Source organism: Martes martes (genome assembly GCF_963455335.1).
Source record: "Martes martes genome assembly, chromosome: 10".
NCBI lineage: Eukaryota > Metazoa > Chordata > Mammalia > Carnivora > Mustelidae > Martes > Martes martes.
The window spans coordinates 508527-621576 of NC_137898.1; the positions used below are offsets into that span (position 1 = coordinate 508527).

Consider the following 113050-nt stretch of genomic DNA (forward strand, 5'->3'; position numbering starts at 1 on the left):
CTCACGCTCAGCTGCTGTCCATGGCCGGGGACGTGATTGGTTCCCAGAGCCTGGCCTTTCCCAAGCAGGTCATTCCTGGTGACCAAGTGCCCAGGACTGCCTCATCCCCGTCCCTGCACGCTGCTCAGGTCCTCTAGTCACGTCTGGGCCAGCCCACCAACCCCAGTTTTCTGGAAAGGTCGTTGTCTGCAACCCTCTCCAGAGATTACGGGAAGCATCACTTGCACAAGTGACCAGAGGGCTGGGCAGGCTCAGATCTGGGACGGAGGCAGGACGGCCAGCTGGAGACAGAGAGTGTCCCCAGACACTGTGGCTGTGCCGCGGGCTCTGGGCCCCCCAGCTCTTGTTTTTTCCCTCACCATGCCTGTGGTGGGCTTGTGTCCTGACTTCCCAGAGGCCAGGGATGCTGGAAAGAGACTCTGAGGTCTGCCCTTGCCCCTGGAAACACAGTTGTGACGCGGATGTCCAATTCGCACGACTTAAGAAATGAGACTGTTAACGAGCACTTCATATTCTTGAAGGTGGCCTGTCCCCTGCTGAGGAGTCAGGGTGGTTAGGTAGGGCTGACTGGACTCAGGGCTGGGGTCTGATGGTAATCATGCCCTGAGAGCTTGTGTGTCTGGCAAGGTGTGGGAGTTAGGAGGAAGTGTGGGATCTTTCTTATGGCTGCCTGTGTGTCTCCTCGGGCTCTGGGACCCCCTCCCCAAACACACACATGCTTTGGGGAATGCCAGGAGGCTTGGGAGGCCGACAGTCAGCACTGAAAGGGGGCGGGATGTCTGCCCAGCTCCAAGCCCGTCCTCAGAAAGGCCCTCCCTGCAACCTTTGGGCATTGCCCTGTCCTCGGAGTGGCTGCCGGGGTGGGTCAGGGTCTGCTCATCTGAGTCCCCTGGCTCGGCCACGGAGCGTTCTCTGCAGGCATGGGGCCTGTGCTCCCTGCGGATCTCCCCTCCTCCAGGAAGCTGTCTGCTGGCCCAGCTCTTTGGAAGGCGGTGAAATGGCTGCCGTATAAGGATTCTAGTCTCCACAGTTCCGGTCTCCCCCGGGGGTCTTGGAGGCCCAGAGCCCGGGTGGGGAGCCTGGTCTGCGCAAGGGGCCCCGCCCTTCCTCCTCCTGGCCAGGGTCCAGACCGGCCTGACCTCTCACTGGGAACGGAGGAAGTGAGCCAGGGTGGGACAGAGGTCTCTCCTGTGGGTCTGGCCAGTACCAGGTGGGGGTGGGGGGCAGATAACCCCATCCCCCACAAGGATGGAGCTTCCCGTTCAAAGCCATCTGGCTCCACAGAGGCGAGCTCAGCAGGGACCCCTGCCCTGGGAACAGACTCCCTGGGGGGTCCACGCCCTGCCCAGGCCTCTGCGCCCAGCTGGGTGGTGGCAGAATGGCAAAGGGCCCTGGCTGGGCACTGAGGGATGGAAGCGAAGACTGGGCCCTGTGGTCAGGGGGTGCGGTCATGGGGTGGGGGTGCCCCCCTTTGTAGAGGAAGGGGCTGGAGGCCCTGGACAGCGGTGGACAGTGTCGTGGAGGGGGTCGTGGGGAGCCCGGGACACGAACCCCCGGCTCCCAGAGCCGCCCGGCGCGCGCGTCTGCCGGCAGGGGGCGTCCTCGCGCCTGACTTTACGCGCCCGCGCTGGACGTGCTCGTCCCCGCGCCGCCCGAGCGAACGTGCGCGTGCACGGCACCGCGAGCGTGTGTGCGTGCGCGCGCGCGCGCGCGGCGGCGGCGGCGGCCCTGAAAGCGGCGCTCTGAGCCTGAGGCGGCTCCGGCTGAGGCGGCTCCAGAGGCGGCGGCGACCCGCTCCCCGCTGCCCGCTGCCCGCTCCTCCTCCGGGCGCGCCAGCCCAGGCCGCTCCCCGGGGCCCGAAGATGCCGGCCGTGTCGAAGGGGGACGGGATGCGGGGTCTGGCGGTCTTCATCTCCGACATCCGCAACTGTGAGTGGCCGCGGCGCGAGACCCGGCCTGCGAGCGGCGGGGGTCCCGGTGCGGACCGGGAGGGCGGGGGCCCGGGGGCGCGGGCCCGGGTGCGGGGGTGCGGGGCGGGGTCCGGGTGCGGACCCGGAGGGCAGGGGTCATGGGGCGCGGGGCGGGGCGGGCTCCTGGGTGCGGACCTGGAGGGCGGGGGTCCGGGCGCGCAGGCCCGGGGGTGCGGGGGTGCGGGGCGGGGTCCGGGGCGCGGAGCTAGAGGGCGGGGGTGCCGGGGCGCTGGCCCGAGTGCGGGGTGGGGGTCTCGGGGGCGTAGGCTCGGGGTGCGGGGGTGCGAGGCGGGGTCCGGGGCGCGGACCCGGAGGGCAGGGGTCATGGGGCGCGGGGCGGGGCGGGATCCTGGGTGCGGACCTGGAGGGCGGGGGTCCGGGGGCGCAGGCGGGAGTGCGGGGTGGGGATCTCGGGGGCGTAGGGTCGGGGTGTGGGGGTGCGGGGCGGGGTCCGGGATGCGGACCCAGAGGGCAGGGGTTCAGGCGCGCAGGCAGGGAGCGCGAGGGTCCCGCTTGGGAACCTAGAGGGTGGGGGCCCAGGGGCGTGGCTTGGGGTGTGGGGGTGCAGAGGTGTCTGGGTGCGGATCCAGAGGGCAGGGGTCAGGGGGCGCAGGCCGGAGATGCGAGGGACCTACAGGGCGGGTGAGGAGGGCGCAGGGCTCCGGGAGGCAGGGTTGGGGGCTGGGACTGGGGCCTGCGGGTAAGGCAGCAGTGGGGCAGGGCTTGCGGGGTGCGGGGGTGCAGGGCGGGGGGTGTTGTCCACCCGCGTGGGGGGCTGTGGCATCGTTGACCGGGTTCCGACGAGGACCCCCCCCAGCATGATGTCATCTTGAGCAGTCTGCTGTCTTCTAGTCATGGAGCATTTAACCCAGCGTTTTCCGAAGCAGCACGGATTTCCACTTCGGGAGTGGGGACAGCCATGTCTTGCCGGGCTCTGGTGGCTTGTCCGCCCTGATTAAAATGACTCATTCCCCGGGGGGATCCAGACCTGGGGCAGTAGAGGGTGGGATGGCTTTGGGGTGACTGGCCTGGCTGCTGTGTGCGTTCTTGGGGACACGCGTGTCCCCTCACGGTGGGACAGATCCGCAGCAGAAGGCAGGCAGGCAGGCCAGGAGGCTGGTGGGGGCACCACGGGTCCACCCATAATCCTGGCTTTGGTCTGCAGAGGAGCTACGGTGCTCAGAGAACACGGTCCTTTTCGTTTTAAATCAGCACAAAACCAGTTTCCCATCTGGTGCTTTTCTGTTTTGTTTTCTTTTCCATCGGAGAGTTGACTGACTTCATTACCTTTGGGTCAGCGTCCGTTTCGAAGAATGTCACGGCACCGGCTGGTAGATGCTGTCATGTGGAGCCTTCCCTTGACCCCTCCCCTCCTTAGACTGGAGGACCCAGATGCCCGACTGGTTCTCCCCAAGACTGGGGACGCTCAGCTCTTCTGTCCCTCGCCGTCCTGTGTGAGAAACTGAGAGGTCCACATGGGAACGTCTCTCAGATCCGAGCTTTTACAAGTAGCTGTTCCTTCCTTTGCTGTTCCGTATGGTTTCCAAGGCAGCGGTGCTCACGATCAGAGTGTCTGGTAAAGCTACTGGCGGAGCCCTTGGCCGGAGGGCTCGCAGCCTTACATTAGCAGGGATGTCAGTTCTCCCATTCTGGAAGGAAAATGCGGTGGGCAGGAGAGACACTGAGATCGGAACCCGTCCTGGACAGCCAGTCACCGGCATATCAGACGTGCGTCCTGTGCTAGGTGCACCTTTGATCGGCAGGTGGGTGCTTGCCCCGCGTGGAGGACTCTGCAGGTACTTGCCGACGGACTGTAGGGCAGACTTTCCCCAGCACCACACTGTGGAGCTTGGGGCTGGTCCCTTGTTGAGCTGAGCTGCCCAGTGGCGGCGGAGAGCAGCATCCCGGGCCTCTGTGCAAGTCGCTGCCTCCGTGTGACAGCCACACAAGTTGTGCGGACACTGCCGAGTGGGGCACAGTCTGCTTCGGCGCGGGGCTACCGGATAGACCAGCGCTCTCCCACGGGAGCTTCAGGAGGGAGGGGTGCCTCGCCCTTCTCGGGGGCAGGACTCTGTTTGTTATGGCCCCTTCCTCAGAAACGCCTTTGCGACCACGCTGTGCCCTTACCTGTGTCCCGTCCGTCGTAGTGCTGCACTCCTCCTTCAGGGCAGTGTCGTGGGCTTGGGGTGCTGTACCCACGCTGCACCCGAAGCCCTGTGAGGTGGGCTCCGCGCCTGTCTTGTTCGTCATGTCTATTCTCCACTGCTTGCACGGCGTCCAGCGTGAGACATGTGCCCAGTGGGTGCGTAGGCGAGTGAGCCAGGGAGGACGTCGCTGGAAGACGATTTGTCTACCGGGCACTGCAGGTGGAGGGCCGAGATGTGCACGCGGCAGCAGGGATTGACATTCTAAGCACGCATGGGGCGGTGGCTGCAGGTGGTCTCGGAGAGCTAACCCTGGCCAGAGCCGGTCTGATCTTAACCCCGTGGGGCAGGGAGAGCGGTCCCTGTGTCCCCTTTTCCTTGCCCACCTCTGATTGTGTGTGTGTAGTGGGTTCTGGTTACGATGTAGGCAGGCTCTGTGCAGAGAGGTCACTGAGTTGGCGGCAAGGGTCTGGACCCTGACTGCCTCTCACCTGCTTCACAACCCAAAGCCGGGGGCCGCTGACCTCCAGGTTTCTCAGCTGATGAACAGGGCGCATTCTGAGCTAGAGTGTCACTGAAGTCTGTTTCAGCTCTAAAATTGCAGCTTTCCTCAAATTTCTCCCTTTAAGGTCTTCAGGAGTGGGCTGTGCACCTCTGCACCTCATGTGAGTCGTTCACTTCGGGTGACTTGCTGGGAGCCTTCCTCCTCTTAGCAGAGGCAGCAGCAGATGTGCTCCAGGATTTGGAAAGGTGCTTCTGACATGCCTTCTTCTTCAAGCCTGTAGCTTTTGTGGCTTACGTAGCAGAGTAATTCCGTGCCTCATAAAATTAACTTGATCCTTTTTTTTTCTTTTTTGAAGATGTTATTTATTTATTTGACAGAGAGAGATCACAAGGAGGCAGAGAGGCAGGTGGGTCAGGGGGAAGCAGGCTCCTGCCGAGCAGAGAGCCCGATGCGGGGCTCGGTCCCAGGACCCTGAGATCGTGACCTGAGCCGAAGGAGAGGCCCCACCCGCTGAGCGCCCCCGGTGCCTGCACTTGATCCTCTTTGATCAACTTCAACCGAGAGCCCCTGAATTTGGCTAATGAGAGTTTGGTGTATGGGAGTGAATGAACGCTTTCTTTCTTTCTGTTTTTAAATTGATATTTAAAATCCTAACTCTTCTATTTAGTCCCAATTTTTAAATAATTCTTTGTTTTGAAATAAATATAGATTCACAAGAAGTTGCAGAGACACGGACAGGGAGGTCCCAGCGCCCTTCACCCCACCTCTTCAGAGGGGGTCTCTTGCATAACAGTTTCAACACCAGGAAACAGGCATTGGTACACTCCACAGGGTGTGGTCACATTTTATCAGTTTTACCTAACGGGGCGTGTTTGTGTGTATGTGTGTGTGTAGGTCTTTGTACTTTTATCGCATTTAGCTTCATGTAACCCCCGCACTAATCAGGACAGAGAGCTGTTCCGTCGTCACAGAGCCCCCTTGTGTTACTCGTATAGCCCACCTACCCCCTCCCAGCTCCTAGTCTGTTCTCCGTCTCTACGGAACATCCCAAGGATGTTTTGTGACTGGGGTTGTGCGGTACGTGACCTGTCGCGGTGGGCTTTTCTCACTCAGCACAGTCCCCTGAAGTCCATCCAGGCTGCTGCATTGATGTTTATCGTAGCCAAGTGGAGGATTTTTAAAGAAAAATTTAAATTTTTAAAATTTATTTTGTTTTATTTTTTTAAAGGTTTTACTTATTTGTCAGAGAGGGAGAGAGAGAGAGCACAGGCAGGGAGAGCAGCAGGCAGAGAAGGAAGCAGACTCCCCACTGAGCAGAGAGCCGGATGCGGGGCTCGATCCCGGGCTCTGGGATGGTGACCTGAGCCGAAGGCCGATGTTTAACTGATGAGCCAATCCAGGCATCCCGGATTTTTTTTCTAAAGATTTATTTATTTGCGAGAGCGAGCGAGTGAGAGCACGCGCACGCACGCATGTGCACGTGCACACGCAAGCAGGAGGGGCGGAGGGAGAGGGAGCAGAGAGATGTCAGGCTCCACACCCAGCCACCTGCCTGATGCGGGCGCGGGTGTGATCTCGGTACCCCGAGATCATGACCTGAGCTGAAACCTAGGGTCAGACCCTCCGCCGACTGAGGCGCCCAGCGCCCCGCGAGGGATGAATTTAAAGATGAAAGAACTGCTGAAATCGGGAAAAGAGTAGCTGTTTGCTGCTCCGTCGCTTTGTTTACTTTCACGCGCGCTTGGTGGGCAGACAGCCGCGTAGAACTTAACGCGCGTGTCTGCGCGCCGCCGTGGACGGGTCAGTGCTGTGACAGCGCCGAGAATATGAAACCCTGCTGAAACACCGGCCTTGGAGTGGGCTGCAGAATAACCACGACTACAGTGAGAGAGAAGCCATAGGTCTTCATCCTGTGAGACCAATCATCTTGCCAGTGGGCAGGAAATTGCCACTTACCCTCTGCGCACGTGGTGGCGGGGGCTGTGCTGTGCAGATGAGTTAAGACCTGTCCGTCGGGCTCCGAGGCATTTGATTTCATCCCTCCAGGCACTCACTCAAGTGAAGGGAAATGAGTGGAGAGATGTAATTAGCTATTTGGCAAAAAAACAAATTTCCCGTGTTCTTGGAGAAAGCATGCGGTTTTGCTGCAGGTGCGGCGACAGACTGGGGGAGTGTCAGTGCTCTGCTCATTGTGTTGGTCACAAAACGGTGTCCTTTCTGTCTCTGGTAACTTTGTTGAAATTGGGCGTCCCTTTGAATTGTTTTTCAGCATGACTAGAGCTTAAGACACTTATTTGTTCATAAAATTCCATTTGTTACGAGTCATAAATTGAATGTGGAGAAACTGAGCATAAAAAATTTAAGTTCAGCTTAAGCGTCAGTGTAGGAGGTTAAACGTGAAGTTGGTACTTGATTTTCCTTAGTAATGATAGAGATCAGAATCAGAGTTTGCCAGTCTGCTTTTTAACTTTTAAAGTTCTTAAAAAAAGATTGATGCTCATATTCGTCTTGACAGGACATTTAAAAAATGCTGACTTTTTGAAAAAGAATGCTCTGCTTGCACATTTTCTTTTGCACTCTTCTGCGTGATTTATATTCCTTGGAAACGGATTTAGGAAGTGTGTGACAGAGAGTGGAGGGAGGGAAGCAGCAGCACGCCGGAGGAGGAAGGAAGTCTTTGGTCCAGCTTGAATTTTTCTGCCGAGGTTGGTGGTTACTGCTCCTAGGAAATACCTGTGTGTTCTTCCCTGTTTCCCCTCTGGCTCCTCTGGAGCGGGGCACCCCTCTGTTTCTTTTATGACAAGCTGGAGTGTCGTGTAAGTGAACTCTCATGCCAGGTACTTCTCTTTCCTCCTTTTTTTTTTTTTTTTTTAGAGACTTTATTTATTTATTTGACAGAGATCACACGTAGGCAGAGAGGCAGGCAGAGAGAGAGGAAGGCAGGCAGGCCCCCTGCTGAGCAGAGAGCCTGCGGGGCTCCATCGCAGGACCCTGGGATCACGACCCCAGCGGGAGGCAGAGGCTTCAACCCGCTGAGCCACCAGGCGCCCCGACTTCTCTTTCCTCTTAGAATGATTTTTGCTGTGTTGTTTTGGCAACAGTGTGTGTCAGGATTTTATAGTTGCAGAATTATTGGGAAGACTCTCTTTGTGAGATTAAGTAGCATCTTCTTGGCTTTTAAAAAATCGCATAGAGTCAGAGCTGGGGGGGTGGATTCGGGTGTGATACCCCCCCCCAGGCAAGGGGCTCCCTGGGGCGCGCTCCTGAGTGGGCGGGGCTCCGAGCACCTTGAATTCCTCAGGCCTGGGGCTGCCTTCCCTTATCTCAAATTTCAAAGCTTATAAGACTCCCAAAACAAAAAGTGTTTTTGTAAGTCTTTGGTGAACTCATTTGGCGAAAGCACAGCCAGGAAGCTCTGTGTGGTCTCCCTCCTGTCCCAACGTTCATAAGTGTGTGCTTCCAGGCCACAGTGACTGGGTTCTGTGCTTCCTCCTAAAGTCTGAGCCGTTCTGGATTCTGGGACGCATCGGGCCTTGGGTTTTGGGTAAGGGATGGCATCTGGACCTGTTATGTGAAATTTGTGGGGTTCAGAGAAATAGAATGTGTGGTCCCTGTTCCCCTGAAGAGCTTGCAGACAAATGGGAAGATGAATTCTGGCCGGTGGACTCATCCTTACTGAGCGCCGCCTGTATTCAGGACTCTTGAATGCAGAATTAGGGGAGTAAGCAGTTGTCAGGTGAACAAGATGAATCCTTGCCCTGAAAGCAAGTGGGGAGGTCCTAGAGGGCAGACGGAATAGTAGAGGAACCCCAGGAGCTCCGGCACCTACAAAAGGTAGTTCTGAGTCAGACTTTGGAATGTTTCGTATTTACCCTTGACCTTGTTGAATATTCTTTTTTTGTTAAAGCGTGTCTGGTCCATTTCCTCCCTGGATCCAGTAGGATGAGATGAATATGGGATAGATAGATGGGAATGGCGTCCCTCCTGTCCTCCTTCATTGTGGTCAGCACAGGGGTCTGATATTAAAACCACAGGTTTGATGGGGCGCCTGGGGGCTCAGTGGGTTGAGCCTCTCTGCCTTTGGCTCAGGTCATGATCTCAGGGTCCTGGGATCGAGCCCCGTATTGGGCTCCTGGCTCAGCGGAGAGCCTGCTTCTCTCTCTCTGCCTGCAGCTCCCCCTGTTTGTGCGCTCTCTCTCTGACAAATAAATAAAATCCTTAAAAACAAAACAAAACACATGTTTGGGAGCTAGAGTGTTGGTGGTTTCTGTCCTCTTCCGTGCAGTGTGAAGTAGATTAGATAATTTTGCCCTCACCTTAACACAATGAATGGTGCTCTTAAGACACTAGAATGAACAGTTTTCACTGGGTCGTGTGATGTCTGACATTTAGATTATCAAACTGCATTTATTGATTCTGGCATTGACCTTTTTAAACATAACTGAGTTCGTGATGCAAGTTTACACAGTTGAAATGTCATGAGAAGTTGTATGTGCCACTTGCTTATGCCCTGTTTAGGGCGGATGGCTTCCCGTGGGCGTTCCCCCGGGGGGTGGGAGCTGAGGCTGAGCGATAAGATTAGCTCTCTGCTCACTGCGCTCGGGTGGAGAGGCCGAAAGGGTTCTTGGCGGTGCTCGGGGCAAATAGCAGGCAGGGAGGAAGTGGCCTTGTGTGCACGGTGTGCTGTGGCGCCTGGTCGGCAAGAAGGGCAAGGAGAGTGTGGGGGTGGTGGGGTGCGGGGCGCGCAGAGCCAGAAAGGGAGAGGCGAGGCCTAGCCGTGCCCAGACTGTTGTGACTGCTCACGAGACGCAGCGTGAACTTGTGGTGACGCTCTGGGTCCTGCCTGCCTTCACGCATCACTTCCTGCCAGCTCCTCGTTCTTCTTCCCTCACTGTTCTCGGCAAAGAGGACGAGGACTGTGGCCCACAGCCCGCTGATCATGAGAGTGTGGGGAGTGGAGTCAGGAGAATTCAGTGGGAGTTGGGAGCCACCGGGTGGGAAGGTGGGAGGCACCTCCGGCAAGGGGATGGGGCCTGCGGTCTGGCCCTTGGAGTTGGTCGTCTGTGTTAGTGGGGGTGCGACAGGTTGGAGAGGGCGTGATGTGCCCCACGAGGAGAGGACGGTCTTTGCAGTAAGGCTGAGACCCACCCCCTTGCTGGGTCCCGGCCTGGTGGGGCTCCCTCAGCTTCGTGCTCCCTCGGGAAACAGGGACTTGAGGGGAAACGAAAGTTTCTGCGGGTGCTTTGGGCCAGATGCTGGTACTGCTTCCTTTCCTCTCTCACTTTTGCAAACTGTGGCTCTCTGGAGTCTGGAGTCTTCAGTTTTGCTCCAGATTTGAACCCAGGGACAGCTGGGGCGGTTTTGTGTGTTCCTTGTGTTCTGGGTGTTTCCCATTTCCCTTGTCACGTGCCCCAGGGTTTGTCATCTGTTCATGAGTAAAAGTGTGCGGGTCAGCGTCCAAATTGGGTTGCCTTGTTTCTGTTTTGGCGTCGTAAGGTGTTTTCCTTCCCTTTAACCTGCCTCCCGGTGCCAGGTCAGGAGTGTCATGAGGATCGGTTACGTCGTGTACCTAAAGCGCTTGCAGTTCCCTGGTGCAGGCAGGGCCGTATTGGAATTTGCGTTTTGCTTTTTCTGTGGCCAGCCTGCCTTCCTGTAATGTGCTTGAGAGCAATTACATGTTTCTAATACGGTTTAAAAAGCACAGAGAAGGGGCGCCTGGGTGGCTCAATGGGTTAAAGCCTCTGCCTTCCCCTCAGGTCGTGGTCTCAGGGTCCTGGGATCGAGCCCCACATCGGGCTCTCTGCTCCGCAGGGAGCCTGCTTCCCTCTCTCTCTGTCTGCCTCTGCCTACTTGTGATCTCTCTCTGTCAAATAAATAAATAAAATCTTAAAAAAAAAAAGACTACTGAACCGATAGAAAAAAATAGAGCAGGAAAATGAGTATTTTGAAACACTTTTGGGTGGCATTTATTGCTACTGAAAAATACAGTTCTGTATCTTTTTTTTTTTAAGATTTGATTTATTTGTGTGGGGAGGTGCGGGGCTGTGTGCACTCGTGAGCAGGGGGAGGAGCAGTAGGGGGGGGAGGGTATTCCAGAATCACGACCTGAGCCAAACAGCAGACGCTTCACGGATTGAGCCACCCAGGTGCCCCCCCCCCCTTTTTTTAAATGTCAGGTACAGCACGATCAGATCAGAACCTGAGTTTGAACCTTGTGCCCATGGGAATCAGAGTCTTTTGTGACAGTTCATGCTGGACTGTGCCAGGGGATATGGTGGAAACATGCCTCCTTCCTTGAGTCTTCAACAGGCCTTTCTTCCATAGGACACATTCTTCACAATCTCAGTTCTTTCTTTTTTTTAATTTAATTTTTTATTTTTAAAAGATTTTACTTGGGGCGCCTGGGGGGCTCAGTGGGTTAAGCCTCTGCCTTCTGCTCAGGTCAGGGTCCCAGGGTCCTGGGATTGAGCCCCGTGTCGGGCTCCCTGCTCAGCGGGGAGCCTGCTTCCCCCTCTCTCTCTGCCTGCCTCTCTGCCTGCTTGTGCTCTCTCTGTCAAATAAATAAATAAAATCTTAAAAAAGAAGATTTTATTTATTTATTTGACAGAGGGAGAAAGAGAAAGAGCGCGCACAGGCGGGGGGGGGGGCGGGCAGGGGACGGGGAAGCAGGCTCCCCGCCAAGCAGTGATCCTGATGAGGGGCTCGACCCCAGGACCCTGGGATCATGACCTGAGCCGAAGGCAGACATTTAACGAAGAAGCCACCCAGGCGCTGACCCCCTGCGCACCCCCCCCCGCCGCGAGTTATTTCTTGTAATTAGCTTGTAGCTGTTGTTCCAGTAAGCAGGGGGGGGGGGGAAGGAAGGTGATTGATTGTCTGAGGGGCCTTTTGTGCCAAGTTGTTCAGTTCCTGAGCTTTTCTTTTCTTTTTCTTTTTTTTCTTTTTGAGATTGTCATCCGTGGGTTGGAGTGGTGGGCCCCTTGCGCAGATGCTGGTCACAGGGGCAGGAGATGCTCTTCTGTTGGGTGCTCGTGTCCGACGTGTGTTCTCCAGTGCAGCATTTGCTGCAGATGTAATTTAAATCTCTTTAATACTAAGTAGTCCAAAAACCAGAGTTCTTCCTACGGTGTTCTTACTGTTTTGCTGTACACTTGGTACAACCCCAAGAGCGAAGTATATTTTGAAGGCATATATTTCAAAATTCGTTTATTTTTCTGGATTCTGTTTTCCGATTTAATTGTACAATTCATTTGTTCGTTCATTTGAGAAATCTGTGGACTGCCTGGTGCGCGCCAGGCCCTGTTCTCTTCTAGGCCCCGGGATTCAGTGGTTAACCAAGTGCACAAAACTCCTCTGCTTTCAGAACGTCAATTCTTATGAGAGTAGACGGACAAAATAGATGAGAAAAATATGTATTTATTTATATCCATTCATCTTTTTGTTGATCTGTTGTGGAGAAAAATAAAGTAGGGAAGAGGAACAGAGTGGGGAAGGGTCTCGTTATCAAAGAATGTGGTCAGGTCAGGTAGCCTGAAGAAGGTGTTTTTTTTTTTTTTTTAAAGATTTATTTATTGGGACACTTGGGTGGCTCAGTCGGCGAAGTGTCTGCCTTCAGCTCAGGTCATGATCCCAGAGTTCTGGGATCCAGCCGCTGGTGGGGAGCCTGCTTCTCCCTCAGCCTCTGCCCCTCCTCCTGCTTATGCATCTCTCTCTCTCTCAAATAAATAAAATCTTTTCTTAAAAATTTTTTTATTTTATTTTTTTTCATTTACCTTCTTTTAATGCAAAATCTTTTTTTTTTTTTTTTTTAAAGATTGATTTATTTATTTGGCAGAGAGAGAGAGACAGCAAGAGAGGCAGCACAAGCTGGGGAGTGGGAGAGGGAGAAGCAGGCTTCCCACCGTGCAGGGAGCCCGATGCAGGGCTCGACCCCAGGACCCGGGGATCATGACCCAAGCCGAAGGCAGGTGCTTAATGACTGAGCTACCCAGGCGCCCCTAAATAAGCAAAATCTTTTTTTTTTAAAGATGTTATTTATTTATTTGGCAGACGGAGATCACAAGTAGGCAGAGAGGCAGACAGAGAGAGAGGAGGAAGCAGGCTTCCCGCCGAGCAGAGAGCCCGATGCGGGGCTCGATCCCAGGACCCTGGGGTCACGACCTGAGGGAAAGGCAGAGGCTTTAACCCACTGAGCCACCCAGGTGCCCCATAAATAAACAAAATCTTAAAAAAATATTTATTTCTTTGAGAAAGAGAGAGTGCAAGCAGGGGGAGGGGCAGAGTGAGAGGGAGAGAGAATCCGAAGCAGACTCCCGGCTGAGCCTGGTGTACCGTGGGGTTCCATCTCAAGACCCTGAGATCATCTTCTGAGCTGAAGGCAAGAGTCAGATGCTTAACTGACTGTGCCCCCCAGGCACCTAGCATATCTGTAATTTTTTACTGGATGCCAGACATTGTGAATTTTTCCTTGTCAGTCCTAAATATTGTTGTATTTCTTTAAATATCCTTGAGTTTTGTTCCAGGATGAAGCTCAACTACCTGAAAACTGTTTGATTCTTACAAGGAGGGACCAGAGCAGCCTGTAGTCTGGGACTGATTTGCCCCACTCTGGAGGGATAGCGCTCCTGCTTAGAGCTCGGCTCCGTGCCCTGGTTTTATGAGATTTCCCTCTGGCTTGCTGGCCCTATGCTGCCTTCCATGATTTACCCTCTGGTTTCTTTCCAGTGGCTCTTTCAACAGCCTCAGGAGCTTCCTGTCTTGCTTGAGCAGAAACGTAATGAGACCTGGACGCCAGGACCCTTCTGCAGCTCTCTGGCTCTTTGCTCTCCCGGCAGCAGGCTCTGTTCCAGTGTTCTTCCCTGCACGCTCTAGCCTCCTCGGTCTGTCTCCTTACTTTATGGAGACCTCAGGGCTCTGTTTGGGTTCCCCCTCCCGAAGCAGTAAGCTGGGGCAGTTGTAAGCCTCATGTTGTTTCTTTTCTGCCTCTTGGTGATCACTCTTGTCCATAGTCTGCTGCCCAGTTTCTGAGAACTGTTGTTTTGTCTAGGTTTTTAGTTGCCTGAGGTGGGAAGGTAAATCATGTCACTGTTTATCACCATTAGGTTTTGGGGAGAGGCGTTGAATCTGTAGTTGGATATGAATTCCGAGATTGGAATTCAGAGAAGAGGTCTGGGCTAGGGGGCATTCCCTGTAGGTGTTGTTTGAAGCCATGAGCCTGGGAGCTTACCGGGGGAGTGAGTAGAAATCATCTATAGAGAGAGCTGTACTCTCACTCCTATAGCTTTACTGTGTGCCCGGCATGCTTCCAAGTGCGCTGCCTTCACTACTGTATCGGATCGTCATGGTAACCCTCCCAGTAGGTACTGCGGTCCTCCCTGTTCCGTAGATGAGCAACCTGAGGCCCTGAGCCCACGGCCATGTGACTGCCTAGGAAGTGGTAGAACCGGGATCACACTCTGGCGACCTGCTCCGAGTGTTCTCTCCTAAGCACAGTGCTGGCCCAGCTCTCCGGGACGATGCTGGAGCTCCAGGCATGCAGACCAGAAGCAGTCAGGAGAGCCGCGTGCAGGTGGGAGGAGCACAGGCCCGTGAGGAGGAAGCAGTCTGGTGCAGAGATGAACTTAATGGGGTAGTTTAAGGGAGAATAATTGGGAAACCTGAGAGTCAACCCCCGAGGAGCTCTCCTGTAAAGAGGAGAGAGAAGAAGATGGTGACTGCAGGTTGCAGAGGGCGAATGAACTCTCTCGCTGCTGCGACAAGTGCACACAGAGTTAGCAGCCTGGCCCAGCCCTCCTGTGCTTGCTCACGTTTGTAGATGAGAAGCCATGCGCAGCCTGGCTCAGCTGGGTCCTCTGCCTGGAGTCTCACAAGGCTGAAATCAGGGTGTTCCTTCTGGAGACTCTGGTGGTGACACTGCTTCCGGTCAGTCCTTGTAGCACAGGGCTGGGGTCCCCTTTCCCTGATGGTCACCTCCTGGAGCCGGCCCACGCGCCTTCTCAAGGCTCGCATGAGGCCTCTCCAGTGAGTGCCTCTCAAAATACGATCTCTCCACTTGGCTAACCTTCCGCCTCCAGGCAGAACGAGTTCTCTGCTTTTAAGGGCTCAGATTAGATTGGGCCCATCAGCAGGACCCAGGATACATCCCCTATCTTAATTACACGTGCAGAGTCCCTTTTGCCCTGGAAGATACCCTACCTACAAGGGCCTAGTATGAGGGTGTGGGCATCGTTGCAGGATGGGGCGGTGGGGTGGCGGGGGTATTCTGCTTATCACAGTGGGGTAAAAAAAATTTTTTTTTGAGTTTAATTCATTTGTTCATCAGTTCACCGAGTGCCAGATCTGCACAGTGAGCAAAATAAACAAGACTGTCACTGTGTGCTTACATTCTGGCGAGGGAGACGTGACGTAAGTGCGGACTATTGCGCACCGCGTGTGAAGGGGGAACGAGGCAGAAGAAGGGAACCGCGGTTTAGGTGGTGCAGCTGGGGGTCAGGCGCGCCCTGCAGTGCGGGGGGACAGTGCGGCTGCACTGAGGGTCGGGGAGAGAGCCTGGGACGTTGGCGTTGGGTGTAGGGGGCAAGGGAGATGATGGGGATCTCGTGGGCCGTTCTGAGAGCTCTGGGTTTCATCCTGAGTGACCGGGGCGGGGGGGGGGGCAGTGGGGAGGAGGAGGGGCCGGCAGCGAGCAGAGAAGGGACTTACTTCGGGAAGAATTCTGATGGTGGTGTCGGGAAGAGGAGGGGCGGGGAAGCAGGCAGAGGGGGTAGGAGGCTCTGAACCAGGGGAGGAAGGTGAGGGCTCCTGGGAAGTGGGCGAGGTGGAGCATGTTTGTGGGCTGCTGGGAGAGAGAAACAAGGGCCAGGGAGAAGGTGCGGCGGGGTGGGGAAAGGCTGAGGAGCAGGGGCGGTGGTGTGAGCGCGGGAGCACTGTCAGGCTGGAGCGCTGTCGGGCGGGCTCTCAGGTGGCCGGTGAGGGCGGTGGGGGAGGGGCTGTTGGGGGTAGAGGGGAAGCCGTGGGGTGGCGGTTCAGGAGAGCCTAGGAGAGCCGGGCAGGGCCTCCCTGGGCTCCCCGTGTGTGTGAGGCCAGCCCGGTGACTGGGTGTGTGCTTTCCCCAGGCACCCTCAGCCGTCCGGGCTGTGTGTGGTGCCAGGTGGCCAAGAATTGGATTCAGCAGGGAGGGGTTTTTACCAGGCAGGTGCACAGACAGGAAGCAGGGTCAGGACTTGGCGTCTGTGGTGGGATTGAAGCTGGCTAAGGGGGGGTGACCATGGGGAAGGGGCGAGGAAGAGAGAGGGAAAGAGAGAGAGAGGGAGGGAGAGGAAGAGAAAGAAATCAGGTCCTGGGGTCAGGGTGGCTCATGGGTGTCAGAAGACTTGGCGTACCTGACTGAGTGGGCTGAAAGGTTGGGGCTGGCCGGACACCTGCAGTGGACCACGGGTGGGAGGGTGGCGGTTGGCGGGATGTCTCGGGAGGGGACATGTTAGGAGCGGAGGTCAAGGCCAGAGGGTTGTGTGGGGGTGATGTGCATGGACATTCATCACCAACGGTGGTGATCCTAGCATGGCTTGGAGAGAGGTTGTGTCATGGTGAGTAATTGGGCAGGTCTTCTCAGTTGTGTGCATTTTTGTTATTTTCTTGTCTAGTCTTGTCTTGAATGTTTTGAAAAGTTACAAGGAGGTTAAAATCAAGAATGCAGTTTAAGAAGTTAATTGTAAAACACTTGACCTCTGCCTCATCTCCCCATTCCTGAACCTCAGAGTCATTTATTTTCATTTTATGGCCATTTTTTGTCATATTTACTTTAAAAAAATGTAATTACTGAATCCCATGTTATACCACTTATGGGTGTTTTTTCCCACTTAGTTATTATTTATTGACTTCTTACTTTGGAAGATAAGGATTTAACTTACCTGAGCTTTCCTTGTGTCACTCTCTAACGTGCCACAAAATTTTATTTAATTAATGTATAGCATTTAATGTCTGAAAATATTCTTAGCTGAGAATGGTAGCTCAACTTTTTTTTTTTTTGGACAGAGATCACAAGTAGGCAGAGAGGCAGGCAGAGAGAGGAGGGAGCAGGCTCTCCGCTGAGCAGAGAGCCCGATGCGGGGCTCGATCCCAGGACCCTGGGATCATGACCTGAGCTGAAGGCAGAGGCTTTAACCCACTGAGCCACCCAGGCGCCCCGGTAGCTCAACTTTTTTTAAAAAAAGATTTTCTTTAAAAAAAAAAGATTTTCTTTATTTATTAGAGTAAGAGAGTGAGAGCATGAGCAGAAGGGGAGCAACAGAGGGAGAGGGAGAAGTGGGCTCCCCATTGAGCAGAGAGAGCTCAACGTGGGGTTCACTTCCAGGACCCTGGGATCATGACCTGAGCCAAAGTCAGATGCGTTACCAACTGAGCCCCCCAGCTGGCCCGGTAGTTCAACTTAATATCTTTGGTGTTAATTACTGCTTTGGTACTTTTGTGTTTTTTTTCAAGATTTTATTTTTAAGTAGTCTCTACCCCCCCCCCCCCCCCCCCCCCCGTGTGGGGCTCTAACTTACGACCCCGGGATCAAGAGTCACATGCGCCACCGACTGAGCCCGCCCAGTGCCCTCTACTTTTGTATGTGTTAATGCTCCGGTTGGATGTGACTGTAAGAGCCCGAGTCGCGGGGCTGGACGCAACAGGGAGCCTCTCAGCCCCTTCCTTGCGTGTTGGACATGTCCTTCGTGGGGTGATCGGTTCTGCTGTCGTCTGGACTGGTTGCTTCTGCTCACGCTGTCCTCCTGGGACTTCCCTTCCTTGTAGTCCTGAGGGCCTTGTCTCTGGCTGGACCTCGGTTCTTCGGAGCCTGCGTGTCTGTCTTTTGGGCTTGTGTTTCTTTGTGCTGGGTGAGAGTGTGTAGCAGGTAAAATTTTTCTGAGATTTTGCATTTTTGAAAAGAATGTGTTTTTTTACCATTGTACTTAATTGAGAATTTGGCTCTGGTAGAATTCCAGCTGAAAGTAACTTTTCCTCAATTTTGAAGGCTCGGCTATATTCCTAATGTCTAGTGTCTGTGATTTTAAGATGGTGTGCTGGGGGCGTGGTGCATGGTGACCTTTCTCTCTCTCTCTCTCTGTTTTTAAAAATTTTATTTATTTGAGAGCGAGAGAATGAGAGAGAGAGAGCATGAGAGGGGAGAGGTCAGAGGGAGAAGCAGACTCCCTGCTGAGCAGGGAGCCCGAAGTGGAGCTCAGTCCTGGGACTCCGGATCGTGACCCGAGCTGAAGGCAGCGGCTTAGCGGACTGAGCCACCCGGGCTCCAGGTGACCTTTTCAGTCTGGAAACTCGTTTCCTTTCGGTTTGGGGGAGTGTTCTTGTTTTATTTCTTTGATAATTCCCTTTCATTGTCTTCTTTTTCACTGGTCCTCTAATAAGAGGCGAGAGTTGGACCTCTTGACTCACATTTTACCTTTTTATCTTTCATCTTCCACTTCTTTATCACTGTGGTGGTTCATTCCTGACAGTTTCAACTTTGTCCTCTAGCTCTTTTGAACTTTTACAAAATTTCTGCAAATACTCTTATAATTTGAGGCCTTTCTTATTGTCTGAGTGCTCCTTTTTTTGGTGTTATCTGGTTCTTAAAACTGTATTTTTGGGGCGCCTGGGTGGCTCAGTGGGTTAAAGCCTCTGCCTTCAGCTCAGGTCATGATCCCAGGGTCCTGGGATCGAGCCCCGCATCGGGCTCTCTGCTCAGTGGGGAGCCTGCTTCCCCCCCCCCCCCCGCCCCTGCCTGCCTCTCTACCTACTTGTGATCTGTCGGTCAAATAAATAAAAAAATAAAATATTAAAAAAACCCCTGTGGGGCGCCTGGGTGGCTCAGTGGGTTAAGCCTCTGCCTTCAGCTCGGGTCATGATCTCAGGGTCCTGGGATCGAGCCCCACATCAGGCTCTCTGCTCAGCAGGGAGCCTGCTTCTCCCCTCTCTCTCTGCCTGCTTCTCTGCCTACTTGTGATCTCTGTCTGTCAAATAAATAAATAAGATCTTTAAAAAAAAAATAAAAAAAAAAAAAAATAAAAAAACCCCTGTATTTTCTCTGTATTGCTTCGGAGTGTCTTGTTCTGTAGAGCCTCTTTGCTCTGCTCTCCTTTTCTGCGAGTCGCTCTGGTCTCTGGCTCATGCTGTAGGCACTTCCCGGATGCCCGGTGGCAGGACCCTGTGCGCCACACGCACCGGCATTGGCCAGCACGGTCGGAGCTCCCGCGGGAGGCCTCCCTGCACGGCGAGGGGTGCGGGGTCTCTGTCACTGGGGGGACCTGCATGTCAGTGGTCTCCTCTGTCTCCCCAGAATGACGCTTCAGTCTCGTCTCCTGCCTGGTGACGCGGGCGGGAACGGTAAGCCCAGCTGCCGTTTTCCGGGGCGGCGGGTTTCCCCACCAGTGAGTCGTCACTCAGTGGTGCTTTCCTCGGGGCGGCACCGTATGCCAGCCTCCGCTGGCGTCGCCGGGGCTAGAGCTTCTGTGTTCCTGCTTTTCCGGGGGGGACACCTCTGGTCTTCTGCTGGCGGTGGCGGATAGTTTGCCTGACAGCGGGGTGTGCGGGAGGGAGCCGCTGCTCCTCACGGAGACTTAGCCCTCCTCCTGAGGCCCACCTCCCGGGGCACCTGACGTGCTCAGTCCTAGGCCTTTCCGCTTCACGGGAGGCTCGTTTTCACTAGTTCTCCCTCTCGCAGGCGGCTGGGCCCCAGCTCGCTCTGTCAGTCCGAGTAGTTGCCGCTTGGTCATCTCTTTCCAGCATCCCAGATCGTGGTGACTGCTCTTATCATACGGTCTTCTTTGACGTAAGTTTCGGACTAATTTTATGTACATGTATACTGTATGTTTACGTGTATGTATTTACTTTATTACTTATTTATTTAAAAGATTATTTATTTGTCGGAGAGAGAGAGAGTTCTGCTAGCGGGAGAGAGAGAATGCACACAAGCAGGGGGAGCGGCAGGCAGAGGGAGAAGCAGGCTCCCCGCTATGCAGGGAGCCCCATGTGGGACTCGATCCCAGGGCCCTGGGATCATAACCCAGGCCAAAAGCAGATGCTTAACAGACTGAGCCACCCAGGCATCCCTGGCTGTTTTTTTTTTTTTTTCCATTTAAGATTTTTATTTATTTATGTGACAGAGAGAGACATAGCGAGAGAGGGAACACAAGCAGGGAGAGCGGGAGAGGGAGAAGCAGGCTTCCCGCTGAGCAGGGAGCCCGATGCAGGGCTCGATTCCAGGACCCTGATGATCTTGACCTGAGGCAGACGCCCAACCCACCCCCCGCCCCAGGCACCCTCTTTTTTTTTTTTTTTTTTTAAGATTTATTTGTTTATTTACTTTAGAGACTGAGAGAGACAGAATGTGATTGAGAGGGGCAGAGGGAGAGAGAGAGAATCTCAAGCAGACTCCCTGCTGAGCTCAGAGCCTGATGCTGGGCTTGATCTCCCGACCCTGAGATCCTGATCTGAGCTGAAACCAAGAGCCAGATGCTTAACCAGTTGTGCCACCCAGGCAGCCCCAAACTTAGTGGTTTGTTAGCTCAGTTGCGTAAAAGCTCTTGGGGCAGTTTAGCATATGATAAGTACTCAGACGTACGCTGTCGTTAACACATACTGTGTGCTGGGCCTGCTGTCCTCACGGAGCATCGACTGAAGACCTGCTGAGTTCCAGGTCCTGTCCTGCGCTCCGAGGCCACACCGGTGACTCAGACGCACAAGTCTGCCTACTCACAGGGAGCTTATGTACATTCTGGTAGATGGAGCTGGAGAATAGAAAGGAAATTACATCTTATGTTGGAAGACGGTGAGTGCAAGAGAGAGAAGTTAGGGAGAGAAGGTGGTGGGGGATATGAGGCTGTGTTTTCAACTCCAAATGGGCTGATCAGGATTGGTCTTGCTGTGCCGGCGGCTTGAGGCACTGGGCCATACGGAAGTGAGCGGAGAGAACACCTTGGACAGAGGGAACAACACGTGTGAAGGCTTTCACGGGGGTGGGGGTGGGGAGGTGAGCAGTGTATGGAAGAGACAGGAGGCCAATGTGGCTGCAGTAGAGCAAGCCCAGAGGAAGGGAGTGGGAGGTTAGGTCAGGGTGGTAATGGAGCTGGGGAGACAAGTGGTATGTAGGGCCTTTGTAGAGCATTATAAAGACTGTGGCTTTTTTTTTTTTTTTTTTGGTTTGTTTGTTTTTGCACATTAAACATCGGGAACAATGAGACATGGTCTCTGTCCTCAGCGTTGCTCAAGCCCTTGAATGCATAGTGTTACGTGGTGTGATATGAGTAGTGAAAAGGAGTGATGATGAGCTTAGGAGAGAGTGGTCAGGCACGGCAATACAGAGATAGTATTTGGGTCAGGTCTTACTAAGCTCACAGTGCAAGGAGATGGTCCAGGAAAGTGGGGAACACCGTGCGTCACGCGGAAGAATGGCAGCAGGACGCATGGAGTTGTGGGTGGTTTTTGGCATGAGTCGTGTCTAGCAGGTGGTGGGGTTCTGGCAGTAGGACAGGGCAGGAGAGACAGGCCGGAGCAGAGCATGGGGGACCTCCTCTGGAATGTGTGGTCCACTGATGTATTTTAAGCAGGACAGTGACACTATGCAACTTATTTTTTCTTAGTAGAACAGTAATTTTGAACGCAGAGGATGGATTTTAGACTAGGCTTAGAGGCAGGAAATTGCTTTGGTCTATGAGATGGTGAGGGTCTGAATCAAGGGAGTAGGAATGGAAAGGTGGGGTGGATTTTGGAGATACAGAGAGCAGAATTGACAGGACACGGGTGGTCAAGTACTCTTTAGAAGTAGTGGCTTTGAATCTGTAGCAGAATTGACATTTACTCAGAATGGTGGATGGAGAACCTCCATCAGTCCATCCCGCCATAAAGACATTGAAAACAGTGGTAAAAACGGTCAAAATCGACTCTGCCAGAGCTCTGGCAATTAACTAAAGGTTCAAACAGTGTCAGGCGGATTTATTCAACAAAACTGTTGCACCTCTAACTCGACCTCCTCTCATTCTCTTCTCCCCTGATTTGCAGTGGCATTGACAGTAAGCAGCTTCACAACCATGTAGCTGTGAAGACAAGCAGCCTTGCAGCCACTGGAGAGACCAGTCGGGTTTGGAGCCCCTCAAAAAGTCCTGTTCTTAGAGCACGGTTACTGTCTGGCCAGTCTTGCAGCTTTCCAGAAAAGCCCCATTTGCAGAACTTACCATTATTTGACTTTGTTCATTATGAAAAGCCCTGTCCTAGTGTGTCGTGGAAAACAGTCAGTGACATTGGTCTAATATCACAGTTGGGGGCAAACAGGCATCTGGCCAAAATCTTCAAAGGAAGATGCAAAGAATGACATGCTATCAGCGTGCTTTGAAAGGCTCTGACAGGTTTCTGTGGATCTGGAAGGCTGCATGAGTGCAGGATTGTACGTATGCCTGGGAAAGACTTGAGAAGGCTGCAGTCTCTCACCTCCGGCCAGTCGTGAGTCCCTGTGCAAACAGCGAGTGAAGCAGAGGCAGAGTTACAACCGGCCCGAGTGCTGACGGGCTTAACACACAGAGTTCCTTGGCAGTGTCTGGGACACTTGCTCAAGGCCCTGAAGGAGATCCCCGGTCAGTCATGAACTGACCACTAAGTTAGCTAAGCCAAGACTTCGGTAGCTGTAAACTCTAGGGAATGATAGACTTTACAGAACTAGTTCAGGAAAGTCACTAAAGAAACGGACGCAGCAACAACCAGAGTAACGGCAAATAGCACCAATAATTCCCGGGGAGGGGGCGTTTGGGTTTCCAAAATTGCCACGTTATATTACCTAAAATGCCCAGTTTTCAATAAAATTATGAGATGTACAAAGAAAAAGCAAAATACAGTCTATACACAGGGAAAAAAGTAGCCAGTAGAGACTATCCTTGAAAGGGTCCAGATGTTGAACTTATTAGACAAGGACTTCAAATCTGCTATTATAAATCTGTGCCAAGAACTTAAACTGTGTCTAAAGAATTAAAACATGAAAATGATGTCTCATGAAGTAGAGCATATCAAAGAAGAGGTAGAAATTATTAAAAAAAAAAGCCAAATTGAAACTCTGGAGTTGAAAATATAATAACTAGATTGAAAAATTTACTGGAGGGGCTTAGTGGTAGATCTGAGCTGGCAGAAGAAAGAATCAGTGAATTTGAGAATTGGTTTGTTAAGATAATTAAATTAAGATCAATATCAAGGTAAGTATAAATCCAATCTGAGGAACACAAAGATAAAAAGAACAAAGAAAAAATGAACAGGGGCACTTCGGTGGCTCAGTCTATTAAATGTCTGCCTTTGGCCCAGGTCATGATACTGGAGTCCTGGGATTGAGCCCCGCATTGGGCTCCCTGCTCAGCAGTGGAGTCTGCTTACCCCTTCAGTTCTCTCTCTCTCTCGCTAGTTCACTCTCTCTCAAATAAATAAATAAATACAATCTTAAAAAAAAAATGAACAGAGCTTTGGAGATCTGTGGGACATCATCTAGCATACTGATATACCCGTAACTAGAGTCTCATAAAGAGAGGAATAGGAGAAAAGTGCCCAAAGGTTATTTGAAGACATAAACTCCCTGAATTCGGTCTCAGACACTTATCTGCGCATCCAAGATGACCTCCCAGAAGGATAGATCTAAGGAGATCAGCATCTAGACACGTCACAGTCAAACTGTTGAAAGACAAAGACATGGGGACATTCTGGAAAGCAGTGAGGAAAGTGACTTCTCAGTTTTGAGAGACCTTCAAGATTCACAGCTCACTTCTCATCAGAAGCTGTGGAGCTCAGAAGGCGGTGGCCGACAGCTACAGAACGCCGGAAGAAAATGCCTGTCAGCCAAGACTTGTGTCTACAGCAGAAGCATCCTTCAGACATGCAGAAATTAAGATATCATTACATAAGCAAGAGAGAGGGAATTTGTTGTTCGCAGACCTGCCCCACAATAAATACTAAAGGGAGCGCTTCCGGCTGCAACGAGAGGCATTAAGTCATAGAGTCCACGAAGAAAGGAAGAGCCGTGGTAAAGACGACTGTGTGGGTACGTCTAAAAGCGTAGTTTTTTTTTAAAATGACCTTTTGTCTTTTACCTGGTTTAAAGGACAACTGCGTAAGACAATCTTAATTAATTTAAATACAGTTTAAATAGAACTGTACTGATGGGCTTTTAATGTATAAAGATGTAATTTGTATTATAGTAGTGCAAAGGAGGGGGAAGGGATCAGACGGTGTATATTGGAGTAAAATTTCTCTGTACTATTACAATTAAGTTCATATTAACCCAGATTGGATTGCTTTAAGTTAAGGTGTTAATTATAATGTCTAGGCAACTACTAGGAAAGTCGCTAAAAAAGTACAGAAAAAGAAACAAGGGAATTAAAGTGGTGCACTAAAAAATATCTAACACAAAAGAAGACCGTAAGGGAAGAATATAGGAACAGAGGTACAAGACATATCAAAAATAAGCAAAATGGCAGATAAGAATCCTACCTTATCAGTAATTATTTTAGATGTAACCGGATTAAACACTTGAATTAAAAGGCAGAGATGGGGGCACCTGGGTGGCTCAGTAGGTTGAGTGACTCTTGCTCTAATCTCAGGTCTTGGTCTCAGGGTTGTGAGTTCAAGCCCTGTGTTGAGCCTTCTTAAAAAAATAAAAAAAGCAGAGATAGGCAGAATGGATTTTTAAAAAATCCATCTATACACTGTCTTGAAAAGACACCTGAGATTAAAAGACAACAAGTAAGAGGAAGAAAAATAATGTGCCTTGTAAGTAGTAACCAGAAGAGAGCCCAAGGGGCTGTGCTAGGATCAGACAGAGTAGACGTTAAGACAAAAATTTAGAGACCTAGAAGAACATTTTATAATGGTAAGGAGTGACTCTCAAGATATGTCACCGTAAATGTAGTCACAATAACAGAGCCCGAATTACAGAGACGAAATTCGGGATGAGCTGAAGGGGAGAAGTAGATGACTGTGATATTGGAGACTTCGGTGCACGGCTTTCAGTAACAGACACACAAGCAGCGTGATTAGCAGCGGACAGAGATTCTGCGCTGCAGACCAGCCAGACCTGACATTTATGGACTGTTTCCACCCAAAGCGAGCGGAGTTCACATCCTCTCCTCCAGTGCATGGGGGGCATTCTTCAGCATAGAGTGTATGTTAGGCCATAAACAAAAGCCTCAGTGAATTTAAAAGGATTGAAATCATACAAAATGTGTTCTTTAGCCACAATGGGATGACATTAGAAAAATCAGTAATAGAAGGAAATTTGGAAAATTCACAAGTATGTGAAGATCAAACACCGTCCTCAGGAGCCACCGCGTCACAGAAGAAGACACAGGGTGTTGGGTTGGAAGTTCCTTGGGAGCATCTTGGGCGTAGTCGGACGCCAGGCTCCGTCTGGGGGGGGGAGAGACGGCCGGAGAGCGGGCTGCTCCAGCGTGGTAGGCGGCGGGTTTCATGAGCAAAACAACTTGCAAGTGAGGCTCAGCTCGAGCAGCTGCAGGACCCACGGGTCTTCGTGTCCGCTCACTCTCCTTACAAAGTTTCCGTAGCGGCCTTGACCGGCTTCAGTCCCGTGTACTGTCCAGGTGGTCTCAGGACCGCGTCGCTCTCTCGAGGCCGTCCCTACACTTGCCGCAGCTTGTGGGAGAGGAGAAGCCAAGTGGAACCCACATTCCAAGGACAGGATGGCGGTGAGGAGGTGCCGATTGCCTGCGTCTAGTTCTCCGGTTAACTGGGAATCTCATCTTCTTGATGACCTCCCTCAACAAAGGCAGAGTAAAAAAATAAGATAAATGAAAATAGCCCAATATGCCGGAACGTAAGGGATGCGGTAAGAGCAGGGCTGGGGGGGGCCACAGCTGCGGACACCTGTTTAAGAAAGAAGGTCTCAAATCATTAACCTAATATTTCACTTTGAGAATCCAGAAAAAAAAAAAAGCAAACAAAACCCAAAGCAAGCAGAAAGAAGAAAATAACAAGGATTAGATCAAAGATTGGTTCTTTGAAAAGATCAGCAAAACTGACAAACCTTTAGCTAGACTGACCAAGAAAAAAAGGAAAGACTCAAAATTACTGAAATCAAGAAGAAAAGAAGGGACATTACTACTGACATTGCAGAGATAAAAAGTATTGTAATAGAATGCTATGAATAATTGTATACCAAAAATTAGGTAATTTAAATAAGATGGAGAAATTTGTAGAAAGACCCAAATAACTAAAATTGTCTCAAGAAGAAACAAAAGATCTGCATAGGTTTATAACAAGTAGAGAAATTGTATTAGTAATTTAAACATTTCCCACAAGAATAAATCCTGGCCCAGATGGCTTCACTGGTGAATTCTATCAAACACTCAAGTAAACAGTTCTGCTGCTTCCCACACTCTTTGAAAAGAAATAGAAGGGCACCTGGGGGGCTCAGTTGGTTAAGGGTCTGCCTTTAGCTTGGGTCATGATCCCAGGGTCCTGGGATCGAGCCCCACGTTGGGCTCCCTGCTCAGCTGGGAGTCTGCTTCCTCCTCTCCCTCTGCTGTTCCCCTGCTTGTGTGTGCGTGCTCTCTCTCTCTCTCTCAAATAAATAAATTTAGAAAAACATCTTAAAAAAAAACAGAAGAGGAAGGAATACTCTCCAACTTATTCTGAGGTTATTACTATTATTTTTAAAGATTTTATTTATTTATTTGACAGGCAGAGATCACAAGCAGGCAGAGAGGTAGGCAGAGAGCGAGGAAGGGAAGCAGGCTCCCCGCTGAGCAGACAGCCCGATGCGGGGCTCGATCCCAGGACCCTGGGATCATGACCTGAGCCGGAGGCAGAGGCTTTAACCCACTGAGCCACCCAGGTGCCCCTCTGAGGTAATTATTATCCTAATAACAGGGTCAGACAACACATTATAGGAAAGAAAACAACAGTATAAAATCCATTGTGAATCTAGAAGCTAAAGTCTTTTTTTTTTTTTAAGTTTATTTATTTTTTAACCCTGTGATCGTGATCTGGGCCGAAGGCAGATACTTAACTGACTGAGCCACCCAGCTGTCCCGCAAATACACCCTTAGGATAGAAATACTCAACAAACTAGAAATATGAGGGAACGTCTTGATTTGATAAAGGGTATCTATGAAACGTCTACAGCTAAGATCTGACTTAATGGTGAGAGACCGAATGTTTCCCTTTAAGATTAGGAACATGACAAGGATGTTTCTGCTGTCACTGCTCCTGTGTACTCCTGGAGATTGTAGCCTGGGCAGTGACAAAAGAGAAAGGGAAAAAGGTATCCAGGTTGGAAAGAAGGAGAACGGACCCGGTGTAGAGATGCCACCATTCTGTGCATAGAAAATCCTAAGGAATCCAGGAGAAAACTGTTAGAATTACAAATGGGTTGAGCAAGGTGGTGGTATATAAAATCGATAGGGAAAAGTCAATTGTATTTCTCTACACTACCCATGAAGGAAACTGTCCTATTTATAATAGCATCAAAAAAAGAAATACAGGAGCACCTGCCTGGTTCAGGCGGCGGAGCACGTAACTCTGACCCTTGGGGCTGCGAGTCGGAGCCCCAGGATAAACTGCGGAGGAATAAGTTCTAGCAGCCTGTGAGGCTCTTACAGTTAACTGCAGACAGTTGTTGAAAGGGAGTAAAGGCGTCCTAAGGACGCCCACGTTTGTGGATTGGGAGACACCAATAATCCCCAATTAACCTAGGGTTTAGTGCACCCTTATTAAAAAAAAATCCTAGGTTCCCCTCCCCCTCGCCTTGAGATAAGCTGATTCTAAAATTCACATAGAAATTCAAGGGACTCATAGTCGTCAAATTAGTCTTGGAAAGGATAAGTAAAGTTGGAGGATTCACTTCCCTATTCCAAAACATAAGACAAAGTAATCAAGACAGTGTTGTTATGGTATAACGATAGGTATAGATTAATGGAATAATATTGAGAATACAATACATTTTACATTTTTGGTCGTTGGATTTTTGACAAGAGTGCTAAGTGCCGGTTCGGTGAGGGAAGAGAGCAGTCTTTTAACTAATGGTGCTGGGAGAACTGGACATCCATGCGTAAAAGAGTGAAATGAACCCCTGCCTCACACTATACGCAAAAATTAACTCAAAATGGAACATAAGCCTAAATGCAAAAGCATTCTTGAATTACAAGAAAATACAGAAGTAAATTTTGGTGACCTTGGGAAACGGTTTCTCAGATACATTGACAGAAGTATAAGTGACAAGAAAATTAGACTTCATCAGAATTAAAACTTCACGCTTCAGGAAAGGGAAAAGCCGGGGGCGTCTGGCTGGTTCAGTAAGTGGAGCAGGAGACTCTCAGTCTTGAGGGTGTAAGTTTGAGGCCCGTGTTGGGCATAGAGATTACTTAAAGAAATAAAACCTTAGGGACGCCTGGATGGCTCACCCCGTTGAGCCTCTGCTTTCAGCTCAGATGGTGATCCCAGGGTCCTGGGACGGAGCTCTGCACCGGGCTCCCTGCTCGGCCAGGAGCCTGCTTCTCCTCTGCTTCTGCCTCTCCTCCCTGCTTATTCTTGGCTCTCAAAAAAATAGAGGATTAAAAAAAACCCAACAAAACGGGGGTGCCTGGGGGGCGCGTTTGGTTGAGCGTCTGACCCGTTTTTTTTAAGGCTATTTTCTTTTTCTTTTTTTTTTTTTAACATTTTATTTATTTATTTGACAGGCAGAGATCACAAGTAGGCAGAGAGGCAGGCAGAGAGAGAGGGAAGCAGGCTCCCCACTGAGCAGAGAGCCTGACGTGGGGCTCGATCCCAGGACCCCGAGATCATGATCTGAGCTGAAGACAGAGGCTCAACCCCCTGAGCGTCCGACTCTTGATTTCAGCTCATGGTCTCAGGGTCTGAGATCGAGCTCAGGCTGGGCTCTGCTCGCAGCGCAGAGTGTGCTTGGGGTTGTCTCTTTCTCTCCCTCTCCCTCTGCCCCGTCTCCCTGCTTGGAGGTGCGCGTTCTCTCAAATAAATCCTGGGAAAAAAATACCAGAACATACTGGTGGTTGCCATGGAGGAGGTTGGGGCTTGATCAGAAAAGGGGAAGGGGGTTAAAAGGAACGGACTAGCAGTTACAAAGTAAGTCAGACATGGGGATGTAATGTGTAGCTAATAATACGTAACCACTCAGTATGATGGCAGACGGCAGCTGGATTTATAGTGGTGGTGACCCCTTTTCTAAAAACATTTCCAGAGAGAAAGAGCATGTGAGTGCAGGAGCCGCACATGAGAGAGTCTCAAGCGGACGCCCGGCCGGGCGTGTGGCCTGGGGCCCCATCTCACCACCTGGCAGATCCCAACCCGGCCTAGAGCCGGGAGTCAGACACGTACCTGACTGAGCCAGCCGGGTGCCCCAGGGGCGGTCCCTTTGGAGCGTATATACATGTTGAATTCCTGTGTTGTATACCTGACACTAACGCGACTGTGTGTCAGCTACATTCAGTGAAGAAAAGACGGTCCAGTTCACCATCGGTCAGAGTTCAGAGTGTCTTTATCTTCTGTGGGAGAACGACTTTGACCTTTGAAGTCTTTTCCTCTGATGTTGTCGCTGAGGGTTTCTGTGCTGAGACCCCCTCTTCCTGCATGTGAGTACAGAGAAAATGTGTGGAATACCCCGGATGATTCCTACACCCTTCCGCCCTCACGGCGCTGTGTGCACTTTTTGCTTGTCACCCTGTGTGGTCCTCATCACAACGCGTTGATGGATGGTAGTCCCATGTAATGAGGGAGAAACTGAGGCACGGCGAGGCCACACAGCTGCGGAGTCACGGGGCAGCATTCCGGTCCCGGCTCGGTTGCTGACTTTGTGGACCCCCGTGCTCGCACCTTCTGTGTAACTTCAGCAACAGTATCTTCCTTCAGAAATGGGCTTTTGGGGATGCCTACCTGGCTCAGACAGAGAGTGTGTAACTCATGATCTCGGGGTTGAGTGCCAGCCCCACATTGGGTGTAGAGATTACTGAAAATAAATAAACTTAAAAAAATAGGCTTTTGTTTGGTAAATTTTGGGCTTTAGGTTTACTTAGTGAAATCATTTATACACAGACTAAAGTTCTCTATTTAGACCAAATTTTATTGTAAATTTCATACTTACTACCTTCACATTTTAGTGGTTTGGTATCTTCAGTAAGTTGTCATGGGCTCCTGTACTGTTTCCAAAGTTGGGGTCACAGAACATAATACTGTCAGTTGCTTAGTTCAGCATGCAAACACGAAGAAATCATTAACCAGCATGTTATTCCAGAAGAATGACCGAGGGCGGTAATTCTGAAAAACCAAGAGCTTTTATCGAAGCCTATCCGCACAGAGTGCATTCTTTGCTACTTACTGGGCACAAATTGTAGCTCGTTTTTGGGCAGTGGTTTTGGGCTAGTCCAGGTTATTCATTAGCTTGCAGAGCTCTAAGTTCACTGTGGGTAGGATGGCCTTAGGAGCTCAGTGCCCTCAGCGGCTGCCCGACCTGCTGCATTTAGATAGGGACACACAGGGTGGCAGAGACCAGAATGTCTTCACCGTGGAACGGGTCAAGCTCGGCGAGGCTCATCGCTCTAGTCCAGTTCCTCTCGTCGACAAATTTTCCCTTCTGAAATTGGTTTTTGAAGTCGGGGTGGGCAGTAAACCTCTCCCCATCTTGAAAGTGAATGCTTCATCTGAAAAGATGTTTTGCTAGATTTGCTCCCAGCAGTGTGGGGTGGCTTGGTTGCTCTTGGGGTCCTCTGCCTGGAGAGAGGTACAGTATGAGTGAGCAGAAACTAGCCTTTGCCAGGGAAGCCCTTGACCAACCCCGGTGGACAGGTTGCTCTGCGATGTCCTTACGTCATGGAGAATGGTGAATTGATGGTGCACCGCGTGGAAGGGGCCTCCTGCCTGGGCATTTTGGTAAATTTAGGACATCTTGTTGGTTTGAATGTGTTAACCCTTCTATGGATTATCGGTCACCTGCAGTCATACTAGATTTCCTTTATTTTTTATTTTTTTAAAAAGATTTTATTTATTTGACCCACAGAGATCACAGGTAGGCAGAGCGGCAGGCAGAGAGAGAGAGAGAGAAGGGAAGCAGGCTTCCCGCTGAGCAGGGAGCCCGATGTGGGGCTCGATCCCAGGACCCTGAGATCATGACCTGAGCCGAAGGCAGAGGCTTGACCCTCTGAGCCATCCAGGTGCCCCTAGATTTCCTTTAAAACTTACCTTGGACCGGCACGTTCGAGCCCAGTGCAGCAGTTGGAATTCCCCTTTGGCGTTTTCAGGGTTGACGCTTGGGGATAGCCTTGGTCAGTGGAGTCAGAGCCGCCCCGTGTCCACCTGTGGGCTGTGTTGTGAGGGCTGGTGCTCCTTGGCCTCCATGGTGGTGTCTCTGCGTGAGATGGTGGCCCTGGGCCGTGTCCGGGCCCAGTCCAGTGATTTGGGCGGTCTGGCCTAAACCTGAGCCCAGGGAGGCTCCTGCACTGGGCCCTCCACTGAGGTGTGTCTGCGCACCATCTTGTGAGTTCCCCTCTTGCTGGGAGTCCCTGCGTGGGCTGACGGGCTCCCCCCCTTGAGAGGGAGCCGCACTCATCCTGCCCAGCCTCCTTTGTCTCTGTTGGTCGCCGGCCAGCCCTGTGGCGGGGTGCCTGTGCAAGGCTGTCGAGGTGGGACGAGGTGGGAGAGGACCCGCTGGGGGCAGGGACGGGAAGTGCCTGGGAGACTGAGGTCACTGTGGCAGCAGGTGCGAGGGGCACCCCACCCTGTTGGGAGAGGCTGGGGGGTTTCTTGAGGCCGCCATCCTCACTGCTTAGTTGGAAGGGTGAGGGGGAGGGGACGTGGCTGCGGAGGACTCAGGGTGGGGGGAGAAAGGCATGGCTAGGGGTTCCAGAGAATCTCTTTGGGTCCCCCCTTACGGGAGAGTGATGCACAGTGCATGGGACCTCGTGCGCAGGCCGCGCTGGAGGCGTGGAGGGCACCCTCCGCCCGTGGAAGAGACTCGGGTTTCGTGCAGGGGAAGCTGTGGTCAGATGCACCCGAGGACCCAGCCCGGGGCAGGGCAGCGTCCAGCTTTGGCGTGAACATCCCTGCAGCTCGGGTCCATTGCCTCACTGGGCAGTCTCCTCTTCTGTTCTCCTTTTTGTTGTGCGGTAAAACAGGAGGCCTCCCGGCCCCAGAGGCCGCTCCACGTGCCCTTTCCCATTCACCTACCCCAAACCTACTGCCATCGTTGGGTGCCTTTGCGCCCCTTACGGTCTCTCACATGGGTGCCTCCTGAACGCCGTGCTTCCGTCTTGCCCGTTTCTAAACGTGTCCTGTTCTTTAATATTTCACTCTGCGCTTCTTCCTTCTCCTCACAGCGGTCTGTTGAAGACCCAGGACGTGGAAGGGGCATGTTGGGGACCCTCGTGGGGTCCCCCGTGCTCTTGGCCATCTGGCAGCTGGGGACAGAGGCCAGATCACGTGTAGCTGACGCCTTGGCCAGACTCGAGGTGCTGCCCTGCTGTTCTGGGGGGCTCGTGCTGTGTCTGTTGACGCCTGTGACCTAGCCACTGTGCTCCTCCCTGCTCGGTCCCAGGCAGTCCTTTGGGAGGATGCCAGATGGTGGTCGTCTCATCCCTTCCGTGGATGTGTTGGGATGCTCGGACCGAGAGCCCCTTCCCTTCCTGAGTGGCTGCCCTGGGGGCGCTTCATGTGGAAGACGCACGACAGCTGCTCGGCTCTTTCCTTCCAGTGCCCAGTTTCCAAGTTAACTTGTTCCTTAATATCCTCGACTAATGAGGTGCTTTTTTTTTTTTTAAATAAAATTTATAACTCATGGATTTAAATGTTTTTGTGAATTTTGGCCACTGCACTTTTTATCCTTTTTGAAGCTCAGGCTGTCCCCCCTTTGGCTAATGGCGTCTCTCCATTTGGGTGCCAAGTGTTCCCGACGTGGCCCTGGTGGTGTGTGCTCTTCCATAGTCCTCGTCAAGTCCAGGCTTGCCGTGGGCCTCGCCCAGTCGTGGGGGCAGCAGTTTTGCCGGGAAGCCTGGCTTCTTGTAGTGTGACATGGTGCTCCCGGAGCACGGCCTGGACGTGGGGGTGCGCATGGCCACCCGACGTCGTCTTGTTCTGAGCCTCCTCCGAGGACAGCTGGAGGGGACACACGTGCACATCTCGAGGGGAAAATGCCTCACGAGGCCCTTGTGGACTCCAGCTCAGGTCGGGACAGCCGGGCTTTTCTCCTGAAGCTCGTCCAGGATCTCGAGGACGCTGAGGGTGCCTGGGTAGGTTACGTCCTGATCACTCGTGACCTTCACCCTGTTGCACCATGACAGGCTCTGAGCCCGCCACCATCAGTGTGGTGACGGGGGACACCTGGCCCGGGACCGCTCCTGTCCCGCCTGGCTGCGGCCGTGCTTCACGTTTGCGCTGCCTGCGCGCTTTCCCCCTTCCCGCACCTCTGTTGCGGCTCCTTCGCTGTCCCCGGAAGCCTCCGTGCCCGCTCGCTGCCATGGAGTGTCGCCGGGGGCCTGCCGCACGCCCATGACGCTCTGGGCCCTCGCACTCGGTCAGGTTTGCGCCGGGCACGCCGGGGGCTGACTGTGCTGGATGGAGAGTCCCGGCCGCTCGTTTCCTTTCGCAGGGCGCGGCCGTCACGTCCTTTGCTTCCTTTGCGGGGCGGGGCCGGACTCCGAGTGTCTTCGATTTTCCTTCTCGCATGAGCTGCTTGTGCTTCTTGGGTGTTCAGAGAATTTTTCCCTTTGAAGTCGGGTACTGCCATTAAAGTAGGTGTCGGTTTGTGTTATTCGGGGTCAGGCTTCCCAGATACAGGTGTGGAGGTTTCGGGAAGACCTTTGGGCGGCGGCTGTAGTCTGTCCTGCTGCCGTGCCTTTTCCCTGGGGCTCCTGCTGGTCCCGGGGAGGGTCTCGCTCCGCTTCGGGCGTTGCTGACTTTTTTCTTGGGTCCTTTATTGCGTCCTTCGTTTCTGCTTGGTGTCAGTCGTGTTCCTGTGTCTTCTCCAGTCAAGACCTCCGTTCGTTCGTTCTTGTATTCCTTCTGGGTTAGTCTTCGTGCCTGGAATGGTTCTTTTTATTTCTGATCTACTGGACTCCTGTTACCTGATACCTGACTTTTTCTAGCGGACTGTGTTTTCTTCGTGTCTCTCCGCATGCTTTGAAGGAGAGGGCTCTGCTTTTGCTCGCTTCTGCCGGGGCGTCTTCCCGAGGCACTTGCCTCGTTCATGGGGCTGCTGTTCCGCGCCCGCAGCCTCTGTCCTGACGTCCGCTCCCGTGGGAGGTGAGCCCGGTACTCGCTGTGGCTGATGCGTATGTGAGGGCAGTTTTCTGAGCTGGGGGCGGAGGCCAGGGTCGGGGGGCTTTTCCATGCAGCGCTCGCTCCCCGGCTCCTGCCTCGGTGACCGCTTCTGCAGGTTCCCGGCCCTGCCCTGCTTCCCCGGGCCTTCCCCGACCCGCTGCTCGTCTGCTGCTCGGCGGGACTCGGAGCAGGCCCGGGTCTGCGCGCGGGGGCGGCGGCTGCAGCTCCCCTGGGCCCCACGGTCAGCCTTCCGAGCTCGCCCCGGTCCGCTTCGGGCCTCCCTCCCGCCGGTGCGGCGGGCCGACCGCTCTCCTCTCTCCGTCCTCCCTGGACGAGCCGCGCGGAGTCCTGTGGCCTCGGGGGTTTTCCCGGGGAAGGAGTGCGCGGGCGGGTGACGGCGGCTGCCCCCGAGCAAGTTGGGCCTCGCGCCTGGCTCTCCGGTCACCCCCCCCCGCCCCCGCGCGTGCGCCCGCGCCCCTGTCCGGGGACGCCTCGCCGGCCGTGGCGGGACAGGAGCGCGTGGTCGTGCGTTCGCTGTGAAGCGGCCGCCGCGCGGAAGCTCCGGGTGCGAGGCCGCCGCCGCTCGCCGCAACCCTTGGTCCTGTTCTGCGGCCGGCGCCCGGCTCGCTCGTGTTTTTCCGTCTGTCCTGGTGGTAACGCCTCTCACTTCACGCGCTTCTAGTTTTAACACTTTTCCAGTCCCGGGTAGTACCTGTGGCTCCTAGGAAAGCTGGTCCCGCTCGTTTGGCGTCGCTGCTTCCCCACTGCTGCCCGGGCTTTCCCTGAGCTCCGCTCCGGACCGACGCCTTTCCGCGGCACAGCGCAGGTGCCCGCCCCTCGGGCTCTCCCGCCCTGTAGGGCCGCGTAGGTGCGGCCGGGCGGAGGCGGATCCCTGTAAGCCGCGTGAGAAGCGCGCGTGCACAAGGGGTCACGGGTGCGCACATGCGGGTGCACGCTCACACCCGGACACACTCCCGTGCTCGCACACAGGCACGTTCAGCTGCACACGCCTGCACAGCGGTTTGCCGTGGGGTGAAGCTGCCTGTCGTCTGCGGGTGTGAAGCAGGGGCTGCCAGGATACCATGTTCATGGCCATTTGCGCCAGGTCCGGAAAGCCTAGTTGGGCAAACATAACCCTGTTTAAGAATGCTTTAAGAAACAGTTGGCCCTTGACCTGCCACCCTGGGCCATTAAAGCCCACTGCTCTCAGCTGTTCCCCGTCCCTTCCCCGACCCTTCAGGGAGCCTTCGGCTGCTCCTTCTGTTACTCCCGTGACCGGCTCTGGCCTGCGTGACATCAGGGCCGGTGCCGGTGCCCGGATGCTCCCTCCCAGCCTGCCTGTGCCCCTCGCTCCCCAGGGCCGGCCGCCGTGCTTGTTCTGTTAAAGGTCTCCTGCCCTCCCCCCGCCGGGAACAGTGAGTCCCCAAGCGCAGGAAGTGTCGCTCTACCCTACGTCTTGGCGCTCGGATGGTGCCTGGTGAGTGAGCCGGCCACATGGCCCTTCCTGACCAGCTGCTCCGCCAGGGGTTTTCTAGGGCCCTATTTTTTAGCGAGTTAGTAGTAGAAGAAGAATGATGTTCTGGGAGTGTCCTGGACAGGAGGAGGTTGCTTTGCTGGAGGAGGTGACATAAGTTCCACGAGGGGAGGCAGAGGAGGGCGGAGCATGTGGAGAGCATTTCTGGAGGAGGACGCGGGTGCGCCCCGTGTCTGGGCGGCTGTGAGCACATGGGGCGGGCGGTGCTGCGGGGGGGGGGCTGCTCTGGAGGACTGTGCTCCCCCTGCGGATGCGGTCGCGGTGCAAGGACTGGCCCGGAGACGATGCTCCATGGTGAACCTCGTTCCTGCTCTCACACGGTCGGGGGCTTACGGAGACGTGCTCTCGTCTACAACTCACCGTGTCCCGTGGGAGGAATCGTTTTCTTACACTTTTACAGTACTTGTCAAACTGTGTAGCCCTTAGAAGGTCTCCCACACTCTCTAGGCCTCCCTTTCCACACTTGGCCAAGGTGGAGTAAACCCGAGCATGGTCTGACGGCCGTTCTTCCTCTGATGCGCTCCACGTGCGCGGATGTCGTGGGGTTGGGTCTGGTGTGGCGTCTAAGGCTGTCAGGTGTGTGACGTGCTTTCCATCTCCTTTACACGTAGTGCAGAAAACTTCCAGATTTCATCCCAGATGGTAGAAGTGGATTTACCAGACTTCGTAGGTTGGTGCATTTCATAGAGAAAATTAGAAGCATATTATAGTTAAAACTTCATACTTTTAAAAATTGCCCGTGGCAGTAACAGTCAACTTTAGGAATAAACTTTAGCTGATAATGATTCCTGTGGAAAGTGTTTAGCAGGTGTTTTGAGTGCTCTCGGTTCCAGAACTGTGGCAAAAGGTAGGATTGAAAATGGTGCTGTAGAGCCCTCCTGTCCTGTTGGGGCTGCTTTCCTGTGTGGTGCTTTTACGGACTTGCCCTGCTTTGACCTGGGGGCCCTGTGTGAGGCCCCAGCTTCTGTCCCAACCACTTCCCTGCTGGTTTCGGCCGCTGGGAGACTGCTTCTTTCCTTCTTTCCTTGCCTCCTAGAAGCAGTGGTTCTGCCTTTGACTCTGACGTGTTGGTCTTGTCAGGGGATAGATGTTTGCGTAGAAATCAGTTAAAGTAAAAATGCATTTGTGTTCTCTTTTTTTAGGTAAAAGTAAAGAAGCAGAAATAAAGAGAATAAACAAGGAACTGGCAAACATTAGATCAAAATTTAAAGGTAAGTATGTTCAATTTTTTCCATGAAATGGGCTTTTTTTTTTTTTAAAGATTTTATTTACTTATTTGACTGACAGAGATCACAAGTAGGCAGAGAGAGAGGAGGAAGCAGGCCCCCTGCCGAGCAGAGAGCCCAATGAAGGGCTCGATCCCAGGACCCTGGGATTATGACCTGAGCCAAAGGCAGAGCCTCCCTAGAAATGGGCTTTTATAAATTTTATATATCAGGGAGTAGCCTTCTGATACCATTTTAATTCTTTCAAACCAAAGTTCTGAGCACAGTTACTCTCATGGCTGTGTTACAGTTAAAATGTGTTTGGGGCGCCTGGGTGGCTGTCGTTAAGCATCTGCCTTTGGCTCATGTCATGATCCCAGGCTCCTGGGATCGAGCCCCGCATCGGGCTCCGTGCTCTGTGGGAAGCCTGCTTCTCCCTCTCCCGCTCCCCCTGCTTGTGTTCTGTCTCTCTCTGTGTCTTTCTCTGTCAAATAAATAAAATCTTTTAAAAAAAATGAAATGTGCTTAAAAGATTTTATTTTTTTATTTATGAGACAGAAAGAGTGAGCGAGTGAGTGAGTGTGAGGGGCAGAGGGAGAGAATCTCACGCAGATTCCCTGCTGAGCGCGGAACCCGTTGCTGGGTCGTGCAACCCTGAGGTCAGGACCTGAGTGAAATCAAAGGGTCAGACGGTCAGCTGACTGGGCCACCCAGTGCCCCAGAAGTAAGATGTGTTTGAAGCTAAGCCATTGGTTGCTCTTGACTTTGACAGCTCATGTAGAATTAACCAGGTCGGGTGGCCCCTCGCTGGACCCAGCCTTGTCCCTGACCCGGTTCGAGGTGGAGGTCTCAAAGAGAGGTGCCGCCGGAGGCTGCTCGTGTGGTCTCGGGTGCAGGTAATTAGCAGCTCCCATAAGGAAGCCCGTTTGGCTTTGTGGATGAAGAGTGGACGTGACCTAATCCTCTCAGTAGACCGCCACTTTCCCTGAGAAAAGACCCCCATTTTGAAGAACTGTCAAGCGTAGGATTTTAGTCTTGACTGGAGAGCCTTAGTTTGAAGCCTTTACTTTTTCTGGGTTTGAGATCTGGTTCAAGCGTCCACGCAGCCCGAGAGTGGCTGAGGCTGCCCGGAATTAGCAAGTGGAGGAGAGGGCTAGGACTGAGTCCAAGAGCTGTAGGGGTGGGTGGCCAGCAGAATTTCTAGGAATGGATGGCTTTTCAGGACTTGAGAATGGATATCCTGTGTTATTAAGTGATGCAAAAACTAGTGGAATTTGGGTATTTCTCTGTTGAGCGCTAGGGAAAGTATTGTTTTCTTTTCCTTTTTTTTTTTTGCATCGGCTGCTTTATTTCAGGGCTTGTGGCTGACAGCTCTCCCCGACTTAGCCCCTCCTCCGCTACAAAAGCAACTGAACTTGCAAAGGGGTTGTTCTGGCTACAGGACATGGCTCGGAATCTCAGGCCACAGGCCTTGGAAGGCAGGGAAGGAGGGAGGGCAGTCCAGGTCCAGCGGGCAAGTGCTGGTGAGGCAGGCGAGGAGGCTGGAGGCAGCCTCTGCTGGCCGTGCCCTTGCCCAGAGTGTTGGGACGCTGGCTCCGAGGGAGAAGCAAGCACGTTCATGGCTTTCACAGCCAATGAAGCTCTTTAGGGCCCTGGGGGACCCAGCAACACACCCCTCCTCCAGTCCGTGCCCACAAGCACACTGCCACGGCCACGCTTGTGGCTGTACACACTCACACTCACATCCACTCCATACACGCGGAGGGCTCTGGAGGTCTGGATCCACAGCCTGGACCCTGGAATGTCTCTGGACTGGCAGCCGGTGGGACAGGTCCACGGCGGAGGGCGCTGCCAGGGTCGTGGGTCCTCTGCATTGCTGTCGACTGGCTGCCTCTCCGGCATCTATCCAGTCGCGGTACGTGCCCGCTGGTTCCGACAGATACGTGGTAGGCGATAGGCGTCTGGAGATCCTCTGGGCACACGGCGCGAGAGATGACTCCGGTGTTACCGGCACGGTCCGTTTTTACGGCACAAGACTTACCGGGCTTGCGGAAGGGGCGGGTGGACGGGTCTGGAGCACGGGCCACCCTCCCGGGGGCGGCTTCCATTTGGAATTTCTGCGCCCACGTCTCTTCTCCTCATCGGGACGGCCTTGTTCCGTGTCTTCATAGTTTTAACTGGGCCTGAGGGTCTTTGAGAAGGTCTGAAACCCCGAAACTGTGTGAGAAGGTTTGCTCTTGCGCATACGTAGACACACACTGGAATATACGTGTGTGCGCACGCGCAAGCGCATGTATTTTGGGGGCTCTGTAACTTTTATTGCTTAGATTTTTTTAGAAATTTGTTTTCGTTAAGATTTTGTTTTTCTAGATTCATAGCGAAATTGAGAAGAAGGTACAGAAATTTGCTGCATGCCCCTGCCGCCATACACGCACTCCCCATTACCGACATCCCCACCAGGCTGGTACATCTGTTACAGCTGATGAACCTACATACCTACATGGACACGTCGTCCTCATTGTCGTCTTTTTTTTTTTTTTCCTTTAGATTTTATTTATTTATTTGTCAGAGAGAGAGGGAACACAAGCAGGGGGAGAGGGAGAAGCAGACTCCCCACTGAGCAGGCAGCCCGACACGGGGCTGGATCCCAGAACCCTGGGATCATGACCCGAGCCACCCATGCACCCCTAGACATGTCTTTATGACCCAGAGTCCACAGCTGACACGTGATGTGCGTTCTGTGGTTCTGGACAAAGGGGTGATGGTATGTGACCTCTGTCATGGTGTCAGGCAGGTAATTTCACTGCCCTGAAAATCTTTTGTGCTCTGCCTGTTCATCCGTTCCTTCCCCTCACACCCTGGCAGCCATTCAGATTTTACCGTCTCCTAGTTTCGCCTTTCCCAGCAGCGCAGGACGCGGCCTTTCAGACCGGCTTCCTCCGCGCAGTCAGGTGCCCGCAAGCTTCTTCCCACGGCTTCAGGGCCCCTTTCTCTTTGTCACGGAGGCACAGGCCAGGGTCTGCCCGGGCCACCTGCTGAAGGGCACCTTGGCGGCTTCCAAGTTGGGTCGGTTACGGATGTCGCGGCATGAGCTGTAGAGAAAGCTGCCGCGAGCACCCCCGGGCGGGTTTTGTGTGGACGTCAGCTCCCGGCTTTTTCCGTGGAGACCAGCGGGCGTGACCGCCGGATCGCGCGTGGACAGTGCGTGTCGTTGGGTGAGAAGCCGTCGGACCGTCTCCCAGAGCGGCCGCTCCACCGTGCGTCCCACCAGCCACACAGATGGGCCAGTCTCCGGTGCCGCCCGTGGGCTGGGTTTGGGCCGTTCCAGCAGGTGCGCACAGGGAGCGCACAACTGTTTTGAGGATTTTATTTATTGATTGGGAGGAGGGGGTCTTGCTTTCGTTTTAATGTGCGTTTCCCGATGGCATGTGTTGTGCGCGCGTTTGCCGTCTCTGGGTCTTCTCTGGTGAGGGCTTGTAGCTTTCATTGTCTCTCCAAGGGCCAGCACGTGGTGGTCCAGAGTGAGGGCGCTCTGCCCGCCGGCAGATGTCTTCCTGCTCCCATGCTGTCGCGTCACGTACCCTGTGTCTGCTCAGCTGCGAAGTGCGGTGTTGATGATCTCGGGCGGTTCCCTGTGAAGCAGGCGCTGAGGTGGGCTTGGAGGACACAGGATTTATGAGAGAGGAGTGCCCGTGAGAAGCGAAGGGAGGAAGAGGCTGGAGGCAGGCAGAGGAGGAGCCCCGTGGAGGTGCTGCCCGTTAGGGAGCTTTGTGGTGCAGATCGCCTGTTAGAGGCGTCTGGCGTTGGGTGGGAATGGCCGGGCCCTTGTCGCGTCCCCATACTCCGCTGTGGCCCGAAGCCGAGGAAGGCAGCGCCTGACAGGACCGACCCTGCCCGCTGACCACACGCAGCAGCTCCGGTCCGTGACTGCAGGCAGGGTCCGCGTCTGCTGCACGGGCTGCATCTGCATCTGGAGGTCCGTAAAAATGGCTTCAGAGAAAGTGAAGGCCTAATGTGCGTTCATCGTGTTGTCATTGAGAGAGAGTTCATGGCCCTTCGGGTGGCAGCCTTCAGATTCTTTGTGTAAATGTTTTGGGGGCAAACAAGGCTTCTGTTGTTTCTTCTGTCTTCGTGCCTGCCTGAGCTAAGCTGTCCTAGACGGGAAAGAGGTTCCGTCTTCTCTGTGACGCAGTCGGCGTTGCTGCGCGCGTGTGCCCTGACCAGTAACGGGCGGGAAGACTGACCTTGGTGTTCGGGCGCGCGCAGCCCGGGGCGCCCTCTGCAGTTAGGGCAGATGAGCAAAGTCAGGTCTGCGCCACCTGGGAGAAACGGAGTGCAAGTCACTAACGGAGACATGCACGTACGTCTCAGTTTTCTAGTAGCCACATTTGAAAAAGAGAAGCAGAGGAAACTAATTTTGGGGGCGCCTGGCCGGGTCAGTCAGAGGAGCACGTGACTCTTGACTTGGGGCTGTGAGTTTGTGCCCCACGTTGGGTGCAGAGGTTACTAAAAAACAAAAAAACAAAACTTAAAGAAACCTACTTTTAATTTACTCAGTCTGGTATGCGTAAAATGTTGTTGCAGCGCGTAGTCAACAGAAAACGATCTCTCTTCCTATAAAGAGGTATCCTACATGTTTTCCATGCGAGTCTTTGGACTCCGGTTGTACACTCAGAGCACACTCGGTTCAGACTGGCCACGCTTCAGGGGCTCAGCAGCCGCGTGTGGCCAGAAGCCGCCTCGCCGGATGGTGCAGACGTCAGCCATGCCTTCTGCGGAAAACAGAAAGACACGATCGTACACAGAACTTTGAAAGTCTAACAGAGTGACAAGAAGAAAGGGGGATTCCTGAGGCTGCTCTAGGAAGAGGTCGTGTCCACAGAAGCGAGGACGGCCCTGAGCTGTTTGTGCCTTGAGAGCGGCTGCTAACCCCAAAGAGTGAGCTGCGAGACAGACATTTTGGTCTCCATGAGAGTCGAGAGGGGTGCTACCTGTCAGCGTGCTTTTGCCTTCCCGGGGACATGGCCACACCCGGAGGCTGCTGTCACCACCGGGAGCGGGTGCGCTGCTGCCGTCTAGCGGGCAGAGGTCAGGGAGGCTCCTAGCTGTCCTACCACGCACAGGACAGATGCAGCGTGCGGAGGTGGGCAGCCCTGCTCCAGGAGAGGATCAAAGCCTGGAACCCACCAGAAGGGGAGAGCCTGCCACGTTACACTGAGACTCTCAGATGCAAGGCCCTCAGGGTAGGGGCGGACTGTCATGGATGTGCAGCGGGGCTTCGGGCCCCCGAGTGCCCCACAGAACCTCGGACTTTACACCGGCTTCGGGTGAGGAGACGACGCCCTACAGGAGGGGCGCACATGAATCCTAGACCCGACTTCTCACACAGCACGCCCGGTATACAGTCGCAGTGACCGCGCACATCAGGACGGTACGAGCAAGAAGCAGAGACAGAATTACCGGGAGTCTGAGACCAGATTTCGGACCACAGTACCGAAGTCAGTCTACCATTTTTAAAGAAAAGGCATGCTTTTGAGCATGAAATTTTGAGCAGGAGACTTCTGGTGTGAAAGGTGACGGGGCGAATCATGATAGGACCAGATGGACCTTCCAGAACTGAGACCTGCAGTAACCAGAAAGAAGGACTCTGGGTTTCAAACAGCACACGTGGTCGCGGAGAGATTAGTGCTCTGAATGACAGGTGAGAATCAAACCCGTCCCAGGTACAGGAGCCTGGATACAGTATAGACGAGGGCAGACGAAGGCCGCAGAGACAGAGGGGTGTGCTGAGAGGGTCTGGGAGGTGTAATTGGTGTCCCAGGAGGAAAGGAGGGAGGATGTGACGGCTTTAAGATCGCGTGAAGTGGTGTGTGTGGAAGGAGAGAAGGTCTGCGATCCCCTTGAGGAGGATGGAAGAAGCCCTCAGGCCTGGCAGCGCCGACACCGGGGAGGCATTGCCACCTGTGGCGTGACATCTGACCATCATTTTTTTTCCTCCTAAATCCTTTGAAATCTAATTCCTAATTCTGCCTTTCTAGATTTTATGCATTGACAATTTATTTTTCTGACTTCAAAAGATTGTTAAGTATTTTCAATATTTTAATAAATTTGTGTATCTTTTAAAAAATGCATAAAACTTACCGTACTGCAGTAAAACGTGTGCGTAGACACGTTACTGTGGGAATGCAGGCGTGCGGAGTCGGGTGGTCCTGGGAGTGGCCAGGCGGGGGGTGCCCTGTGCTGCCGGGTGGCGGTGTGCACGGCGGACTGCCCGACGGCAGCGTGCTGACCAACCAGCTGGAGGTTGTACCCTGCCAGCGCGTCTCCTAAGAATGAAGCTGAAACGGGGGCACCTGGGTGGCTCAGTGGGTTAAGCCGCTGCCTTCGGCTCAGGTCATGATCTCAGGGTCCTGGGATCGAGTCCCCCATCAGGCTCTCTGCTCAGCGGGGAGCCTGCTTCCCTCTCTCTCTCTCTGCCTGCCTCTTTGTCTACTGTGATCTCTCTCTGTCAAATCAGTAAACAAAATCTTAAAAAAAAAAAAAGAATGAAGCTGAAACGGACCTTTTGCAGACAAAAATGGAGCCCATGAAGTTCTGAAGGATGTACTTCAGGCCAGAAACAAATAATTCGGGAGGAGAGGCCAGAGGTGCGGAGCAGAGGAAAGGAGTGGCAGATACGTATGGAAACGTACGTGATCTTTGTGCACAAGACCTCCTTGGGGAGTTACAAATACATGTGGAATGAAGGACTTGACAGCAAACAGACAAAAGGTGATGAAACGTGACTGTCCCAGGAACACTAGAAAGTTGCATCTGGAATCCCAAGCCTGGCCTTCAAGAGAGCTAGAGGCCGATGGCTTCACTGGTGAGCTCTACCGCGGGAGGAAAGGTGTGGGGCTTGATCATGTGACGTGGCCCACGGGCTGTAGACAGTGTCCGTGCGCCACTTTCAAATCTAAGCTCGTGGCCACTCGCCCCTTGGGGGTCTACCCGTCTCCTCCATGAGAAGAACATGCTTTGGGTGCTGCTGTGCGGGGAGAAGGAGAGGCACCTGCACGGGCCTAGATCCGCTCTGGCTGGAGGCCACCCCTGCTGATACTCATTAGCAAGAAGTCGGGGCTTGTCACCTAGGCCCCTGAGTTTTGGGGTGGAATGGGGTAGTTACTGTGATGTGAGCCGGCACGCTGTCTTCAACCCGTTGGAAAACAGCTGCTGAGTTAGCGTTTACAAGGACACGATGATCGCGCGTCTCTGCTCGTCTGCAGTTTACCAGATGGTAGACGCTACTGGAGTGACCGCTGGGTGGCCCCTAAGTTCTAGGGGTGCACATGTGAATAAAGAAGTTCCCACGAAGACCTTACGTTACTGTGGGTGTAGCAGGACTGAAGTAAACCACGGCTTTCTGTGGGGAGCGTGAAGCTCACTGTGATGGTGCACCACGCCGGCTGCAGCCGCGCCTGGGGCTCTGCCCGGGTTCTGTCATCGCCCGTGCCCTTCTTCCCGGCGTGTTGGACAGTTGGCTTCATGAGACCTTTATTCACAATAAAACGTACTCAAGTGTGCACTTCGGATTTTGGAAGCCACGTGTATTCCTGCCACCGCCAGCGCGAGCGGACAGATCGTTTCCAGCGCGGCGAGTGTTCGCTTGCGTCCCGTGGCTCTCAGCCGCCTTCCTCAGTCCCCGGCAGCCACAGGCCCGCTTTCTGCCGCTGGAGCTTTGCTGTTTCTGGAAAGGTCACGTGAAAAGAACCGCGGAGGAGGTCTCGCAGGGCCGCGGTGTTCAGCTGCGCGCGGTGCCGCCAGGGGGCGCTCACGCTGCCTGTGCTCGTGCGGCCCGGCCCGCTTCCCACCCGCTTCCCACCCGCTTCCCACCGCCCGTGGACTCGCCTGCGGCTGGCCCGGCGCGCGGTGCCGGCCGGCGAGGGCGGAGCGGCGGTGAGCACTGGCCGGGCGCGCAGAGCGGCACACGGAGGGTGTGGGCCTCCGTCTGCGGGCCGCCGCCGCCGCCGGGCCCCTTTGTGGAGTGGCTGCGTGTGTTGTGCTCCTGCCTGCCGTCCCGTCCCCCACGTTCTCGCCGCCCCTGGGGCGGTGCGTCTTGTGAGGGTTCGTTACCGGGCTGGGTGCGTGCTGGTGCCTTCTTGTGGTTTTGTGTCTGCCTTTTTCTAGCCGTTAAAGTCAGTAAGCATTCGAGAGAGCACAGCAAGCGCCTCGGGTGTGTAGGGACCTGGGGCGGGGGAGTGGGTTCTCGGGCGTGAGCGTGCCTGAGGCAGCTCACGGGGAGGTGCCCGGGATGGCGCGGGGCGAGGGAGGCGCGTCCTCAGGGCGCAGAAGCGAGGAAGTTCCGTGTCCAGCCTTGGCATCTTCTTCCCTGTACCTCTTTGAACATAAGAAAATACTTGCTGAGCGCCAGCCTCTGTGAGGAGTGGGCGGAGAAGGGTCAGAGCTCAAAATCCGTCCGGGAGAGTCTGGTTCCGGGGACTCGGACGCTCCGCCCCTGTGACAGGAGCTTCTGTCTGCAGCCGGTCCGGTGCTTGCCGGCATCTTACGCGCCCGGTGAGAGCGCCTTTCGGGGCGAGAGAGGGTCTGACTCGGGTGGCCGTGTTCAGACCCCACGGTGGGCGAGGTGCCCGCTCCCTCCTTGATGCGATCGCCCACGTGAGCCCCCATAGAAGCTGAGCGTTTGGAAACCGGCACGTCCCAGGCCGTGTCTGTGGTTAGCACAAAGGGCCTGTGCTGTCAGCCTGAGGTCTGCCGGGCTCGTGAGTAAAGCTTGCCGACGCTGAGCTGGCTGCGTCTCCCCGGTCCCTCAAGAGTGCTTATCTTGGACCAATTTTAACTCTCGCCCCTGTTGAGACAGGATGGGCCTTGAGAAGCAGGAGTGACTGAACGGGTATTACAGGGTTCATCCGTGCTGCAGCGTGGCGGGGGGCAAGTGCCGGGGAGCGGCAGTGTGCGGGTCCCCGGGCCGGCCTGGCTCTGACCCACAGGGCTGGCGACTCTCCGGGGCGCCTGCCTGTCCTTCCCTCCAGCCCCGGCGAGGGAGCCTGTTTGTCCACGCACCTGGGTGCAGCGGTGACCGACTCAACTCTCCAGTCTCGCGTCTTACTCCCGGGTTTCGTGGTTGTGACGCGGAGCTCTTTGCGCGGTTCCCGACCTGGAATCGGCACGCGTCTGAGGAGCCGGTGATGCGCGACCTCACAAGCCGCTGCTGGGCTCTCACTTCGTGTCCGGCGCTGCGCGGCCCCGGCTCCGCCGTCCTGCTTCAGCTCTGTGTTGGCCCCTGGGGGGGGCGTAGAGAAGCTGGGGGGCCCCAGGGGTGCGGATTGGACCGTGAGCCTCAGTCAGGACGCAGTGCGGTGTGTGGCCTGCTTTCCCGCCACCTCTCTCCTCTGATCTTGGCCACTGTGGAGGGACACGGGCCACGCCCTTTCCGGCAGGAGAGGCGCGATTTCGCAGCTAGAAAGTACTGGAATAGAGACACAATTCTAGCCCGTGCTGAAACCACCATTTTGAGGACCCTCTCAGTCCGGTCTGGTCAGGAGAGTGGAACCACAGTGGGTTAGGGGGACGGTCACTGTGGGGAACTCCTGAGCTCTCCTCAGGGTGACTGCAAGGTCCAAGGAGGTAGTGTGGCCCCTTGGGCTGGAGGAGAGTCCCCAGGAGGACAGAGTTGGAGGCCCCCTCCTTGGAGCGAGGGGGTGGGTCACTCCCTGGAGAGCAGAGAAGGGAGCTGGTTTGGCCTGGCCGGGGCCCAGGCTGTCGGGAGCGCAGAGGGGGACACTGTCCTCAGGCAGCCGAGTGGCCTGGGGCTGCACAGGGAATCCGGATGCCTGCGTGGGCACTGGGGTCACACCGAGAGGGCTGGGTGTGCGTTACGGGCAGGGTGGGGCCTCCGAGGGGCCTCGGAGCGCCTCCCGTCCTCACCGCTAACGCTAACGGTGGGAGGCCCCTCGGGCAGCCGTGTCCCTCGGAGGCCTTCTGCCGAGACCGCTGTGACGGAGAGGTCTGCAGAGGGGCTCTGCCGCGGCCGTTCGTGGACGTGCCGTCGGAGCTGCCTGGCGGCATGAGGACGCGCGTCCTGCTGGCGAGTTCTGTGCTTAGGACACCGGCTCGGTCTCCGGAGGAATGAAGAGCCAGGCGCAGCAGTGCCCCGTGGAGGGCGGGCAAGATGCGAGGCCCCGCACACACACACGGGGTTTCTGGCCCACTCTGTGCCTGGGTCCGCCTCGTGAGGCGGCTGCGTAAACGCACCCGGAGCAAGCGACTGTGTGGACTGCAGCGAGCGTCTGGGCCGTGGGACGAGTAGAGCCTTCCGTTTTCGAGGCCTCTCTCTGAGGCCGCGGTGCAGGTTCCGACGCAGGGAGCACCTCGTTTCCCCCTTCTTGTCTGGGACAGCCGAGGCCGGGGGCGCTGTAGTCCGGAGGCTGCTGGTTTGGGACGAGCCGGAGCAGAGGAAGCGCTGGAGTCGCCGTGAAGCTGCCCGACGCCCAGACTGCACGGAGCCCGGTTCCAGCACACGTCTCGGAAGGGACGTTGCTTCCCACGGTGGCCACTGCACGGGCTCCCCATGGCAGGCCCCGAGGGCGGGCTGAGCCATGGGAAGCCTTCCCCACGGTCACTTGTGAGCAGTGAGGAGCCCCGGAAGAGCAGGTGGGGCCGCACGGGGCCTGCACCTGGGGGAGGTGCGTAGGCAGAGGGCGGGCCCCTTATTCTCCAGGCTTTCGTTCCTTTCCCGATCGTGCTGAGCTGTGGCACAGACAGGCAGGTCTCCCTGCTGGAGCCCTTCGGGGGCGCAGGTTCCCTGTGCCACCCTCTGACGGGAGAGGTGGCCCCTTCAGGTGCTCTGGCTTCAGGCAGGGTGACCTCTTACTCCCCTCTGGGCTGGGACCGAGGTTACCTTGTGAGGGCCCTAGGCTGCGTTCTGGGTATCGGCAGTCACCGTCTGTCACGGGCGCTGGAGCTGAGAGAGGCCTGATTTTGCCTTAATCATGGGCCTTGCTTTCCTGTGGGCTTAGCCTTGAAGAGTGTGCCTGCCGGAAGTCCCCCAGCATCAGGGAGGGCTGGAGGGGGGGCCCAGCAGGAGCAGAAACCAGGGTGCTGCAGGGAAGGGGCCCCCCAGTGCTCCCGTGGCTGTCCTCGCAGAACTTGGTCTGATGGACGCTGCTGTTTCCTTTGAGGTATGCTCTGAGTAGCAGGGACGTCTCCAGGAGGTGAGAGGAGGTGGGGTGGGACTTAAGGCTCGTCGAAGGAGGCTTCCGGAAGAGGTGGAGTCCAGGCTGGTTCTCGAAGGCCGACTGGGTGGGGAGGAGATGGGGATCGTGGCCATTTGCCCGCAGACACTCCCGCGGCAGGTGGGGTGCGTTCCAGCCGGGAGGTGACAGAGCTGGGTTCCCAGGTACACGGAGCAGAGGAGTGAGTGGGGGGTGAGGTGGGGCGGGAACCAGGCCTGGCCTCCTTTTGTATTGTTTGGTCATTAAATTACTTGTCAGTTTGTTGGTGGAAAGGAGGGAGGGTTTCTCAGAACTTCTCAAGGTGGGGTGACCTGCCGGCTGGCTGACGTTGAATTGTCGTCCTAGGAAATCTGGGGTGAGCGTCCTTTGTCCTAGACCTCCTTTGGGCTCAGCCAGTGCTCATTCAGGGAGCCCAAGTCTCCTGACCCCTCCCCAGTGGTGACCGCTGCTGTCCTCACCTTCCCGTTTCCCCCAGGGCCTGTTCGTTCCACATGTGTCCCACATGGGTCCTTCACACTGTGGCATCCGTGTCACTGGAAGACGCGGCCCAGTAAGATGACCGGTCTTCCCGGTTGTTGCCTCTGCAGTCTGCTAACGGTGGACTCCAAAGGACTGTTACACGCTTTGTCAGGCGAGGTTGGAACTTCTGATACTCAGAACGGTGCAGGTTGGTCATTTCGTGTTCTGCCAGTGATGCGTCCGGAACCCACCTTGTCACGATCTCTAGTGCGGAGTTCAGTCATGCTGTGGTTAGGGCGATGACATGGGCTCTTCTGGTCTTTTTTTTTTAAGATTTTGTTTATTTTAGAGAGAGCGAGCATGGGCACTGGGGGCGCGGAGCAGAGGGCAGAGGGAAAGGGACAGGCTGAGTGCAGAGCCTGACGTGGGGCTCGGTTCCCCGACCCTGAGATCACAATCTGAGCCAAAAGCAGTAGTGGACGCTCAAGGGACTGAGCCATGCAGGCGCCCCTCCCCGCCCCGCTCTTCTCGTGTGATTTCCGGGGGCGGGTGATTTGTCCTAAAACTGAAGCGAAAGGGGGATCATCGAGAGCACTGCTTACCTGCCTGTGTTAATAAACTTGTTTGAAAGACTGACTTTTACGTATGAGTTGGGGCTCTGCTAGGCCGAAGGGAGGCCCCCCGGGGCCTGGCCTGCCCCAGGCTATCTTGGGAGGGCAGAACTCTTGCTGCCAGAGATTCCGGCTTCTGTTTTTTAAGGGGAGCCAAACCTTTGGGTTCTGATGTGCGCTGTCCGGTCTAGAAACATCGCTTGCACTCAGCACTGTGCCGTGTGTCGGGCGGACGGCCGCCTCTCTGGAGCAGGCCCCTGCGCGCTGCTGTCCGGCTCTTTCTGATGACGTCTGCTCTCCCCGCCCTCCCCACCTGTTCCGTAGGTGACAAGGCTCTTGACGGCTATAGTAAAAAAAAATACGTCTGCAAGTTGCTCTTCATCTTTCTGCTGGGTCATGACATTGACTTCGGGCACATGGAGGCCGTGAACCTGCTGAGCTCCAACAGATACACGGAGAAGCAGATCGTGAGTGTCGCTGAAGGGGCGCAGGGCTGGGGCGGGGCTGGCAGCGAAGACTCGTGAGGTGGCTTCAGGGCCTCCCTCTCCAGGAAGCCATCCTGCCGATGGAAGGGGCTCTTTCCCTGTGTGACACTCTTCCGATGAGGTGGCCACTTCTTCTTTTTTTTTTTTTGAAATATTTTATTTACTTACTTGCCAGAGAGAGGGAGAACACGAGCAGGGGAGCGGCAGGCAGAGGGGGAAGCAGGCTTCCCGCTGAGCAGGGAGCCCGATGCCGACCTCGATCCCAGGACCCTGGGATCCTGACCTGAGCTGAGGGCGGAGGCTTAACCCGCTGAGCCCCCAGGCGCCCCAAGGTGGCCTTTCCTTTTCTTGTTCTTTCCTTTTTTTCTTCCTTCCTTCCTTCTTTTCTTTCTTTCTTTTTAAAGATTTTACTTACTCATTTGACAGACAGAGGTCACAAGCAGGCGGAGAGGCAGGCAGAGAGAGAGGGGGAAGCAGGCTCCCCACCGAGCAGAGAGCCCGATGCGGGGCTCGATCCCAGGACCCTGAGATCATGACCTGAGCCGAAGGCAGAGGCTCAACCCACTGAGCCCCCCCAGGCGCCCCTCTTCTTTTTTTTTTTTTTGAGATTTTATTTGTTTATTTGACACAGAGAGAGAGACAGAGACGGAACACAAGCAGGGCGAGTGGGAGAGGGAGAAGCGGGCTTCCCATGGAGCAGGGAGCCCCGTGCAGGGCTCAGTCCGGGACCCTGGGATCATGACCCGAGCCGATGGCAGAAGCTTAACTGACTGAGCCACGCAGGCGCCCCTTTTCTTGCTCGCTCTTTACAGCGTCCCTGCAGTTTGGGAATTCGCTGCGGGTCTGCGGGTGCTGCGCGAAGCCCGGGTTGGGTGTGATGGGTGTCCGGGGCGTGCCTGTGTCCTTCCCCGCGGTGCCGGGCTGTTGCACTGGCACAGACCCCTTCTCCTGGTGGCCTCTTGCACAACTCTCTGTTTCCGACAAGGACTCCACAGCTGCGTGGGTTAAGAGCTGGGGCTGTAGCGGGTGCGGCTTTGCCTTGCTCCCGGCTTCTGGAGGCTTCCTAGGTGGTGCCGGTACCGGGCGCCTGAAGCCATCTCAGGCTTTGTAACTTAAGGTCTGTAGCCTCTTGGGATAATGATACTTTTATGTTTTCTGTCATGTTGCAAAATAACAGTTTTCTCTGTCTAAAAATTTAACTTACAGCAAGTAAAAAAAAACCCCAAACAAACAAAAAGGTAGGTCCCCCAGGAATTTTGTAAAATATTAGTATTTACCTAGTAAGAATTTGGGTGTCTCCCATGGATCATGCAGTGCGCTGGGAGGCCCCTGGGGACATAGGGACCAGAAGCAGATGGGGGCCCTTCTCTGTCCTAGTGAGGAGATGGCGTCATCCAGCCCACAGATAGAGAATTAACAGCTGTGGCCAGTGCCCAGGGAAGGAGGCCCTCTGGGACCCAGCAAAGGGGGTGGGCGAGTAGGGAAGATCCCCTGGGGAGGGCATCCCGTGCGGGGCCTGGGAGGAGGAGGAATTCACTGGGCGACGGGGGCAGACAGAGCAGGTGGCACCGGGCCAGGGGCGTGTTCGGCGAATGTGGGCCGCGGCGGCCGGAATGGAGGCGCGGTCGTGGGCGCGGATGTGGGCGCGGATGTGGGCGCGGATGTGGGCGTGTGGGTGGGGCCTTTCTCCTGAGACCGGCGGGAAGCCGTGCGGGAGTTCACCTGCGTGGTCGGGGATCAGCTGAGTCTCGGGAAGGCCACTGTGTCCCCCTGCCTGGGGAGGGTGTAGACGAGGGACGACACGGGGCCGGAGTCCGGTAGGCGGTGAGTGGAGGCTGAGGGCGAGAGGCCGCTGGAGAGCGGGTGAAGCCGCAGTCAGCCCGGCTTCTGGAGCCCGGCGCCCTGTCTCAGGGCCTTGTGGTCAGGCTTCCCCCTGCCCAGGGTAGCGGTGAGTCCCGCTTGCTCGCACACGGCCCCGTGGCTAGGGGAGTGGGACGGGCGGCAGGGGTGGGGACCGGGGGGACATCTGGCCACGCGCCTCCTAGGTGTGTCCTCAGGGTTGTCTTAGGCAAAGCTGGAAGCAGACACGGCGTCTTTCGCGGGACTGCGGTTCTCGTCCGAGTGGCCTGACTCCTTGTGCAGGACACAGGCAGACTGGAGGCCTCAGAGGGCTTCCCGAAGGCTGGACGTGTGTGCGTTGCTGTCCCGTGTTGGCCTCGGTGGTCACGAGCTTTTGTCGTCCTGTCTCTCTGGAACCCAGGGCTACCTCTTCATCTCTGTGCTGGTGAACTCCAACAGCGAGCTGATCCGGCTCATCAACAACGCCATCAAGAACGACCTGGCCAGTCGGAACCCCACCTTCATGGGTCTGGCCCTGCACTGCATTGCCAACGTGGGCAGCCGTGAGATGGCCGAGGCCTTCGCTGGGGAGATTCCGAAAATCCTCGTAGCTGGGTATGTCTCTTGTGTGAAGTAAGTCGAATACGTAATTACATAAAGAATTTATCAGGGGAGTTCATCTGCCGTGTATCTAGGCGCTTGGGGACGTCCACTCATCCCCTTGCCCCCCAGTAGCGCGGCGGTTGTGAAGCACGGGGAAGCAGAGCCTGCCGACCGCAGCCGACCGGGAAGGGCTGCGGAAGGAGGGACGCCGTCACCCCGTGGGGAGCACGGGGCCCCTTGCCCTTTCTCAGGAGCGTTACCAAGGAAGAGGTCAAGTGCCCGCATCCTGAGAATCCTCCACCCCCTTGAATTTGGGGAGAGGCCGCACGGGGCTGAGAGGCAGTTCTGGAGGACATCGACACTGGGCTGGGCTGTCCCGTGCCGTGGGCTGCGGCGGAGGCGGGGCCCTGCTTGGTGTTCCAGGACTCGGCTGAGTTGGGCCACACCCTGGTGACACGTGTGGCTCCACAAGGGCCCCAGTCCCGGGCAGTTCATCGGGACTTGGGGGAACAGCTCCTCGGGTGACCAGCAGCGAGCAGACTATGGTCAGTGTGCTGTGGGCGCAGGTTCTGGGGGTGCTGGCGCGCATCCCGCAGTGCTGGGGATGCCCTGCCCCAAGGGTTGGCAGTGCCTCGGGGGCGAGCCCTGGCCTAGATGAGCAACAGAAGGGCTGTGGCCTTACGGGCCCGGGAGGGATGTGTGAGGTGTGTGCCAGAGGCAGACAGGCCAGGCTGGACGCGAGGCCCTAGAAGACTGTGAATGGGGAAGGCTCGCAGACGGCGCACCAGCGTCAGGTCGTGCACTGGAAGGGGCTGCAGAGCTGAGGAACCAGGTGGGGGGCCGAGGTGATGCCATTCCACGTCTGCCGATGGGGGCTGCAGGGCACGGCGGGCACCCTGAGAGCAAAGTCACCGGGACGGAAGAGGCTTCGGGTCTGTCCGGAAGATGGCTGGGGTTGGTGTGGGCTCAGGGCCTGGTGGTTTCCCTTCCTCCTCCGTTAGGGCTGGCCCAGGTCTGGCAAGGCCTTCCCTCCCCGTCTTTGCTCCCTCCGGCTGCTGCCTAGGCCCTTCCTTGTGCCTGGCGCACACCAGCGACCACATCTGTGTACTGCCCGCCTCCGCCCTCGGAAGGAAAGCTCACTGGGGGCTAAGGGTCTTGTCCACTACGGCTGTTGATTCATTTCTAGCATTTTGAACTGTATCTGGTATATGGTTCAGGCTTGATAAATACCTCTTGGATGAATGAGGTGTGCAACAGGTCACCTCTGGCAAGCATTCAGGTGGTAATTCAAGAACCTTCTCCTGAGATAAAGGATGGACCACGTTTGCAGATTAAAAGGACGCAGAGGGTGTGCAGCGCGGCCCAGCCTGGACGAGCAAAAGCGGACGGGCGGGAGGAGAGGCCGCTGCAAGGGGACAGCTGAGTTGTGTCTTCAAGTTGTGAGGCCTGGGGGCCCAGGTGGGGCCATGCCCCGCTGAAGTGTCTGTCAGAGTCCAGGTCACAGAGTCAAGTCACTGTGTCAGAATTGGCATGTTGGGGATGGGGTGGTAGGGCTCAGCTGGCACTCGGGTCCTGGGCCCTGGGTCCGAGACAGACCTGAAACAAAGCAGGCAGCGCGCTGCCTGGGCTCCCCAGGGTCACTGGATGTTGGACGTCTCTCTCCCTGAAGGTTCTTCCCGTGCAGGCCTTGGAGCGGTGTGGGAGCGGCGGGGTGGGGAGGGGTCCTGCGCTAGTCGGGGCTCGGTCCCGAGCGCAGAAGCACGCTGGCTAGTGAAGCCGGTGCGGCTGGGCCTCGAGGCCTGTGGGGCCAGAGAGAGGGGCATGGACCTGTTGCTCCCGGGGCTTTTAGTATCCGATGGAGCGTTTGACTGGGGTGATTTCTCTTTGGAGTAGAATGGGGAGCGGCTTGGGGATTCTCACCTTGGCTTGGACTCATTTAGGAACGAGAAAGCTACCACGGAGGCGGATGGTAAGGCTGACCCCCAAGCCTTCTCTTCCCTACGCGGGGGAGCGCCTCCGCTGCTTCGCCCGGGGCTCGGAGAACGCCCACTTGTCCTTTCTCCCGCCGCCTGTGCGGATGCTCCTAGGTGGGCCTGTGGCTTCCTGGCGGCTCGCCGAGTTCGGCTGGGTGTGGCGGGCAGGCGGGATAAACGGGCACTGGGAACATTGTGTGCCCTCAGCGAACATTGAAACCTGAGCAGGAAACCCTCCAAACGCCCCTCTCCTGGGGTGTGTGCCCTTCTGACCTGGCTTCTCGGTGTTATCGGCGCGCCTGGGATGCTGGCCGCCGTGGCGCAGGAGCCCTCCTTCTCCCGGTCAGCCGTGCTTAACCGCCGGGGGCCTTGTGGTGGTCACAGCTCCGATGCTGTCTGTTTCAACTGTGTGTTCTTAAGTGAATTGTACACAGAAGTTCTCTGTAACCCAGACAAAGAGGAACATTAGTTGAGTCTGCTCCGTCTTGCACAGCCAAGGTCCTGTGCGGCAGTTGGGAAAAATACCAGAACGGACATTTCTGGAGAAGAGAGCTTCCCGGCAGGGCTCTGCTGAGGGTCGTGGTGGGGTCCAAGGCAAGTCTTTGGAGCAGACAGCTGTCTGTCGCTGTCCGGGCCTGGTCCACACCAAGACCTCTCGCAGGAGGGGGCGTGGACTTGAGCACACAGAGAGGGTGGCGCCTCCTGGTCCCCCGGTTCCCCTGGGCTCTTCTCTGGGAGGCTCGGGGCCATGCTCGGCTGGCTGGGGCCACGTGGGGTGCCGGCTGTCGTCTTGAGTAACGCTGGTGTCTGTCTTTCAGAGACACCATGGACAGTGTGAAGCAGAGCGCCGCCCTGTGCTTGCTGCGTTTGTACCGAACGTCTCCTGATCTCGTCCCCATGGGAGACTGGACGTCCCGAGTGGTGCACCTTCTCAATGACCAGCATTTGGTAAATGCCTTTGGACTCGTGTCCCCCTGCGCCCCACCAAGGAACCGTTTCTGGAATCGCCATTGTGAGAGCAGCTCTGTGTGGCTTCTCATGATGCTGGGGGGAGACTTCCACGGCTCAGCTCACTGAGTGTGTGAGCGCTTGGGGGCCTCTGTGACTGGGGGAGGAGCACCCCCCTTCCCGGGGACGGAATAACGCAGATGTGGCCTCTGGCTCACTGCAAAACTCGTCATTGGAAGGGCCTCTTGCATGCTGCGGCTGTGCAGGTGAACAAGACAGAGACCAGTGTCTTCTGGAAATACCCTGTCTAGTGAGGGCACTGCAAGCGTGTGCTTCTCTCCCTGGGGTGTTGAGGAGGCTGTCCTGTGGCCTGACCTATGCTCTGGCATGGCCACTGCACAGGCCAGGCCTGTGTGTCCTCCCTGTGTCGTAGGGAACGACAGGGAGGTGCAGGGCGACTTGGTGATGGTGGTTAGACATGGGTCATGGGTGCTGTCCACACCCGAAGGGGCACACAGGGATGTGACATCAGCACACGGAGTCAAGTAGGAGCAGACATTGGGCACGGTGGCTTTGCGTTGCATGCATTCTGTTGTATAAATGAGAGAATTGAAATTCAGCACAGATTTTTCTTGAGTCGATCGGTGTGAGTATGTTAGCTGGTTTCTGTGTTATTTCTCAGGAGGAATCTACCTTAAAAATTAAATTAAAAATAGGGTGCTTTCAGCCGGTTGAGCATCCAGCTCTTGATTTCGGCTCAGGTCGTGATCCCACAGTTGTGGAGTCAAGTCTTGCAGCGGGCTCCGTGCTCAGTGGGGCCTGCTGGAGATTCTCTCTCTCCCTCTGCCCCTCATTCCTTCTCCCGCTCCAAAAAAACAATTAACTAAAAATAAACGGTCATGGCATGCAGGTTCAGAGGAGAGAGCTCGTGGCTGTGTCGGGACACTTGCTGTGGGGTGGCAGCCCCGTGGGCTGTTTCCCCCCACGTTGTCATGGCCCACGCGTCCTGGGATGTTTGTGTCTAAGGGGGGCAGCCCTTCCTCAGCACGGAGGCTGGTCGGCGCAGCCATGTTGTAGGATGAGGGGGACGCACCTGGGAGGCGGTGTGGGGAGTGCACGCCGGGTTGCGTGGGTCCCTCTCAGTCCGTTCAGGTTCCGAGGACACCAGTGGAATCTTGAAGCCGTGCAGGAGGCCGTGAGGCTCGAGGCCACAGGTTGCCCACCGGGCAGCCCTGGGCGGCAGTTTCGTCCCTGTGGGAACAGGGGCTCGGAGGGCTGCAGCGGCTTCCTGCAGATCTGGACTTGAGGCCAGGAGGTGCCGACGGCTCAGAGCTGGGGCAGCTTAGGGGGCCTGCGCCTCGCGGCTGACACGTGTTCACATGGATCAGCGCTGCTCAGAGCAGTGGCCTCGAAGGGCCTCTACTCTGACAAGGCACGATTCGGTCACCCCAGCTGTGTGGTTCACTTGCACAGTTTGACGTGCACGACCAGGTCTCACCGGCTGCGCTGCCTGGCACATGCTCGCTGCGGGCCGCCAGGGCCTAGCTCGGAGAGGAGAGGGAAGAGGCGCTGGCCCACTGACCCACTGGACCACAGGAAGGCCCAGCCCATCACCCTGTCTTTTTCCATCTCTCTTCTCGTCCCATGTTCTCTGTTCTCTTGGTGGCTGTCCTTTATGTGGTTGTGGCTTCTCTGTCCCGTACCTCTTGGCTTTGTCACTAAAGATGGCCCGAGATTTGACTTTCTTTGTCTCCGGCTCAGGAGTGTCAGCTGGCCGTGCCGCCAGGGGCAAGCAGGCCCCTGTGTGCCCTGTGTTCTGAGAGCAGAGCAGGAGCCCGGGGGTCTGCGTGGGGCGGGCAGTGAGCTGTGGCCAGGAGGGCGGCACTGGGGGCCACTTGGGCTCCCCCCTGGTCTTCTCACACTGCCCTTCCCATGAAGACTCTGGGGACAGCAGAGGATGGGAGAGGCTGAGCTCGAGCCAGCGAGTCCCAGCGGATTCTTGTCAGAATACGGAGGCTTGTTCTGTCCTCCTGGTGGGCCAGGCGGAGCCGCAGACGCTTAGGTTCTGTGCTGCGTGACTGTGCCGGGGTGGGACTGCGTGTTTACAAATCCTGAGTTTGTTAGAGCTCTCCTGCGAGGGAAACCGGTTGGTTGTTGCTTGCCAGGACACGGACATTGAGGCCCGTTCTGTGTCTTTTTTTTTAAATTTTTTTTTGACAGACAGAGATCACAAGTAGGCAGAGAGGCAGGCAGAGAGGAGGAAGCAGGCTCCCCGCTGAGCAGAGAGCCCGACGTGGGGCTCGATCCCAGGACCCTGAGACCATGACCTGAGCCGAAGGCAGAGGCTTTAACCCACTGAGCCACCCAGGTGCCCCCGTTCTGTGTCTTTAATGCTGCTTTCAGATTGTCCTTAGAAAGCTGAAGGAGCGCTCAGCTGTGGCCAGGGGCTCCCTCCCGTTGCGCCTTTGCAGCTGCAGAAGCTGCCGGCCATCTCCCTCCGCCCCCTCCCGGCTCAGGAGCCTGGTGGAGGAGGGCCGGGGGCCAACAGCGACCCAGTGCTTTTTCCTGAGCTTTATTTGCATTCTCATTGCATTCCTTTTTTTTTTTTTTTAGAGACTTTATTTATTTGACAGACAGAGATCACAAGCAGGCAGAGAGGCAGGCAGAGAGAGAGGGGGAAGCAGCCTCCCTGCTGTGCAGAGAGCCCGATGTGGGGCTCGATCCCAGGACCCTGAGAACATGACCTGAGCCGAAGGCACACGCTTAACCCACTGAGGCAGCCCGGTGCCCCCGCATTCCTTTGTTTTATCTATTTCATATTCATGAGAGAACTTCTTTATTTAAGCAGTGTCTTCCTTCAAGACACGGGAACTGGTGGGAGTGACTTCTTGTTGTCCCGGGACAAGAGCAGGTGTCCCCGTGCTGCCTGGGGTTCCCTGTGCACTGAGGCGGGGTGCCGTGTGGGGGGCGCTCTACAGGGAAGGGGCCTCACCCGGCCTGGGCTGCCGCAGGGAGCAGCGGGGCGGGCCTGTTCAGGCAGGGCAGGGATAGGCGCCCCCAGCTGCTGTTTTCCATGGTTGCTCTTCTGGGTTGGAAAGATCCAAGTGAGTCCAAGGGGAATGACTCCCTTCTGGTCCATACAGAATCGTTTTTTTTTTTTTCTTCTTTTAAAGATTTTATTTTTTAAGTAGCATCGGTACCCAGCATGGGGTGCAAACTCACACTCTGAGATCAAGAGTTGCGTGCTCTCCTGGCCGAGCCAGCCAGGTGCCCCTATGCGGAGTGATTTAAGCGAGGGGCAGCCGTGAGTGCTGCTGACCCCAGACCCAGAGGAGGGCGGCAGGGCAGGTAGAGACTCGGCCGGCTGCTGCGGTGTTCCGCAGGCCTCCACGGAGGCAGGGAGCTGGGCCGCCGGCCTTGCCGGACGCCCAGGTTCTCGGAGAGAAGCTCCAGAAGGAAAATGACAGACGTGTGCTGTCTCAGACACGATGGGCCAGTCAGAGCGGTTTTGAATCTGGCCCAGGGGCTCTGGGTTGTTGCTCTCGGTTTAAAGTTTTACCTGGAAAATGAGTTTACTGTTGGAAGCCAGCCGCAGGCCTGTTGGCTGTGGTCACAGTGTGCACTTGTGTGTCTGCTCCAGGGTGTGGTGACCGCCGCCACCAGCCTCATCACCACCTTGGCGCAGAAGAACCCCGAGGAGTTCAAGACGTCCGCCGCTCTGGCCGCCTCCAGATTGAGCAGGGTGAGTGTTGACGGGCAGCGGGCCTCAGGGTACGTGTTCGTCTGAGTTTTTTAATTTAATTGATACGGTAGCTTACTGTTTAGAATACAAGATACTGGACTCAGTTTGTAAATCCAGGGTGAGAACTTGTCTTGGTTTGGAATTTGTTGGGTTTTCTTTCCACCTTTTGCCACTTGAGAAACGTCCTGTCCCTACGGGAAAGTGCCCGGAGTGAAGCAGTGCAGTCCACGGTTGTGTCGCCCGAGTGCCGCTCAGCCCCTGTGCTGGCTGGGGAATGGGGGTGCCGGCGGCGCCCCCCACCGCAGGGAGCCCTGTCCTCATTCGGGTGGCCTCCCTCTTCACTTTCCTTTGCTGCCTGAGCGCGTGTCCTTCACTCGGACATCTGGCTCGGATGGTGTCCTGAGTCGTGCACAGGGACCCTGCAGCGGCCCGCGTTCTTTGTGTGTGACTCGTAGAGCTCAGCACTGGGGGGTCGGCAGGCTTGTGCTGCGTGCCGTCCCTTCGTGGCGATGCCGTGGAGCGCTTACATGAGTACAGCACAGCCGGCTGACCCGTCACCTTGTCTGACCCTGAGGCGGCGGGGAGCGGCCTGCTGTGTTCAGCTTGGCTGTCTCTTGGCTCTTGTGTGTGGATGGCCGCGAGACAGGTCCCTGGAGGTGGCGTCGCTGGGTCGTGGGGTGGCTGCGCTTCACCTCGAGGGGACAGTGTAGAGCAGCTGTACCGACTGGCCTCCCCGCCCACAGTGTGCCCTTCCCGCCGCTCTGTATCTCCGCCTTGCGCATCGGCTATCGGGGGGCGAGGCGGCGTGTCCTTGTCGTGTAAGTTTGCATTTTCGTCTCTACCCTCCAGGTAGAGCAGCTTGGCTGCCCTTTTTTTTTTTAAAGATTTTATTTATTGACAGAGACACAGTGAGAGAGAGGGCACAAGCAGTGGCAGAGGGAGAGGCAGAAGCAGGCTCCCCGCTGAGCAGGGTGCCGGATGCGGGGCTCGATCCCAGGACCCCGGGATCGTGACCTGAGCCGAAGGCAGATGCTTAACCCACTTAGCCACCCAGGCGCCCTTTCTTGCCTTTTTGAATGTCTTTTGTGAAGTGCCTGTTCAGTCTTTTGCTTGTTTTTCTGCCATCACCTTTTTGTTGTTCTGTAGAAGAAATTCTTTATCTATTTTAGGTCTGAGCGTTTTGTTGGTTATGAGAGGTTGAACCAAACCGGCCACCTTTAGTGGTTACTGGTCTCCAGCAATGCCGTCTTCATGTGCCTCCGTCTGCTCCGTCTTCAAAAGAATCTTGTCCTCCTCTGTAGGTTGCCCTTTCACGGTCTCGGTGAGGTCTTCTGTGATTGCAAACCCCCAACTTACTGTGCTAACCCCGTCCTCTGCGGCTAGTGCTTCTGGTGCCCCGTCTGTGGAGTCTTTCCCTGTCCCGTGGCTGCATGTTTAGGTTGACAAGCTGCCTTGGGATGGGTTTCTGCGTATACCAGATGTCCCAGTGCTCCTGCTAAAGCCTCCCCCCACCCCCGCCTCCGCAGCGGGGTCCCCTGGGCCGTCTCTCTGCCCCTCCCCTGCTGTCTCGGTTCATCTTGCCCAGCGACATGCTGTCCTAGTTACTGGGAATTGATGTCCCGTGGAACACGCCCTCCTGTCTCGCTCCCCCACCTCCCAGATCCTGCCGGGACTGGAGGGGGTCAGTTTTGAGAGAAGTAAAATCTTTACAGTATTGAGTCTTTGAATCCATGACCATGGTATCCCTTTCCGCCGATCTGGAGAGTCACTTTAATTTTTCTCACTCTTGTTTTGTAACTTCTTGAGTAGCAGTTCCTTTATCTGTTGTCAGGGTTACCTCTGTACGGTTTATTTGATTTACTTTTATATTTTATTTTATTTTATTTTTTATTTTTTTATTTTTTTATTTTATTTATTTATTTATTTTTTAAAGATTTTATTTATTATTTGACAGAGAGATCACAAGCAGGCAGAGAGGCAGGCAGAGAGAGAGGAAGAAGCAAGCTCCCCGCTGAGCAGAGAGCCCGATGCGGGGCTTGATCCTAGGACCCTGAGATCATGACCTGAGCTGAAGGCAGAGGCTTTAACCCACTGAGCCACCCAGGCGCCCCAATTCTTTTATTTTTTAGAAGATTTTATTTATTTATTTGACAGACAGAGATCACAAGTAGGCAGAGAGGCAGGCAGAGAGAGGAGAAAGCAGGCTCTCCACGGAACAGAGAGCCCGATGCAGGGCTCGATCCCAGGACCCTGGGATCATGACCTGAGCCGAAGGCAGAGGCTTTAACCCACTGAGCCACCCAGGCGCCCCTATATTTTATTTTTTAAAAATATTTTATTTATTTATTTGACAGAGAGAGACAGCGAGAGAGGGAACACAAGCAGGGGGAGTGGGAGAGGGAGAAACAGGCTTCCCGCTGAACAGAGAGTCCGATGTGCGGCTTGATCCCAGAACCCTGGGATCCTGACCTGAGTTGAAGGCAGATGCTTAATGACTAAGCCACCCAGGCGTCCCTATACAGTTTATTTTAAAAATGCTATTCCTAATGATATCTTTTTTTATAAGATTTTATTTATTTGGGCTGCCTGAGTGGCTCAGTGGGTTAGGCCTCTCCCTCTGCCTGCCTCTCTGCCTACTTGTGATCTCTGTCAAATAAATACATAAAATCTTTAAAAAAAAACCCTCTCCTTGTTTTACTTCTTTTACTTTTTTAGGTTAATTTGCTAGTTCCTTTGTACATTTTTGGGGTGAATTCTTCATTGCTTTTATTTTTATATTTGGCTCACATGTGTGCGTTTCTAAGTCGGACGCTTCTGAGCGTGGCTTCAGCGGCAGGCAGCGGCCTGCTCTGGCTCCTTCTGTCCTGTGGAGCTGAGTGTCCCCTGGCTTCCTGCTCTGTGTGCCCGTAGGCTCTAAAACCCCAGCCCTAACCCTAACCCTGTCTGTGCCTTCCGCGGAGCTCACCTTCCTTCCCAGGCCACGTCCTGGGTCTGGGCTGCAGCCTTGCAGCTGAGGGTGGGGGTCATGGTGAGACCTTCCTGAACATGCTTCCTACGTATGACCTCAAGTGTCACAGCTGGGAGCTTGGCAGGGTGGTGCTCCTCTGACCTCCCTGACACGGGGAGTGAGGAAGGTGTGTCAGTGGAAATGAACTGTCCTTGGGGCAGTTGGGTACGCAAGAGGAGGAGGGAGGGTCTGCCCTGCCAAGGACTCGGACGGCCAGGGAGAGGGGACCGGGAGGGAAGGACGCTTGCTCTCTGGCCTCGGTGAGCTCTCGGCAGGGCTGGCGCTGGAGGGCTGTACTGGGGGTGGAGGGGGATGGACTGGGTTCAGAACACCAGCTCCGCCCTGAGAGGATCTGAGTCCTCCCTCTTGTGTCTCATCTGTGTCCTGGTCCACGAAGGAGAGTTTGGGTTCCCAGTGCAGGTGCGGTTGGTTCCAGAGCAGTTCCAGGTCAGTGGCGCCGGCGGGTTTGTGCGTGCGGGGTGGCGTGGCCATCGCAGAGCAGGAGCGTGTGGGGCCGCCCCCGATGACGATGGTGGCCGGCTGCTCGCCCTGTGAGCGCAGTGTCGCCGTGTCCCCTGACCTCGGGGACAGAGAGCAGTGTGTTAAATACCCTCCACTCATCGAACGGAGCCATTTCTCAGGCAGTGTGTGATCCGAGGACCCCACAGAGGGCCTCTCTTGGTGACACCTGCCTGCCCCTGGGGTGTCTTACAGATTGTGACGTCCGCGTCCACAGACCTGCAGGATTACACCTACTACTTCGTCGCGGCCCCCTGGCTGTCCGTGAAGCTCCTGCGGCTGCTGCAGTGCTACCCGCCCCCAGGTAACCAACGCGCGGCCGCGGCCTCTCGGAGCGGACTGCTTCGGGGCCGGACCCCGTGGCTTCTGTCTGCTGCCTTTGTGAGGCCTTTCCCGGCGCTGGCCCCTGTTCTGTGGCCCCTGTGTGCTGCTGGTGCACGTCGTGGCCTCCCCGGAGCAGCTGGTACAGAACTCACGATTTTGTTACAAAGCGGGATTATCTCTGCTTTGTATATAGTATCAGACCTGTGTAGGTTTTTGAAATAATGTTTTTCAGTAAAATTTGAAACTTGAAACACTTACACACTTTGTTATCTTAAGTTGTTAATAATCTGTATAACCTTAATGTACCCAGTGGGGATATTCTTGTGATCTTGTTTTACTGAAAAATGTTACATTCGACTGGTATGGTGAATGTCTCGGAATAGAACTTCTTGGTTGAAGAATGTAGATGAAATTTTTTTTTAGATTTTGTTTATTTATTAGAGAGAGTGAGAGATAGATCATGAGCGTCCGGCAGAGGGAGAAGAAGGCTCCCTGCTGAGCGGAGAGCCCGATGAGGGGCTCGATCCCAGGACCCAGAGATCATGACCTGAGCCGAAGGCAGAGGCTTAAGTGACGGAGCCCCCCAGGCGCCCTGTAGATGAACATTTTTTATTGTTAACTTCTAAATCGCCCTTTGCAAAAATTGCTTGTTGTTGTAGCCTTTACATTTTAATTTAACTGGTTTCTGTACAAGATATTATTTTGTTAGTTTTAAGTGATTTTCTCTTAACTAAATATCTTTCATACCAAAGTATGAGCTGCACACCTGCGGCAGAGCCGTCCCTTGAGCTGGGGCGGCCCGGCCTCCCTGTGGACCCTGCTCCTTGCTGCCTCACCCCCACTGCTGGCGGCCGTCCTGCGTCCTCACTCTGACATTGTCTGTGGGTGCGGCTGCAGTTTCCTGGCCTCCGCGCCCCAGCCCTGGGTGGCTGCTCCTCGGGGTTCCTGCTGGCGCCGCCCGCTGCGCTTGTCCGCACTTCTGCTCTGCTCTCCAGCGGCTGGGCTTGTGACGCCCCAGAGGTGCTGGACGTTTTGGGGGATAGGTCATTTATGATATTCTGATATTTTTACTGCTTTCTTCTACCTTTTTTTGTCTTTTATTTCTTTTTTATGGTTTGATCAGAACTTTATAAGTTTCCTTTTCTTTTTTAATTGGTTTTGGTAACATTTTCTCTGTATCTTTTGGGAATGAAGGTGCAGAAAAAGATCTTTTGCCCCGTCTTTCAAACTTTTATATTATGTATTTTGTCTGTGTCTCTGAGATTTTATTTTCTCTCGATTTGCGTGCTCTGTAACACAGCGAAAATGTCGGGCATCTTATTTGCTTTAAAACATGTGGGGAGGGGCGCCTGGGTGGTTCAGTGGGTTGGGTCTCTGCCTTCGGCTCGGGTCATGATCTCAGGGTCCTGGGATCGAGTCCCGTGTCAGGCTCCCTGCTCAGCGGGGAGCCTGCTTCCCTCTCTCTCTCTCTGCCTCCTTGTGATCTCTCTCTGTCAAATAAATAAATAAAATATAAAAAAAACCCCCACAAAAACACATGGGGAGTTACCCCTAGCTGCTAAACCCTCTCATTTTAAGTAGCTCCACAGTTGGACCAGGAACCCCTGCCCGCCATCTCCCCCTTGTTGTGAGGCAGTGTGGCTGGGAGGGAAGGTGGGTGGGGGCCCGGCCTGACGGTGCTCTGTCTCGCCCAGAAGACCCTGCAGTGCGAGGTCGCCTGACCGAGTGCCTGGAGACGGTTCTGAACAAAGCTCAGGAACCACCCAAGTCAAAAAAAGTGCAGCATTCCAACGCCAAGAACGCCGTGCTCTTCGAGGCGATCAGCCTGATCATTCACCACGATAGGTGGGTCAGGGTCACTGTGCTCTCCTTCCCCTGGCCCTGCCCTGCGGGGAGGACGCGCCCCTCTTGAGCACGGGCAGGTGCTCTTTCTCGGTGATGCCAGGCCTTCTGGGTGTCACTGAGTGCTTACCTCTTTCCCGATGTGGACACGTCGCCTCTGCCCTCCTCAGACGGGTGTGGGCTCCCCGTGTGGCCCTTTCTTGGCTCCCCTCCAGCACCTCTCTCGCCTCCAAGCTTGCGCCCTGTTCGCCGTGGCCCTGCCTTTCCCTGAGGGCCTCTCCTGTTCCTCCTGGGCACTCCGGTCCTGCCCGGCTTCTCCCATAACCTTACAGGAAAGGCGAGGGTGGGTGGCTGGTAGCTTTCCTGGGCCACAGGCACACTCAGTGTTGGTCTGAGGTCTTCCTGGGGAGTGGTGGGGCGGCCACGCGCGCCCGTGCAGCACAGGGAGGCGGCGGCCGCGCAGTGGCTCCCTTGCTTGTCTCCTCAGCTCCTGGAGTCCCGTGGTCTGACTGTGGCCTTGTGGATGGCGTCTTGTCGTAGAGTTTGCGTTAGCGTGATGGTGTGGCTGCTGGGCGGGGCTGTGCGAGGTGCCACCTGGGTCCCCACAACCACAGAGTGGTGCACCCCGCCCCAGATGGGGGCTCAGGAGGCGTGGCGGCCCCTTTCCCGGCCATCTTCCACCTCCGCATTTCTGGACAGATGTGTTTCTAGGGACAGAAAGTCCTACTGAGAATCCTACATCAGCAGGGTTGGGAACTGTTGAAAACGGAGGCTTTGATTTTAGAGGAAGCCCTTTGGTCTCAGTTATTGGAGATACTTAGTGAGCGACAGTATCATGAGGGCGAAGTCGAGATGAAGTAGCCGCGCAGCTAGACTCCTTGGGAAGCGGTACTGCGGCCTTGCCGACCGCACGCCTCTGTGTCTGTGCGCGGGGCTCTCAGGAGTCTGCTTGTGGGCAAGGCCTCTGTTCAGCCATTCGCCAGGGCTTGCTGCCTCTGGCTGAGATGAGCTCTCTGGCCCCTTGGCGAGAGGCTGAGCATTCCCTCTGTGAACTCGGCACAGAGGCTTAGGGGATGCTCGGCTCGGGATGGTGCCGCTTCTGTCACCAGCTCTTAGGAGTTGGTGGAATTCTGCATATGAGGTGGCAGCGAACAGAGCAGGTGCAAAACTGGCCTCCACGTTTACGTTCAAAGCTTTTGTTGTGGGGGGCCCTAAGGTTTCCCTTCAGCAGCGTGCTGACCATGAATGCCACCTGCCACGCTGACCTGTGGGTGGCCCTGTCTGGGGGGCGTGTGCTGAGGAGCCCCTACCCGCCCGCTTCCGCTGTCCGTGCAGTGAGCCGAATCTGCTCGTCCGTGCCTGTAACCAGCTGGGCCAGTTCCTGCAGCACCGGGAGACCAACCTGCGCTACCTGGCGCTGGAGAGCATGTGCACGCTGGCCAGCTCCGAGTTCTCCCACGAGGCGGTCAAGACGCACATCGAGACAGTCATCAACGCTCTGAAGGCAAGTGCGCTCTCCTGCGGGGCCGGCGTCCCGGGCCTTGTTCTCTCCCTGCCGGTGGGGTCAGCTCGGAGCACGCGGTCCAGAGCGTCCTGTTCCGCACAGAGCCGAGTCACGGTAGAGGTTTGAATCAATGCAGACTGTTCTTTTTGGTAGAAAGAGAAAATATTTTGTCCTTGTCTCTGAGAAGACTCACCCTTTGCAAAAGAAAATTCACCTTCCTTAAGGAATTCAAGTTCCAGAGTTGGAAGAGCCAAGTCGAGGCTGCCTGCGCCCGTCACCCGCCGTTACTCTGCGGGCCGGCTGCCCTCGGGGGGCAGCACGGCGCCCCCAGCGTTACTGGTGCTGGCTGAGGTGCGCCAGAGAGCGAAAGGCAGAGGGGCCGCTGCAGAGCCCCTGGTTCTGCCCAGACTCACGGTTAAGAACTGTCTGACTCTGTCCCTTTGTGTTTTCGCATGTTTGGGCTGTGTTTTGAGCAAGAGGCCACGCAAGGGCTGGCAGCTGAGCTCTTTGGTTCTGGATGCTCCTGGCCCTGGTTTCACTGCCAGAGGTCAGAAAGACCTGCCCTCGCCTTTGCCTCTTGCTTGGTGGTTCAGCCATGTTTCCCAGCCTGTCCTGTGCCAAGGAGCAGCTGGGGTCTCACCGCACTGGGGGTGCTGGCGGAGCAGGTCTCGGGAGGGGCCCGAGAGTGGCACTGTGATAAGCTCCCAGGTGGTGCCGGTCGGTGGCCATGCAGTAGAGGGGCCTCTCAGCCGCCCCAGGGATGTGCCTTGATTCCGGCTAGTCCAGGGCTGCTGGGCCCACGTGTACAAGTGAGGGGCTCTGCGTGAGCGCAGTGTGTCGGGGGTCCCTGGGTCTGGATGCACTGCGGGGAGAGCTGGCAGTGAGTGCTGGGACGGAGTAGGGGGCCTGAGCCGCAGGGGCCTGGCCACCCCACCCACGATCTGCTTGAGCGGTTTTTCATGCTGTGCCTCACGCCCCCAGACGGAGCGGGACGTGAGTGTGCGACAGCGGGCCGTGGACCTCCTCTATGCCATGTGTGACCGCAGCAACGCCCAACAGATCGTGGCTGAGATGCTGAGCTACCTGGAGACGGCTGACTACTCCATCCGAGAAGAGATTGTGAGTGCGACGGCCGCTGGGCCTCCAGCCCGGTCTGCCTCTCCCTAGCGCGCGTGGCTCTGTTCTGATGCTGTCCTGGAATTTCCTGGGTTCTGGGGAGAGACACCTTCACCTTAGCTTCCCGTCCGCATTCTCAGCGGAGCCTTTCAGTCTTTTGGGAGTGACTTTAAACAACCTGTGCGAACAGGGACCCTCACAGTGAGATACTTTTGCAACTCAGGTGAGCATGAGTTCAGATTCCTGTGGGCCAAGGTGTGCAGGTTTGAGCCGTGGAGTTCCTGCTTACGCACGGGGCGCCTGCTCTCTGCTCCGTTGAGTGCAGTCGCCGGTTCCCACCTGGCGGCCTTCGCTTCCGGCAGCGGTTGTTGGCGAAGTGGCCGCACACACCCAACACCTTCTCAGGGTCCCGCACATGCCGGCCTGGGGAGAGGCTGACGGCGATGCGGAATTGGGGTGCGCCGCGTTCCAGGTAGCCCGTGGCCGCACACGGGGGGCCCGAGTGTGTGTTGTGATTTGGAGGGCTCAGTGGAGTCTGTGTGGAGAGGTCAGTGGCCACGCTTCTGGGTCCGAGTGTCCCTGCGTGCAGTCAGACACTCAGGCTTCCAGCCCATCACTTAGGGAGTGGCTGTGGCCCCCGTGGCCAGGCTGGGGCAGGTGCCGGCTCTTCAGTGCTGAGTGGCTGCTTTGGTGAGGAGCAGGGCTGCCTTGGAGAAGAAGGCCGAGGAAGGCTCCTGGCGCTGAACGGACACCCACCAGGAAAGAGGGCTTGGGCACGGCAGGGGAGCCAGGAGGGACCGGGAGGAAGATCCAAGAACAGATGTGCAGGGGAGCGTGGGGTGGGTGGGGTCAGGCTGGGAGGGCGGTCAGGCAGCAGGGGTGAGGCTGGACGCCTGTGCAGGGGGCGCTCGCTCGCTCTGGGGACCGTAGTCAAGGGGACACGGTTCTCCTCGCTGCCAGGTGTGTTCTGAGCAGAGACAGGAGGGGCGTGTTCTTCCAGTTTTTAAGGTCTTGAATGTTAGCCAGCGCCGTGTTGGCTCTTACCCCCTTTCAAATGGCAAGTGACATTCCTCAGTCCGCTTTAGTCGAATGAGAAGTAAGACCGACCTTCTCAGTTTGCAGGTCAGTGCTTTGTCCGTGCGCCGGCGCAGCTTGGCGTGTCTGAGGTTGTGCCCTGGGGTCGCACTGGCTGCTGGGCCTCCACACCTGGGTGTGCCCGCTGCCCTGCTCACAGGGGGCCTTTGTGTGCATAGGGATGACAGGTCCTAGGCAGGGCAGTGGGCCTGCTTGTAGTGTGGCTGAGGACTGGTGGAGGCAGGGCTCGGGGAGCCCGGGTGGGGGGCGGCTTGGGAGGAACCGTCACGGGGTGCACAGCACGGGGGGCAGGGGCCGTGACGGTGCTGGCCTGTGTCGAGATGGTGGGGGAGGCCCTGAGTGCTCAGCTTCAGGGGCGAGCTCTGGGCTCGAAGGGTTTGAAGCCAAGGCCGTGACGCAGTGAGTTTTGGAGCGATGTGCCGGGGTCGCTGTGGAGAGCCGATGTGGGTGCCGGAGGGTGGGCAGAGCACATGGCTGGTGGTCCGGGCTCCGGCAGGGGCTTTGGAACGCAGTCAGGAGGCTGATGGAGTGTGGGGGGGTGGGCCGTGAGGACAGGCAGCTGCTTGAAGAGCAGCTGGTGCCGTTCAGGGGGGCTCGGCACCCCAAGAAGGTGACTGGGGAGGGGGCGAGGTCTGCTTTTGGGCAGCTCAGTGCCGTTGCCCCGGGGCAGCGCGTGGGGTCCATAGAGCCCTCTGGCACGCATCGGGGGGTGAATGAGTGGGTGCGGCCTCCTACGAAGAATAGGGGGGACAGTGTTGGGAAAGGCCGGAACAGGAGGGGACCCGGCGGGCCCTGGTGCTCCATGGGTGGGGCTGCTGGGAGGAGGCCCCACGCCAGGGTTGCCTGGGCTGCAGCTGGACGGCAGTGCAGGGCACGGCTTGGTGTTCCCCTCTGCAGCCGTGACCTGACCCTGCTGCGCTTTCCTAGATCCTTCTAGACTAGGAAGCTGGCTGTGACCCTCCTAGACCTTCCGAGTCTGGCTTTCCCCAGTTAAGCCTACCGGTCCTAACCTTCTGGGCTCCCCGAGAACTTGGCGAAGCTTCTTGCACACCCGAGCTTGGGCGCGTGCGTAGGTCCTTCCGAAGCCCTGGAGTTGACATGGGGCAGTGCGCCCTGGGGCCCAGAGCACCTACCCTGAGCAGCCGCCCACTGCAGGTGCTGAAGGTGGCCATCTTGGCGGAGAAGTATGCCGTGGACTATACGTGGTACGTGGACACCATCCTGAACCTGATCCGGATTGCCGGTGACTACGTGAGCGAGGAGGTGTGGTACCGCGTCATTCAGATCGTCATCAACCGGGACGATGTGCAGGGCTATGCCGCCAAGACGGTGTTCGAGGTACGGCCCGCGTGCCTTTCTCTGGGTAAAGCGTGGGGTTCCGGGGGGCGTCGCGGGGCGCCATGTGTCTCCTGCCGGCTGTTCTGGGAGGTTCCAGCTCGTGCTGTGGATGCCTCCTTTGCCGGAGCTCGTCTCTGGTGTGCACGGGCCTCCGTGGTGTGGTTCTCGGGCTCCGTTGATGAGGGGCGTGGGCCCCCAGGAGGATGGGGGTGCGCACCTGCTCCCCCCACCCCCGGCCGGGGCCCAAGTGGAGCACAGGCCCCGTTCCAGGGCCGGATGGGCCATGTCTCTGCGTCGGAGACGCCCCTGCTGAGGACATAGCTGCAGAAGCGGGAAGGGAAGGCAGGGTAGATCCGAAAGCCAGGACGGTCTCCTGGAAGCTCTGCCGGGAGCTTGCACCTACGGAGGGAAAGTGACCCGTGTCTTGTTTGGGTGTGTCACCGTCACTACCGCTGCCCTGCTGGCCGATGCGTCCCCACTTGTTGATCTGGGCGGGCGGGGGCCGCCGGTGTGTCGGGCTCATTGGGCTCCCTGTCTTACAGGCTCTTCAGGCCCCGGCGTGCCACGAGAACCTGGTCAAAGTGGGGGGCTACATCCTGGGGGAGTTCGGAAACTTGATAGCTGGCGACCCAAGATCCAGGTGAGAGAGCCCCTGGGAGTCGGGCGGGTACTGTGTTGTGGTGCTGGCCCTGGGCCTCCCGCGGAGTGAAGGCTGGCGAGGGTCCTCACCTGCTTGTTGGCACAGCCAGAGCCAGAGCACTTCTGCTGCGGATGACTGTTTCCGTCTTCTCTCAGGCTGTACCGCCGGGGTTTCTAGTTGACTGGAGGGGAGATTTGCGCTTAGTCCGGAGCTGGAGGTGCCGGCCCGACCGCGCACTCTTCTGCGTTACCGGGGCGGGTCTGGCTTAGTGTGGGTCCTTTTCCCAGAGCTGCTCCACGCCCACCCTGAGGGTGAGAGGCATGGGTGCTGGGGTGCGTACGAGGCGTAGGAGACGAGGGGTGGTGCGCCCCCACTCCGTCTGTGCCCTGTCTGCCCGCCACATCCCCCTGACCCAGTGCCCCGTGTGCCCCCCGTGTGCCCCCTGACCCAGTGCCCTGTCTGCCCCCCGTCTGCCCCCTGATCCGGTGCCCTGTGTGCCCCCGGCCTGCCCCCCGCAGCCCCTGACCCAGTGCCCCGTGTGTCCCCCGCAGCCCCTTGATCCAGTTCAACCTGCTTCACTCCAAGTTCCACCTGTGCAGCGTCCCCACCAGGGCGCTGCTCTTGTCCACCTACATCAAGTTCGTGAACCTCTTCCCGGAGGTGAAGGCCACCATTCAGGACGTGCTGCGCAGCGACAGCCAGCTGAAGAACGCGGACGTGGAGCTGCAGCAGCGGGCGGTGGAGTACCTGAGGCTCAGCACGGTCGCCAGCACCGACATCCTGGTAGGCCCCCGCTGCCCTGGGCCCCTGCCGCGCTGTTACGTGTCTCGGGCTGGAAGGCGGGGCTCGGAGCCGTGGCGACCCGGGGCTTCTTTCTCCAGGCCACCGTCCTGGAGGAGATGCCGCCGTTCCCGGAGCGCGAGTCTTCCATCCTGGCCAAGCTCAAAAAGAAGAAGGGCCCGACCACAGTGACGGGCCTGGAGGAGGCCAAGCGGGAGAGGAGCGCGGACGTCAACGGGGGCCCCGAGCCTGCCCCAGCCAGCGCCGTGGTGGGTGCCCTCCTCCTGGGCGGCCTGGTCCCCGAGAGTCAGGGCCGGCAGAGCACCGGCCGGTTCGAGAATTCTGTGTGAAGTGTGACAGCGTGTGCCGAGAACGAGGCAGTGCGACCAGGCTTAGGTCTTCAGCTCTCTTTCGCTCGTGACCTCCGAAAGCTGTTTTCACTCACACACCTGTGTCCCGTCTTCTAGAACATCTTTCGGATTGCCGTCTTCGGTCCAGAGTCCGCTCCCAGCTCCTCTCTGTCCTGTCTTCGGCTCAGACGACACGGTCACTTCCTTGTGCGGCACTGCCCTGCGTGGGGGCCCTGTCCAGCTTTTTCTTGTTGGTTTAGAGCAGCCCAGACTCACCTCATGCTGTCCTTAGAGGTTTTCAGCAGTGGCTTGGGTCAGAGTCAGTTTCTTTTTTCTGTGTGACACGGTGAGAATATTCACGTGTGGATGGAAACACATTTCCTGGTGTTTGTCAGGTGGCAGACGTAGTTCTGAGAGTTGTATCTGTTTCTTGTCTTTTCCTGGCCGGAGTAGGAGTTTTCGTGAGAGCAAGCACACCAGCCCTGCCACGTAGCTGCCACCCGGGTGCTGGGACCGGCTCCCCAGGACTGGGGGCTCTTTGCTCGGCCATTACGGAGGGGATCGTGAAGAGCTTTGTTTCCTGTCTGGGATCTTGGTCCCGTGACGTGAGTGATGCTACTAGCGGTATCAGGTGGCTTTTGTGAGGAGGAGCGTCAGAGAGAATGTGTGCCCCTGTGTAGACAGACCAGGGCCTTTGCTTGTCAGGAGCGTGCTTATGTCTGAGCCCTGGTTCTCCTCGGGGGGTCTGCTCGTGTGGCCCTGTCGACCGTGCGTCTGGCCCTCGAGCCTAGACCGCCCGTGAGCTCCGTATTCAGTCCTTCTCCCCTGACTCGAGGTCCCTGCTGCAGCAGGGGTCACCTGAGCCCTGACGCTCTCTCTCAGGAGGTGCCTTCTTGAGTCTGAACTTGCTGGTGTGTTCGCTTGTGACGCCTGCTCTGTGGTTTCTGGCGGCCGGACGTCGCGCACGGGTTTCTCAGTGAACGTTAGATCCACGCTTTTTCTCCAGGTGGTCATCATGCCTTTGTCCCTGAGGAATTTAGCAGGGTGGCTTTTCCAAGCTCTTTGCCTCTGCGCCTGTCCCCTGGGCACAGAGTGGACCCGAGTCTTGAAGGCCTTGACTGGCTCCCCCCACCCCAGTACGCAGACGCTTGTTTGTGAGGAGGTCCCGAAGGTCACCGTAGTGCCAGGGTGCTGGCGGTAGCTGGCGTTGGGGAGCGGCCTGACTGGAGGCCGTGGGCCTGCGGCTCTTGCACAGACCGTGTTCGTGCCCCACCAGATGGAGTTTTCCCACAGTGCTGGGGCGGGGGCTCCTCTGCCGGTGTCGTCGTCTGGAGCCGGACACACATGACGCAGCGTGGGGCCGTCTCCTGGGAGCAGCGGGGCTGGCCTCTCTGTGCCTTGGGGGGCAGCCCGCACCCTCCTCTCCAGCAGCCCCAGCGCCAGCCGATCGCGCAGACGTGAGCGCAGGAGGTGGGCTTTAATGTCTGTTCTCACGGTTGTCAGTGGTGTCTCCTTATTTGGTTCTTGACTTTTCTGGAGGGGCGTGTGTGTACCAGGTTGTGGGCCACACCTGGTTTGCCCTGCTGTGTCCAGGCTGTGGCACTTGGGAATCTGTCGGCTCCCTTTCTGATTCTGGATGTGAGTGGTGAGCCCCGCTTTGAGAAGGCAGCTGGGATAAGATTTAACAGGTTGTCGTTACGGTTGTTCTCAGGGGTGGGGAGTGGAGCCTCTCTTCCAGGTTCGCTCGGCAAGTGTTTTACGTTCAGGCTGTGAGCTTTCTGCTTGACTGTGAGTGGTGCCCGGCAAGTGCTTGGTGAGTAGATGTTTGTGGTTGTGAGCTGAGAACTGGCAGTGTTGTGGATAGTGTCACGATCACGGGAGTGATGATCTGTTCTCAGTGCTCAGGTGGCTGGGGATCTGATTAGAGACCCCTCCAAAGGGGACAGGAGAAGCAGGACAGAAAAGGGGGAAAGGTCCCTCTGGGCTGAAATTCTCCTCTAGTCTCCCCTCCCACCTCGGAGGGGAGGCCCTGCCTCAGAGTGGCATTGAGATGTCTGGATTTTACATGGAGAACGGTGTGTTTCCCTGTGGTGTGGTGCTGGCCAGACCGTCTAACTCGGGGCCACAGACAAGGCTGGAAGCATGTTCTCTTTGCAACAGGCTGCTCTCCGTGTGCCCACCTTCTGTGGGCCTGGGGCCTCGGCCCTGGGGTCTCCCAGTTGCTCGTCTGTGCATGGTGAGCACATGCAGCTAGCGTCTCTTGGTGGCACCAGGGCCATCGCTGGTGGAGGTTTGGAGACGGCCTGGTGCTCCCGGGGCTTTCCAGCCGACATGCAGTCTGTAGGCTGGGACTCTTCCTGCTGTGCCAAGTCCTGCTCTTGCTGCCGTCAAGGTGAGGAGAGGTGGCTTGTGCTGATGGGCGTCGGGCAGGCTCCCCGGGGACTGTCTCCCTGAGTGCTGGAAGGAGGAGGTGGCCGTGGAGAGGCAGTGGGTCTCAGCACGCCCGCCTTTGAGCAGACCTGGCCCAGGAATCTGGGGCAGGAGTGGTTGTCCAGGGAGGTCCTCCCGACAGAACAGCCTTGCTTTCGTCTGTTGTAATTTTGGGGGGCATATTTGACTTAATTGGACAAAATATTTTCTTTTTTCTTTTTTAAAAATGTTCAAAAATTTTTTTGAGAGGCATTGTGCCTTCACGTGCTTGGTGGGGGTTGGGGAGGGGCAGAGGGAGAGAGAGAGTCTCAGTCAGGCGTCTCGTTCAGCACGGAGCCCGACGTGGGGCTTGGTCTCACAGCCCCGAGCCAAGATGAAGAGTCAGACACTTAACCGACTGAGCCACCCAGGCACCCCGGACAGAAGATTTTCTTTAAGAAACATTTGGGGCTCCCGGGTGGCTCAGTCGGTTAAGTGCCTGACTTCGGCTCAGGTCATGATATCGGGGTCCTCGGATTGAGCCCTGTGTCAGGCTCTCTGCTCAGCAGGGAGTCTGCTTCTCCCTCTCCCACCCACCTTGTGGTCCCACCCACCTCGCGCAAATAAATAAGTAAAATCTTAAAAATCTTAAAAATGAAACAAAAACATTTGAATCAGGGCATCTGGGTAGTTCAGTTGGTTAGGCATCTGACTCTTGGTTTTGGCTTGGGTCATGATCTCAGGGTCCTGGGACTGAGCTTCACGTCGGGCTCTGTCCTTGGCATGGAGTCTTCTTGGGACTCCCTATCCCTCTTCCTCTCTCTCTTTCGAATAAATAAAGAAATCTTAAAACGAACAAATATTTGAACCATTATTCAGGAAGCAGTGGTAAAGATCTTGCAGTAGGTGGTGGGGGGAAATAAGCCCCATTTAGGCTGTAGGTCTGTTAGCTGTGGTAGTCCCCTTCAGCGCTCCTTGGATGGTCAGACTCCTCCTCTGACGGTGTTAGTAAAGCAGTGCCGTGAGGAGCTGTGCTCCCAGGAGCACTGTCAGGGGTGCAGGGCGGGCCAGGAGCCACCTGGAGAGGTCACATCCATACCCTTTCTGATGGTGCAGAAGTTTCTGGTATTCCTTCTCGCGACAGCTCCTCTGTGGTCCCCATCCCTTCTCTGCGGGCCCATGTGACTGATGCCGCTCCTCTCCCGGGCCTGCCCCTTCCTGAGGAGCCCAGCCCGTCTGGTGCGCCAGGAGCACCCGCAGCCTCAAGGAAGGAGGGGCGTCCTGCAGAGCAGGCCTCTCAGCCCCGTCAGACCACGCCCTCTTTGCAGAACACACGTTTTGGGATGCCTCCGTTATCTTGGAATGGGATCCCTACGTGATACCACCTAGTGACACGAGATCCTTTAGAAGTTCAGTGTGACATTGTGGCGCGGAAGGGAAGCGGCAGTTATCTGCAGCAACGGAAACTGATGTTCGCGCCCCGGGCCCGGGTGGGGGTGCCAGAAGCAGGCGGCGGTCAGAGGTCTCGCCTGCGGTGCGACCCGCCAGTGCCTGGGTGGGCGCCCACCGGCTGGGGCAGGCACTCGGCCTCCCTCGGCTCACGGCTCACGGGGTAGTCGTGTTCCTGGAGGGGTGGGTGCGTGCTAATGCCCAGCAAACGCGAGCGCGGCGGTGTATGGTGGCGTCAGGACCTAGTCCGGGCGTCCCAGACCGACTTGTGCCTTCACGGATGTGCCGTGGGGCGCTCAGAAGTCATTCCAGACGCGTCCTCAAGGCCGAGTGGCCCGCCCCGGGGGTGACGAGAGCCCGCTCGCCGCCCGGGGTGCGGGGCCAGATGTTTGCATCAGCTGGGTGAGTGCTTTGTGGGGCAGTGGTCCCCCGTGGGTTTGCTCTTTGTTTTCTGCTTAGGATCAAAAAGCAGCCGTTAAAACAAAATGTGTCCTGTAGGTTTTTAAATCTGCTTTTCCCTCTGTGACTCGGTCGGACTTACACACGGGTAGACTGAGAGCGTGCGCTGGCCGCTTGCGGGCCCGGCTCTCAGCTCACTCCCCCTTTGGAAGGGGGACCCTGGAGTGTGAGACCTCAGTTCTTTCTGGCCTCCTTTGTGGCAAAAGTGTTTTCAGAGCTTTTTTTTTCCCGTTCAGGTAATCTTCATGATAAAAGGTTGCTCTTTTTCCGGTTGTGTGAGATTGTGACTGACCCTCCAGCTGGGGGCTGTGGGCTTGACCCTGGGGTACAGTCCCCACTACCGTGCTGCACGCTGGCCCTGTGCAGCCTGGCAGGAGCCATGGGCGGGGGGCGCAGGCGCTTGTGCCTGCTTGGCCTTGGCGTGCCTGAAGGTTCCCCGCTGACCCTCTCTTTCCCTGTTTTCCAGTCCACGCCTTCTCCATCGGCAGACCTCTTGGGTCTGGGGGCCGCACCCCCTGCCCCCGCAGGCCCCCCGCCCTCCTCCGGCGGGCTGCTCGTGGACGTGTTCTCAGATTCACCCTCCGCAGTGGCGCCGCTGGCTCCCGGCTCCGAAGACAACTTCGCCAGGTAGGTGGTCTCTCGTGTCCTCGAGACCGGGACTCTCTCGGCCTCTGGCCCCTGCCCAGGGCCCACCGTCTGCACCAGCTGCTGGCAGCGGGCCTCGGTCCTCACTGCCCAGAGCGTGCTGGCGGGTTTGCTCTGGAACTGGCCCCTCCCTCATGGAGCGTGGGTTCTCACTAGAGAAAGGTGGTTAAGTCTCTCAAGAAGGAGAGCAAGTAGAGCTGCACCCTGTCGCCGGCCGCGCCTCTCCTAGCCCCGACGTCCGCCCGTCTGTGTGTGTGCCTGGCGGGTGCCCAGCCTGCCCTTCGTGTTAACACACACTACTTAGCGCACCCTCCTGCTTCCTCCCTGTCCGTCCGTGGCGCTGCCGCCCTCCCCCGCCAGCCCCGACTGCCCTGCTTCCCATGTTGCCTCATCAGGACATCCCGCCCCCACCGTGCATGGAGCCCTGCTTGCCGTGAGCCGTCCACATGGCGCTTCGTCCCCGTGTCCAGAACGTGGACATCACAGTGCCCTTCCCAGCATGTTTTCTTTCCTGCTTTCTTTGCTGTATGGTTCCGTACCTTCCTTCTGTCTGCTCTCTGTCCCTTGTGTCTCTGCCGGTCTTCAGTCGGCCCGGAGGTGTGGGAGGGCCTGGCTTGGGGGTGGGGTGGGCTGGCCAGATGGAGTGTCTTCACAGAGCGGCCCCTGTCCTTGGGTGTCCTGACGACAGCAGCAGGATTTGCATGGTTTTGTGGTTTTCCTGTCTCTCGGCGTTTGTGCTGTGTGTGAATTCTTGCTTCTTGCTGCTTGTTGAAGGTGGTGAGGAGAGGTGGGTTTGGACGGGTGTGAATTATGGTCTGTGGCTTCTGGAAGTGCGGAGTTGGGAGATTGAAAAGCACCGCACACCGCAGGCTGCGAGGCCTGGGGACAGAGCCCGGCTCTACACTGGACGTCCTGTCCTAGGCAGTGGTCTGGGGCAGGGGCGTCCCCTGACATTCTTGGCCCTTGTGTGTGCAGGTGCACATGGTGCCCGGGCCGCAGGCCTCCTCACAGGGGTCGGGGGGTGGGATGCGTGGTGCTGCCTGGCGGCAGCTTGCCCACTCGCCAGCTGGCATCTGAAGTGGGGGGTCCTGGCCACTGGGGCCTTATTGCCACGCTGGTGGTCAGCCCTAGAGCCGCGGCCAGTGCTCTGCATCAGCTCCGGCCCGAGAGCGCGTGCAGGCTGCACCGTGTGCGTGTTGGAGTGTGGGTCGGCGTGTTTGTTGAGGACAGAGCCCCATCCTGTCCTGTCCTGTGTGGTCACATCCCAGGTCTCCAGTGGGCACCTTTTACTGGTGTTTCTGTAATACTTGCCTTAACTTGACTCTGAGCCCCATAGAGGTTTTTCTGGCCTTTTTGTTAGACTCTTTTTCAAAGCAGATCTTTATATTTCCATTGGGCGGCTCTGAGGGACTCACACTCTCCCTTCCCCCTAGGTTTGTCTGTAAAAATAACGGTGTGCTGTTTGAAAACCAGCTGCTTCAGATCGGACTGAAGTCCGAGTTCCGGCAGAATTTGGGTATGTGCTTTAATTACTCAACGAAAACCTTCACTTAGGAGCTATGGGCAGAAAATATTCACAAGTCACGCATCCGATAGGGCTTAGTTTCCAGAATACACAAAGAAGTCCTAAACTCAGCAACAGAAAAATAACCCGACTCAGAGATGAGCGGAGGACTAGAGCTGACACCTCTCCGAGAAGAGCCTGCCGACGAGCGGGGACGTGCACATCAGAGCTCCGGTGGTGACTCGGTTCCGGCCGTCAGGACGGCTGCCGTCCGCAGAGAGCGGGAGCCCCGCGTGTGGGAGGACGTGCAGGCTGGACCCCGCACCCCGCACGGTCGGCGGGAATGGAAGCCGGGCAGCCGCCGTGGAAAACGGCGTGGCGGTTCCTCCAGAAATTGAGAATGGAGTGACCGTGCGGTCGGCCAGTTCCTCTTCTAGTTATGTACCCAGAGAATCGAAAGCAGGGACGCGTGTGGACGCTCGCACACCCGTGTTCACAGCCGCTGACACACGGGAGCAGCCCCCGCGTCCACCGACGGATGCGCAGATACACGTGGTCCATCCAACACCGGCCTGTCCCTCGGTCCCACGGAGGGACACGCTGACACCTGCCACAGCTGATGGACCCGGGGGACGTGATGCGGAGTGAATACGACACAGAGGGACAAATACTGCAGGGTCCCGCCCAGATGGGGTCCCTAGAGTCTCCAGATTCACAGGGACGGAGAGTGGACGGTGGGCGCCAGGGGAGGGATGGGGGTCAGAATCTTAGGGGGAGAGAGCGGGCGGTGGGCACTGGTGCTGCGGGAGGGATGGGCTCAGTGTCTCAGGGGGACAGAGAGTGGACGGTGGGCGCTAGGGCTGGGGGAGGGATGGGGGTTGGTGTCTCTGGGACGGAGAGTGGACGGTGGGCACCAGGGCTGGGAAAATACGGAGGTCGGGGTCTCATGGGGACAGAGTCTCCATTTAGGTAGATGGAAAGTTCTGGAGACCCTTGGTAAGGACGGCTGCGCTACATTATGAATGTACTAAGTGCCCTGGGCTGTGAGCCTAGAGATGGTGAAGATGATACATTTTGTGTGTGTATTAGCCTGACTTTCAGAAAACGCTTTTGAGTCTCTCCCCGGGGCGCACTGTTGGGGTGCTGCTGGGGGCACCGGTGGACAGACGATAGCCTGTCTTCCTCTTGGGTGCCACCTCTGAGCCGTTTGAGGGCTGAGTTTTCTGTGTAGGAACAAGTGCGTGTGGGGACAGAGGAGAGAAAGAGCGCATCTGCCCTCTAGGGATGCATTAGGGACGCTTGGAGGGTTAGCAGAAGCCTCCTCCCAGGGACTCTGTACTGAGAGAGGGCAGTGAGGCACCCCCTCAGGGCTGGGGCTGCCGCCTGTGTTCCGGGGTGGGCGGGCTGGGCTGCCATTTGTCCTCATGGAAGGATTTGAAATGCACTTTCCATTCCTAGCAGAGGGAATAAAAATGTTCAGAAAGATAAATTTCGTGATGACATCAGGGTGTCCTTGCCTCCAGCGTCCAGCTTCTGAGCCGCTGTGGTGCCGGCCGGGGCATCGCTGTGGAGGAGGCGGGTCTGGCCAGGCCTCCTGGGAGGTGGCGGCCGGCCTGGGTCCGCGTCCCCCCTCTCAGGCAGGGTGTTGTCGGCAGAAAGGCTGCGCCTTGGATGGACAGCTGGAGCCCCCCAGCAGGGGGCGCCGTGACCCCGTGTCTGCCTGCGCCCCGAGTCCCCGTCCCGCCCTCCCTGGAGCTCAGCCCGAACACGGGCCTCTTGGGTTTTCACTGTCAACGTGCAGGGTGTGTATGAGACACATTGTGTTTTCTCTTCTAGGTCGGATGTTTATATTTTACGGAAATAAGACCTCCACGCAGTTCTTAAGTTTCACTCCAACGCTGATCTGTTCGGACGACCTTCAGACGAATATCCTTGGTCTCATGTCTTCTGTGCCCCCAGCAGACAGGCACTTGGGGCTTAGAGGAGGGTTTGGGGGAATTTGTTTTTTTTTTTTTAATTTATCTGACAGAGAGAGAGAGAGACAGCGAGAGAGCGAACGGAAGCAGGGGGAGCGGGAGAGGGAGAAGCGGGCTCCCCGCAGAGCAGAGAGCCCGATGCGGGGCTCCGTCCCAGCAGCCTGGGATGGGGACTGAGCCACCAGGCGCCCCAGGGGACTTTGTTTGTTTGTATCAGAAGAGCTGCGCGCTCCGGCTGCCGTGACGGCCTTGAGCCGCTGTCTCGCTGCTAGAGGGAGCTTCTGGTGGGGGGTGGGGGTGGAGGGTGTTGGAGGAGTTTGGGGGGGCCGGCACGCAGGCCTCCAACACCAAGCCCTCAGGTTCCTTGGACTCACTTGTTTTCCCTTGTTCTGTCCTCCTGTCACGTGATGTTCAAGCCCCTCTGAGCTCTGGTCTCCCCTGGGGGTCCCCCTGAGCGAGCAGCGGCTGAGAACACACGCCCTTGGGCCACGTGCTCCAGCTGCTCTGTGCTTGTCTCCGGCTTGTCTCGTGCTGTGCTGTGCCCACACTGGAGCCTTGTCCCCAGTAAGTGCCAGGAACGTGGTTGGAACGTGGCCATCCGGTGCCAGCTCTGCTATCCAGATCTCTTTGTCCCAGGGACGGGCTGAGCAAACCGAGTGAGGCTTGGGAGCGCCCCCCGTGCGCCTGACAAGGGCGTTGGCTCTCCCAAAGGAGGTGTGCGAAGCAGCAACCTGCTTGCCACAGGCCAGGCCCACTTTTGTTGTAAGGTGAATGTTGAACACGGATTGTCAAAGCAAGTGTTTCTAATCGATCATGGGAAATAACACGTGTGTAGAATCAGCTGTGCCAGAGGTTTCTTCCAAGATCAGGGGCACGAGCTCTGACTCTTATAGACCCCGTTCTAGAACGTTCTGGGGCTCGCTCAGTTCCCTGGGCACAGTTCCCCGGTGTTGACACTGCCTCCTTGACACATACACATCTGAGCTTGCAGACCAAGCCCGTGGACCCGACCGTGGATGGCGGCGCACAGGTGCAGCAGGTGGTGAACATAGAGTGTGTGTCTGACTTCACGGAGGCCCCGGTCCTCAACATCCAGTTCAGGTGAGCGGCTCGTGGGGCTGTGGGCCGGGTGGCCAGCCTGCTCTGCTCTGGAGCTTGGGGCTCTGGGGTCGTGCCTGCACGTGGCCGTGTCCCTGGGAGTCCTCTGTCCTCGCTGAGCCCTTGCGTCCTTCCTTTGGAGGCTGTCGTGAGGGCTGAGGGGGTGACCTCAGTGAGTCGCGGCCCCCACCGTGCACGTTGCAGTGTTGGGTAGGTGCACAGTGTCTGGGAAGTGAGGGAGAGGTGGAATGGGCAGGGTCCCGGGAGGCCACTGGGAGCCAGCGCTGTGTTGCTCAGGTCCCGTGCTCTCCAGCTCAGTGACAGGAATGGGGTGGGGGGTGCTGCACTGTGTGGCTGGGGCCAGCTGGGTCCTGTGTGCCCCTGTGTGGCCGCTGCTCTGTGGGTCTGTTGTGGGGATGGCACCCCAGGCCCTCCATCTGGGGGGTGCGTTGTTGCCTGGTGTCCCCTGGGTATATGTGCCGCTTGGTCATTATCTTTTTTAAGACTTATTTTAGAGAGAGAAGGAGAGCAGGGGGAGGAGCGGAGAGAGAGACTCTCAAGCAGACCCCCATTGAGTGCAGACCCCACGCAGGGGCTCCATCCCGGGACCCGTGATCATGAGATCACGACCTGAGCAAAATCAGGAGTCAGACGTGTAACCCACTGAGCCAACCAGGTGCCCTGCGTTTTGATTATTTTTTTTTTTAAATATGTTTTCTGTTGCTCCTTGGTTTTTGGCTATCCTTTTCAGTGACTAGGAGAGAGTGTGTGTGAACAGCTGACTCCTAGAGGCGTTTGTAAGGTTGAAGTTTTGGAAGAGCGCATTTTCAAACATTAAAAACACAGAGAACTGAAGACCGTGTACTTTATAGAACTTAGGGAAGTTTCTGTTTTATTCTGTAGGCGAATCCTTTTCTTCGTCTCTTTTCATGGAAAAAAGAAAAATCCCACCCAACTTAAACCAACTTGGAGTTGTAGAAAATGGGCTGTGGGGAAAAGCGAGATGTAAAAGCCCAAGGTTGGGCCGTCCCTGACCTGGTCTGATGGGCCCGGCGGTGCCTGGTCAGAGGCGCAGCCCTGGCCGCGCACACAGAGGCAGGTGCAGTGCTCGGTTCGTCGGTCCTTGTCCGTCAGTGACGCTGCACACGGAGACGGACTGGGCCCCTCTGTGGCTTCGTGCCGCCAGAGCACTCCAGAGCACTCTGTGCCCACCCACTGTCTCCTGCAGCAGCAGCGTTCCCTGTGCCCCGTTGATTTGCAAACGAGGAGTTCGGTTGTGTGGTGGAGGTTCAGAATTTTCGGCTGCTCACATGCTCTGCTCACTGTGTCTCTGTGTTGCTCGTAGGTATGGGGGAACCTTTCAGAATGTGTCTGTTAAGCTGCCTATCACACTCAACAAATTTTTCCAGCCCACAGAAATGGCTTCTCAGGATTTCTTCCAGCGCTGGAAGCAGCTGAGCAGGTGCGCGAGGGGCGGGGGGCGCCGGGGCGGGGGGCGGGCCCGGGTCCTCCCGAGCTGACGCAGCTCGGCGTGGTGACCCTTGATTTTACCTCACAGTCCCCAACAGGAAGTGCAGAACATTTTCAAAGCAAAGCATCCAATGGACACAGAAATCACCAAAGCCAAGGTAGGGCCTGTTGACGGGCATTCCCAGGGGCGGGACGCTCTCTGGGGCTCTGGAGGGCAGCCGGTTGTGTTGCTGTCCCTCTGTGGCCGCGGTCGCGCTGCCCTATGCCCCTGTCTCTCTGTGGCACAGATCATCGGGTTTGGTTCTGCGCTCCTTGAAGACGTTGATCCTAATCCTGCGAATTTCGTGGGGGCCGGCATCATACACACCAGAACCACCCAGATCGGATGCTTACTGCGTTTGGAGCCGAATCTTCAAGCCCAGGTCGGACTTGTTGAGCAAATTGCTGTGTGCGGCCGAGCTGTGTTCTGGTTGTGCTGCGCTGTGGGGCCCGAGCAGAGTCCTCTGACGACTTCTGATCCATGTGTCCCCCTGGGTAGCCCCCCCGCTATCCTGGTGGTACAGAGAACATTTCCATCACTCCAGAAAGTTCCCTGGGGTCCACTCTTCCTCCACCTGTCTCAACCTCCTGTAGAGACCACTGCCGTGACCCCGCGTTCCAGCCCTCACCCTGGTGGCCCTTCGTGTGCCCCGTTAGCTGACCTAGCCCCATGGAGCTGCCTGGGGCCGTGTGGAGTGGAGCCGTGGTACGGCCGTCCGTCTTCCCTTCATTTGGGAAGCGATTGGGATGCGACCCCGGGGCTCCCCCCGTCTCCGCTCGCAGGCTGCGGTTGGTTGCTGTCAAACTGCCCGTGTTGTGTCTTGGCCGTGTGAGAGTGTGTTTGCTACGTCCCCGTGAAGCGCTGGCTGCCCGCGGGGGCGCGCTGAGCTGCGGGAGCTCGGGGGCCGTGGGCTGCGGGCACATGAGCCCGCGAGCAGCCGCTGACCTGCGCGTCCCATTGCAGATGTACCGGCTCACGCTGCGCACGAGTAAGGAGGCCGTCTCGCAGAGGCTGTGTGCGCTGCTGTCCGAGCAGTTCTGATCGACGAGGACGGAGGACCAGGCTCCTGCGTGTCGCGCTCTCCTTCATCTCTGTCCTTTGTCTTCGTTGCCGTGCCGTGAATAAACAGGCCTGTCTCCAGGCGTCTCCCAGCCTCGTTTCTCCAAACCGGATCCTTTCGGGTCAGGACGGCGGCACCCGTGCGTGTTTCAGAGCGAGAGGCCGAGCCTGCACTGCAGTCGGGTCAGAAGGGAGTGTGGGCCCCGGGCTCAGGGCTCACAGAGGCCAGGACACTTCTGAGCGGCCTCTCCCAAGTAAAGGGAGATGACAAGTCTGGATGAAAACGCAGATGTTTTTGCAATGGTGTCGAAACACTTCTGCCCCGTCGGTCGTAGTTCATCTCCGCTTCTCGGAGAGACGCAGCAGCAGCTTGTCCATACTGGGGTCTTACCTGGGCCATTTGGCTGCCGTGCTGGGTGGTGCCAGGGGCAGGAGCTATGTGACAAGGTCCGCGGGCGTGTGCGGCCCGGCTGCTGCCTGCAGGGCCCTGGCTGTGGGAGAACGGTGCGCGTGGGCATGCTGCGGCGGCCGTGGCGGGGCCTTGTGGGCAGGGTTTGAAACCCTGCTGGAAACACTGGGTGTTTTTCAGGATGACCCACAAGACCGTGCATGCTGACTGGGTGGAGGTCTGTATCCCTTTCCCCGCACGGTGGTCGTGGGGTACCCACAGCGCACGGTGTCTGAGCGTTTGAGGCCCTGACTTTATGGCCCGGCGGTGGGAGGGCCGCTGTTGGCTCGGAGGCCGCGTAGCTGGTCTCGCTCAGCTCTGGGCTTCGGGGAAGTGCGCCGTGACCATGGTCCCCTTGGACTAGTTCCTGGTTTTGATCAGAGGGTCAAGTGTGGGTGGCAAAGCATGTTCTGGAAGGTGAGTTGGTCTCTTTCCTGGGGTGTGTGGGCCCTTGTGTGGTTGGAGGAGGGGCTCGGTGTGTGGTCAGAGAGCGCAGAGCCATGCCGAGGGGGAGCTGGAGCCCGGCCTCGGCTCCACCGGCTGGCCCAGGCCGTTCTAGGCCTTGGCTCTCACGGGCCGGCACCGTGAGCCTCCTGCCCGGGCACCCGCCTGCAGCCTGAGGGGGCCAGGCCGGGAGCAAAGCTGAGCCAGGGCCTATGTTCTGGGATGGCCGTGCCGTGTCGGGGGTGGGGGTGGCAGGCAGGTTTGTCCTGAACACGCGTGTCTGTTCTCAGCACCTATGGACCCAGGGAGAGCCAGGCTCTGTTGTGGGCTCCCCTGGCCGAGCAGCAGGGATCGGGCTCCTGAGAGGCATGCCCTGGGGGCCTTGGCGGGGGTGGCAAGGGGCACAGGCAGCCCCTGGCTGCGGCGTCGGTCTCGGGTAGGTGGGCGGAGGGCATCACGGTCTGGTGCTAGTGCTGCTGCAGAGGCCCGCACTCAGGGTCCTGTGCCTGTCTCTGGGGGTGTGGGTTTGGGGGCTCACAAATGCCGCACGTGTGTGGGAGACGACACAGAGCGTTTGGACCGGCACCTGTGCGTTGAGCAATGCTGTTTATTTCTTGTCTGGACACGGTGGGGCTGTCGTGCGTAGTACACGTGATGCCCCTCCCCAGGCAGAGCTTGGTTGTGGGGCAGGCGCTGATGCTGGATGGCCCCTGTTCCTTCCCTCCCCTCCCTTCTCTGGCTGCGGGGTCCTCTCCTCGCTGCCATCTTTGCTGCCGCCCTCTGCCTCTTTCCTGCCTGTCCCTGCTCAGGTGTCCTGCACTCATGGGACCTGTAGCCCCTTTTCTCAGGCCTGCCTCTAGAGTGGCCTTTCTCACTGCCCTATTCCAGGTACCTGCTGCCCTGGCTGTTTCTGGGGACCAGTTCTGGGAGGGATGAGCGGCCTTCTTCAAAGTCTGGGAGGCTGTGTGGACAATCTGCGGGGATGGTCAGGAGGCCACCGGTGTAGTTCAGCCTGCGGGGTTTGGTCAGGGTCTACAGCTCCCGCCTCGCAGCCCCCTTTCCCTCGGGTGCCCGGTAAGTGGCGTGCCAGGGCTCTTTGAGGCCGTGCCTGGTGGAAGGAGGGGCTGCCAGGCACAGCCGGCGTCGGGAGGGGGTGTGGGTGGTGGGAGCGCTGCTCTGCCCTCACACCTGGGGGGCCGTGTCCCCTAGCCCCCACAGCGCTGCGGGCTGCACGCACAGCTGCTGAACATATGTAGGGTGAGCACCAGCTGCTGGCCCTGCGCTGCGGGGTCCGAGCAGGGCAGCACAAACTGCTTCTGGTAGGAGCCGAGGGGTTGGCAGCAGCTGCAGTGGGTCTCCAGCTGATTCGTGGGGATGTCAAAGCTGCAAAGAAGCGGGAGCCAGGAGCCTGGGTCAGGGCCGCTGCCCCAGGAGTGAGTGCTCCCGGACCTCCTGGACCACTCCGGAGAGAAGGGTGGGTCCCAAGTTCCCAGGAGGGGCCTTCGGGCCTGCCCTGCCCCTCCCAGCCCTCGCTGCCCTCCCCGGCACTAAGGCAGTCGGTGGGGGTCTGCCTTTGCCTTCCGCAGGCGTGACGGAGTTGGGCTGCTGGGCTGCTGGCTAGGGCAACCTGGCTGGTTGGGAGCTTTCTCTTGGATGGGGCAGGCGCTGCGTGCCCGGTCCGGCCCTGTTTGGAGGCTGCTTGGGACTGGCACTCACCTCGTCGAGGAGGCACAGAAGCCCTCACAGCGGGTCACTGTCACATTGGCGGTGCACCCTCGGTAGGTGACCTCCTGCTCCACCTCCTTCACGTCGCAGACTCCTGGGAGACGAGAGAGGTGCGGTCAGATGCCAGGCCAGGGCGTGGCTGGAGCGCTGACACAGACCTGCCGCTGGGCACAGGACCCAGGAAGGGGGGATGAATGTCGCTCAGTGGGGTAAGGAGGGTCGACACTGCCAGCTGCACGATTGCGTACATGGGATGAGGATCCCTTCCTGCTGTGGTGGGTTCTCCCCTGGGCTCCGCCCCCCTGCACTTGGTGGCCCCAGGTAGTCTCGCCTTGTCCCAGCCACGCTGACCTCGGACCTCAGAGCTCTGCATGGGAGCAGACACTGATGGGCTCTCCTCTTGGGTCTTCCTCCTGAGAGCTGGGCACCCTGGGAGTCCCCCCAGGTCAAGAGTTTTCTGAGCTCTGGTGGGCAACCCTCAGGCCCCTCCTCTCGTGGTCCAACAGCAGCCTGTGGGCGTGGGCCTCTCTGGTCTGCTGGAGCCAGAGCCTGCCAGAGGGATGGGGGGAGGGGACGGATGGCGTCCCAGGAGCTCCCTGCAGGGGTCTGTGCTCTTGGAGGGGCAGGGTGTGGACCCAGCTGGGGACCTTGGTCTGCTTGGCAAGCTCCCTTGGCCGGCCTGGCGTTAGGAGCTGCCCGTGGAGAGACTAAGTGAAAAAGTGAAGCCGTTCCTGAGCAGACTGCCCAGTCTGCCCGCATGGCTGCTGGAGGTGGGGACAAGAGGGCTGTCTCCACGGGCTCTCATGACCCTCAGCTGTCCTCCTCCGACCCCGTCTCTTGCTTCTGCTCCCGCGCCCCTTGTCTGCTCGCGGGCAGCCTGCGCCTGGTCCGTCTCCCAGGAGGACGTTCATCACTGTGGACAGGCCTGCCTGGGGGACGGCGGGGGACACATGAGGGGGAACCCACAGTGCAGTGCAGCGAGCACCTGGAGGGGGAGGGGTGTCTCTCGAGGACGGTGGAGGGGCAGGAAAACGGTGGAGGCCTCGGCCGCTGGTCCTGCCCACCGCCAGTGCTGTCCGGGGGTGACACTTGTAGCTATCGGCCCCTCCTTTCTCTCTCTCTGTTTCCTCAGGCAGGGCCACACCTGAGACGGGACCCCTGCTGCCCCTGAACTCCTCTGAGCTCCCAAAGGGGCAGCCATGGAGGGCTTCTGAGGGAGGTGGCTCACCGGGAGGCCGGGACGATGGCAGGGAATGGGAGGTGGGGCAGGGCATGGGTGGGCCAGGCGCGGGGCCGGCACGCAGGCCCAGGTGAGGGAAAGGGTGCCTCCTAGGGGAGGCCACGCACCCGTTTTGGCCAGACTGCGGGGTCTGAAGAGAGGTGGGGAGGTAGGAGGAGGCAGCTAACGGGAGGCTGGGAGAACTGTCCTAAGGACTTGGGGACACGCAGAAGAGGGAGGCAGGACGCAGTCCCTGCCTGCTGGGGGATGGTGGCCTTCACAGATGCCAGTAGGACATGGGGTGCTCGGAGCGAGGACTGTGACCTCAGATCTGAGCTTAGCGTGCCGTCTGCCTGCTGGCCTCAGCACATGAAGGCTTCAAGGGGAAGAAAGCAGGTCACGCGCATGATGACCAGGGAGCTCCTGGCTGAGGCGCGCTCGTCAGGCTGGGACTACCGCACAGTGAGGAACGGGCTAGGAGGCAGAAGCACAGCCCAGAAGTGGATCGGGCCGAGTGAGAGGACAGGGGAAGGCAGGGACTCTGCGGAAGGGCACCGCCGTGCTCTCTAGACTGATGATGCGGAGCCGGAAGACGCGGGGCCCCAAGGTCGTGAGCTGGGCGAGAGTCCTACCCCTTACCTGGAGAGCGGGACGTGGGTGTCACCAGAGAGGAAATGGATGGTGGCCCAGGAGACAAGGACCCCGTGGAATGGAGGGATGAGCTTCCAGGGACAGAGGTCAAGCTGGCGAGGGTCACAGTGGTTGAAAGTGCAGTGCTATGAGGTTGTCCAGTGGTGAGGTTAGTGACTGGAGAAGTCACGATGGCTGTCACCCCCACGGTGGATGAAAAGAGATTGGATGAAGGGATTCGGGTGGTGAGGGTCGTAGACTGGGAGGTGGTAGAGTGGGAAGAGAGGGTGTGGGAGATCGGGGTGCTGGGTGTGGTCCTGGGCAAAGTAGGAACAATGTTGGTGCTGCCCAGGGGGACAGGAGTCCCATCAGGAGGAGCCGTGGAGGACTGAGAAGAGGGGGAGAAAGCGTGGGTGGGCCGGGAAGATACAGACGTCAGGCTAGGAGTGGAGGTGTCTAGGGAGGAAACAAAGGAAGAAACGGAGGCTACACTCGCTGTGCCTGGAGAGCCAGGGGAGCTGAAAGTGTGAACACCAGAGCTCGTGCCTGTCGCTAGTGCGGACAGAGACGAGGAGCCGGTGAGGGTGGCGATGGAGGGGGAAGTCAGGGTCTCCCGGTGCGTTGGGGTGATGAGTCGGTGGGTAGTGGGAGTCACGGAGGACGTGGTGGGGAGGGCAGCGTGGGTGGAGAGGGTGGTCTCCGGGCGCGATGGGGTGGGTAAGGCCGTGGTCGTCCGGAAAGAAGTCCCCGAGGGAGGACCTGTCGTGTGGGCGGTGTTGGGGACTGGGGGCGTGGGCGCAGAATGAGACGTGTGCGGCGTGTGTCGCTTGCTGGTGGACTCCGTACCCGTGGCAGTGGCGGTGTGTGTCGCGGAGGTCAGGGTTCCCGTGGCCGGTGGTTGGTGGGAGACGGTGGGCTTGGGGGCGGATGAGGTTTCGTGGTGGTCGGGTGGAGAAGGAAAGGTCTCCCTGGACATGGAGGTTTTGGCTGTGCTGACGGAATTCGGGGTGTGCGTGGTCCGCGTGAGTGGCGGGGTCGTGTGCGTGGGCTGTGTCCCCGTGTTTGGGACGTGGGGGGACGGAGACGAGGAGCCCGTGGGTCTGGCCGAGGAGGGGGAAGTCGGGGTCTCCGGGTGCGTTGGGGTGATGAGTCGGTGGGTAGTGGGAGTCACGGAGGACGTGGTGGAGGGGGCAGCGTGGGTGGAGAGGGTGGTCTCCGGGCGCGATGGGGTGGGTAAGGCCGTGGTCGTCCGGAAGGAAGTCCCCGAGGGAGGACCTGTCGTGTGGGCGGTGTTGGGGACAGGGGGCGTGGGCGCAGAATGAGACGTGTGTGGCGTGTGTCGCTTGGTGGTGGACTCCGTACCCGTGGCAGTGGCGGTGTGCGTCACGGAAGTGAGGGTTCCCGTGGCCGGTGGTTGGTGGGAGACAGTGGGCTTGGGCGTATATGAGGTTTCGTGGTGGACGGGTGCAGAAGGGTAGGTCTCCCGGGACGTGGAGGTTTTAGCTGTGCTGACGGAATTCGGGGTGTGCGTGGTGCGCGTGAGTGGCGGGGTCGTGTGCGTGGGCTGTGTCCTTGTGTTTGGGACGTGGGGGGACGGAGACGAGGAGCCCGTGGGTCTGGCCGAGGAGGGGGAAGTCGGGGTCTCCGGGTGCGTTGGGGTGATGAGTCGGTGGGTAGTGGGAGTCACGGAGGACGTGGTGGGGAGGGCAGCGTGGGTGGAGAAAGTGGTCTCCGGGCGCGATGGGGTGGGTAAGGCCGTGGTCGTCCGGAAGGAAGTCCCCGAGGGAGGACCTGTCGTGTGGGCGGTGTTGGGGACTGGGGGCGTGGGCGCAGAAAGAGACGTGTGCTGTGTGTGTCGCTTGGTGGTGGACTCCGTACCCGTGGCAGTGGCGGTGTGTGTCGCGGAGGTCAGGGTTCCCGTGGCCGGTGGTTGGTGGGAGACGGTGGGCTTGGGGGCGGATGAGGTTTCGTGGTGGTCGGGTGGAGAAGGAAAGGTCTCCCGGGACGTGGAGGTTTTGGCTGTGCTGACGGAATTCGGGCTGTGCGTGGTCCGAGTGAGTGGCGGGGTCGTGTGCGTGGGCTGTGTCCTTGTGTTTGGGACGTGGGGGGACGGAGACGAGGAGCCCGTGTGTCTGGCCGTGGAGGTGGCAGTAGTGTTCTCCAGGTGCGTTGGGGTGATGAGTCGTTGGGTAGTGGGAGTCACGGAGGACGTGGTGGAGGGGGCAGCGTGGGTGGAGAGGGTGGTCTCCGGGCGCGATGGGGTGGGTATGGTTGTGGTCGTCCGGAAGGAAGTCCCCGAGGGAGGACCTGTCGTGTGGGCGGTGTTGGGGACTGGGGGCGTGGGCGCAGAATGAGACGTGTGCGGCGTGTGTCGCTTGCTGGTGGACTCCGTACCCGTGGCAGTGGCGGTGTGTGTCACGGAAGTGAGGGTTCCCGTGGCCGGTGGTTGGTGGGAGACGGTGGGCTTGGGGGCGGATGAGGTTTCGTGGTGGTCGGGTGGAGAAGGAAAGGTCTCCCTGGACATGGAGGTTTTGGCTGTGCTGACGGAATTCGGGCTGTACGTGGTCCGCGTGAGTGGCGGGGTCGTGTGCGTGGGCTGTGTCCCGGTGTTTGGAACGTGGGGGGACAGAGACGAGGAGCCCGTGGGTCTGGCCGAGGAGGGGGAAGTCGGGGTCTCCGGGTGCGTTGGGGTGATGAGTCGTTGGGTAGTGGGAGTCACGGAGGACGTGGTGGGGAGGGCAGCGTGGGTGGAGAAATTGGTCTCCGGGCGCGATGGGGTGGGTAAGGCCGTGGTCGTCCGGAAGGAAGTCCCCGAGGGAGGACCTGTCGTGTGGGCGGTGTTGGGGACAGGGGGTGTGGGCGCAGAATGAGACGTGTGTGGCGTGTGTCGCTTGGTGGTGGACTCCGTACCCGTGGCAGTGGCGGTGTGCGTCACGGAAGTGAGGGTTCCCGTGGCCGGTGGTTGGTGGGAGACAGTGGGCTTGGGCGTATATGAGGTTTCGTGGTGGACGGGTGCAGAAGGGTAGGTCTCCCGGGACGTGGAGGTTTTAGCTGTGCTGATGGAATTCGGGGTGTGCGTGGTCCGCGTGAGTGGCGGGGTCGTGTGCGTGGGCTGTGTCCTTGTGTTTGGGACGTGGGGGGACGGAGACGAGGAGCCCGTGGGTCTGGCCGAGGAGGGGGAAGTCGGGGTCTCCGGGTGCGTTGGGGTGATGAGTCGGTGGGTAGTGGGAGTCACGGAGGACGTGGTGGGGAGGGCAGCGTGGGTGGAGAAAGTGGTCTCCGGGCGCGATGGGGTGGGTAAGGCCGTGGTCGTCCGGAAGGAAGTCCCCGAGGGAGGACCTGTCGTGTGGGCGGTGTTGGGGACTGGGGGCGTGGGCGCAGAATGAGACGTGTGCTGTGTGTGTCGCTTGGTGGTGGACTCCGTACCCGTGGCAGTGGCGGTGTGTGTCGCGGAAGTCAGGGTTCCCGTGGCCGGTGGTTGGTGGGAGACGGTGGGCTTGGGGGCGGATGAGGTTTCGTGGTGGTCGGGTGGAGAAGGAAAGGTCTCCCGGGACGTGGAAGTTTTGGCTGTGCTGACGGAATTCGGGGTGTGCGTGGTCCGCGTGAGTGGCGGGGTCGTGTGCGTGGGCTGTGTCCTTGTGTTTGGGACGTGGGGGGACGGAGACGAGGAGCCCGTGTGTCTGGCCGTGGAGGTGGCAGTAGTGTTCTCCAGGTGCGTTGGGGTGATGAGTCGTTGGGTAGTGGGAGTCACGGAGGACGTGGTGGAGGGGGCAGCGTGGGTGGAGAGGGTGGTCTCCGGGCGCGATGGGGTGGGTATGGTTGTGGTCGTCCGGAAGGAAGTCCCCGAGGGAGGACCTGTCGTGTGGGCGGTGTTGGGGACTGGGGGCGTGGGCGCAGAATGAGACGTGTGCGGCGTGTGTCGCTTGCTGGTGGACTCCGTACCCGTGGCAGTGGCGGTGTGTGTCACGGAAGTGAGGGTTCCCGTGGCCGGTGGTTGGTGGGAGACGGTGGGCTTGGGGGCGGATGAGGTTTCGTGGTGGTCGGGTGGAGAAGGAAAGGTCTCCCTGGACATGGAGGTTTTGGCTGTGCTGACGGAATTCGGGCTGTGCGTGGTCCGCGTGAGTGGCGGGGTCGTGTGCGTGGGCTGTGTCCCAGTGTTTGGAACGTGGGGGGACAGAGACGAGGAGCCCGTGGGTCTGGCCGAGGAGGGGGAAGTCGGGGTCTCCGGGTGCGTTGGGGTGATGAGTCGTTGGGTAGTGGGAGTCACGGAGGACGTGGTGGGGAGGGAAGCGTGGGTGGAGAAATTGGTCTCCGGGCGCGATGGGGTGGGTAAGGCCGTGGTCGTCCGGAAAGAAGTCCCCGAGGGAGGACCTGTCGTGTGGGCGGTGTTGGGGACAGGGGGCGTGGGCGCAGAATGAGACGTGTGTGGCGTGTGTCGCTTGGTGGTGGACTCCGTACCCGTGGCAGTGGCGGTGTGCGTCACGGAAGTGAGGGTTCCCGTGGCCGGTGGTTGGTGGGAGACAGTGGGCTTGGGCGTATATGAGGTTTCGTGGTGGTCGGGTGGAGAAGGAAAGGTCTCCCTGGACATGGAGGTTTTGGCTGTGCTGACGGAATTCGGGCTGTACGTGGTCCGCGTGAGTGGCGGGGTCGTGTGCGTGGGCTGTGTCCTTGTGATGGGGACGTGGGGGGACGGAGATGAGGAGCCCGTGTGTCTGGCCGTGGAGGTGGCAGTAGTGTTCTCCGGGTGCGTTGGGGTGATGAGTCGGTGGGTAGTGGGAGTCACGGAGGACGTGGTGGAGGGGGCAGCGTGGGTGGAGAGGGTGGTCTCCGGGCGCGATGGGGTGAGTAAGGCCGTGGTCGTCCGGAAGGAAGTCCCCGAGGGAGGACCTGTCGTGTGGGCGGTGTTGGGGACTGGGGGCGTGGGCGCAGAATGAGACGTGTGTGGCGTGTGTCGCTTGGTGGTGGACTCCGTACCCGTGGCAGTGGCGGTGTGTGTCACGGAAGTGAGGGTTCCCGTGGCCGGTGGTTGGTGGGAGACGGTGGGCTTGGAGGCGGATGAGGTTTCGTGATGGTCGGGTGGAGAAGGAAAGGTCTCCCTGGACATGGAGGTTTTGGCTGTGCTGACGGAATTCGGGCTGTACGTGGTCCGCGTGAGTGGCGGGGTCGTGTGCGTGGGCTGTGTCCTTGTGTTTGGGACGTGGGGGGACGGCGACGAGGAGCCCGTGGGTCTGGCCGTGGAGGTGGCAGTAGTGTTCTCCAGGTGCGTTGGGGTGATGAGTCGGTGGGTAGTGGGAGTCACGGAGGACGTGGTGGAGGGGGCAGCGTGGGTGGAGAGGGTGGTCTCCGGGCGCGATGGGGTGGGTATGGTTGTGGTCGTCCGGAAGGAAGTCCCCGAGGGAGGACCTGTCGTGTGGGCGGTGTTGGGGACTGGGGGCGTGGGCGCAGAATGAGACGTGTGCTGTGTGTGTCGCTTGGTGGTGGACTCCGTACCCGTGGCAGTGGCGGTGTGTGTCGCGGAGGTCAGGGTTCCCGTGGCCGGTGGTTGGTGGGAGACGGTGGGCTTGGGGGCGGATGAGGTTTTGTGGTGGTCGGGTGGAGAAGGAAAGGTCTCCCTGGACATGGAGGTTTTGGCTGTGCTGACGGAATTCGGGGTGTGCGTGGTCCGAGTGAGTGGCGGGGTCGTGTGCGTTGGCTGTGTCCTTGTGTTTGGGACGTGGGGGGACGGAGACAAGGAGCCCGTGTGTCTGGCCGTGGAGGTGGCAGTAGTGTTCTCCGGGTGCGTTGGGGTGATGAGTCGGTGGGTAGTGGGAGTCACGGAGGACGTGGTGGAGGGGGCACCGTGGGTGGAGAGGGTGGTCTCCGGGCGCGATGGGGTGGGTAAGGCCGTGGTCGTCCGGAAGGAAGTTCCCGAGGGAGGACCTGTCGTGTGGGCGGTGTTGGGGACTGGGGGCGTGGGCGCAGAATGAGACGTGTGCTGTGTGTGTCGCTTGGTGGTGGACTCCGTACCCGTGGCAGTGGCGGTGTGTGTCGCGGAGGTCAGGGTTCCCGTGGCCGGTGGTTGGTGGGAGACGGTGGGCTTGGGGGCGGATGAGGTTTCGTGGTGGTCGGGTGGAGAAGGAAAGGTCTCCCTGGACATGGAGGTTTTGGCTGTGCTGACGGAATTCGGGCTGTGCGTGGTCCGCGTGAGTGGCGGGGTCGTGTGCGTGGGCTGTGTCCCGGTGTTTGGGACGTGGGGGGACGGAGACGAGGAGCCCGTGGGTCTGGCCGAGGAGGGGGAAGTCGGGGTCTCCGGGTGCGTTGGGGTGATGAGTCGTTGGGTAGTGGGAGTCACGGAGGACGTGGTTGGGAGGGCAGCGTGGGTGGAGAAAGTGGTCTCCGGGCGCGATGGGGTGGGTAAGGCCGTGGTCGTCCGGAAAGAAGTCCCCGAGGGAGGACCTGTCGTGTGGGCGGTGTTGGGGACAGGGGGTGTGGGCGCAGAATGAGACGTGTGTGGCGTGTGTCGCTTGGTGGTGGACTCCGTACCCGTGGCAGTGGCGGTGTGCGTCACGGAAGTGAGGGTTCCCGTGGCCGGTGGTTGGTGGGAGACAGTGGGCTTGGGCGTATATGAGGTTTCGTGGTGGACGGGTGCAGAAGGGTAGGTCTCCCGGGACGTGGAGGTTTTAGCTGTGCTGACGGAATTCGGGGTGTGCGTGGTGCGCGTGAGTGGCGGGGTCGTGTGCGTGGGCTGTGTCCTTGTGTTTGGGACGTGGGGGGACGGAGACGAGGAGCCCGTGGGTCTGGCCGAGGAGGGGGAAGTCGGGGTCTCCGGGTGCGTTGGGGTGATGAGTCGTTGGGTAGTGGGAGTCACGGAGGACGTGGTTGGGAGGGCAGCGTGGGTGGAGAGGGTGGTCTCCGGGCGCGATGGGGTGGGTAAGGCCGTGGTCGTCCGGAAGGAAGTCCCCGAGGGAGGACCTGTCGTGTGGGCGGTGTTGGGGACTGGGGGCGTGGGCGCAGAATGAGACGTGTGCTGTGTGTGTCGCTTGGTAGTGGACTCCGTCCCCGTGGCAGTGGCGGTGTGTGTCACGGAAGTGAGGGTTCCCGTGGCCGGTGGTTGGTGGGAGACGGTGGGCTTGGGGGCGGATGAGGTTTCGTGGTGGTTGGGTGGAGAAGGAAAGGTCTCCCTGGACATGGAGGTTTTGGCTGTGCTGACGGAATTCGGGCTGTACGTGGTCCGCGTGAGTGGCGGGGTCGTGTGCGTGGGCTGTGTCCCGGTGTTTGGGACGTGGGGGGACGGAGACGAGGAGCCCGTGGGTCTGGCCGAGGAGGGGGAAGTCGGGGTCTCCGGGTGCGTTGGGGTGATGAGTCGTTGGGTAGTGGGAGTCACGGAGGACGTGGTTGGGAGGGCAGCGTGGGTGGAGAAAGTGGTCTCCGGGCGCGATGGGGTGGGTAAGGCCGTGGTCGTCCGGAAAGAAGTCCCCGAGGGAGGACCTGTCGTGTGGGCGGTGTTGGGGACAGGGGGTGTGGGCGCAGAATGAGACGTGTGCTGTGTGTGTCGCTTGGTGGTGGACTCCGTACCCATGGCAGTGGCGGTGTGCGTCACGGAAGTGAGGGTTCCCGTGGCCGGTGGTTGGTGGGAGACAGTGGGCTTGGGCGTATATGAGGTTTCGTGGTGGACGGGTGCAGAAGGGTAGGTCTCCCGGGACGTGGAGGTTTTAGCTGTGCTGACGGAATTCGGGGTGTGCGTGGTGCGCGTGAGTGGCGGGGTCGTGTGCGTGGGCTGTGTCCTTGTGTTTGGGATGTGGGGGGACGGAGACGAGGAGCCCGTGGGTCTGGCCGAGGAGGGGGAAGTCGGGGTCTCCGGGTGCATTGGGGTGATGAGTCGTTGGGTAGTGGGAGTCACGGAGGACGTGGTGGAGGGGGCAGCGTGGGTGGAGAGGGTGGTCTCCGGGCGCGATGGGGTGGGTATGGTTGTGGTCGTCCGGAAGGAAGTCCCCGAGGGAGGACCTGTCGTGTGGGCGGTGTTGGGGACTGGGGGCGTGGGCGCAGAATGAGACGTGTGCGGCGTGTGTCGCTTGCTGGTGGACTCCGTACCCGTGGCAGTGGCGGTGTGTGTCGCGGAGGTCAGGGTTCCCGTGGCCGGTGGTTGGTGGGAGACGGTGGGCTTGGGGGCGGATGAGGTTTCGTGGTGGTCGGGTGGAGAAGGAAAGGTCTTCCTGGACATGGAGGTTTTGGCTGTGCTGACGGAATTCGGGCTGTGCGTGGTCCGCGTGAGTGGCGGGGTCGTGTGCGTGGGCTGTGTCCCAGTGTTTGGAACGTGGGGGGACAGAGACGAGGAGCCCGTGGGTCTGGCCGAGGAGGGGGAAGTCGGGGTCTCCGGGTGCGTTGGGGTGATGAGTCGTTGGGTAGTGGGAGTCACGGAGGACGTGGTGGGGAGGGAAGCGTGGGTGGAGAAATTGGTCTCCGGGCGCGATGGGGTGGGTAAGGCCGTGGTCGTCCGGAAAGAAGTCCCCGAGGGAGGACCTGTCGTGTGGGCGGTGTTGGGGACAGGGGGCGTGGGCGCAGAATGAGACGTGTGTGGCGTGTGTCGCTTGGTGGTGGACTCCGTACCCGTGGCAGTGGCGGTGTGCGTCACGGAAGTGAGGGTTCCCGTGGCCGGTGGTTGGTGGGAGACAGTGGGCTTGGGCGTATATGAGGTTTCGTGGTGGTCGGGTGGAGAAGGAAAGGTCTCCCTGGACATGGAGGTTTTGGCTGTGCTGACGGAATTCGGGCTGTACGTGGTCCGCGTGAGTGGCGGGGTCGTGTGCGTGGGCTGTGTCCTTGTGATGGGGACGTGGGGGGACGGAGATGAGGAGCCCGTGTGTCTGGCCGTGGAGGTGGCAGTAGTGTTCTCCGGGTGCGTTGGGGTGATGAGTCGGTGGGTAGTGGGAGTCACGGAGGACGTGGTGGAGGGGGCAGCGTGGGTGGACAGGGTGGTCTCCGGGCGCGATGGGGTGAGTAAGGCCGTGGTCGTCCGGAAGGAAGTCCCCGAGGGAGGACCTGTCGTGTGGGCGGTGTTGGGGACTGGGGGCGTGGGCGCAGAATGAGACGTGTGTGGCGTGTGTCGCTTGCTGGTGGACTCTGTACCCGTGGCAGTGGCGGTGTGTGTCACGGAAGTGAGGGTTCCCGTGGCCGGTGGTTGGTGGGAGACGGTGGGCTTGGAGGCGGATGAGGTTTCGTGATGGTCGGGTGGAGAAGGAAAGGTCTCCCTGGACATGGAGGTTTTGGCTGTGCTGACGGAATTCGGGCTGTACGTGGTCCGCGTGAGTGGCGGGGTCGTGTGCGTGGGCTGTGTCCTTGTGTTTGGGACGTGGGGGGACGGCGACGAGGAGCCCGTGGGTCTGGCCGTGGAGGTGGCAAGAGTGTTCTCCAGGTGCGTTGGGGTGATGAGTCGGTGGGTAGTGGGAGTCACGGAGGACGTGGTGGAGGGGGCAGCGTGGGTGGAGAGGGTGGTCTCCGGGCGCGATGGGGTGGGTATGGTTGTGGTCGTCCGGAAGGAAGTCCCCGAGGGAGGACCTGTCGTGTGGGCGGTGTTGGGGACTGGGGGCGTGGGCGCAGAATGAGACGTGTGCTGTGTGTGTCGCTTGGTGGTGGACTCCGTACCCGTGGCAGTGGCGGTGTGTGTCGCGGAGGTCAGGGTTCCCGTGGCCGGTGGTTGGTGGGAGACGGTGGGCTTGGGGGCGGATGAGGTTTTGTGGTGGTCGGGTGGAGAAGGAAAGGTCTCCCTGGACATGGAGGTTTTGGCTGTGCTGACGGAATTCGGGGTGTGCGTGGTCCGAGTGAGTGGCGGGGTCGTGTGCGTTGGCTGTGTCCTTGTGTTTGGGACGTGGGGGGACGGAGACAAGGAGCCCGTGTGACTGGCCGTGGAGGGGGCAGTAGTGTTCTCCGGGTGCGTTGGGGTGATGAGTCGGTGGGTAGTGGGAGTCACGGAGGACGTGGTGGAGGGGGCACCGTGGGTGGAGAGGGTGGTCTCCGGGCGCGATGGGGTGGGTAAGGCCGTGGTCGTCCGGAAGGAAGTCCCCGAGGGAGGACCTGTCGTGTGGGCGGTGTTGGGGACTGGGGGCGTGGGCGCAGAATGAGACGTGTGCTGTGTGTGTCGCTTGGTGGTGGACTCCGTACCCGTGGCAGTGGCGGTGTGTGTCGCGGAGGTCAGGGTTCCCGTGGCCGGTGGTTGGTGGGAGACGGTGGGCTTGGGGGCGGATGAGGTTTCGTGGTGGTCGGGTGGAGAAGGAAAGGTCTCCCTGGACATGGAGGTTTTGGCTGTGCTGACGGAATTCGGGCTGTGCGTGGTCCGCGTGAGTGGCGGGGTCGTGTGCTTGGGCTGTGTCCCGGTGTTTGGGACGTGGGGGGACGGAGACGAGGAGCCCGTGGGTCTGGCCGAGGAGGGGGAAGTCCGGGTCTCCGGGTGCGTTGGGGTGATGAGTCGTTGGGTAGTGGGAGTCACGGAGGACGTGGTGGGGAGGGCAGCGTGGGTGGAGAAAGTGGTCTCCGGGCGCGATGGGGTGGGTAAGGCCGTGGTCGTCCGGAAGGAAGTCCCCGAGGGAGGACCTGTCGTGTGGGCGGTGTTGGGGACAGGGGGCGTGGGCGCAGAATGAGACGTGTGTGGCGTGTGTCGCTTGGTGGTGGACTCCGTACCCGTGGCAGTGGCGGTGTGCGTCACGGAAGTGAGGGTTCCCGTGGCCGGTGGTTGGTGGGAGACAGTGGGCTTGGGCATATATGAGGTTTCGTGGTGGTCGGGTGGAGAAGGAAAGGTCTCCCTGGACATGGAGGTTTTAGTTGTGCTGACGGAATTCGGGCTGTACGTGGTCCGCGTGAGTGGCGGGGTCGTGTGCGTGGGCTGTGTCCTTGTGATGGGGACGTGGGGGGACGGAGACGAGGAGCCCGTGTGTCTGGCCGTGGAGGTGGCAGTAGTGTTCTCCGGGTGCGTTGGGGTGATGAGTCGGTGGGTAGTGGGAGTCACGGAGGACGTGGTGGGGAGGGCAGCGTGGGTGGAGAGGGTGGTCTCCGGGCGCGATGGGGTGGGTAAGGCCGTGGTCGTCCGGAAGGAAGTCCCCGAGGGAGGACCTGTCGTGTGGGCGGTGTTGGGGACTGGGGGCGTGGGCGCAGAATGAGACGTGTGCTGCGTGTGTCGCTTGGTGGTGGACTCCGTACCCGTGGCAGTGGCGGTGTGTGTCACGGAAGTGAGGGTTCCCGTGGCCGGTGGTTGGTGGGAGACGGTGGGCTTGGGGGCGGATGAGGTTTCGTGGTGGTCGGGTGGAGAAGGAAAGGTCTCCCTGGACATGGAGGTTTTGGCTGTGCTGACGGAATTCGGGGTGTGCGTGGTCCGCGTGAGTGGCGGGGTCGTGTGCGTGGGCTGTGTCCCTGTGATGGGGACGTGCGGGGACGGAGACGAGGAGCCCGTGGGTCTGGCCGTGGAGGGGGAAGTCGGGGTCTCCGGGTGCGTTGGGGTGATGAGTCGGTGGGTAGTGGGAGTCACGGAGGACGTGGTGGAGTGGGCAGCGTGGGTGGAGAAGGTGGTTTCGGGGCGCGATGGGGTGGGTAAGGCCGTGGTCGTCCGGAAGGAAGTCCCCGAGGGAGGACCTGTCGTGTGGGTGGTGTTGGGTATAGGGGGCAGGGTCATTGATTGGGACGTGAGGGGCTTGTGTGGCCTGCTGGTTGTGGCTTGTCCTTGTGTGGTCCTGTAGGCCGTGTGTGTCGTGTGGTGTGTTTGGGTCGTTTGTTTGCTGTTGGAGCTGCTGGTGGTCTCAGGGGACGACGTTGCTTCTGTGTGCTGTGTCTGTCCAGTCTCATGAGCAGTTGGGCTTCTCGTGTGATGCGTGGCTGCTGTGGAAACGTTATTTGTCAGTTAGTCCTGTTGTTCTGAATACAACTCGGCGATCCACGCTGCCTCTCCCCTGTGCCTGCCTATGGCCTAGTTCTCCGGGCTCTCACGTCCCTGATGTTGACGTTAGGAGTTTTCTGAGTGTGTTCTTGCATTCTAAATGCATTTTTTTGCTGTTTTTGTTACTCCTTTGCAGCATAGTTGTGAAGTGCTATTTGGGGTCCCTTCCCTATGGCCCTTAGTAGCACCTGTGCCTTTCCGTACTCCCAGGTCGTCTCTTTGGGTTGGGTTGGGCATGTCCCCCTGAACATCCCCTTTTTGTCCTGGGACGTGTGTTTCTCTGAATGCTCTGGGAAGACTGGGGTTGTGTTTCCTTCTGTGAGGGTGTGGGGCGTGTGCTCTAGGTGCATTGTGAGCCGTGGTATGGCCTTGGGTCTGTGGTCACCTGGGCTGGGGTGGTTGTGGTGGGCCGGGGCTCTGGCGCTATGGCCGTGGGGAAGTTGGGTGGCATGTAGGTGGTGCTGTGAGCTCGGGGTTGTGGCTTGGCGGGGCACCCCACCTTTTGGCCCATTGTGGCCCACGCAGCGCCGCGCCGACCCCACGGCTTTGGTGTGCTGCGGGCATATGTGCTTCTGCCCCTTTTTGGGGACAGGCACATGGGTGTGCTTACTTGGTGGGGGTAGTGTAGAGGTCTCTGAAGTTTCTGGGGTCCATGGGACAGCTGTGCTGTGCTCTGTGGACTGAGCTGTCGATCGCGTCACTGAGCTGAGTGTGGGTGCTGTGGAGTTCGTTGTGGCCCCTGTCACCGTGGGTCCTGTGGCCGTGGACTTGAGAGTGGCCGTTGGGGCTGGTGCCGACGTGGGCCGTATGGTGATGGCAGGGATGGTTCGAGGTGACTCTGCAGGGAGCAGTGCTCAGAACATTCCTCCACATCCCGCGTACTCTCCCGCTGGACCTGGGCTCCCCCACCGCGCCGTATGCTGTGGGAGGGTTGTGGCTGCCCCTGCTGGCACCCTGGCCACCCTGGCTCAAGTGGCCTCGCTGCTGTTTTCCGGGACCCTGTGCTCACAGGGCCACTGCCTCTCTGTCCACCCACCCTTGGTGATAGAATGGACGACTTGTTCCCCTGCGGCTTCCGGGCCGCTGGAAGGGGTCCTGCTGGGCGGGACGAGGTGGGCTCTCAGGGATTCTCTAGGTGACCTGTCCTACGTGTTTTTTTCTCACTCGTATCAGGCAGCAAAGAACGGCCCCATTCTGTGACCAGTTATCCTCAGAAAAAGGCTTTCAGGGAAAGCAAGCCCCAGTCTGAAGCACACGGGGCTCTGTGTGTACGAATGAGCTCAGTGGCACGTTCTGTCTGTGGGAGGTGTGGGGCCCCGTCCCCCAGCCCTCACCTAAGCCCCGTGTCAAACCTGCTGTTCCCCTGGCTGCCCGGGACTGGGGGCTATCGCGGGCCCCCTCCCCTCCGGCTTCTGGGGGGAGTACCTGCCGCTCCCTCTGTGCAGAGCGGCCCCAGGGGCGGCCCAGGCTCAGTCCCTGCCCCGTCCCACACCCGTTGTCTGGGGCCGCCGGGACGGCAGTGTCGGTGGCCAGGACCCTGGGCACCGCAGTGCCCGAGAGACGCAGCCTGGGCTGGCCGGGGGCTGTCCCGCCGAGCCAGGGCAGAGCTGGCGTAGGCCTGCTTCACCTTGGCACCTAGTGTGTGCAATCACCTGTGCTGGGCCTCGGCGTGGTGGGCGGCGGCACTGCAAGGAGAGGGGCAGTCAGGAGCGCTGCCCCCTCGCCCAGCTGAGGACCCCGGGGGATGGGGCCGCCACGGGGGGCCTGGGCCCCTGTTCCTGGTCCTCATCCCCATCTTTTCCCTGTCCCATCCCCCCATCAGGCAGCGACCCAGGTGACCTGGTGCTGAGTCCCCAGCAGGGTGTGTGCTGGGCGGGGGGGGGGGAGTTCTGCCCTGTGGCGAGCGACTGGGGCGGAGGGTGGAGGCTGTTGCCTTTCCTGTGTCCACTGCCCTGGCCCGGGTTGCCGGGGCTCCCGGGAGGCTCCGCACCCCAGGGCACAGCCCTGCGGAGGGGGCTGCCGGGAAGGAGGCCGGAAGTGTGTGTGGGCTGGCCGCGCCCGCCGGAGGCTGGTGGGAGTGGGGGCTGGTGGCCCGCGGAGCTTACTGCAAGGAACGCAGATCCCCGTGCTGTGGTCGAAATACTCGTGCTGGGAACAGTTGTAGCAGCCTGGAGAGGAGGGGTCCAGAAGGTGACGGGGACGCCCCTGTTGCCCGGGCCTGGTCCCTCCCCTCTCTGTCCACCCCCAGCCCCCGCCTGTGCCAGAAGCCTGGACGCAGGGGCTCCCTGCTCAGCCCGTACCTTCGGTGTTGGTGTCTGGGAGGCTCTGTGGGTACTCGGGGCAGAGGCATGGCTGGTAGTGCCACGTGCAGTTGGCCTCCTGGTCGTACTGGTACCCGTTGTCCCCCGGAGCGTGTGTGTTGTAGAAGTCACAGTAGACGGCTGGGAGAAGGGGCTCCGGTCAGGCCCTTGGCGTGTGGGTCAGGGGGTCTGAACCCGCACCTGTGCCTGCCCCAGAGTGTGTGGTCCTATGGACAGGGGCGGGGGGGCACTCACGGCAGAAGTCTGGGGTCCTCCAGTCCACACACACGCCTTTGTCCAGGCAGGCCTTGGCGTAGGCGGCCACCGCATCACACAGGCACTCACAGTCGCCGCTGGTGTCACAGCCACACGCGTCTCGCACACAGGCTTCATAGTAGGGCAGGTGGTACACCTGTGGGAGCCGGCTGTCAGTGCCACCCGTGCCCGGGGCTGGGCACTGGGGAGCTGGGAGCCGGGAGCCCAGACCCTGGGAGATGGGGAGCCGGGGAGCCGGGGAGCCGGGGAGCCGGGACGTGGGGAACCGGGGAGCCGGGAGCGGGGGAGCCGGGAGCGGGGAGCGGGGACGGGCACACCTGGCTGTGGCAGGCGGCGAAGGTGGGGCCGTTGATGATGCTGCACTTGCGCGTCGCCCAGCTGCGGCGGAAGGCGTTGAGGCTGCAGGGGTCCAGCGCGAGGCTGGCGTCCCCGCACAGCGGGCTGTCTTTCCACGAGTTCACAAAGTCCAGTTCGCTGGACGCCACGTAGTTGCTGCGCGTCTCGAAGTCGTCTTTCATGTTCCCGTTGTAGTTGCCGCACAGGCCGCACAGGGTACCCTGTGGGGGGGCTGGCGTCAGGCCGGGCACTGGCCCTGCCTGCGGGCGGACCCAGGCCCGGGGTGGCGCCGGTACCTGGCTGCCGCGTGTGACGCTGATGGAGACGGTCATGCGTTTGTTCCAGACAAGGGTCAGGTCGTAGCTGCTGCCGACGGCGACGTGCAGCACCAGGTTCAGGGGGCTGGCGTCCACCCGCAGCCGCACGTGCGGGTCTTCCCCGTGGACCGTGTAGTTCCTGTCCGCCAGCACGACGGACAGACCCTGTGGGGCGGGGCTGTCATGCGGCTGCCTGGCCCCCAGGCTCTGCGTCCCCTGCCCAAGTTCTCTGAGGGAGGCGGACCCCATCTGTTAAGGGAGTGTGTGGGCCGGGCCTGCCCGGGCCGGCTCCCTGCTGGGGGCCTGTCCTCTAGAAACTGGGGTTGACAGAACGTTCCAGAAAATGGTGGAAACTGCACCAAGGGCTGAGGGTGAGGCTTCTGGGAGAAGCCCTTCCCTTCACACAGCTGTCCACCCCCAGGAGACACTGCTGCCTGCCCTGCGGATTGGAGATCCGGGGGCACCGAGAGGTCGGGACGTGGGGCTCTGGGGGCTGGGGTGCCCGGCCCACTCACCCCCAGGAAGATCTTGATGGCCCGGGAACAGGTGACGCCCGACTTTCCACACACAACATTCTCCGTCAGGACCGTGAAGCTGGGCTGCGAGTGGTTGGCCCCGCAGCCGTCCTGTGGGGACACAGGCGCTGAGGAGGGGCCCACCTGCTGGCCCCTGGACCCCTGCCCCCACGGCCTGGGTGGGCCTTACCGTGGCCAGGATGTACCCGCAGCTGCCGTCGAACAGGAAGCGCTGGCCGTCGAAGGTGACCACGTGGCCCTCCCCGTAGAGTGTGCAGGTGGAGGGGCAGCGGGCCCTCTGCCAGCACGTCCACTGGCCCCCGGAGCAGGTGCTGCGGACGGAGGGGGGCTGTCGGTGGCTGCACATGCATTCCTGTTGGACCCTGGCCTTGCTGGGGGTGTGGGGGGCCCAAGGGACAGGACCAGGCCGCCAGGGGCTCCGGGCGGCTGTGGCTTACCACGTCTTACAGTCGGTGTGGAGCTCTGCGCCCCGGGGGTAGGAGGCCCCCGCAAACTCGCACGGACATTCCTCGGGGGGTACGCAGTGCCCGGTGGCGTTCTCGTAGAGGCCCTTGGCGCAGACGCAGCCAGGCTCACACTTGGTGGGTACCTGCGGGGAGGGGGTCAGCGGCCCTGGGAGGGTGGCTTTGCCGACTGCCGCCCTCGCCTCGGGCCCCTCTGAGACCCTCAGGGCTCCTCCCCGTCCGTTCCCTGTGTGCCCCCTGCTCCAGGCCTCCCCCTTAGCGGGGCCACGAGGCACATTCTGGTGCCTCTGCGTCACTCCTGAGCTGTTGTGTCCCCTCTCCAAGTGGCGGGGGCTTGGCCCACAGTCCTCAGGGGCCCCCTGACGTAAGCACACGCCCCCTCCAGCTCCTGGCCGCCAGAGCCCCTCCTGACCCTCGCAGCCCTGTTTGGGCACCAGCCACCCTCATCACAGGCCGGTGGGGACAGTGGGACAGCGGGCTCCGGCCTCCCTGGGGAGTTTGTGAAAAATCTGCTCTCCAGAGAGAGGCCCTGGGGGCGGCCTCCACGACCAACCGACCAACCGGCCCTCCCACCCAGCGGGGCGCGCCCTCTGGGAAGCGCCGTGTGCCTCACTCAGCCCAGGCCTTACACAGGGGGTGCCGGTGGCCAGCCTCTGACATGTGGGGGCGCAGGCTGCCCCAAATGTTCTCTCTGACGACTCGTCACAGGACTGGAAGGTCTTGGGGGCCGAGCAGGTAGCTGCAGGGAGGGGGGCAGAGCTGGGGTGAGGGGCTCGGAGGGACCACCGCACCGGGCAGTCCAGGCCCCCGGCCTCAGGGCAGCTACATACCCAGGAGCAGTTGTGGGCGCCCGGGGCAGCTCAGCCTGCCGTTGACACAGTAGCTGCAGGAGGGGGGCCGTATGAGCGCACCAGCCACGGGCTGGGGGCTGCAGGCGGGGGCCTGGCCCCCCGGGGAGCCCCACGCTCACCAGATGGCGCCGTTGACCATGGCGGACTGGTCAGCCGGGAGGAGCTTGCTGCCGTCCAGGAGGCAGGGGCACTGGGCCTTGCGCACGCACTGGGCCTTGTGGTCGAGGTAGGTGCCCTCGGGGCAGGCGCAGCCGTCCATGGGCACAGCGCTCGGGTGGCACTCGGCCGCATGGTCAGACAGCGACAGGCACGTGCGGCCGCAGGCCCGAACGTCGTCGCCGAATGTCTGGTTGCCCGTGCAGGGGGTGGCTGTGGGGGGACTGGGGGTCAGGCCCTCAGGGCGCTGGGTGGGACTGGGCGGGTGTCTGTGGTGCCCCCGCACCCTCCCACCCCCGCCCGCACCCTCCGGCACGCACTGCAGTTCACGCCGTTCCGCCAGCCCCGCAGGAGGATGCCTTGTGTGGCACACGCGCGGGCGTAGTCACTCAGGGCGGCGCACACGTGGGGGAGGGTCTCCTCGTAGTTGCAGGCCTGGTACACGCACCTCTGCGGTGGACATGGCATGGTAGCTGAGTGTCCAGCCCCCCCAGCCCCCGCTGCCTGCCCCCTGATGCCCCCACTGCCCCGCGGACCCTGCCCACCTTGTAGAAGGGCCTGGGGTTCACTGTGGCGTGGCAGCTCTGGAACACAGTGCCGTCCCTCACCAGTACCGAGCAGTGGGTCTCTGCACACACCTCTGGGGGGACGGGGGAGGCGTGGGTGTCTCACTTGCCTGGCCTGGGCCTCATGCCCGCCCACAGGCCTCCCAGGGCCCAGCACTCACTGTTGAGCTGGCTCATGGAGCAGGGGTCTGTCTCGCGCTCCAGCGAGGCCGGGCAGTTCCCCGTCCGCCAGGAGTCCACGAAGAGCGGGGCGGTGCCCTCCACGATGCCCGTGCTGGTCATGAAGTCATCCGTCGTGTCCCCATTGAAGGTGCCACAGAGCCCTGTACCGGCCGGGCCGTGAGGGGGTCAGCCTGCGCTCCTGCCCCACCCTGTACTCCGACGCCCTTGTCTTCCGTCCCCATGCCCGGGACACGAGGCTGTCACTGGCCCTATGAGGGCCAGCCTGCGGTCCCGAGTGCTGGATGTGAAGGACTCTGTTGGGCTCTTTCTGTGCTGTGGCCACACTGAGCGGGGACGGGGAGGGCTCACCTCTGGTCCGGCCTCTGAACTGCGGCCCGACGGTGACATACGCCTGGAACACGGGCTCTAGCTGCACCACGAGCTCCAGCCCGAAGGTAGTGGTCATCTGGAGGTGGGTGGACGTCTGCCTGAAGACTGTGATGTTGCCTGGGGGGAGAGGGGCTTAGGAAGCAGGCTGCTTTGGGGCCCGGCCCAGTGAGGTCCTAGGTGCTGGGCAGGGGCTGAGGACATACGAGTCTTGTACGGTAGCCACTTGGTGTTGCCGCTGTTGGTGAGGACCTCGTCTCGAGAAATCACGATTTTGTCCTAGAGGGAGGGTGGCCTGAGTCACAGGGGTGCCGGAAACAGGGGAGGCCTCCCCTCCTGCCTGCCTGATGGGACACAGTGGGGAGGGGCCCGCGGCTGCGTGGCGGGGCGGCCTTACTTCTCTGGACATGTAGATGACGGCAGCTAGGGCGGTCTCCGAGTGCGAGTATCCAGACTTGTCGTACGAGGCCACGAGGGAGCCCCCATCAGGGAGCTGCGGGCTCTGGGGAGGGGTGGTGAGGCTTAGCCCAGGGGCCTGGGGGTGCTTCTCGTGACCTCCCCCGCCCCCGGGAGCCGCGTGTCCTACCTGGAGGAGGATGTAGGTACAGGCGCCGTGGAAACGGTACGGCCGGGCGTCGAATGTGGTGACGAAGGAGCCGCCTTCCAGGGAGCAGCGCCGGGGGCAGGGCCGCTCTGTGCACACCCAGTGGCCCAGGGAGCAGCGGCTGCAGGCAGGGACTGGCTTACCCAGACGGCACCCCCAGACGCTGCTGGGCCGAGGCTGCCCCAGGATCCCCCTGTGACCCCTCGCTCACTCCTGCTTTTGCCCTTACCACGTCTGGCAGGCGGCTGTCACCACTTCCCCGGCGGCGTGGGCCACGCCGTGGAGCACGCAGGGACACTGGGCAACCGGCACGCAGGTGTGGTTTTTGGAGACGTCATCCAGAACCGTACCTGTAGGACACGGGTTTCCTGGGCCCGTGGCTCGGTGCCCTCCCACCACCCCCCTGCACTTGCAGCTTCGCGCCCCTGAGCCACCGTGCCCAGACCCACGCGCTGCCCCTAGTTGGGTCAAGTCCCACGTCTTCCAGGGCTACCCATCTCCCTGCCCTGCCCGCAGGGCCTGTGGGGTGGGGGGCGAGCCCTTCCCTCCCCTGGGGCGAGTCGGGCCTGGCTCTGACGTGTTGGAGTTGGGTCGGGGCCTCCCCTCTGTCTCCAGGTGAGTTCCGAGGGGTCCCGGGGCCGCGGTTGCCCTGACCTTCGGGACAGAAGCAGCCGAAGGTGCAGAAGCTGGAGCAGGTGTGCTGCGGGTTGGAGCAGGTCCTGCCGCAGGCCGCGCCGCACTCCTGGTACACCTGGTTGGCCGGGCACGGGCCCACGGCTGCAGACGTGCAGGGGCTCTGAGACAGGGCCCCGGGGTGGGGGGGGGCGGCCGCACCCCCACCGCCTGCCCCGCCCCCTCCCCGGTCTCCTTCCAGCTCCCCGGCACGGTTCCCGGCCCTCCCGCCACCCTCCCCAGGACTCACAGCAGAGGCCGGGGCGCCGCCAGCGGCTGACAGGCTGGCCGGCCATGCTGCAGCGGCGCGAGTACTCGGACAGCGAGGCGCAGGCGCAGTCCCGCCGGCCCTGCAGCGCGCACTCGGCCACGTCCGCCTGGCAGCTCAGCACGAGAGGCTCTCTGGGCACGCTGCACTCGGGGGCCACCTGGGCCAGCAGCTGGGCGCAAGTCTGGGCCTGGCCAGAGGACCGCACGGGGTCACGGGGGTCGGGGCCGCCTCCCGCGCCGGCTGGAGACCCTGTCCCGCCCTAGGGGCCAGCCACCCCCCCGCCCCCCCACCCCGCCGTGGCTCAAGGACCCCTGTGGCCTGACGCACGTGCTCTGCCTGTGGGGCCTGGGGCCTGGTGACCGGCGTGTAGGTGCAGATCTCGTTGGGGTCATCCAGCGTCTGGAGGGCGGCATACGTGTGCGGTTCCAGCGGTTTGCCTGGGGAGGGGGCGGTTGGGTGGGGTCAGCACTGCGGTCCGGGCCGCCGGGGCTCTGGGCGCGGCCCCCACCTACCTTCCTCGCTCAGGAACTCGTCGGTCCGCGCGCCGTTGAAGTCCCCGCAGAGACCGCACAGCTTGCCCATGTGCCGCTTCTCTACCAGCACCTGCGGGCGGGCGGGCACCGCTGTCAGGGCGCCCCAGGACCCTCGCCCAGCAAGGGGGCGGGCCCAGAGCCACCGACAGAGCCCAGGCTCACTGCTGGACTCGGGACCCCAGCCTCCCCGACTGCCGGCGTCCTCACCAGCAGGTGACTGCCTGGGCCCCACATGACCACCAGCTCCAGCTCCAGCTGCTTGGCTACCAGCTGCACGCTCCGGCCGAACGGTGTAATCTGGAGCCCGGTGCTGGTGTAGGGCAGGCTGACGACCCTGCGGGGGCACAGTGGTCAGGGGCCACCCCCTTGGCTCCCAGCCTCCCAGCCCAGCCGCGTGGCCTACCCCACATCCTTTACGGAGATGACCGCCTTCTGCACGGTGACCACGGAGGCCCCCAGCTCCACAATGATCCGGGAGATGTTCCCGCTGGGCCCACGCCGTAGCTGGACACTGAAGGTGGGGGACGCGCCCTTGCAGGTGGCCGCAAAGATGTAGTTGCAGGTCCCCAGGAAGTCATACACGTGGCCATCGAACGAGGAGAAGTGGCCGGCCCCCCAGGTGGAGCACCAGCCCTTGTCCGGAGCTGTGGAGATAGCGGGCGGAGTCTTGGAGCCCGTGTGCCCTCCGCCCCCGCCGGCTGGTGGGGCAGGTGTGGGGGCCCTCACCCCACGAGCTCGGCCCCTGGGGAGTCCGCGCTGGTTTCCCAAGTTCCGGGTACTCTGGATTGGGCGGGAAAGAGCCCCTTCCCCTAGGGCGAGCCCCGCCGCAGGCGGGGTTTGCTCCCCACCCCCAGGCCTTCCAGGGGCTCAGCCGCTGCCCTGCCTGGGGTCTGTGGGATGCCTGTGGCAGCTCGGCTCCCGCCCAGGGCCCCCCACCCACCGGGAAGCCCGGCTAGTTTTCCTTCTGGGCGAGGGGCCGCTGGAGTTGCTGGAGTCGCCTCACGGAAAGCCCCAGCCGTGACCACTCCGCGGTAGGCCGTGGCGCAGGGCCTCTGGGTGACTCTGGAGGACGGGAGGCTGCCTGTGGCCCTCACCTGTGGGTGGGGAGTCCTGCAGCCTCCGGAGGTCTGGGTGCCCGGAGGACGTTTTGTTTAGACCTGTGTGGACAGGGACTGTGGTCAGCGCCGGGACGGCCTGCCTCTGCACTGCCCTCGGTGTGCAGTGTGTGGGCCCGGATCCAAGGGGTGGGGAGGGCAGCCTTGGTGTGGGGCTGATCCGGCTCTGGCTGACACGAGCTGGGCCCGTCTGCGAGCCCGGAGTGGCAGGGCGCGGCGCCTGACGGGGAGGGGACGGCGGTTGCTGGTGTTCGACGGGTGGAGAGGCCCCTGGGCGGCCGGGGTTGAGGGTGGTCCTCTGTGTCCCCGTTGGCCGGTCCTCTGGGTGGAGCTGGGGGAGGAGTCCCGGGCCCGCCGCTGCCTGCCCAAGCACAACTGGGTGTGACACAGAGCGGCCCCTCCCGCCCCCCCACCCCCGCCCCCGCCTCCCGCCCAGCCCACGTAGGACAGACCAGCAGCTTCGACAGCCCTGGCTCCAGGGCTCTGTGGTTCCTGTGGACCGCAGGTGGGAGGGGCCCTGCGCGGGGAGGGGCCTGGCGGGCTTTGGGCAAGAGGCCGTGGGAGACCTGGGGAAAGGTGTGCGGCCACCTGCCAGCCCAGGGCTGGGGTTGGCGTGCGGCTGTCCGAGCCGTCCTTCTGTCCGGCTGCAACGCCCCCCCCCCCGAGTTCCCAGGGTGAGGTCTGAACCTCCCCAGGGGACGTCTCCCTCTATCGGGCTCTGACAGTGGCTGCTTTCCCGCTTCCTCCTTCCTCGACAGTCCTGGGAGGACGACCGTTGCCAGAGAAATGGCGACGTCAGTCCTGCGACTGCAGGGACAGGAGTCGTGACCTCACTGGTGACTCGAGGGCGGCTGGAGAGGGGAGGTCTCCCCGGTGGGTCACTGCCTCCTCACCCCTCCTCCCGGCCTCGCTGTGGTCCTGGCGCTCCCATCCTGCAGACCCGTGCGGGGCCCCCAATCCTGCCATGGCTCCCATCCCACCCGGCCCTCGGGGGTCCTGACCCTGCCCGCTCCCCCACTCTGCTGGGCGGTGTTTGTGGGTCTCTGGGTGATGTCAGGGGACAGGGAAAACAGCGGCTGCCGAGGGGGCCCCCGGGTGGGGCGGGGGGCACACAGGCTTCCAGTGGGCCAGCGACGCTTGCCCCTGGGCCCCCTCCCTCGCGGTGTCCACCACGTGGGTCCCTGTCTCTGCCCGTCCTCAGCTCACGACCCACCCCCAGGACACTTCCAGCGGCCTCCACCACCCGCCCCCCGGGGGCTCACGCTCGGGCCCCACTCGCAGTGGCTCCTCTGCCAGCTCTCCGGGCGCCGGCCTCCCGCTCGTGCGTCTCCGGCTGTTGGAACGCTGCCAGCCCCTGCCTGGCCCCCTGCCTGCCGCAGCGCTCCGGGGACCGGCCAAGGGACTCTGTGTACCTCCCACTCGGAATGTCGGGACAAGTGCGGAGTCCTGCCCTGGCCCCACGGGGCCTGCAAGGTGGGCTGGTCCGCCTCCTCCGGGCCTTCCCAGCCCCGGGACAGGCCAGCGGCCTCCGGAGCTCGCCCTGTTCCCACTGCGCACTTGGCCGCCCTGCCCGCCCTGCCCGTCGGGCCCTGCCCCCCGCCTGCCTCAAGCTCCAGGCTCCCCAGGGCTCTTGCGCCCGAACTCAGGCTTTCCGAGCCTCTGGTTCGGGGGGCAGAGCCTGCCGGTCCTCAAAGGGCGCTGGCAGACACGTGGCCGGACTCTGGCCATCCCCCTCCGCCTCGGGTACAGCCGGACCCCCACGGCCCAGCCATGCTGTAGCCCCTTGCCACACCCGTACCCCACCCCGGCCGGCTCCCAGGGGCCTCCCTTCTTGTCCTGCTTCTGGGCCCAGGTCTCAGAGGGACGGGCCCAGGCCTGGCCCAAGTCCTGACCGCTCAGAGCCACAGGCTTCGTGGGAGGGAAGGGGTGAGGCGGGCCCAGGGGAAACCCACTCGGCTCAGCTGTTCATAGCCCAGCCCCAGTGGCTGGGTCCAGGCCGGGGAGCAGGCTTGGGGTCCGAGGCTCTGGGGCCACCGAGGAGGGGGCAGAGGGGAAGCACCGTGGGGACAGGAGAGACACGTCCTGCTGGGCTCTCGGGCAGAATAGAGAAGACGCAGAGGGCTTGGCGCCTGCCGTCAGCGAGGAGGGGCGGTTCCCTGGCCCACCGTGGGACCCCTCGGGGCTGGCTGCCTCCCGTCCTCGGGGACGCATGGGGCCTGGGGCGGTTAGCAGAAGGGACCAGCGGGTTGAGGGGACCGGGAGGAGAGACGGGCTGCTGCTCCGTGGGCCTGGTGGGCAAGACCGGGTGGGCTCTGGGAGCGGCGGTCCCTTCTGAGCCTCATAAAATGGTGGGGGTCCTGGGCCCTCACATGTGTTTCCTTCGGCCCTTTTGTTTAACCCTATGGAAGCCACGTGATGGGGCAGCTTTCCTCCACTGTTATAGATGGGGAAGGTGAGGCCCAGAGCCCGTGCAGCCCCTGCCCTGCCCCATCCATCCTACAGCCCACCCAGGGCCCAGGGCCCAGTGGGGAGAGGGACACAGTGGGCTCTGGGTGCTGGGTCCCCAGCATGTCCCTGGCCCACACACTCAATGTGGCTGAGGAAACTGTATGTCCCCGAGGAATGCCTGCCCGCCAGAGCCCAGCATCGTTCCTCCCTGGCCACTATGCCCAGGGTGGGGGTAAGCGGCAGCCTGGGCACAGGCTGGGCCGGGCTGGGCTCAGAGACCCCGGCCTTGGCCATGTGGGATGGCTACAGGGCAGGGAGGGGCCTGTCGTCCATCAGCTGCCTGGAGGCCAGCCCGACTCCGGCCCAGTCTATGAGGCAACAAGGGACCCTCTGAGGGCTTCCGTCCACCCCTAGAGTGTGGCCCGCGGGCCCCCACTCACCAGTGCTGAGCAGGGCCCCCCCATAGGACAGGAGCAGCAGCAACCGAGCCCCGAGCATGACGGTGGCGGAGAGAGGTCACCGCTGGCCCTGGCCCCCGCCGCAGCAGGACAATGGGCGGGCTTGTGTGAACTCCACCAGCCGGAGAGGCCGGCCCTGGACGCCTTATGTAGGGGCTGCAGTCCCGGCCCCGGCCGCACCCATGGGGCGCACTGGTGCCAAGCAGGATCTTGGGCTCCGTGTTATCAGGACTTGGCCTTTGGAAAGGTCCTCGGGGGGCAGTTGCTGCACCATCACGGGCCTCTGGGCAGCGGCTGGCACAGGCCCTCCAGAGCCCTGCAGACATGTCCTGTGTTTGCTCCAGGCCGACACAGCCGGGGCCGTCCTGGGGGTGGTTCCAGAAGGTCTGCGTGGGCATGTCAGCCATAGCTTGGGGCCGAAGGGCATTTGTCCAGGGTATGTGGGTGAGGCCCCTGGGCACCCTCTCTGCCCCTGTGGGGGGAGCCCAGAGTGCCAGGATAGCGCCTGGGGTGAGCTCTACCCTCACTCAGACCCTAGGGCCCACAAAGGTGCCCGCATGCTGGGCTCTAACCCACCTGGAGGAGGGACACCCCCATGGGAGGACTCCCCGAGAGGGGAAGCCGATGCAGGGTGCCCTTGGGGGTGAGGTCCCAGGGTGAGGCTGACGGCACAGCCAAGGGCAGGGCTGGCTGGGAGTGCTGAGAGTCACGCTTTACCCAGAAGCGCCCCCCAGTACTATTTTCTGACCCTCAGGGCTCTGAGCTGCTCGTGGGCACAGGAGAGGGACGCAGTGGCCGGGGGCCTGGAGGTCCCGTCTGGGAGGGCATCTCTGTGGAGGCTGGGTGCCAGCCTCAGGGTGCCGACCTCCCAGGTCGGGGAGCAGGGGCGTGCCTGCCACCCCCTGGGAGAAGGACATGGTTCCTGGGGGACAGCATCTCGGGGAGCAGGGAGCGGGGAGGACACATGCCGGCATCATGAGGGGTCAGGCTGAGGCCCGGGGTGAGAGACGGGATCAGGGCAAAGGTCAAGATCATGGTCAAGGTGAGGTCAGGAAGGGTCGCGATCGGGGAGGGTTACGGTCA

At 59.1% G+C, this 113050-nt stretch overlaps 2 protein-coding genes across 3 annotated transcripts; one reads left to right on the top strand and one right to left on the bottom strand.

Annotated features, from left to right (window-relative positions):
• Positions 1–1694: 1694 nt before the first annotated feature.
• AP2A2 (adaptor related protein complex 2 subunit alpha 2) lies at positions 1695–83433 on the top strand. 2 transcript variants are annotated; one of them, XM_080816734.1, is made up of 22 exons: positions 1695–1929; positions 36576–36644; positions 49264–49406; positions 51685–51878; positions 54658–54787; positions 58428–58529; positions 62251–62359; positions 64077–64224; positions 65557–65725; positions 66707–66844; positions 69092–69274; positions 69817–69914; positions 70466–70697; positions 70796–70963; positions 75828–75988; positions 77440–77522; positions 79347–79436; positions 80464–80587; positions 81930–82046; positions 82143–82212; positions 82342–82476; positions 83058–83433. In XM_080816734.1, exons 1-22 carry the CDS (start codon positions 1863–1865, stop codon positions 83133–83135), a joined length of 2808 nt encoding a protein of 935 aa, XP_080672860.1. In that variant the 5' UTR covers positions 1695–1862; the 3' UTR covers positions 83136–83433. The 2 variants fall into 2 exon arrangements, with proteins under 2 accessions (XP_080672860.1, XP_080672859.1); XM_080816733.1 differs by having other exon boundaries at positions 1717–1929; positions 64074–64224.
• A 17730-nt stretch (positions 83434–101163) lies between these two features.
• MUC6 (mucin 6, oligomeric mucus/gel-forming) lies at positions 101164–112007 on the bottom strand (the record flags this gene model as incomplete). Its single annotated transcript, XM_080817862.1, has 28 exons — positions 101164–101200; positions 101506–101683; positions 101816–101956; positions 102071–102227; positions 102409–102648; positions 102724–102909; positions 103260–103370; positions 103450–103591; positions 103718–103869; positions 104374–104483; positions 104575–104627; positions 104715–104964; positions 105072–105201; positions 105297–105391; positions 105479–105640; positions 105849–105986; positions 106073–106145; positions 106264–106368; positions 106453–106591; positions 106700–106820; positions 107125–107247; positions 107393–107600; positions 107741–107850; positions 107926–108016; positions 108154–108280; positions 108350–108590; positions 109041–109103; positions 111950–112007. 28 exons carry the CDS (start codon positions 112005–112007, stop codon positions 101164–101166), a joined length of 3741 nt encoding a protein of 1246 aa, XP_080673988.1.
• Between the last annotated feature and the right edge of the window lie 1043 nt (positions 112008–113050).

What these genes read in the sequence shown, in the direction of transcription:
- AP2A2 (XM_080816733.1), top strand. Translation starts at nt 1,863, where the DNA reads ATGCCGGCCGTGTCGAAGGGGGACGGGATGCGGGGTCTGGCGGTCTTC. An exon ending in GCAGTGCTACCCGCCCCCAG is followed by an intron (nt 62,360 to 64,073) that starts GTAACCAACGCG and finishes TGTCTCGCCCAG; the next exon opens with AAGACCCTGCAGTGCGAGGT. An exon ending in CAGAAATCACCAAAGCCAAG is followed by an intron (nt 82,213 to 82,341) that starts GTAGGGCCTGTT and finishes TCTGTGGCACAG; the next exon opens with ATCATCGGGTTTGGTTCTGC.